This window comes from Somniosus microcephalus, chromosome 2, assembly GCF_052327205.1.
Source record: "Somniosus microcephalus isolate GS21.2 chromosome 2, FLI_Smic_1.0, whole genome shotgun sequence".
Taxonomy (NCBI): Eukaryota; Metazoa; Chordata; class Chondrichthyes; order Squaliformes; family Somniosidae; genus Somniosus; species Somniosus microcephalus.
Genome location: NC_140988.1, coordinates 383,866,906 through 383,993,922, shown reverse-complemented (window position 1 = coordinate 383,993,922; position 127,017 = coordinate 383,866,906). Strand labels below are relative to the sequence as shown.

The 127,017-nt window shown below is 52.9% G+C and overlaps 1 protein-coding gene across 1 annotated transcript; it reads left to right on the top strand.

The window, feature by feature from the left end:
• The first annotated feature begins 8,105 nt into the window (after positions 1–8,105).
• On the top strand, positions 8,106–105,572 carry LOC147123821 (apolipoprotein L6-like). Its single transcript, XM_085976256.1, has 7 exons — positions 8,106–8,196; positions 50,701–50,808; positions 55,673–55,771; positions 59,177–59,278; positions 76,284–76,349; positions 97,809–97,836; positions 101,872–105,572. The coding sequence occupies exons 1-7, from the start codon at positions 8,106–8,108 to the stop codon at positions 102,788–102,790; spliced, it is 1,413 nt and encodes a 470-aa protein (XP_085832382.1). The 3' UTR covers positions 102,791–105,572.
• The last annotated feature ends 21,445 nt before the right edge of the window (positions 105,573–127,017 follow it).

Sequence of the window (127,017 nt, the reverse complement as noted above, 5' to 3'; positions counted from 1 at the left end):
TCACATCGTACCTCACTCTCCCCCTCACATCCTACCTCACTCTCCCCTCACATCGTACCTCACTCTCCCCCTCACATCGTACCTCACTCTCCCCTCACATCGTACCTCACTATCCCCCTCACATCGTACCTCACTCTCCCCCCACATCGTACCTCACTCTCCCTCACATCATACCTCACTCTCCATCACATCGTACCTCACTCTCCCCTCACATCGTACCTCACGCCCCCTCACATCGTACATCACTCTCCCCTCACATCGTACCTCACTCTCCCCTCACATCGTACCTCACTCTCCCCTCACATCGTACCTCACTCTCCCCTCACCTCCTACCTCACTCTCCCTCACATCGTACCTCACTCTCCCCCTCACATCCTACCTCACTCTCCCTCACATCGTACCTCACTCTCCCCTCACATCGTACCTCACTCTCTCCCTCACATCGTACCTCACTCTCCCCTCACATCGTACCTCACTCCCACTCACATCGTACCTCACTCTCCCCCTCACATCGTACCTCATTCTCCCCCTCACATCGTACTTCACTCTCCCTCACATCGTACCTCACTCTCCCTCACATCGTACCTCACTCCCCCTCACATCGTACCTCACTCTCCCTCACATCGTACCTCACTCTCCCCCTCACATCGTACCTCACTCCCCCTCACATCGTACCTCACTCTCCCCTCACATCGTACCTCACTCTCCCCTCACATCGTACCTCACTCTCCCCTCACATCGTACCTCACTCTCCCCTCACATCGTACCTCACTCTCCCCTCACATCGTACCTCACTCCCCCCTCACATCGTACCTCACTCTCCCCTCACATCGTACCTCAGTCTCCCCCTCACATTGTACCTCACTCTTCCCCTCACATCGTACCTCACTCTCCCCTCACATCGTACCTCACTCTCCCCCTCACATCGTACCTCACTCTCCCCTCACATCGTACCTCACTCTCCCCCTCACATCGTACCTCACTCTCCCCCTCACATCGTACCTCACTCTCCCTCACATCGCACCTCACTCTCCCCTCACATCGTACCTCACTCTCCCCCTCACATCGTACCTCACTCTCCCTCACATCGTACCTCACTCTCCCCTCACATCGTACCTCACTCTCCCCCTCAGATCGTACCTCACTCTCCCTCACATCGTACCTCACTCTCCCTCACATCGTACCTCACTCTCCCCTCACATCGTACCTCACTCTCCCCCTCACATCGTACCTCACTCTCCCCTCACATCGTACCTCACTCTCCCTCACATCGTACCTCACTCTCACCTCACATCGTACCTCACTCTCCCCCTCACATCGTACCTCACTCTCCCCTCACATCGTAACTCACTCTCCCCCTCACATCATACCTCACTCTCCCTTCACATCGTACCTCACTCCCCCTCACATCCTACCTCACTCTCCCCCTCACATCGTACCTCACTCTCCCCCTCACATCGTACCTCACTCTCCCCTCACATCGTACCTCACTCTCCCCCTCACATCGTACCTCTCTCTCCCCTCACATCGTACCTCACTCTCCCTCACATCGTACCTCACTCTCCCCTCACATCGTACCTCACTCTCCCCCTCACATCGTACCTCACTCTCCCTCACATCGCACCTCACTCTCCCCCTCACATCGTACCTCACTCTCCCCTCACATCGTACCTCACTCTCCCCTTACATCGTACCTCACTCTCCCCCTCACATCGTACCTCACTCTCCCTCACATCGCACCTCCCTCTCCCCCTCACATCGTACCTCACTCTCCCCCTCACATCGTACCTCACTCCCCCCTCACATCGTACCTCACTCTCCCCTTACATCGTACCTCACTCTCCCTCACATCGTACCTCACTCTCCCTCACATCGTACCTCACTCTCCCCTCACATCGTACCTCACTCTCCCCCTCACATCGTACCTCACTCGCTCGTCACATCGTACTTCACTCTGCCCCTCACATCGTACCTCACTCTCCCCTCACATCGTACCTCACTCTCCCCCTCACATCGTACCTCACTCTCCCCTCACATCGTACCTCACTCTCCCCTCACATCGTACCTCACTCTCCCCTCACATCGTACCTCACTCTCCCTCACATCATACCTCACTCTCCCCTCACATCGTACCTCACTCTCCGCCTCACATCGTACCTCACTCTCCCCTCACATCGTACCTCACTCCCCCCTCACATCGTACCTCACTCTCCCCCTCACATCGCACCTCACTCTCCCCCTCACATCGTACCTCACTCTCTCCCTCACATCGTACCTCACTCTCCCCTCACATCGTACCTCACTCTCCCTCACATCGTACCTCACTCTCCCCCTCACATCGTACCTCACTCCCCCTCACATCGTACCTCACTCTCCCTCACATCGTACCTCGATCTCCCCTCACATCGTACCTCACTCTCCCTCACATCGTACATCACTCTCCCCTCACATCGTACCTCACTCTCCCCCTCACATCGTAACTCAATCTCCCCTCACATCGTACCTCACTCTCCCCTCACATCGTACCTCACTTTCCCCTCACATCGTACCTCACTCTCCCCTCACATCGTACCTCATTCTCCCCTCACATCGTACCTCACTCTCCCCTCACATCGGACCTCACTGTCCCCCTCACATCGGACCTCACTCTCCCCTCACATCGTACCTCACTCTCCCCCTCACATCGTACCTCACTCTCCCCCTCACATCGTACCTCACTCTCCCTCACAACCTACCTCACTCTCCCTCACATCGTACATCACTCTCCCCCTCACATCGTACCTCACTCTCCCCCTCACATCGTACCTCACTCTCCCCTCACATCGTACCTCACTCTCCCCTCACGTCGTACCTCACTCTCCCCTCTCATCGTACCTCACTCTCCCCTCACATCGTACCTCACTCTCCCCCTCACATCGTGCCTCACTCTCCCCTCACATCGTACCTCACTCTCCCCCTCACATCGTACCTCACTCTCCCCCTCACATCGTACCTCACTCTCCCCCTCACATCGTACCTCACTCTCCCCCTCACATCGTACCTCACTCTCCCCCTCACATCGTACCTCACTCTCCCCTCACATCGGACCTCACTCTCCCCTCACATCGTACCTCACTCTCCCCCTCACATCGTACCTCACTCTCCCCCTCACATCGTACCTCACTCTCCCTCACATCGTACCTCACTCTCCCTCACATCGTACATCACTCTCCCCCTCACATCGTACCTCACTCTCCCCCTCACATCGTACCTCACTCTCCCCTCACATTGTACCTCACTCTCCCCTCACATCGTACCTCACTCTCCCCTCTCATCTTACCTCACTCTCCCCTCACATCGTACCTCACTCTCCCCCTCACATCGTGCCTCACTCTCCCCTCACATCGTACCTCACTCTCCCCCTCACATCGTACCTCACTCCCCCTCACATCGTACCTCACTCTCCCTCACATCGTACCTCACTCTCCCCGTCACATCATACCTCACTCTAGCCCTCACATCGTACCTCACTCTCCCCTCACATCGTACCTCACTCTCCCCCTCACATCGTACCTCACTCTCCCCTCACCTCGTACCTCACTCCCCCTCACATCGTACCTCACTCTCCCCCTCACATCGTACCTCACTCTCCCTCTCACATCGTACCTCACTCTCCCCTCACATCGTACCTCACTCTCCCCCTCACATCGTACCTCACTCTCCCCCTCACATCGTACCTCACTGTCCCCCTCACATCGTACCTCACTCCCCCTCACATCGTACCTCTCTCTCCCCCTCACGTCGTACCTCACTCTCCCCTCACATCGTACCTCACTCCCCCTCACATCGTACCTCACTCTCCCTCACATCGTACCTCACTCCCCCCTCACATCGTATCTCACTCTCCCCTCACATCGTACCTCACTCTCCCTCACATTGTACCTCACTCTCCCCTCACATCGTACCTCACTCTCCCTCACATCGTACCTCACTCTCCCCTCACATCGTACCTCACTCTCCCCTCACATCGTACCTCACTCTCCCCTCACATCGTACCTCACTCTCCCCTTACATCGTACCTCACTCTCCCCCTCACATCGTACCTCACTCTCCCCTCACATCGTACCTCACTCTCCCCCTCACATCGTACCTCACTCTCTCCCTCACATCGTACCTCACTCTCCCCTCACATCGTACCTCACTCTCCCCTCACATCGTACCTCACTCTCCCCCTCACATCGTACCTCACTCTCCCCTCACATCGTACCTCACTCTCCCCCTCACATCGTACCTCACTCTCCCCTCACATCGTATCTCACTCTCCCTCACATCGTACCTCACTCTCCCCCTCACATCGTACCTCACTCTCCCCCTCACATCGTACCTCACTCTCCCCTCACATCGTACTTCACTCTGCCCCTCACATCGTACCTCACTCTCCCCTCACATCGTACCTCACTCTCCCCCTCACATCGTACCTCACTCTCCCCTCACATCGTACCTCACTCTCCCCTCACATCGTACCTCACTCTCCCCTCACATCGTACCTCACTCTCCCTCACATCGTACCTCACTCTCCCCTCACATCGTACCTCACTCTCCGCCTCACATCGTACCTCACTCTCCCCTCACATCGTACCTCACTCCCCCCCTCACATCGTACCTCACTCTCCCCCTCACATCGTACCTCACTCTCCCCCTCACATCGCACCTCACTCTCCCCCTCACATCGTACCTCACTCTCTCCCTCACATCGTACCTCACTCTCCCCTCACATCGTACCTCACTCTCCCTCACATCGTACCTCACTCTCCCCCTCACATCGTACCTCACTCTCCCCTCACATCGTACCTCACTCTCCCTCACATCGTACCTCACTCTCCCCCTCACATCGTACGTCACTCCCCCTCACATCGTACCTCACTCTCCCTCACATCGTACCTCAGTCTCCCCTCACATCGTACCTCACTCTCCCTCACATCGTACATCACTCTCTCCCTCACATCGTACCTCACTCTCCCCTCACATCGTACCTCACTCTCCCTCACATCGTACCTCACTCTCCCCCTCACATCGTACGTCACTCCACCTCACATCGTACCTCACTCTCCCTCACATCGTACCTCAGTCTCCCCTCACATCGTACCTCACTCTCCCTCACATCGTACATCACTCTCCCCTCACATCGTATCTCACTCTCCCCTCACATCGTACCTCACTCTCCCCTCACATCGTACCTCACTCTCCCCTCACATCGTACCTCACTCTCCCCTCACATCGTACCTCACTCTCCCCTCACATCGTACCTCACTCTCCCCTCACATCGGACCTCACTGTCCCCCTCACATCGGACCTCACTCTCCCTCACATCGTACCTCACTCTCCCCCTCACATCGCACCTCACTCTCCCCCTCACATCGTACCTCACTCTCCCTCACATCGTACCTCACTCTCCCTCACATCGTACATCACTCTCCCCCTCACATCGTACCTCACTCTCCCCCTCACATCGTACCTCACTCTCCCCCTCACATCGTACCTCACTCTCCCCTCACATCGTACCTCACTCTCCCCTCACATCGTACCTCACTCTCCCCTCTCATCGTACCTCACTCTCCCCTCACATCGTATCTCACTCTCCCCCTCACATCGTACGTCACTCTCCCCTCACATCGTACCTCACTCTCCCCCTCACATCGTACCTCACTCTCCCCTCACATCGTACCTCACTCTCCCCTCACCTCGTACCACACTCTCCCCTCACATCGTACCTCACTCTCCCCCTCACATCGTACCTCACTCTCCCCTCACATCGTACCTCACTCTCCCCCTCACATCGTACCTCACTCTCCCCCTCACATCGTACCTCACTGTCCCCCTCACATCGTACCTCACTCCCCCTCACATCGTACCTCACTCTCCCCCTCACGTCGTACCTCACTCTCCCCTCACATCGTACCTCACTCCCCCTCACATCGTACCTCACTCTCCCTCACATCGTACCTCACTCCCCCCTCACATCGTACCTCACTCTCCCTCACATCGTACCTCACTCTCCCCCTCACATCGTACCTCACTCTCCCCCTCACATCGTACCTCACTCCCCCTCACATCGTACCTCACTCTCCCCTCACATCGTACCTCACTCTCCCTCACATTGTATCTCACTCTCCCCCTCACATCGTACCTCACTGTCCCCTCATATCGTACCTCACTGTCCTCCTCATATCGTACCTCACTCTCCGTCTCACATCGTACCTCACTGGCAGATCTCTCCACAACCCTGAGATGATGCTGACTCGATCCGGTAAACTGTTTGTTTGGCTCCCTGCAGCTCACAGTGGCGAGGGGTTTCAGGGGGTTTTGCTCTTCACCCAGCAGCTGACCTGTGCATTCCTTCGCTTGATCAGCCAAAGGTGAAAACCGACCCCAGTGACCCTGTGGTCTCAGACTTGCTAGAAAGGTACCAGGGACGAGGGACTGGAGAAGCTGGGGTTGGTCTCTTTCGTGCAGAGAAGGTTAAGAGGATATTTAATAGAGGTGTTCAAAATCATGAAGGGTTTTTATAGAGTGAATAAGGAGAAAATGTTTCCAGTGGCAGGAAATTGGTAACTAGAGGACACAGATTTAAGGTGATCGGCAAAAGAACCAGAGGTGAGATGAGGAGAATGTTTTTTACGCAGCGAGTTGTTGTGATCTGGAACGCGCTGCCTGAAACGGTGGTGGAAGCAGATTCAGTAATAACTTACAAAAGGGAATTGGATAAATACTTGAATTGAAAAAATTTGCAGGGCTCTGGGGAATGAGCAGGGGGAGTGGGACTAATTGGAGAGATCGTTCAAAGAGCCGGCACAGGCATGATGGGCCGAATGGCCTCCTTCTGTGCTGTGAGATTCGATGTATCATACCTCACATGCCTCTCACCACCTCACGACGTGCCAAAGTGCTTTGCAGCCAATAAATTCCTTTTGAAGTGTCGGGCAGACCCTCCCCAACCCGTGGCCCCTCCCCAACCCATGGACCCTCCCCATCCCATGGCCCCTCCCCAACCCATGGACCATCCCCATCCCATGGCCCCTCCCCACCCCATGGCACCTCCCCAACCCGTGGCCCCTGCTCTTCCCGTGGCCCCTCCCCAACCCGTGGCCCCTCCCCAATGCGTGGACCCTCTCCATCCCGCGGCCCCTCCCCATCCCACGGCCACTCCCCATCCCGTGGCCCCTCCCCAACCCGTGGCCCCTCCCCAACGCGTGTACCCTCTCCATCCCGCGGCCCCTCCCCATCCCTCAGCCCCTCCCCATCCCGTGGCCTCTCCCCATCCCTCGGCCCCTCCCCATCCTGTGGCCCCTTCCCATCCCGTGGCCCCTCCCCAACACGTGGACCCTCCCCATCCCATGGCCCCTCCCCATCCCACGGCCCCTCCCCAACCCATGGCCCCGCCCCATCCCATGGCCCCGCCCCAACTCGTGGCCCCGCCCCATCCCATGGCCCCGCCCCATCCCATGGCCCCTCCCCATCCTGTGGCCCCTCCCCATCCCGTGGCCCCTCCCCATCCCGCGACCCCTCCCCATCCTGCGGCCCCTCCCCATCCCGCGGCCCCTCCCCATCCCGCGGCCCCTCCCCATCCCGCGGCCCCTCCCCACCCCGCGGCCCCTCCCCACCCCGCGGCCTCTCCCCACCCCACGGCCCCTCCCCACCCCGCGGCCCCTCCCCATCCCGCGGCCCCTCCCTATCCCGCGGCCCCTCCCCATCCCACGGACACACTCCATCCCGCAGCCCCTCCCCATCCCGCGGACACTCCCCATCCCGCGGCCCCTCCCCAACCCGCGGCCCCTCCCCATCCCGCGGACACTCCCCGTCCCGCGGCCCCTCCCCATCCCGCGGACACTCCCCATCCCGCGGACACTCCCCATCCCGCGGCCCCTCCCCTTCCCGTGGCCCCTCCCCTTCCCGTGGCCCCTCCCATTCCCGTGGCCCCTCCCCTGTTGCGCAGTGAACCCTCGCCCGTCGTGCGGCCCCATCACCAATGATAACTGTGTTGACACCTGATCGACACCATTATTAATATTGTTTTTATTCTTCCTGCTTTACTGTTTGTTTACTTCAGTTTCTTTACATCAACAGAAATGTCGTCAGACTCGTGGTCCCTGCCGGCCTCACCTCATCTCAAATTTCAGAGTGAGGGCAGTGCGGAGGAATGGAACACTCCCAGGGCAGGTACAGCATGGGTTAGATACAGAGTAAAGCTCCCTCTACACTGTCCCATCAAACACTCCCAGCGCAGGTACAGCATGGGTTGATACAGAGTAAAGCTCCCTCTACACTGTCCCATCAAACACTCCCAGGGCAAGTAGAGCATGGGTTAGATACAGAGTAAAGCTCCCTCTACACTGTCCCATCAAACACTCCCAGGGCAGGTACAGCAGGGATTAGATACAGAGTAAAGCCCCCTCTACACTTTCCCAAATAACACTCCCAGGGCAGGTACAGCAGGGGTTAGATACAGAGTAAAGCTCCCTCTACACTGCCCCATCAAACACTCCCAGGGCAGGTACAGCACGGGGTAGATACAGAGTAAAGCTCCCTCTACACTGTCCCATCAAACACACCCAGGGCAGGTACAGCACGGGTTAGATACAAAGTAAAGCTCCCTCTACACTGACCCATCAAACACTCCCAGGGCAGGTACAGCATGTGTTAGATACAGAGTAAAGCTCCCTCTACACTGTCCCATCAAACACTCCCAGGGCAGGTACAGCACGGGCTAGATACAGAGTAAAGCTCCCTCCACACTGTCCCATCAAACACTCACAGCGCAGGTACAGCACAGGTTAGATACAGAGTAAAGCTCCCTCTACACTGTCCCATCAAACACTCCCAGGGCAGGTACAGCACGGGTTAGATACAGAGTAAAGCTCCCTCTACACTGTCCCATCAAACACTCCCAGGGCAGATACAGCACGGGTTAAATACAGAGTAAAGATCCCTCTACACTGTCCCATCAAACACTCCCAGGGCAGGTACAGTACGGGTTAGATACAGAGTAAAGCTCCCTCTACACTGTCCCATCAAACACTCCCAGGGCAGGTACAGCACGGGTTAGATACAGAGTAAAGCTCCCTCTACACTGTCCCATCAAACACTCCCAGGGCAGGTACAGCACGGGTTAGATACAGAGTCAAGCTCCCTCTACACTGTCCCATCAAACACTCCCGGGGCAGGTACTGCACGGGTTAGATACAGAGTAAAGCTCCCTCTGCACTGTCCCATCAAACACTCCCAGGGCAGGTACAGCATGGGTTAGATACAGATTAAAGCTCCCTCTACACTGTCCCATCAAACACTCCCAGGGCAGGGACAGCACGGGTTAGATACAGAGTAAAGCACCCTCTACACTGTCCCATCAAACACTCCCACGGCAGGTACAGCACGGGTTAGATACAGAGTAAAGCACCCTCTACACTGTCCCATCAAACACTCCCAGGCCAGGTACAGCACGGGTTAGATACAGAGTAAAGCACCCTCTACACTGTCCCAACAAACACTCCCAGGGCAGGTACAGCACGGGTTAGATACAGAGTAAAGCTCCCTCAACACTGTCCCATCAAACACTCCCAGGGCAGGTACAGCACGGGTTAGATACAGAGTAAAGCTCCCTCTACACTGTCCCATCAAACACTCCCAGGGCAGGTACAGCACGGGTTAGATACAGAGTAAAGCTCCCTCGACACTGTCCCATCAAACACTCCCAGGGCAGGTACAGCACGGGTTAGATACTGAGTAAAGCTCCCTCTACACTGTCCCAACAAACACTCCCAGGGCAGGTACAGCACAGGTTAGATACAGAGTAAAGCTCCCTCTGCACTGTCCCATCAAACACTCCCAGGGCAGGTATAGCACGGGTTAGATACAGAGTAAAGCTGCCTCTGCACTGTCCCATCAAACAATCCCAGGGCAGGTACAGCACGGGTTAGATACAGAGTAAAGCTGCCTCTGCACTGCCCCATCAAACACTCCCAGGGCAGGTACAGTACGGGTTAGATACAGAGTAAAGCTCCCTCTGCACTGTCCCATCAAACACTCCCAGGGCAGGTACAGCACGGGTTAGATACAGAGTAAAGCTCCCTCTGCACTGTCCCATCAAACACTCCCAGGGCAGGTACAGCACGGGTTAGATACAGAGTAAAGCTCCCGCTACACTGTCCCATCAAACACTCCCAGGGCAGGTACAGCACGGGTTAGATACAGAGTAAAGCTCCCTCTACACTGTCCCATCAAACACTCCCAGGGCAGGTACAGCACGGGTTAGATACAGAGTAAAGCTCCCTCTACACTGTCCCATCAAACACTCCCAGGGCAGGTACAGCACGGGTTAGATACAGAGTAAAGCTCCCTCTACACTGTCCCATCAAACACTCCCAGCGCAGGTACAGCACGGGTTAGATACAGAGTAAAGCACCCTCTACACTGTCCCATCAAACACTCCCAGGGCAGGTACAGCACGGGTTAGATACAGAGTAAAGCACCCTCTACACTGTCCCATCAAACACTCCCAGGGCAGGTACAGCACGGGTTAGATACAGAGTAAAGCACCCTCTACACTGTCCCATCAAACACTCCCAAGGCAGGTACAGCACGGGTTAGATACAGAGTAAAGCACCCTCGACACTGTCCCATCAAACATTCCCAGGGCAGGTACAGCATGGGTTAGATACAGAGTAAAGCTCCCTCTACACTGTCCCATCAAACACTCCCAGGGCAGGTACAGCACGGGTTAGATACAGAGTAAAGCTCCCTCTACACTGTCCCATCAAACAGTCCCAGGGCAGGTACAGCACGGGTTAGATACAGAGTAAAGCTCCCTCTACACTGTCCCATCAAACGCTCCCAGGGCAGGTACAGCACGGGTTAGATACAGAGTAAAGCTCCCTCTACACTGTCCCATCAAACACTCCCAGGGCAGGTACAGCACAGGTTAGATACAGAGTAAAGCTCCCTCTACACTGTCCCATCAAACACTCCCAGGGCAGGTACAGCACGGGTTAGATACAGAGTAAAGCTCCCTCTACACTGTCCCATCAAACACTCCCAGGGCAGATACAGCACGGGTTAAATACAGAGTAAAGCTCCCTCTACACTGTCCCATCAAACACTCCCAGGGCAGGTACAGTACGGGTTAGATACAGAGTAAAGCTCCCTCTACACTGTCCCATCAAACACTCCCAGGGCAGGTACAGCACGGGTTAGATACAGAGTCAAGCTCCCTCTACACTGTCCCATCAAACACTCCCGGGGCAGGTACTGCACGGGTTAGATACAGAGTAAAGCTCCCTCTACACTGTCCCATCAAACACTCCCAGGGCAGGTACAGCACGGGTTAGATACAGAGTAAAGCTCCCTCTGCACTGTCCCATCAAACACTCCCAGGGCAGGTACAGCATGGGTTAGATACAGATTAAAGCTCCCTCTACACTGTCCCATCAAACACTCCCAGGGCAGGGACAGCACGGGTTAGATACAGAGTAAAGCTCCCTCTACACTGTCCCATCAAACACTCCCACGGCAGGTACAGCACGGGTTAGATACAGAGTAAAGCACCCTCTACACTGTCCCATCAAACACTCCCAGGCCAGGTACAGCACGGGTTAGATACAGAGTAAAGCTCCCTCTACACTGTCCCAACAAACACTCCCAGGGCAGGTACAGCACGGGTTAGATACAGAGTAAAGCACCCTCTACACTGTCCCAACAAACACTCCCAGGGCAGGTACAGCACGGGTTAGATACAGAGTAAAGCTCCCTCTACACTGTCCCATCAAACACTCCCAGGGCAGGTACAGCACAGGTTAGATACAGAGTAAAGCTCCCTCTGCACTGTCCCATCAAACACTCCCAGGGCAGGTATAGCACGGGTTAGATACAGAGTAAAGCTGCCTCTGCACTGTCCCATCAAACACTCCCAGGGCAGGTACAGCACGGGTTAGCTACAGAGTAAAGCTGCCTCTGCACTGTCCCATCAAACACTCCCAGGGCAGGTACAGCACGGGTTAGATACAGAGTAAAGCTCCCTCTGCACTGTCCCATCAAACACTCCCAGGGCAGGTACAGCACGGGTTAGATACAGAGTAAAGCACCCTCTACACTGTCCCATCAAACACTCCCAGGGCAGGTACAGCACGGGTTAGATACTGAGTAAAGCTCCCTCTACACTGTCTCATCAAACACTCCCAGGGCAGGTACAGCACGGGTTAGATACAGAGTAAAGCTCCCTCTACACTGTCCCATCAAACAGTCCCAGGGCAGGTACAGCACGGGTTAGATACAGAGTAAAGCTCCCTCTACACTGTCCCATCAAACGCTCCCAGGGCAGGTACAGCACGGGTTAGATACAGAGTAAAGCTCCCTCAACACTGTCCCATCAAACGCTCCCAGGGCAGGTACAGCACGGGTTAGATACAGAGTAAAGCTCCCTCTACACTGTCCCATCAAACGCTCCCAGGGCAGGTACAGCACGGGTTAGATACAGAGTAAAGCTCCCTCTACACTGTCCCATCAAACACTCCGAGGGCAGGTACAGCACGGGTTAGATACTGAGTAAAGCTCCCTCTACACTGTCCCATCAAACACTCCCAGGGCAGGTACAGCACGGGTTAGATACAGAGTAAAGCTCCCTCTGCACTGTCCCATCAAACACTCCCAGGGCAGGTACAGCACGGGTTAGATACAGAGTAAAGCTCCCTCTACACTGTCCCATCAAACACTCCCAGGGCAGGTACAGCACGGGTTAGATACTGAGTAAAGCTCCCTCTACACTGTCCCATCAAACACTCCCAGGGCAGGTACAGCACGGGTTAGATACAGAGTAAAGCTCCCTCTGCACTGTCCCATCAAACACTCCCAGGGCAGGTGCAGCACGGGTTAGATACAGAGTAAAGCTGCCTCTGCACTGTCCCATCAAACACTCCCAGGGCAGGTACAGCACGGGTTAGATACAGAGTAAAGCTGCCTCTGCACTGTCCCATCAAACACTCCCAGGGCAGGTACAGCACGGGTTAGACACAGAGTAAAGCTCCCTCTGCACTGTCCCATCAAACACTCCCAGGGCAGGTACAGCACGAGTTAGATACAGAGTAAAGCTCCCTCTACACTGTCCCATCAAACACTCCCAGGGCAGGTACAGCACGGGTTAGATACAGAGTAAAGCTCCCTCTACACTGTCCCATCAGACACTCCCAGGGCAGGTAAAGCACAGGTTAGATACAGAGTAAAGCTCCCTCTACACTGTCCCATCAAACACTCCCAGGGCAGGTACAGCACCGGTTAGATACAGAGTAAAGCTCCCTCTACACTGTCCCATCAAACACTCCCAGCGCAGGTACAGCACGAGTTAGATACAGAGTGAAGCTCCCTCTACACTGTCCCATCAAACACTCCCAGGGCAGGTACAGCATGGGTTAGATACAGAGTAAAGCTCCCTCTACACTGTCCCATCAAACACTCCCAGGGCAGGTACAGCACGGGTTAGATACAGAGTAAAGCACCCTCTACACTGTCCCATCAAACACTCCCAGGGCAGGTACAGCACGGGTTAGATACAGAGAAAAGCTCCCTCTACACTGTCACATCAAACAGTCCCAGGGCAGGTACAGCACGGGTTAGATACAAAGTAAAGCTCCCTCTACACTGTCCCATCAAACGCTCCCAGGGCAGGTACAGCACGGGTTAGATACAGAGTAAAGCTCCCTCTACACTGTCCCATCAAACACTCCCAGGGCAGGAACAGCACGGGTTAGATGCAGAGTAAAGCTCCCTCTACACTGTCCCATCAGACACTCCCAGGGCAGGTACAGCACGGGTTAGATACAGAGTAAAGCTCCCTCTACACTGTCCCATCAAACGCTCCCAGGGCAGGTACAGCACGGGTTAGATACAGAGTAAAGCACCCTCTACACTGTCCCATCAAGCGCTCCCAGGGCAGGTACAGCACGGGTTAGATACAGAGTAAAGCTCCCTATACACTGTCCCATCAAACGCTCCCAGGGCAGGTACAGCACGGGTTAGATACAGAGTAAAGCTCCCTCTACACTGTCCCATCAAACACTCCTAGGGCAGGTACAGCACGGGTTAGATACAGAGTAAAGCGCCCTCTACACTGTCCCATCAAACACTCCCAGGGCAGGTACAGCACGGGTTAGTTACAGAGTAAAGCTCCCTCTACACTGTCCCATTAAACACTTCCAGGGCAGTTACAGCACGGGTTAGAGACAGAGTTAAGCACCCTCTACACTGTCCCATCAAACACTCCCAGGGCAGGTACAGCACGGGTTAGATACAGAGTAAAGCTCCCTCTACACTGTCCCATCAAACACTCCCAGGGCAGGTACAGCACGGGTTAGATACAGAGTAAAGCTCCCTCTACACTGTCCCATCAAACACTCCCAGGGCAGGTACAGCACGGGTTAGATACAGATTAAAGCTCCCTCTACACTGTCCCATCAAACACTCCCAGGGCAGGTACAGCACGGGTTAGATACAGAGTAAAGCTCCCTCTACACTGTCCCATCAAACACTCCCAGGGCAGGTACAGCACGGGTTAGATACAGAGTAAAGCTCCCTCTACACTGTCTGATCAAACACTCCCAGGGCAGGTACAGCACGGGTTAGATACAGAGTAAAGCTCCCTCTACACTGTCCCATCAAACACTCCCAGGGCAGGTACAGCACGGGTTAGATACAGAGTAAAGCACCCTCTACACTGTCCCATCAAACACTCCCAGGGCAGGTACAGCACGGGTTAGATACAGAGTAAAGCTCCCTGTACACTGTCCCAGCAACCACTCCCAGGGCAGGTACAGCACGGGTTAGATACAGAGTAAAGCTCCCTCTACACTGTCCCATCATACACTCCCAGGGCAGATACAGCACGAGTTAAATACAGAGTAAAGCTCCCTCTACACTGTCCCATCAAACACTCCCAGGGCAGGTACAGTACGGATTAGATACAGAGTGAAGCTCCCTCTACACTGTCCCATCAAACACTCCCAGGGCAGGTACAGCACGGGTTAGATACAGAGTAAAGCTCCCTCTACACTGTCCCATCAAACACTCCCAGGGCAGGTACAGCACGGGTTAGATACAGAGTCAAGCTCCCTCTACACTGTCCCATCAAACACTCCCGGGGCAGGTACTGCACGGGTTAGATACAGAGTAATGCTCCCTCTACACTGTCCCATCAAACACTCCCAGGGCAGGTACAGCACGGGTTAGATACTGAGTAAAGCTCCCTCTACACTGTCCCAACAAACACTCCCAGGGCAGGTACAGCACAGGTTAGATACAGAGTAAAGCTCCCTCTGCACTGTCCCATCAAACACTCCCAGGGCAGGTATAGCACGGGTTAGATACAGAGTAAAGCTCCCTCTGCACTGTCCCATCAAACACTCCCAGGGCAGGTACAGCACGGGTTAGATACAGAGTAAAGCTCCCGCTACACTGTCCCATCAAACACTCCCAGGGCAGGTACAGCACGGGTTAGATACAGAGTAAAGCTCCCTCTACACTGTCCCATCAAACACTCCCAGGGCAGGTACAGCACGGGTTAGATACAGAGTAAAGCTCCCTCTACACTGTCCCATCAAACACTCCCAGGGCAGGTACAGCACCGGTTAGATACATAGTAAAGCTCCCTCTACACTGTCCCATCAAACACTCCCAGTGCAGGTACAGCACGTGTTAGATACAGAGTAAAGCACCCTCTACACTGTCCCATCAAACACTCCCAGGGCAGGTACAGCACGGGTTAGATACAGAGTAAAGCACCCTCTACACTGTCCCATCAAACACTCCCAGGGCAGGTACAGCACGGGTTAGATACAGAGTAAAGCACCCTCTACACTGTCCCATCAAACACTCCCAAGGCAGGTACAGCACGGGTTAGATACAGAGTAAAGCACCCTCTACACTGTCCCATCAAACACTCCCAGGGCAGGTACAGCACGGGTTAGATACAGAGTAAAGCTGCCTCTGCACTGTCCCATCAAACACTCCCAGGGCAGGTACAGCACGGGTTAGATACAGAGTAAAGCTCCCTCTACACTGTCCCATCAAACACTCCCAGGGCAGGTACAGCATGGTTTAGATACAGAGTAAAGCTCCCTCTACACTGTCCCATCAGACACTCCCAGGGCAGGTACAGCACGGGTTAGATACAGAGTAAAGCTCCCTCTACACTGTCCCATCAAACACTCCCAGGGCAGGTACAGCACGGGTTAGATACTGAGTAAAGCTCCCTCTACACTGTCCCATCAAACACTCCCAGGGCAGGTACAGCACGGGTTAGATACAGAGTAAAGCTCCCTCTGCACTGTCCCATCAAACACTCCCAGGGCAGGTGCAGCACGGGTTAGATACAGAGTAAAGCTGCCTCTGCACTGTCCCATCAAACACTCCCAGGGCAGGTACAGCACGGGTTAGATACAGAGTAAAGCTGCCTCTGCACTGTCCCATCAAACACTCCCAGGGCAGGTACAGCACGGGTTAGACACAGAGTAAAGCTCCCTCTGCACTGTCCCATCAAACACTCCCAGGGCAGGTACAGCACGGGTTAGACACAGAGTAAAGCTCCCTCTGCACTGTCCCATCAAACACTCCCAGGGCAGGTACAGCACGAGTTAGATACAGAGTAAAGCTCCCTCTACACTGTCCCATCAAACACTCCCAGGGCAGGTACAGCACGGGTTAGATACAGAGTAAAGCTCCCTCTACACTGTCCCATCAGACACTCCCAGGGCAGGGAAAGCACAGGTTAGATACAGAGTAAAGCTCCCTCTACACTGTCCCATCAAACACTCCCAGGGCAGGTACAGCACCGGTTAGATACAGAGTAAAGCTCCCTCTACACTGTCCCATCAAACACTCCCAGCGCAGGTACAGCACGAGTTAGATACAGAGTGAAGCTCCCTCTACACTGTCCCATCAAACACTCCCAGGGCAGGTACAGCATGGGTTAGATACAGAGTAAAGCTCCCTCTACACTGTCCCATCAAACACTCCCAGGGCAGGTACAGCACGGGTTAGATACAGAGTAAAGCACCCTCTACACTGTCCCATCAAACACTCCCAGGGCAGGTACAGCACGGGTTAGATACAGAGAAAAGCTCCCTCTACACTGTCAAATCAAACAGTCCCAGGGCAGGTACAGCACGGGTTAGATACAAAGTAAAGCTCCCTCTACACTGTCCCATCAAACACTCCCAGGGCAGGTACAGCACGGGTTAGATACAGAGTAAAGCTCCCTCTACACTGTCCCATCAAACACTCCCAGGGCAGGTACAGCACGGGTTAGATACAGAGTAAAGCTCCCTCTACACTGTCCCATCAAACAGTCCCAGGGCAGGTACAGCACGGGTTAGATACAGAGTAAAGCTCCCTCTACACTGTCCCATCAAACGCTCCCAGGGCAGGTACAGCACGGGTTAGATACAGAGTAAAGCTCCCTCTACACTGTCCCATCAAACACTCCCAGGGCAGGTACAGCACGGGTTAGATACTGAGTAAAGCTCCCTCTACACTGTCCCAACAAACACTCCCAGGGCAGGTACAGCACAGGTTAGATACAGAGTAAAGCTCCCTCTGCACTGTCCCATCAAACACTCCCAGGGCAGGTATAGCACGGGTTAGATACAGAGTAAAGCTCCCTCTGCACTGTCCCATCAAACACTCCCAGGGCAGGTACAGCACGGGTTAGATACAGAGTAAAGCTCCCGCTACACTGTCCCATCAAACACTCCCAGGGCAGGTACAGCACGGGTTAGATACAGAGTAAAGCTCCCTCTACACTGTCCCATCAAACACTCCCAGGGCAGGTACAGCACGGGTTAGATACAGAGTAAAGCTCCCTCTACACTGTCCCATCAAACACTCCCAGGGCAGGTACAGCACCGGTTAGATACATAGTAAAGCTCCCTCTACACTGTCCCATCAAACACTCCCAGTGCAGGTACAGCACGTGTTAGATACAGAGTAAAGCACCCTCTACACTGTCCCATCAAACACTCCCAGGGCAGGTACAGCACGGGTTAGATACAGAGTAAAGCACCCTCTACACTGTCCCATCAAACACTCCCAGGGCAGGTACAGCACGGGTTAGATACAGAGTAAAGCACCCTCTACACTGTCCCATCAAACACTCCCAAGGCAGGTACAGCACGGGTTAGATACAGAGTAAAGCACCCTCTACACTGTCCCATCAAACACTCCCAGGGCAGGTACAGCACGGGTTAGATACAGAGTAAAGCTGCCTCTGCACTGTCCCATCAAACACTCCCAGGGCAGGTACAGCACGGGTTAGATACAGAGTAAAGCTCCCTCTACACTGTCCCATCAAACACTCCCAGGGCAGGTACAGCATGGTTTAGATACAGAGTAAAGCTCCCTCTACACTGTCCCATCAGACACTCCCAGGGCAGGTACAGCACGGGTTAGATACAGAGTAAAGCTCCCTCTACACTGTCCCATCAAACACTCCCAGGGCAGGTACAGCACGGGTTAGATACTGAGTAAAGCTCCCTCTACACTGTCCCATCAAACACTCCCAGGGCAGGTACAGCACGGGTTAGATACAGAGTAAAGCTCCCTCTGCACTGTCCCATCAAACACTCCCAGGGCAGGTGCAGCACGGGTTAGATACAGAGTAAAGCTGCCTCTGCACTGTCCCATCAAACACTCCCAGGGCAGGTACAGCACGGGTTAGATACAGAGTAAAGCTGCCTCTGCACTGTCCCATCAAACACTCCCAGGGCAGGTACAGCACGGGTTAGACACAGAGTAAAGCTCCCTCTGCACTGTCCCATCAAACACTCCCAGGGCAGGTACAGCACGGGTTAGACACAGAGTAAAGCTCCCTCTGCACTGTCCCATCAAACACTCCCAGGGCAGGTACAGCACGAGTTAGATACAGAGTAAAGCTCCCTCTACACTGTCCCATCAAACACTCCCAGGGCAGGTACAGCACGGGTTAGATACAGAGTAAAGCTCCCTCTACACTGTCCCATCAGACACTCCCAGGGCAGGGAAAGCACAGGTTAGATACAGAGTAAAGCTCCCTCTACACTGTCCCATCAAACACTCCCAGGGCAGGTACAGCACCGGTTAGATACAGAGTAAAGCTCCCTCTACACTGTCCCATCAAACACTCCCAGCGCAGGTACAGCACGAGTTAGATACAGAGTGAAGCTCCCTCTACACTGTCCCATCAAACACTCCCAGGGCAGGTACAGCATGGGTTAGATACAGAGTAAAGCTCCCTCTACACTGTCCCATCAAACACTCCCAGGGCAGGTACAGCACGGGTTAGATACAGAGTAAAGCACCCTCTACACTGTCCCATCAAACACTCCCAGGGCAGGTACAGCACGGGTTAGATACAGAGAAAAGCTCCCTCTACACTGTCAAATCAAACAGTCCCAGGGCAGGTACAGCACGGGTTAGATACAAAGTAAAGCTCCCTCTACACTGTCCCATCAAACACTCCCAGGGCAGGTACAGCACGGGTTAGATACAGAGTAAAGCTCCCTCTACACTGTCCCATCAAACACTCCCAGGGCAGGTACAGCACGGGTTAGATACAGAGTAAAGCTCCCTCTACACTGTCCCATCAAACAGTCCCAGGGCAGGTACAGCACGGGTTAGATACAGAGTAAAGCTCCCTCTACACTGTCCCATCAAACGCTCCCAGGGCAGGTACAGCACGGGTTAGATACAGAGTAAAGCTCCCTCTACACTGTCCCATCAAACGCTCCCAGGGCAGGTACAGCACAGGTTAGATACAGAGTAAAGCTCCCTCTACACTGTCCCATCAAACACTCCCAGGGCAGGTACAGCACGGGTTAGATACAGAGTAAAGCTCCCTCTACACTGTCCCATCAAACACTCCCAGGGCAGATACAGCACGGGTTAAATACAGAGTAAAGCTCCCTCTGCACTGTCCCATCAAACACTCCCAGGGCAGGTACAGTACGGGTTAGATACAGAGTAAAGCTCCCTCTACACTGTCCCATCAAACACTCCCAGGGCAGGTACAGCACGGGTTAGATACAGAGTAAAGCTCCCTCTACACTGTCCCATCAAACACTCCCAGGGCAGGTACAGCACGGGTTAGATACAGAGTCAAGCTCCCTCTACACTGTCCCATCAAACACTCCCGGGGCAGGTACTGCACGGGTTAGATACAGAGTAAAGCTCCCTCTACACTGTCCCATCAAACACTCCCAGGGCAGGTACAGCACGGGTTAGATACAGAGTAAAGCTCCCTCTGCACTGTCCCATCAAACACTCCCAGGGCAGGTACAGCATGGGTTAGATACAGATTAAAGCTCCCTCTACACTGTCCCATCAAACACTCCCAGGGCAGGGACAGCACGGGTTAGATACAGAGTAAAGCTCCCTCTACACTGTCCCATCAAACACTCCCACGGCAGGTACAGCACGGGTTAGATACAGAGTAAAGCACCCTCTACACTGTCCCATCAAACACTCCCAGGCCAGGTACAGCACGGGTTAGATACAGAGTAAAGCACCCTCTACACTGTCCCAACAAACACTCCCAGGGCAGGTACAGCACGGGTTAGATACAGAGTAAAGCACCCTCTACACTGTCCCAACAAACACTCCCAGGGCAGGTACAGCACGGGTTAGATACAGAGTAAAGCTCCCTCTACACTCCCATCAAACACTCCCAGGGCAGGTACAGCACGGGTTAGATACAGAGTAAAGCTCCCTCTACACTGTCCCATCAAACACTCCCAGGGCAGGTACAGCACGGGTTAGATACTGAGTAAAGCTCCCTCTACACTGTCCCAACAAACACTCCCAGGGCAGGTACAGCACAGGTTAGATACAGAGTAAAGCTCCCTCTGCACTGTCCCATCAAACACTCGCAGGGCAGGTATAGCACGGGTTAGATACAGAGTAAAGCTGCCTCTGCACTGTCCCATCAAACACTCCCAGGGCAGGTACAGCACGGGTTAGATACAGAGTAAAGCACCCTCTACACTGTCCCATCAAACACTCCCAAGGCAGGTACAGCACGGGTTAGATACAGAGTAAAGCACCCTCTACACTGTCCCATCAAACACTCCCAGGGCAGGTACAGCACGGGTTAGATACAGAGTAAAGCTGCCTCTGCACTGTCCCATCAAACACTCCCAGGGCAGGTACAGCACGGGTTAGATACAGAGTAAAGCTCCCTCTACACTGTCCCATCAAACACTCCCAGGGCAGGTACAGCACGGTTTAGATACAGAGTAAAGCTCCCTCTACACTGTCCCATCAGACACTCCCAGGGCAGGTACAGCACGGGTTAGATACAGAGTAAAGCTCCCTCTACACTGTCCCATCAAACACTCCCAGGGCAGGTACAGCACGGGTTAGATACTGAGTAAAGCTCCCTCTACACTGTCCCATCAAACACTCCCAGGGCAGGTACAGCACGGGTTAGATACAGAGTAAAGCTCCCTCTGCACTGTCCCATCAAACACTCCCAGGGCAGGTGCAGCACGGGTTAGATACAGAGTAAAGCTGCTTCTGCACTGTCCCATCAAACACTCCCAGGGCAGGTACAGCACGGGTTAGATACAGAGTAAAGCTGCCTCTGCACTGTCCCATCAAACACTCCCAGGGCAGGTACAGCACGGGTTAGACACAGAGTAAAGCTCCCTCTGCACTGTCCCATCAAACACTCCCAGGGCAGGTACAGCACGGGTTAGACACAGAGTAAAGCTCCCTCTGCACTGTCCCATCAAACACTCCCAGGGCAGGTACAGCACGAGTTAGATACAGAGTAAAGCTCCCTCTACACTGTCCCATCAAACACTCCCAGGGCAGGTACAGCACGGGTTAGATACAGAGTAAAGCTCCCTCTACACTGTCCCATCAGACACTCCCAGGGCAGGGAAAGCACAGGTTAGATGCAGAGTAAAGCTCCCTCTACACTGTCCCATCAAACACTCCCAGGGCAGGTACAGCACCGGTTAGATACAGAGTAAAGCTCCCTCTACACTGTCCCATCAAACACTCCCAGCGCAGGTACAGCACGAGTTAGATACAGAGTGAAGCTCCCTCTACACTGTCCCATCAAACACTCCCAGGGCAGGTACAGCATGGGTTAGATACAGAGTAAAGCTCCCTCTACACTGTCCCATCAAACACTCCCAGGGCAGGTACAGCACGGGTTAGATACAGAGTAAAGCACCCTCTACACTGTCCCATCAAACACTCCCAGGGCAGGTACAGCACGGGTTAGATACAGAGAAAAGCTCCCTCTACACTGTCACATCAAACAGTCCCAGGGCAGGTACAGCACGGGTTAGATACAAAGTAAAGCTCCCTCTACACTGTCCCATCAAACACTCCCAGGGCAGGTACAGCACGGGTTAGATACAGAGTAAAGCTCCCTCTACACTGTCCCATCAAACACTCCCAGGGCAGGTACAGCACGGGTTAGATACAGAGTAAAGCTCCCTCTACACTGTCCCATCAAACAGTCCCAGGGCAGGTACAGCACGGGTTAGATACAGAGTAAAGCTCCCTCTACACTGTCCCGTCAAACGCTCCCAGGGCAGGTACAGCACGGGTTAGATACAGAGTAAAGCTCCCTCTACACTGTCCCATCAAACGCTCCCAGGGCAGGTACAGCACAGGTTAGATACAGAGTAAAGCTCCCTCTACACTGTCCCATCAAACACTCCCAGGGCAGGTACAGCACGGGTTAGATACAGAGTAAAGCTCCCTCTACACTGTCCCATCAAACACTCCCAGGGCAGATACAGCACGGGTTAAATACAGAGTAAAGCTCCCTCTGCACTGTCCCATCAAACACTCCCAGGGCAGGTACAGTACGGGTTAGATACAGAGTAAAGCTCCCTCTACACTGTCCCATCAAACACTCCCAGGGCAGGTACAGCACGGGTTAGATACAGAGTAAAGCTCCCTCTACACTGTCCCATCAAACACTCCCAGGGCAGGTACAGCACGGGTTAGATACAGAGTCAAGCTCCCTCTACACTGTCCCATCAAACACTCCCGGGGCAGGTACTGCACGGGTTAGATACAGAGTAAAGCTCCCTCTACACTGTCCCATCAAACACTCCCAGGGCAGGTACAGCACGGGTTAGATACAGAGTAAAGCTCCCTCTGCACTGTCCCATCAAACACTCCCAGGGCAGGTACAGCATGGGTTAGATACAGATTAAAGCTCCCTCTACACTGTCCCATCAAACACTCCCAGGGCAGGGACAGCACGGGTTAGATACAGAGTAAAGCACCCTCTACACTGTCCCATCAAACACTCCCAGGCCAGGTACAGCACGGGTTAGATACAGAGTAAAGCACCCTCTACACTGTCCCAACAAACACTCACAGGGCAGGTACAGCACGGGTTAGATACAGAGTAAAGCACCCTCTACACTGTCCCAACAAACACTCCCAGGGCAGGTACAGCACGGGTTAGATACAGAGTAAAGCTCCCTCTACACTGTCCCATCAAACACTCCCAGGGCAGGTACAGCACGGGTTAGATACAGAGTAAAGCTCCCTCTACACTGTCCCATCAAACACTCCCAGGGCAGGTACAGCACGGGTTAGATACTGAGTAAAGCTCCCTCTACACTGTCCCAACAAACACTCCCAGGGCAGGTACAGCACAGGTTAGATACAGAGTAAAGCTGCCTCTGCACTGTCCCATCAAACACTCCCAGGGCAGGTACAGCACGGGTTAGATACAGAGTAAAGCTCCCTCTGCACTGTCCCATCAAACACTCCCAGGGCAGGTACAGCACGGGTTAGATACAGAGTAAAGCTCCCGCTACACTGTCCCATCAAACACACCCAGGGCAGGTACAGCACGGGTTAGATACAGAGTAAAGCTCCCTCTACACTGTCCCATCAAACACTCCCAGGGCAGGTACAGCACGGGTTAGATACAGAGTAAAGCTCCCTCTACACTGTCCCATCAAACACTCCCAGGGCAGGTACAGCACCGGTTAGATACAGAGTAAAGCTCCCTCTACACTGTCCCATCAAACACTCCCAGCGCAGGTACAGCACGGGTTAGATACAGAGTAAAGCACCCTCTACACTGTCCCATCAAACACTCCCAGGGCAGGTACAGCACGGGTTAGATACAGAGTAAAGCACCCTCTACACTGTCCCATCAAACACTCCCAGGGCAGGTACAGCACGGGTTAGATACAGAGTAAAGCACCCTCTACACTGTCCCATCAAACACTCCCAAGGCAGGTACAGCACGGGTTAGATACAGAGTAAAGCACCCTCTACACTGTCCCATCAAACACTCCCAGGGCAGGTACAGCACGGGTTAGATACAGAGTAAAGCTCCCTCAACACTGTCTCATCAAACACTCCCAGGGCAGGTACAGCACGGGTTAGATACAGAGTAAAGCTCCCTCTACACTGTCCCATCAAACAGTCCCAGGGCAGGTACAGCACGGGTTAGATACAGAGTAAAGCTCCCTCTACACTGTCCCATCAAACGCTCCCAGGGCAGGTACAGCACGGGTTAGATACAGAGTAAAGCTCCCTCTACACTGTCCCATCAAACGCTCCCAGGGCAGGTACAGCACGGGTTAGATCCAGAGTAAAGCTCCCTCTACACTGTCCCATCAAACGCTCCCAGGGCAGGTACAGCACGGGTTAGATACAGAGTAAAGCTCCCTCTACACTGTCCCATCAAACACTCCGAGGGCAGGTACAGCACGGGTTAGATACTGAGTAAAGCTCCCTCTACACTGTCCCATCAAACACTCCCAGGGCAGGTACAGCACGGGTTAGATACAGAGTAAAGCTCCCTCTGCACTGTCCCATCAAACACTCCCAGGGCAGGTACAGCACGGGTTAGATACAGAGTAAAGCTGCCTCTGCACTGTCCCATCAAACACTCCCAGGGCAGGTACAGCACGGGTTAGATACAGAGTAAAACTGCCTCTGCACTGTCCCATCAAACACTCCCAGGGCAAGTACAGCACGGGTTAGATACAGAGTAAAGCTCCCTCTACACTGTCCCATCAAACACTCCCAGGGCAGGTACAGCACGGGTTAGATACAGAGTAAAGCTCCCTCTACACTGTCCCATCAGACACTCCCAGGGCAGGTACAGCACGGGTTAGATACAGAGTAAAGCTCCCTCTACACTGTCCCATCAAACACTCCCAGGGCAGGTACAGCACGGGTTAGATACTGAGTAAAGCTCCCTCTACACTGTCCCATCAAACACTCCCAGGGCAGGTACAGCACGGGTTAGATACAGAGTAAAGCTCCCTCTGCACTGTCCCATCAAACACTCCCAGGGCAGGTGCAGCACGGGTTAGATACAGAGTAAAGCTGCCTCTGCACTGTCCCATCAAACACTCCCAGGGCAGGTACAGCACGGGTTGGATACAGAGTAAAGCTGCCTCTGCACTGTCCCATCAAACACTCCCAGGGCAGGTACAGCACGGGTTAGACACAGAGTAAAGCTCCCTCTGCACTGTCCCATCAAACACTCCCAGGGCAGGTACAGCACGAGTTAGATACAGAGTAAAGCTCCCTCTACACTGTCCCATCAAACACTCCCAGGGCAGGTACAGCACGGGTTAGATACAGAGTAAAGCTCCCTCTACACTGTCCCATCAGACACTCCCAGGGCAGGTAAAGCACAGGTTAGATACAGAGTAAAGCTCCCTCTACACTGTCCCATCAAACACTCCCAGGGCAGGTACAGCACCGGTTAGATACAGAGTAAAGCTCCCTCTACACTGTCCCATCAAACACTCCCAGCGCAGGTACAGCACGAGTTAGATACAGAGTGAAGCTCCCTCTACACTGTCCCATCAAACACTCCCAGGGCAGGTACAGCATGGGTTAGATACAGAGTAAAGCTCCCTCTACACTGTCCCATCAAACACTCCCAGGGCAGGTACAGCACGGGTTAGATACAGAGTAAAGCACCCTCTACACTGTCCCATCAAACACTCCCACGGCAGGTACAGCACGGGTTAGAGACAGAGAAAAGCTCCCTCTACACTGTCACATCAAACAGTCCCAGGGCAGGTACAGCACGGGTTAGATACAAAGTAAAGCTCCCTCTACACTGTCCCATCAAACGCTCCCAGGGCAGGTACAGCACGGGTTAGATACAGAGTAAAGCTCCCTCTACACTGTCCCATCAAACACTCCCAGGGCAGGTACAGCACGGGTTAGATGCAGAGTAAAGCTCCCTCTACACTGTCCCATCAGACACTCCCAGGGCAGGTACAGCACGGGTTAGATACAGAGTAAAGCTCCCTCTACACTGTCCCATCAAACGCTCCCAGGGCAGGTACAGCACGGGTTAGATACAGAGTAAAGCACCCTCTACACTGTCCCATCAAGCGCTCCCAGGGCAGGTACAGCACGGGTTAGATACAGAGTAAAGCTCCCTATACACTGTCCCATCAAACGCTCCCAGGGCAGGTACAGCACGGGTTATATACAGAGTAAAGCTCCCTCTACACTGTCCCATCAAACACTCCCAGGGCAGGTACAGCACGGGTTAGATACAGAGTAAAGCGCCCTCTACACTGTCCCATCAAACACTCCCAGGGCAGGTACAGCACGGGTTAGTTACAGAGTAAAGCTCCCTCTACACTGTCCCATTAAACACTCCCAGGGCAGTTACAGCACGGGTTAGAGACAGAGTTAAGCACCCTCTACACTGTCCCATCAAACACTCCCAGGGCAGGTACAGCACGGGTTAGATACAGAGTAAAGCTCCCTCTACACTGTCCCATCAAACACTCCCAGGGCAGGTACAGCACGGGTTAGATACAGAGTAAAGCTCCCTCTACACTGTCCCATCAAACACTCCCAGGGCAGGTACAGCACGGGTTAGATACAGATTAAAGCTCCCTCTACACTGTCCCATCAAACACTCCCAGGGCAGGTACAGCACGGGTTAGATACAGAGTAAAGCTCACTCTACACTGTCCCATCAAACACTCTCAGGGCAGGTACAGCACGGGTTAGATACAGAGTAAAGCTCCCTCTACACTGTCCCATCAAACACTCCCAGGGCAGGTACAGCACGGGTTAGATACAGAGTAAAGCTCCCTCTACACTGTCCCATCAAACACTCCCAGGGCAGGTACAGCACGGGTTAGATACAGAGTAAAGCACCCTCTACACTGTCCCATCAAACACTCCCAGGGCAGGTACAGCACGGGTTAGATACAGAGTAAAGCTCCCTGTACACTGTCCCAGCAACCACTCCCAGGGCAGGTACAGCACGGGTTAGATACAGAGTAAAGCTCCCTCTACACTGTCCCATCAAACACTCCCAGGGCAGATACAGCACGAGTTAAATACAGAGTAAAGCTCCCTCTACACTGTCCCATCAAACACTCCCAGGGCAGGTACAGTACGGATTAGATACAGAGTAAAGCTCCCTCTACACTGTCCCATCAAACACTCCCAGGGCAGGTACAGCACGGGTTAGATACAGAGTCAAGCTCCCTCTACACTGTCCCATCAAACACTCCCGGGACAGGTACTGCACGGGTTAGATACAGAGTAAAGCTCCCTCTACACTGTCCCATCAAACACTCCCAGGGCAGGTACAGCACGGGTTAGATACTGAGTAAAGCTCCCTCTACACTGTCCCAACAAACACTCCCAGGGCAGGTACAGCACAGGTTAGATACAGAGTAAAGCTCCCTCTGCACTGTCCCATCAAACACTCCCAGGGCAGGTATAGCACGGGTTAGATACAGAGTAAAGCTCCCTCTGCACTGTCCCATCAAACACTCCCAGGGCAGGTACAGCACGGGTTAGATACAGAGTAAAGCTCCCGCTACACTGTCCCATCAAACACTCCCAGGGCAGGTACAGCACGGGTTAGATACAGAGTAAAGCTCCCTCTACACTGTCCCATCAAACACTCCCAGGGCAGGTACAGCACGGGTTAGATACAGAGTAAAGCTCCCTCTACACTGTCCCATCAAACACTCCCAGGGCAGGTACAGCACCGGTTAGATACAGAGTAAAGCTCCCTCTACACTGTCCCATCAAACACTCCCAGCGCAGGTACAGCACGTGTTAGATACAGAGTAAAGCACCCTCTACACTGTCCCATCAAACACTCCCAGGGCAGGTACAGCACGGGTTAGATACAGAGTAAAGCACCCTCTACGCTGTCCCATCAAACACTCCCAGGGCAGGTACAGCACGGGTTAGATACAGAGTAAAGCACCCTCTACACTGTCCCATCAAACACTCCCAAGGCAGGTACAGCACGGGTTAGATACAGAGTAAAGCACCCTCTACACTGTCCCATCAAACACTCCCAGGGCAGGTACAGCACGGGTTAGATACAGAGTAAAGCTCCCTCTACACTGTCCCATCAAACACTCCCAGGGCAGGTACAGCACGGGTTAGATGCAGAGTAAAGCTCCCTCTACACTGTCCCATCAGACACTCCCAGGGCAGGTACAGCACGGGTTAGATACAGAGTAAAGCTCCCTCTACACTGTCCCATCAAACGCTCCCAGGGCAGGTACAGCACGGGTTAGATACAGAGTAAAGCACCCTCTACACTGTCCCATCAAGCGCTCCCAGGGCAGGTACAGCACGGGTTAGATACAGAGTAAAGCTCCCTATACACTGTCCCATCAAACGCTCCCAGGGCAGGTACAGCACGGGTTATATACAGAGTAAAGCTCCCTCTACACTGTCCCATCAAACACTCCCAGGGCAGGTACAGCACGGGTTAGATACAGAGTAAAGCGCCCTCTACACTGTCCCATCAAACACTCCCAGGGCAGGTACAGCACGGGTTAGTTACAGAGTAAAGCTCCCTCTACACTGTCCCATTAAACACTCCCAGGGCAGTTACAGCACGGGTTAGAGACAGAGTTAAGCACCCTCTACACTGTCCCATCAAACACTCCCAGGGCAGGTACAGCACGGGTTAGATACAGAGTAAAGCTCCCTCTACACTGTCCCATCAAACACTCGCAGGGCAGGTACAGCACGGGTTAGATACAGAGTAAAGCTCCCTCTACACTGTCCCATCAAACACTCCCAGGGCAGGTACAGCACGGGTTAGATACAGATTAAAGCTCCCTCTACACTGTCCCATCAAACACTCCCAGGGCAGGTACAGCACGGGTTAGATACAGAGTAAAGCTCACTCTACACTGTCCCATCAAACACTCTCAGGGCAGGTACAGCACGGGTTAGATACAGAGTAAAGCTCCCTCTACACTGTCCCATCAAACACTCCCAGGGCAGGTACAGCACGGGTTAGATACAGAGTAAAGCTCCCTCTACACTGTCCCATCAAACACTCCCAGGGCAGGTACAGCACGGGTTAGATACAGAGTAAAGCACCCTCTACACTGTCCCATCAAACACTCCCAGGGCAGGTACAGCACGGGTTAGATACAGAGTAAAGCTCCCTGTACACTGTCCCAGCAACCACTCCCAGGGCAGGTACAGCACGGGTTAGATACAGAGTAAAGCTCCCTCTACACTGTCCCATCAAACACTCCCAGGGCAGATACAGCACGAGTTAAATACAGAGTAAAGCTCCCCCTACACTGTCCCATCAAACACTCCCAGGGCAGGTACAGTACGGATTAGATACAGAGTAAAGCTCCCTCTACACTGTCCCATCAAACACTCCCAGGGCAGGTACAGCACGGGTTAGATACAGAGTCAAGCTCCCTCTACACTGTCCCATCAAACACTCCCGGGACAGGTACTGCACGGGTTAGATACAGAGTAAAGCTCCCTCTACACTGTCCCATCAAACACTCCCAGGGCAGGTACAGCACGGGTTAGATACTGAGTAAAGCTCCCTCTACACTGTCCCAACAAACACTCCCAGGGCAGGTACAGCACAGGTTAGATACAGAGTAAAGCTCCCTCTGCACTGTCCCATCAAACACTCCCAGGGCAGGTATAGCACGGGTTAGATACAGAGTAAAGCTCCCTCTGCACTGTCCCATCAAACACTCCCAGGGCAGGTACAGCACGGGTTAGATACAGAGTAAAGCTCCCGCTACACTGTCCCATCAAACACTCCCAGGGCAGGTACAGCACGGGTTAGATACAGAGTAAAGCTCCCTCTACACTGTCCCATCAAACACTCCCAGGGCAGGTACAGCACGGGTTAGATACAGAGTAAAGCTCCCTCTACACTGTCCCATCAAACACTCCCAGGGCAGGTACAGCACCGGTTAGATACAGAGTAAAGCTCCCTCTACACTGTCCCATCAAACACTCCCAGCGCAGGTACAGCACGTGTTAGATACAGAGTAAAGCACCCTCTACACTGTCCCATCAAACACTCCCAGGGCAGGTACAGCACGGGTTAGATACAGAGTAAAGCACCCTCTACGCTGTCCCATCAAACACTCCCAGGGCAGGTACAGCACGGGTTAGATACAGAGTAAAGCACCCTCTACACTGTCCCATCAAACACTCCCAAGGCAGGTACAGCACGGGTTAGATACAGAGTAAAGCACCCTCTACACTGTCCCATCAAACACTCCCAGGGCAGGTACAGCACGGGTTAGATACAGAGTAAAGCTCCCTCTACACTGTCCCATCAAACACTCCCAGGGCAGGTACAGCACGGGTTAGATACAGAGTAAAGCTCCCTCTACACTGTCCCATCAAACAGTCCCAGGGCAGGTACAGCACGGGTTAGATACAGAGTAAAGCTCCCTCTACACTGTCCCATCAAACGCTCCCAGGGCAGGTACAGCACGGGTTAGATACAGAGTAAAGCTCCCTCTACACTGTCCCATCAAACGCTCCCAGGGCAGGTACAGCACGGGTTAGATACAGAGTAAAGCTCCCTCTACACTGTCCCATCAAACGCTCCCAGGGCAGGTACAGCACGGGTTAGATACAGAGTAAAGCTCCCTCTGCACTGTCCCATCAAACACTCCCAGGGCAGGTACAGCACGGGTTAGATACAGAGTAAAGCTGCCTCTGCACTGTCCCATCAAACACTCCCAGGGCAGGTACAGCACGGGTTAGATACAGAGTAAAGCTGCCTCTGCACTGTCCCATCAAACACTCCCAGGGCAGGTACAGCACGGATTAGATTCAGAGTAAAGCTCCCTCTACACTGTCCCATCAGACACTCCCAGGGCAGGTACAGCACGGGTTAGATACAGAGTAAAGCTCCCTCTACACTGTCCCATCAGACACTCCCAGGGCAGGTACAGCACGGGTTAGATACAGAGTAAAGCTCCCTCTACACTGTCCCATCAAACACTCCCAGGGCAGGTACAGCACGGGTTAGATACTGAGTAAAGCTCCCTCTACACTGTCCCATCAAACACTCCCAGGGCAGGTACAGCACGGGTTAGATACAGAGTAAAGCTCCCTCTGCACTGTCCCATCAAACACTCCCAGGGCAGGTGCAGCACGGGTTAGATACAGAGTAAAGCTGCCTCTGCACTGTCCCATCAAACACTCCCAGGGCAGGTACAGCACGGGTTAGATACAGAGTAAAGCTGCCTCTGCACTGTCCCATCAAACACTCCCAGGGCAGGTACAGCACGGGTTAGACACAGAGTAAAGCTCCCTCTGCACTGTCCCATCAAACACTCCCAGGGCAGGTACAGCACGAGTTACATACAGAGTAAAGCTCCCTCTACACTGTCCCATCAAACACTCCCAGGGCAGGTACAGCACGGGTTAGATACAGAGTAAAGCTCCCTCTACACTGTCCCATCAGACACTCCCAGGGCAGGTAAAGCACAGGTTAGATACAGAGTAAAGCTCCCTCTACACTGTCCCATCAAACACTCCCAGGGCAGGTACAGCACCGGTTAGATACAGAGTAAAGCTCCCTCGACACTGTCCCATCAAACACTCCCAGCGCAGGTACAGCACGAGTTAGATACAGAGTGAAGCTCCCTCGACACTGTCCCATCAAACACTCCCAGGGCAGGTACAGCATGGGTTAGATACAGAGTAAAGCTCCCTCTACACTGTCCCATCAAACACTCCCAGGGCAGGTACAGCACGGGTTAGATACAGAGTAAAGCACCCTCTACACTGTCCCATCAAACACTCCCAGGGCAGGTACAGCACGGGTTAGATACAGAGAAAAGCTCCCTCTACACTGTCACATCAAACAGTCCCAGGGCAGGTACAGCACGGGTTAGATACAAAGTAAAGCTCCCTCTACACTGTCCCATCAAACGCTCCCAGGGCAGGTACAGCACGGGTTAGATACAGAGTAAAGCTCCCTCTACACTGTCCCATCAAACACTCCCAGGGCAGGTATAGCACGGGTTAGATGCAGAGTAAAGCTCCCTCAACACTGTCCCATCAGACACTCCCAGGGCAGGTACAGCACGGGTTAGATACAGAGTAAAGCTCCCTCTACACTGTCCCATCAAACTCTCCCAGGGCAGGTACAGCACGGGTTAGATACAGAGTAAAGCACCCTCTACACTGTCCCATCAAGCGCTCCCAGGGCAGGTACAGCACGGGTTAGATACAGAGTAAAGCTCCCTCTACACTGTCCCATCAAACGCTCCCAGGGCAGGTACAGCACGGGTTAGATACAGAGTAAAGCTCCCTCTACACTGTCCCATCAAACACTCCCAGGGCAGGTACAGCACGGGTTAGATACAGAGTAAAGCTCCCTCTACACTGTCCCATCAAACACTCCCAGGGCAGGTACAGCACGGGTTAGATACAGAGTAAAGCTCCCTCTACACTGTCCCATCAAACACTCCCAGGGCAGTTACAGCACGGGTTAGAGACAGAGTTAAGCACCCTCTACACTGTCCCATCAAACACTCCCAGGGCAGGTACAGCACGGGTTAGATACAGAGTAAAGCTCCCTCTACACTGTCCCATCAAACACTCCCAGGGCAGGTACAGCACGGGTTAGATACAGAGTAAAGCTCCCTCTACACTGTCCCATCAAACACTCCCAGGGCAGGTACAGCACGGGTTAGATACAGATTAAAGCTCCCTCTACACTGTCCCATCAAACACTCCCAGGGCAGGTACAGCACGGGTTAGATACAGAGTAAAGCTCCCTCTACACTGTCCCATCAAACACTCCCAGGGCAGGTACAGCACGGGTTAGATACAGAGTAAAGCTCCCTCTACACTGTCCCACCAAACACTCCCAGGGCAGGTACAGCACGGGTTAGATACAGAGTAAAGCTCCCTCTACACTGTCCCATCAAACACTCCCAGGGCAGGTACAGCACGGGTTAGATACAGAGTAAATCTCCCTCTACACTGTCCCATCAAACACTCCCAGGGCAGGTACAGCACGGGTTAGATACAGAGTAAAGCTCCCTCTACAATGTCCCATCAAACTCTCCCAGGAATGGTACAGCACGGGTTAGATACAGAGTAAAGCTCCCTCTACACTGTCCCATCAAACACTCCCAGGACAGGTACAGCACGGGTTAGATACAGATTAAAGCTCCGTCTACACTGTCCCATCAAACACTCCCAGGGCAGGTACAGCATGGGTTACATACAGAGTAAAGCTCCCTCTGCACTGTCCCATCAAACACTCCCAGGGCAGGTACAGCATGGGTTAGATACAGATTCAAGCTCCCTCTACACTGTCCCATCAAACACTCCCAGGGCAGGTACAGCACGGGTTAGATACAGAGTAAAGCTCCCTCTACACTGTCCCATCAAACACTCCCAGGGCAGGTACAGCACGGGTTAGATACAGAGTAAAGCTCCCTCTACACTGTCCCATCAAACACTCCCAGGGCAGGTACAGCACGGGTTAGATATTGAGTAAAGCTCCCTCTACACTGTCCCATCAAACACTCCCAGGGCAGGTACAGCACGGGTTAGATACAGAGTAAAGCTGCCTCTACACTGTCCCATCAAACACTCCCAGGGCAGGTACAGCACGGGTTAGATACTGAGTAAAGCTCCCTCTACACTGTCCCATCAAACACTCCCAGGGCAGGTACAGCACGGGTTAGATACAGAGTAAAGCTCCCTCTGCACTTTCCCATCAAACACTCCCAGGGGAGGTGCAGCACGGGTTAGATACAGAGTAAAGCTGCCTCTGCACTGTCCCATCAAACACTCCCAGGGCAGGTGCAGCACGGGTTAGATACAGAGTAAAGCTGCCTCTGCACTGTCCCATCAAACACTCCCAGGGCAGGTACAGCACGGGTTAGATACAGAGTAAAGCTCCCTCTGCACTGTCCCATCAAACACTCCCAGGGCAGGTACAGCACGGGTTAGATACAGAGTAAAGCTCCCTCTACACTGTCCCATCAAACACTCCCAGGGCAGGTACAGCACGGGTTAGATACAGAGTAAAGCTCCCTCTACACTGTCCCATCAGACACTCCCAGGGCAGGTAAAGCACAGGTTAGATACAGAGTAAAGCTCCCTCTACACTGTCCCATCAAACACTCCCAGGGCAGGTACAGCACCGGTTAGATACAGAGTAAAGCTCCCTCTACACTGTCCAATCAAACACTCCCAGCGCAGGTACAGCACGAGTTAGATACAGAGTGAAGCTCCCTCTACACTGTCCCATCAAACACTCCCAGGGCAGGTACAGCATGGGTTAGATACAGAGTAAAGCTCCCTCTACACTGTCCCATCAAACACTCCCAGGGCAGGTACAGCACGGGTTAGATACAGAGTAAAGCACCCTCTACACTGTCCCATCAAACACTCCCAGGGCAGGTACAGCACGGGTTAGATACAGAGTAAAGCTCCCTCTACACTGTCCCATCAAACACTCCCAGGTCAGGTACAGCACGGGTTAGATACAGAGTAAAGCTCCCTCTACACTGTCCCATCAAACACTCCCAGGGCAGGTACAGCACGGGTTAGATGCAGAGTAAAGCTGCCTCTGCACTGTCCCATCAAACACTCCCAGGGCAGGTACAGCATGGGTTAGATACAGAGTAAAGCTCCCTCTACACTGTCCCATCAAACACTCCCAGGGCAGGCACAGCACGGGTTAGATACAGATTAAAGCTCCCTCTACATTGTCCCATCAAACACTCCCAGGGCAGGTACAGCACGGGTTAGATACAGAGTAAAGCTCCCTTTACACTGTCCCATCAAACACTCCCAGGGCAGGTACAGCACGGGTTGGATACAGAGTAAAGCTCCCTCTACACTGTCCCATCAAACACTCCCAGGGCAGGTACAGCCAGGGTTAGATACAGAGTAAAGCTCCCTCTACACTGTCCCATCAAACAGTCCCAGGGCAGGTACAGCACGGGTTCGATACAGAGTAAAGCTCCCTCTACACTGTCCCATCAAACGCTCCCAGGGCAGTTACAGCACGGGTTAGATACAGAGTAAAGCTCCCTCTACACTGGCCCATCAAACGCTCCCAGGGCAGGTACAGGGTACAGCACGGGTTAGATACAGAGTAAAGCTCCCTCTACACTGTCCCATCATACGCTCCCAGGGCAGGTACAGCACGGGTTAGATTACAGAGTAAAGCTCCCTCTACACTGTCCCATCAAACGCTCCCAGGGCAGGTACAGCACGGGTTAGATACAGAGTAAAGCACCCTCTACACTGTCCCATCAAACGCTCCCAGGGCAGGTACAGCACGGGTTAGATACAGAGTAAAGCTCCCTCTACACTGTCCCATCAAACGCTCCCAGGGCAGGTACAGCACGGGTTAGATACAGAGTAAAGCTCCCTCTACACTGTCCCATCAAACACTCCCAGGGCAGGTACAGCACGGGTTAGAAACAGAGTAAATCTCCCTCTACACTGTCCATCAAACACTCCCAGGGCAGGTACAGCACAGTTTAGATACAGAGTAAAGCTCCCTCTACACTGTCCCATCAAACACTCCCAGGGCAGGTACAGCACGGGTTAGATACAGAGTAAAGCTCCCTCTACACTGTCCCATCAAACTCTCCCAGGACAGGTACAGCACGGGTTAGATACAGAGTAAAGCTCCCTCTACACTGTCCCATCAAACACTCCCAGGACAGGTACAGCACGGGTTAGAGACAGAGTAAAGCTCCGTCTACACTGTCCCATCAAACACTCCCCAGGGCAGGTACAGCATGGGTTAGATACAGAGTTAAGCTCCCTCTGCACTGTCCCCATCAAACACTCCCAGGGCAGGTACAGCATGGGTTAGATACAGAGTAAATCTCCCTCTACACTGTCCCATCAAACACTCCCAGGGCAGGTACAGCACGGGTTAGATACAGAGTAAAGCTCCCTCTACACTGTCCCATCAACACTCCCAGGGCAGAGTACAGCATGGGTTAGATACAGAGTAAAGCTCCCTCTACACTGTCCCATCAAACTCTCCCAGGACAGGTACAGCACGGGTTAGATACAGATTAAAGCTCCCTCTACACTGTCCCATCAAACACTCCCAGGACAGGTACAGCACGGGTTAGATACAGAGTAAAGCTCCGTCTACACTTTCCCATCAAACACTCCCAGGGCAGGTACAGCATGGGTTGGATACAGCGAGTAAAGCTCCTCCTCTGCACTGTCCCATCAAACACTCCCAGGGCAGGTACAGCATGGGTTAGATACAGATTCAAGCTCCCTCTACACTGTCCCATCAAACACTCCCAGGGCAGGTACAGCACGGGTTAGATACAGAGTAAAGCTCCCTCTACACTGTCCCATCAAACACTCCCAGGGCAGGTGCAGCACGGGTTAGATACAGAGTAAAACACCCTCTACACTGTCCAATCAAACACTCCCAGGCCAGGTACAGCACGGTTTAGAGACAGAGTAAAGCACCCTCTACACTGTCCCAACAAACACTCCCAGGGCATGTACAGCACGGGTTAGATACAGAGTAAAGCTCCCTCTACACTGTCCCATCAAACACTCCCAGGGCAGGTACAGCACGGGTTAGATACAGAGTAAAGCTCCCTCTACACTGTCCCATCAAACACTCCCAGGGCAGGTACAGCACGGGTTAGATATTGAGTAAAGCTCCCTCTACACTGTCCCATCAAACACTCCCAGGGCAGGTACAGCACGGGTTAGATACAGAGTAAAGCTGCCTCTACACTGTCCCATCAAACACTCCCAGGGGCAGGTACAGCACCGGTTAGATACAGAGTAAAGCTGCCCTCTGCACTGTCCCATCAAACACTCCCAGGGCAGGTACAGCATGGGTTAGATACAGAGTAAAGCTCCCTCTGCACTGTCGCATCAAACACTCCCAGGGCAGGTACAGCACGGGTTAGACATAGAGTAAAGCTCCCTCTGCACTGTCCCATCAAACACTCCCAGGGCAGGTACAGCATGGGTTAGATACAGAGTAAAGCTCCCCTCAACACTGTCCCATCAAACACTCCCAGGGCAGGTACAGCACGGGTTAGATACAGAGTGAAGCTCCCTCTACACTGTCCCATCAAACACTCCCAGGGCAGGTACAGCACGGGTTAGATACAGAGTAAAGCTCCCTCTGCACTGTCCCATCAAACACTCCCAGGGCAGGTACAGCACCGGTTAGATACAGAGTAAAGCTCCCTCTACACTGTCCCATCAAACACTCCCAGCGCAGGTACAGCACGAGTTAGATACAGAGTGAAGCTCCCCTCTACACTGTCCCATCAAACACTCCCAGGGGCCAGGACAGCACGGGTTAGATACAGAGTAACGCACCCTCTACACTGTCCCATCAAACACTCCCAAGGCAGGTACAGCACGGGTTAGATACAGAGTAAAGCACCCTCTACACTGTCCCATCAAAACACTCCAGGGCAGGTACAGCACGGGTTAGATACAGAGTAAAGCTCCCTCTACACTGTCCCATCAAACACTCCCATGGCAGGTACAGCACAGGTTAGATACAGAGTAAAGCTCCCTCTACACTGTCCCATCAAACAGTCCCAGGGCAGGTACAGCACGGGTTGGATACAGAGTAAAGCTGCCTCTGCACTGTCCCATCAAACACTCCCAGGGCAGGTACAGCACAGGTTAGATACAGAGTAAAGCTCCCTCTACACTGTCCCATCAAACAGTCCCAGGGCAGGTACAGCACGGGTTAGATACAGAGTAAAGCTGCCTCTGCACTGTCCCATCAAACACTCCCAGGGCAGGTACAGCACGGGTTAGATACAGAGTAAAGATCCCTCTACACTGTCCCATCAAACACTCCCAGGGCAGGTACAGCACGGGTTAGATACAGAGTAAAGCTGCTCTGCACTGTCCCATCAAACACTCCCAGGGCAGGTACAGCACGGGTTGGATACAGAGTAAAGCTCCCTCTGCACTGTCCCATCAAACAATCCCAGGGCAGGTACAGCACGGGTTAGATACAGAGTAAAGCTCCCTCTACACTGTCCCATCAAACACTCCCAGGGCAGGTACAGCACGGGTTAGATACTGAGTAAAGCTCCCTCTACACTGTCCCATCAAACACTCCCAGGGCAGGTACAGCACGGGTTAGATACAGAGTAAAGCTGCCTCTGCACTGTCCCATCAAACACTCCCAGGGCAGGTACAGCACGGGTTAGATACAGAGTAAAGCTGCCTCTGCACTGTCCCATCAAACACTCCCAGGGCAGGTACAGCACGGGTTAGATACAGAGTAAAGCTCCCTCTACACTGTCCCATCAGACACTCCCAGGGCAGGTACATCACGGGTTAGATACAGAGTAAAGCTCCCTCTACACTGTCCCATCAAACACTCCCAGGGCAGGTACAGCATGGGTTAGATACAGAGTGAAGCTCCCTCTACACTGTCCCATCAAACACTCCCAGGGCAGGTACAGCACGGGTTAGATACAGAGTAAAGCTCCCTCTACACTGTCATATCAAACAGTCCCAGGGCAGGTACAGCACGGGTTAGATACAAAGTAAAGCTCCCTCTACACTGTCCCATCAAACGCTCCCAGGGCAGGTGCAGCATGGGTTAGATACAGAGTGAAGCTCCCTCTACACTGTCCCATCAAACAATCCCAGGGCAGGTACAGCACGGGTTAGATACAGAGTAAAGCTCCCTCTACACTGTCATATCAAACAGTCCCAGGGCAGGTACAGCACGGGTTAGATACAAAGTAAAGCTCCCTCTACACTGTCCCATCAAACGCTCCCAGGGCAGGTGCAGCATGGGTTAGATACAGAGTAAAGCTCCCTCTACACTGTCCCATCAAACACTCCCAGGGCAGGTACAGCATGGGTTAGATACAGAGTGAAGCTCCCTCTACACTGTCCCATCAAACACTCCAGGGCAGGTACAGCACGGGTTAGATACAGAGTAAAGCTCCCTCTACACTGTCCCATCAAACACTCCCAGGGCAGGTACAGCACGGGTTAGATACAGAGTAAAGCTCCCTCTACACTGTCCCATCAAACACTCCCAGGGCAGGTACAGCACGGGTTAGATACAGATTAAAGCTCCCTCTACACTGTCCCATCAAACACTCCCAGGGCAGGTACAGCACGGGTTAGATACAGAGTAAAGCTCCCTTTACACTGTCCCATCAAACACTCCCAGGGCAGGTACAGCACGGGTTAGATACAGAGTAAAGCTTCCTCTACACTGTCCCATCAAACACTCCCAGGGCAGGTACAGCACGGGTTAGATGCAGAGTAAAGCTCCCTCTACACTGTCCCATCAAACACTCCCAGGGCAGGTACAGCACGGGTTAGATACAGAGTAAAGCACCCTCTACACTGTCCCATCAAACACTCCCAGGGCAGGTACAGCACGGGTTAGATACAGAGTAAAGCTCCCTCTACACTGTCCCAGCAAACACTCCCAGGGCAGGTACAGCACGGGTTAGATACAGAGTTAAGCTCCCTCTACACTGTCCCATCAAACACTCCCAGGGCAGGTACAGCACGGGTTAGATACAGAGTAAAGCTCCCACTAACTAACTAGTGGGGGGAAGGTTCCTAGAGAGCAAATAATATAAATGACAACAGAGAAGGTCATAGACTTAGGTAGCAGTGGGGAAATTAAAAACCAGAGCGTGTCAGGAAGGGGCAAAAGGTATGGAGTAAAACGTAAAGTAATAAAAAGGGCAAAAGCAGGAACTAAGTGTCACAAATCATCTTTGAAAGTTCTCTATCTGAATGCACATAGCATTCGTAACAAAATAGACGAGTTAATGGCACAAATAACTACATATGGGTATGATCTTGTGGCCATTACAGAAACATGGCTGCAGGGTGACAATGCTTGGGAATTAAACACACCAGGTTATTTAACGATCAGGAAGGACAGGCAGGAAGGAAGGAAGGGGAGGTGGGGTGGCTATGTTAATAAAGGAAGGAATCACTGTAATACAGAGAAATGATATTGGGTCAAAAGATCAGGATAATGAAACAGTTTGGGTGGAGGTAAGGAATAATAAGGGGAAAAAAACACTTGTGTGCGTAGTCTATAGGCCTCCGAACAGTGGCAACTCTGTTGGACGGAGTATCAATCAGGAAATAGTTGAGGCTTGTAATAAGGGAGCATCTATAATTATGGGGGATTTTAACTATCATATTAATTGGACAAATCAAATTGGGCAGGGCTGCCTTGAGGATGAGTTCATTGAGTGTATTAGGAATGGGTTTCTTGAGTAGTATGTAACTGAACCGACCAGGGGGCAAGCAACCTTAGATCTGGTCCTGTGTAACGAGACAGGATTAATTAAAAATGTCCTAGTAAAGGATCCCCTTGGAATGAGTGACCATAACATGGTTGAATTCCATATTCAATTAGAGGGTGAGAAGGTTGAATCTCAAACAAGCGTGCTAAGCTTGAATAAAGGAGACTATGAAGGTATGAGAGCGGAATTGAGTCGAGTGGATTGGGAAAATAGATTAAAGGGTAAGACGATACATGATCAGTGGTGTACATTTAAGGAGTTATTTTACAACTTCCAAAAAATATATATTCCACTGAGAAGAAAAGGGTGTAAAAGAAAAGACAGCCATCCGTGGCTAAGTAAAGAAATTAAGGATAGTATTCGACTAAAAACAAGGGCATATAAGGTAGCCAAATCTAGTGGGAGGATAGAGGATTGGGAAAACTTTAAAAGACAGCAAAAAATAACAAAAAGATTGATTAAGAAAGGGAAGATAGATTATTAAAGTAAATTAGCAAAAAATATAAAAACAGATAGTAAGAGTTTTTATAGTTATATAAAAAGAAAAAGGGTGGCTAAAGTAAATGTTGGTCCCTTAGAGGATGAGACCGGGAAATTAATGGTGGGAAATATGGAGATGGCAAAAACACTGAATGAATATTTTGTATCAGTCTTTACAGTAGAAGACACTAAGAATATCCCAACACTGGACAAACAGGGGGCTAAAGGGGGGGAGGAGCTAAACACGATCAAAATCACTAAGGAAGTGGTACTCGGTAAAATAATGGGACTCAAGGCGGATAAATTACCTGGACCTGATGGCTTACATCCTAGGGTCTTGAGGGAAGTGGCAGTAGGGATTGTGGATGCATTGGTAACAATTTTCCAAAACTCCCTGGACTCGGCAATGGTCCCGGCAGACTGGAAAACTGCTAATGTAACACCCTTATTTAAAAAGGGCAGTAGACAGAAGGCTGGAAACTATAGACCGGTTAGCCTAACATCTGTGGTAGGTAAAATTTTGGAGTCCATTATTAAGGAGACAGTAACAGGACATTTGGATAAGCATAATTTAATAGGACAAAGTCAGCATGGTTTTATGAAGGGGAAGTCATGTTTGACAAATTTGCTGGAGTTCTTTGAGGAAGTAACATATAGGGTGGATAAAGGGGAACCAGTGGACGTAGTGTATTTAGACTTCCAAAAGGCATTTGACAAGGTGCCACACAAAAGATTATTGCTTAAGATAAAAAATCACGGGATTGGGGGTAATATTCTGGCATGGATAGAGGATTGGCTATCTAACAGAAGGCAGAGAGTTGGGATAAATGGTTCATTCTCAGACTGGCAACCAGTAACTAGTGGTGTTCCGCAGGGGTCAGTGCTGGGTCCCCAACTCTTTACAATCTATATTAACGATTTGGAGGAGGGGACCGAGTGTAACATATCAAAGTTTGCAGATGATACTAAGATGGGAGGGAAAGTAGTGAGTGAGGAGGACATAAAAAACCTGCAAGGGGACATAGACAGGCTAAGTAAGTGGGCAGAGATTTGGCAGATGGAATACAATACTGGAAAGTGTGAGGTTATGCACTTTGGCAGGAAAAATCGTAGAGCAAGTTATTATCTTAATGGCAAGAAACTGGAAAGTACTGAAGTACAAAGGGATCTGGGGGTCCTGGTGCACGAAACTCAAAAGGTTAGTATGCAGGTGCAGCAAGTGATTGAGAAGGCCAATGGAATGTTGGCTTTCATTGCTAGGGGGATAGAATATAAAAATAGGGAGGTATTGCTTCAGTTGTACAAGGTATTGGTGAGACCGCACCTGGAATACTGCGTACAGTTTTGGTGTCCATACTTAAGAAAGGACACACTTGCTCTCGAGTCAGTACAAAGAAGGTTCACTCGGTTAATCCCGGGGATGAGGGGATGGACATATGAGGAGAGGTTGAGTAGATTGGGACTCTACTCATTGGAGTTTAGAAGAATGAGAGGCGATCTTATTGAAACATATAAGATTGTGAAGGGGTTGGATCGGGTGGATGCGGGGAGGATGGTCCCGATGATGGGTGAAACTAGAACTAGGGGGCATAGTCTTAGAATAAGGGGCTGCTCTTTCAAAACTGAGATGAGGAGGAACTACTTCACTCAGATGGTGGTAGGTCCATGGAATATGCTGCCCCAATAAGCTGTAGAAGCTACATCATTACATAAATTTAAAACAGAAATAGACAGTTTCCTAGAAGTAAAGGGAATTAAGGGTTACGGGGAGCGGGCAGGAATTTGGACATGAGTCTAGGTCCGGATTGGTCATGGCTCTGTGGGTAGCGGAGCGGGCCCAGGGGCCGTGTAGCCTGATCCTGCTCCTATTTCGTGTGTCTAATTCTGTTAGATTCAGGAGATGGTTCTGTGATAGTGGATTGGCGGTTAGGATCAGATCAGCCATGATCTTATTGAATGGCGGAGCAGGCTCGAGGGGCCGATTGGCCTACTCCTGCTCCTATTTCTTACGTTCTTATGTTCTCTACACTGTCCCATCAAACACTCCCAGGGCAGGTACAGCACATGTCAGATACAGAGTAAAGCTCCCTCTACACTTACCCGTAAAACACTCCCAGGGCAGGTACAGCACGGGTTAGATACAGAGTAAGGCTCCCTCTACACTGTCCCATCAAACACTCCCAGGGCAGGTACACTACGGGTTAGATACAGCGCAAAGCTCCCTCTACACTGTCCCATCAAACACTCCCAGGGCATGTACAGCACGGGTTAGATACAGAGTAAAGCTCCCTCTACACTGTCCCATCAAACACTCCCAGGGCAGGTACAGCACGGGTTAGATACAGAGTAAAGCTCCCTCTACACTGTCCCATCAAACACTCCCAGGGCAGGTACAGCACGGGTTAGATACAAAGTAAATCTCCCTCTACACTGTCCCATCAAACACTCCCAGGGCAGGTACAGCACGGGTTAGATACAGAGTAAAGCTCCCTCTACACTGTCCCATCAAACACACCCAGGGCAGGTACAGCACGGGTTAGATACAGAGTAAAGCTCTCTCTACACTGTCCCATCAAAGACTCCCAGGGCAGGTACAGCACGGGTTAGATACAGAGTAAAGCTCCCTCTACACTGTCCCGTCAAACACTCCCAGGGCAGGTACAGCACGGGTTAGATACAGAGTAAAGCTCCCTCTACACTGTCCCATCAAACACTCCCAGGGCAGGTACAGCACAGGTTAGATACAGAGTAAAGCTCCCTCTACACTGTCCCATCAAACACTCCCAGGGCAGGTACAGTACGGGTTAGATACATCGCAAAGCTCCCTCTACACTGTCCCATCAAACACTCCCAGGGCATGTACAGCACGGGTTAGATACAGAGTAAAGCTCCCTCTACACTGTCCCATCAAACACTCCCAGGGCAGGTACAGCACAGGTTAGATACAGAGTAAAGCTCCCTCTACACTGTCCCATCAAACACTCCCAGGGCAGGTACAGCACGGGTTAGATACAGAGTAAAGCTCCCTCCACACTGTCCCATCAAACACTCCCAGGGCAGGTACAGCACGGGTTAGATACAGAGTAAAGCTCCCTCTACACTGTCCCATCAAAGACTCCCAGGGCAGGTTCAGCACGGATTAGATACAGAGTAAAGCTCCCTCTACACTGTCCCATCAAACACTCCCAGGGCAGGTACAGCACGGGTTAGATACAGAGTAAAGCTCCCTCTACACTGTCCCATCAAACACTCCCAGGGCAGGTACAGCACGGGTTAGATACAGAGTAAAGCTCCATCTACACTGTCCCATCAAACACTCCCGGGGCAGGTACAGCACGGATTAGATACAGAGTAAAGCTCCCTCTACACTGTCCCATCAAACACTCCCGGGGCAGGTACAGCACGGGTTAGATACAGAGTAAAGCACCCTCTACACTGTCCCATCAAACACTCCCAGGGCAGGTACAGCACGGGTTAGATACAGAGTAAAGCTCCCTCTACACTGTCCCATCAAAGACTCCCAGGGCAGGTACAGCACGGGTTAGATACAGAGTAAAGCACCCTCTACACTGTCCCATCAAACACTCCCGGGGCAGGTACAGCACGGATTAGATACAGAGTAAAGCACCCTCTACACTGTCCCATCAAACACTCCCAGGGCAGGTACAGCACGGGTTAGTTACAGAGTAAAACTCCCTCTACACTGTCCCATCAAACAATCCCGGGGCAGGTACAACACGGATTAGATTCAGAGTAAAGCTCCCTCTACACTGTCCCATCAAGCACTCCCGGGGCAGGTACAGCACGGGTTAGTTACAGAGTAAAGCTCCCTCTACACTGTCCCATCAAACACTCCCAGGGCAGGTACAGCACGGGTTAGTTACAGAGTAAAGCTCCCTCTACACTGACCCATCAAACACTCCCAGGGCAGGTACAGCACGGGTTAGATACAGAGTAAAGCTCCCTCTACACTGTCCCATCAAACACTCCCAGGGCAGGTACAACACGGATTAGATTCAGAGTAAAGCTCCCTCTACACTGTCCCATCAAGCACTCCCGGGGCAGGTACAGCACGGGTTAGTTACAGAGTAAAGCTCCCTCTACACTGTCCCATCAAACACTCCCAGGGCAGGTACAGCACGGGTTAGATACAGAGTAAAGCTCCCTCTACACTGTCCCATCAAAGACTCCCAGGGCAGGTACAGCACGGGTTAGATACAGAGTAAAGCACCCTCTACACTGTCCCATCAAACACTCCCGGGGCAGGTACAGCACGGATTAGATACAGAGTAAAGCACCCTCTACACTGTCCCATCAAACACTCCCAGGGCAGGTACAGCACGGGTTAGTTACAGAGTAAAACTCCCTCTACACTGTCCCATCAAACAATCCCGGGGCAGGTACAACACGGATTAGATTCAGAGTAAAGCTCCCTCTACACTGTCCCATCAAGCACTCCCGGGGCAGGTACAGCACGGGTTAGTTACAGAGTAAAGCTCCCTCTACACTGTCCCATCAAACACTCCCAGGGCAGGTACAGCACGGGTTAGTTACAGAGTAAAGCTCCCTCTACACTGACCCATCAAACACTCCCAGGGCAGGTACAGCACGGGTTAGATACAGAGTAAAGCTCCCTCTACACTGTCCCATCAAACACTCCCAGGGCAGGTACAACACGGATTAGATTCAGAGTAAAGCTCCCTCTACACTGTCCCATCAAGCACTCCCGGGGCAGGTACAGCACGGGTTAGTTACAGAGTAAAGCTCCCTCTACACTGTCCCATCAAACACTCCCAGGGCAGGTACAGCACGGGTTAGATACAGAGTAAAGCTCCCTCTACACTGTCCCATCAAACACTCCCAGGGCAGGTACAGCACGGGTTAGATACAGAGTAAAGCTCCCTCTACACTGTCCCATCAAACACTCCCAGGGCAGGTACAGCACGGGTTAGATACAGAGTAAAGCTCCCTCTACACTGTCCCATCAAACACTCCCAGGGCAGGTACAGCACGGGTTAGATACAGAGTAAAGCACCCTCTACACTGTCCCATCAAACACTCCCGGGGCAGGTACAGCACGGATTAGATACAGAGTAAAGCACCCTCTACACTGTCCCATCAAACACTCCCAGGGCAGGTACAGCACGGGTTAGTTACAGAGTAAAACTCCCTCTACACTGTCCCATCAAACAATCCCGGGGCAGGTACAACACGGATTAGATTCAGAGTAAAGCTCCCTCTACACTGTCCCATCAAGCACTCCCGGGGCAGGTACAGCACGGGTTAGTTACAGAGTAAAGCTCCCTCTACACTGTCCCATCAAACACTCCCAGGGCAGGTACAGCACGGGTTAGTTACAGAGTAAAGCTCCCTCTACACTGACCCATCAAACACTCCCAGGGCAGGTACAGCACGGGTTAGATACAGAGTAAAGCTCCCTCTACACTGTCCCATCAAACACTCCCAGGGCAGGTACAACACGGATTAGATTCAGAGTAAAGCTCCCTCTACACTGTCCCATCAAGCACTCCCGGGGCAGGTACAGCACGGGTTAGTTACAGAGTAAAGCTCCCTCTACACTGTCCCATCAAACACTCCCAGGGCAGGTACAACACGGGGTTAGATACAGAGTGAAGCTCCCTCTACACTGCCCCATCAAACACTCCCAGGGCAGGTACAGCACGGGTTAGATACAGAGTAAAGCTCCCTCTACACTGTCCCATCAAACACTCCCAGGGCAGGTACAACACGGATTAGATTCAGAGTAAAGCTCCCTCTACACTGTCCCATCAAGCACTCCCGGGGCAGGTACAGCACGGGTTAGATACAGAGTAAAGCTCCCTCTACACTGTCCCATCAAACACTCCCAGGGCAGGTACAGCACGGGTTAGATACAGAGTAAAGCTCCCTCTACACTGTCCCATCAAACACTCCCAGGGCAGGTACAGCACGGGTTAGATACAGAGTAAAGCTCCCTGTACACTGTCCCATCAAACACTCCCAGGGCAGGTACAGCACGGGTTAGATACAGAGTAAAGCTCCCTCTACACTGTCCCATCAAACACTCCCAGGGCAGGTACAGAGTGTAAGGGTAAACCGGGAGAAGTTCTTCTCCCTGAGACGGAGCCTCTGATTTAAAGGGTCAACGTCCACCTTATTCCCAACCAATCACTCGGAGTCCGGAGGTTTGTTCAGTAAAGGAACTTTAATTTCAAGTCGACAGGGAAGACACTCATCCTGGGACGAATGCTCCCTGATCGTTGAAAATCTCCTGCCTTATATATAGGTTTTGTTCTGAGTCGTGGCTACTGTTTGCAATTAGGTGCATTACACGTATACATTTCTTTCATCATACAGTTGGCTTCGGGTGCAAATTCTTGTGACCTGTGTGCATTGGTCTTGTGACCCTATACGTTATCTCTCAATACATTCCTCAGTTAGTGATTCACGGTTTGTGCACTTTGGCCACGACTACACCAGACTTTCCTACTGGACATTGTCCATACCAATTCCTTATATGGTTGGATATATGCACTGTTCCTTAATCCCGCCATCTTAGCTCTTTTTTAACCCTTTCAGTCCCCCCTTTTGGTCCTGATTAATCCCTTTTAATCATTGACCAACCCGATTATTTCTCCTATTATTGTGTACTGCCGGGGTGGTGATCAAATCCAACCCATTGGGTCGTCTAGTTTATATAATCATATTGTCCTGATTTCTATGCCCCCTATATCCTTTCCATCGACATATTATCCACCCAAATACATAGGTTATAAGCATTAATGTTATTAGTACTATACATCCGTTAAGCAGGATTTTCTCCCAAGCCTTCGCTCGTTCATAGTAATAGTCCGTCTGCTCGATGGGAATCTGCCCAGGAGGTTTCTGTAACAATTACCACCGAACGACATACATCACTACTTTATCAAGGTCATGTACATTTCTTCCATTTCCTTCTTTCTTTATTTTGTTTTCTACGTTTTTTACAGGCGGCACATGCTGCTGTTCCCATTCCTATTGCCAAAACCAATTGTATTGTAACTAGTATGTGAGAAGTAATGCGGATCCATGGGCGGATGTTGACATTCATCCCCCAATCCCACAGCTTCTCATACCATGGGACTTCCTGTGGTTCTACTTCTGTGTCCCTTTCTAGTTCCCCAAGGTTCCTTTGCAACATTACGTATTGTTTCACCATTTTACTTCAACCCTCTTTTATCTCTTGCAGATCCTCTTGCAGGCGGGGTATCGGCGCCCCCACCGGATCTTCATAATTGACCAATTCGTCCCTTAAACTATCTGGCACAGTTAGTTTCATTTCCTCCCTTGAGTGTACAAGAGTTGGAATAAACGGCTCTTTTTCCGAGTGGCAGGCAGTGACTAGTGGGGTACCGCAGGGATTGGTCCTTGGACCCCAGCTATTCACAATATATATTAATGATCTAGACAAGGGAACTAGATGTAATATCTCCAAGTTTGCAGACGACACAAAGCTGGGTGGGCGTGTGTGCTGTGAGGAGGATGCCGAGAAACTCCAGGATGATTTGGACAGGTTGGGTGATTGGGCAGAAGCATGGCAGATGCAATATAATGTGGATAAATGTGAGGCTATCCACTTTGGTGGCAAAAACAGGAAGGCAGATTATTATCTGAATGGCAATAGATTGGGAGAAGGGGAAGTGCAACGAGACCTGGGTGTCCTTGTGCACCAGTCGCTGAAGGTAAGCATGCAGGTGCAGCAGGTGGTTAAGAAGGCAAATGGTTTGAGTACAGGAACAAGGATGTCTTGCTGCAGTTGTACAGGGCCTTGGTGAGACCACATCTTGAGTATTGTGTGCAGTTTTGGTCGCCTTACCTGAGGAAGGATGTTCTTGCCATGGAAGGAGTTCAGCGAAGATTCACCAGGCTGATACCTGGGATGGCAGGAATGACGTATGAGGAGAGATTGTGTCGATTGGGCTTATACTCGCTGGGGTTTAGAAGAATGAGAGGGGATCTCATTTAAACTTATAACATTCTGATAGGACTGGACAGACTAGGTGCAGGAAGGATGTTCCTGATGGTTGGGGAGTCCAGAACCAGGGGTCACAGTCTAAGGATAAGGGGTAAGCCATTTAGGACAGAAATGAGGAGGAATTTCTTCACCCAGAGAGTGGTGAACCTGTGGAATTCTCTACCACAGAAGGCAGTAGAGGCCAATTCATTAAATATATTCAAGAAGGAGTTGGATATATTTCTTAAGGCTAAAGGGATCAAGGGGTATGGGGAGAAAGCGGGGACAGGGTACTGAATTTGGATGATCAGCCATGATCGCATTGAATGGCGGAGTAGGCTCGAGGGGCCGAATGGCCTACTCCTGCTCCTATCTTCTGTGTTTCTATGTTACACTGTCCCATCAAACAGCCCCAGGGCAGGTACAGCACGGGTTACATACAGAGTTAAGCTCCCTCTACACTAACCTATCAAACACTCCCAGGGCATGTACAGTACGGATTAGATACAGAGTAAAGCTCCCTCTATACTGTCCCATCAAACAGCCCCAGGGCAGGTACAGCACGGGTTAGATACAGAGCAAACCTCCCTCGACAATGTCCCATCAAACACTCCCAGAGCAGGGACAGCACGGGTTACATACAGAGTTAAGCTCCCTCTACACTAACCTATCAAACACTCCCAGGGCAGGTACAGCATGGGTTAGATACAGAGTAAAGCTCCCTCTACACTGTCCCATCGAACACTCCCAGGGCAGGTACAGCGCGGGTTAGATACAGAGTAAAGCTCCCTCTAACCTGCTAATGCATTTGTTCCTATGTGTTGGTCAAGTTTTATGTTTGATGCAGATCAGTGAAGTTGTTAGAAATCAATCTTTGGACCCTGAGAATGATGTGGGTTTTGACATTGTGACGGCCGTCACATCTTGCACGGACGTGCTTCAGGCAGCTGACCTGATTGAGCATGTCCTGAGGCCTTTACCACAGTCAATAAATTGACACTCCCACAGGCTGATAATAGCAGTAGAACCAGTGTAATTCAAGTATGCTCCCCGTAATATGCCACGGGCTCTGTGACATGCACCTGTACAGATGGCATTACAATTTTAAAGTCTGATCTAAAAGACGGCACCTCTGACAGTGCAGCACTCCCTCAGCGCTACACTGGAGAGTCAGCCTGGATCATGCGCTCCATTCCAGCACTGGGCTGAACCCAGTGACTGTCTGACTAAGGCAGGGGAGAGCTACCAATCGAGCCAAGCTGACTCGCCTTTATTTTCCTCACTCAAAGTTACGATTCCCCTCCTGATGTTTGAGTAAATTTATTACTGTAATATTAGTGTCTGTTTCAATAGTACACCATTAATCTCCCAGTAATAAAATCATCCCTGATGTTTCAGCAGCTTTATTACTGTAATATTAGTGCTTGTTTCTAGGCCATCCCTCACCACTGAAATGTTTAAAAAGCAGTCAGCCCCAGGAAATTGGAAATTCTTTGAATACCCGGCAGTCCATCGTTAATTCTCAAGCTAATTACTTATAAAGCGGGGAGTGGAAGAGGGCAGTCGCGGCAGGAATGCAGGACAGTGACGCTGTGCTGAATCCACTGATGGGCTTTCATTCCCACGCAGAATGGCAGCGACCAACTCCTGCTCCCAGGAGATCTGCTCGATCGACTCTTCACAGCCTGACTGGAGAGAGCAGCCCTCTGCAGGAACACACTCCTGCTGCTGCAAAAGGTAGGATGACCAAACTGATGGCTGAATTCTATTCCGAGGGTTAGGCCTCCTTCTTCAAGCTGCTGTCAGTCAGTTTCGGGATCACTGGCTCTGCCTCAGGAGGGGCTGTCCCCGTCCATCGTGCGGCACCGTCTCCCCGTCGTGTGACCCTCCCCCAGTAATGGTCTCTCTACCAATTCAAAATGAAACATCACACGTGAAAAAGTGTTGCACTCCTGATCTACACCATTATAAATATTGTTTTTTTAAAAATTATTCCTGCTTTACTGTCTGTTTACTTCAGCTTCTTTACATCAACAGAAATTTCATCAGACTCGTGGTCCCTGCTGGCCTCATCTCATCTCACCATTCTGAGTGAGGGTAGTGCGAAGGAACGGATCACTCCCAGCGCAAGTACAGCATGGGTTAGATACAGAGTAAAGCTCCCTCTACACTGTCCCATCAAACACTCCCAGGGCAGGTACAGCATGGGTTAGATACAGAGTAAAGCTCCCTCTACACTGTCCCATCAAACACTCCCAGGGCAGGTACAGCACGGGTTAGATACAGAGTAAAGCTCCCTCTACACTGTCCCATCAAACACTCCCAGGGCAGGTACAGCACGGGTTAGATACAGAGTAAAGCTCCCTCTACACTGTCCCATCAAACACTCCCAGGCAGGTACAGCACGGGTTATATACAGAGTAAAGCTCCCTCTACACTGTCTCATCAAACACTCCCAGGGCAGGTACAGCACGGGTTAGATACAGAGTAAAGCTCCCTCTACACTGTCCCATCAAACACTCCCAGGGCAGGTACAGCACGGGTTAGATACAGAGTAAAGCTCCCTCTACACTCTCCCATCAAACACTCCCAGGGCAGGTACAGCACGGGTTAGATACAGAGTAAAGCTCCCTCTACACTGTCCCGTCAAACACTCCCAGGGCAGGTACAGCACGGGTTAGATACAGAGTAAAGCTCCCTCTACACTGTCCCATCAAACACTCCCAGGGCAGGTACTGCACGGGTTAGATACAGAGTAAAGCTCCCTCTACACTGTCCCATCAAACACTCCCAGGGCAGGTACTGCACGGGTTAGATACAGAGTAAAGCTCCCTCTACACTGTCCCATCAAACACTCCCAGGGCAGGTACAGCACGGGTTAGATACAGAGTAAAGCTCCCTCTAAACTGTCCCATCAAACACTCCCAGGGCAGGTACAGCACGAGCTAGATACAGAGTAAAGCTCCCTCTCCACTGTCCCATCAAACACTCCCAGGGCAGGTACAGCATGGGTTAGATACAGAATAAAGCTCCCTCTACACTGTCCCATCAAACACTCCCAGCGCAGGTACAGCACGGGTTAGATACAGAGTAAATCTCCCTCTACACTGTCCCATCAAACACTCCCAGGGCAGGTACTGCACGGGTTAGATACAGAGTAAAGCTCCCTCTACACTGTCCCATCAAACACTCCCAGGGCAGGTACAGTACGGGTTAGATACAGAGTAAAGCTCCCTCTACACTGTCCCATCAAACACTCCCAGGGCAGGTACAGCACAGGTTAGATACAGAGCAAAGCTCCCTCTACACTGTCCCATTAAACACTCCCAGGGCAGGTACAGCATGAGCTAGATACAGAGTAAAGCTCCCTCTACACTGTCCCATCAAACACTCCCAGGGCAGGTACAGCACGGGTTAGATACAGAGTAAAGCTCCCTCTACACTGTCCCATCAAACACTCCCAGGGCAGGTACAGCACGGGTTAGATACAGAGTAAAGCTCCCTCTACACTGTCCCATCAAACACTCCCAGGGCAGGTACAGCACGGGTTAGATACAGAGTAAAGCTCCCTCTACACTGTCCCATCAAACACTCCCAGGGCAGGTACAGCACAGGTTAAATACAGATTAAAGCTCCCACCACACTGTCCCATCAAACACTCCCAGGGCAGGTACAGCACGGGTTAAATACAGAGTAAAGCTCCCTCTACGCTGTCCCATCAAACACTCCCAGGGCAGGTACAGCACGGGTTAAATACAGATTAAAGCTCCCTCTACACTGTCCCATGAAACACTCCCAGCGCAGGTACAGCACGAGCTAGATACAGAGTAAAGCTCCCTCTACACTGTCCCATCAAACACTCCCAGCGCAGGTACAGCACGGGTTAGATACAGAGTAAAGCTCCCTCTACACTGTCCCATCAAACACTCCCAGGGCAGGTACAGCATGGGTTAGATACAGAGTAAAGCTCCCTCTACACTGTCCCATCAAACACTCCCAGGACAGGTACAGTACGTGGTTAGATACAGAGTAAAGCTCCCTCTACACTCTCGCATCAAAAACTCCTAGGGCAGGTACAGCACGGATTAGATACAGAGTAAAGCTCAATCTACACTGTCCCATCAAACACTCCCAGGGCAGGTACAGCATGGGTTATATACAGAGTAAGGCTCCCTCTGCACTGTCCCATCAAACACTCCCAGGGCAGGTACAGCACGGGTTAGATACAGAGTAAAGCTCCCTCTACACTGTCCCATCAAACACTCCCAGGGCAGGTACTGCACGGGTTAGATACAGAGTAAAGCTCCCTCTACACTGTCCCATCAAACAATCTCAGGGCAGGTACAGCATGGGTTAGATACAGAGTAAAGCTCCCTCTACACTGTCCCATCAGACACTCCCAGGGCAGGTACAGCACGGGTTAGATACAGGGCAAAGCTCCCTCTACACTGTCCCATCAAACACTCCCAGGGCAGGTACTGCACGGGTTAGATACAGAGTAAAGCTCCCTCTACACTGTCCCATCAAACAATCTCAGGGCAGGTACAGCACGGGTTAGATATGTCTTCGACAGTGCAATGAAGTGGCATGTACTCACCAATAACCTGCTCACTGATGCCCAGTTTGGGTTCCGCCAGGACCACTCGGCTCCAGACCTCATTACAGTCTTGGTCCAAACATGGACAAAAGAGTTGAATTCCAGAGATGAGGTGAGGGTTTCTGCCCTTAACATCAATGCAGCATTTGACCGAGTGTGGCATCAAGGAGCCCTAGTAAAACTGAAGTCAATGGGAATCGGGGGGAAAGCTCTCCACTGGCTGGAGTCATACCTAGTAGAAAGGAAAATGGCTGTGGTTGTTGGAGGCCAATCGTCACAGCCCCAGGACATCGCTGCAGGAGTTCCTCAGGGCAGTGTCCTAGGCCCAACCATCTTCAGCTGCTTCATCAATGACCCTCCCTCCAACATAAGGTCAGAAGTGGGGATATTCGCTGATGACTGCACAGTGTTCCATTCCATTCGTAACAGCTCAGATAATGAAGCAGTCCATGCCCGCATGCAGCAAGACCTGGACGACATTCAGGTTTGGGCTGATAAGTGGCAGGTAACATTCGCGCCACACAAGTGCCAGACAATGACTATCTCCAACAAGCAAGAGCAGGTCAGAGGCTCGGTTTCCTGTGGCGAGTGTCTCACCTCCTGACTCCCCAAAGTCTTTCCACCATCTACAAGTCACAAGGCAGGAGTGTGATGGAATACTCTCCACTTGCCTGGATGAGTGCAGCTCCAACAACACTCAAGAAGCTCGACACCATCCAAGACAAAGCAGCCTCCTTGATTGGCACCCCATCCACCCCCTTATACATTCACTCCCTCCACCACCGGCGCACCGTGGCTGCAGTGTTAACCATCTACAAGATGCACTGCAGCAACTCGCCAAGGCTTCTTCGGCAGCACCTCCCAAACCCGCGACCTCTACCACCGAGAAGGACAAGGGCAGCAGGCGCATGGGAACACCACCACCTCCAAGTTCCCCTCCAAGTCACACACCATCCTGACTTGGAAGTATATCGCCGATCCTTCATCGTCGCTGGGTCAAAATCCTGGAACTCCCTCCCTAACAGCACTGTGGGAGTACCTTCACCACACGGACTGTGGTGGTTCAAGAAGGCGGCTCACCACCACCTTCTTGAGGGCAACTAGGAATGGGCAATAAATGCCGGCCTTGCCGGCGACGCCCACATCCCATGAACGAATAAAAAATAACCCGAAGGCGAGCTTGAGGAACCGGAGGCTCTTCCTGCACACGTGGTTATCCAGGAGATGTGGAGTATCCGGGCGTTCCCACACGGCACAGGGTCTCAGCTGTCCCATCATTGTGCTTAAAATTGTATCTACTTGCATCATATGTATGTTTAATTTAATATGCCCTTACTCCCATTTGTTATTTAATTATTTACACAAAGCAGATTTTTATTTAATGCAATTCGGATCCCTTTAATGTTGGTATAGAATCATAGAATGGTTACAGCACAGAAGGAGGCCATTCGGCCCGTCGAGCCAGTGCCGGCTCTCTGCAAGAGCACTTCAGCTAGTCCCACTCCCCCGCCCTTTCCCCGTAGCCCTGCAAATGTTTTTCCTTCAGGTACTTATCCAGCTCCCTTTTGAAAACCACGATTGAGTCTGCCTCCACCACCCTTTCAGGCAGTGCATTCCAGATCCTAACCTGTGGTATCTTCTACTTAGTTCATTTTAATTTTATCCCCTTAGATCTAATTAATTACTCTGATTATTCGTTTATTTAGTTATTTACAGAACCATTTGGTTGAAAGCATTGAGCACCTCCTCCCTTTCTGCACTGAATTTCCACTCTCAGTAAATTCCTGTCATCACTCTGTTTCGCCCAATTCTCTTTACTGCAATTTTGATATAATTTTGATATAACGCCGGCGCTGGTGTTTTTATAGAAGGAGGATGGCTCCTGTTTGGCCAAGCTCGCTATTCACCGATAAAATGGCCTCTCGGAAGATTCAGCGCGGTCCGCTTGAGGGAGGCAGAAAGAAAATGTTCTTGTGTTAATGCCGAGTTGTGTTTCACACCCAGGGAGTTGGAGACCCATCCCTGCTCCCCGAAGACATGCCGCCTCCCAGCAGACTACTGACGCTCGCTCTCCAAGGGGAAGCCGGGACCTCGGAGCACACGGTGAGTCAGCGCTGCGGTATTTGCTCTGTCCTGACCGCGGCCTTTGAACAAAAACCCCCGTCCGCCCCGAGTTAAAATCCGGCCAGCAGTCGTGTGGGGAAGTTGCTGGACGCTATCAGCAGAGACAGACGACTCAGCATTTGTTCACGATCGAGCTGATCAAAGGGCATCAGCATGCATTTCAGGAGGAAAAAACAGAAAGACTTGCATTTCTATAGCGCCTTTCACAATCTCAGGACGTCCCAAAGCACTTCACAGCCAATGAAGTACTTTTTGAAGTGTGGTCACTGTTGTAATGTAGGAAATGCAGCAGCCAATTCGCGCACAGCAAGCTCCCACAAACATTAATGTGTTCATCTGTTTATAGTGATGTTGGTTGAGGGATAAATATTGGACCATGACACCAGGGAGAACTCCCCTGCTCCTCTTCAAATAGTGCCATGGATCTTTTACATCCACCCAAGAGAGCAGACGGGGCCTCGGTTTAATGTCTCATCCGAAAGACGACACCTCTAACAGTGTAGCACTCCCTCAGTACTGCCCCTCCGACAGTGCGGCGCTCCCTCAGTACTGCCCCTCCGACAGTGCGGCGCTCCCTCAGTACCGCCCCTCCGACAGTGCGGCGCTCCCTCAATACTGCCCCTCCGACAGTGCGGTGCTCCCTCAGTACTGCCCCGCCGACAGTGCGGCGCTCCCTCAGTACTGCCCCTCCGACAGTGCGGCGCTCCCTCAGTACTGCCCCTCCGACAGTGCGGCGCTCCCTCAGTACTGTCCCTCCGACAGTGCGGCGCTCCCTCAGCACTGCCCCTCCGACAGTGCGGCGCTCCCTCTGCAGTGCACTGGGAGTGTCAGCCTGGATAATGAGCTCAGGTCTCTGGAGTGGACTTGAACCCACAACCTTCTGACTCTGAGGCTAGGCTGCTGCCCACTGAGCCAGGGTTGACACTGGGTAGGTCTTGTCTGAGTATTCTAGTTACATTTTTTGAGAAGGTCACCAGCAGGTTGGATAGGGGGTATTTTCTATATGGACTTCCAGAAGGCATTTGATAAGGTTCCGCAGAAGAAATTATTACCAAAAATGAGACCACATGGAATTGGAGACTCGAGGAACAGCACCTCATCTTCCGATTAGGCACTTTACAGCCTTCCGGACTCAATATCGAGTTCAACAACTTCAGATCATAACCTTGGCCCCGATTTTATTTTTATATATTTTTTATTCACACTTGGTTTGTGCCTTTTCCTCTTTCTCTCTCCCACATGGCAGCTGTCTCTCACTCTGTCAGCGCATTTCACACTTCATCTAGAGCCATCCTTTGTCTCTTTACCTGTCCTATTACCATCTCGTCTCGCCTTGAATATCTCTTCATGTCTCCTCACCCCTCCCTGACCTCCCCTTTGTTCTTTCATCCCCTCCCCCATTTCCCAGCCCCCAAACTTGCTTTTTCATCCGTTTCATTTCCTGCTTTTTTCTCAGTTCTGACGAAGGGTTTCGACCTGAAACGTTGACTCGGTTTCTCTCTCCACGGATGTTGCCTGGCCTGCTGAGTTTTTCCAGCGTTTTCTGTTGTTATTTTGGAATTGGAGACTACCTTGTAACATGGGTCGGGTTGGAGACAGTGAGTAGGGATAAAGGGAACATTCTCTGATTGGCGGGATGTGACAAGTGGTGTTCCCTGGGGATCTGTACTGGGGATACATCGGCAGAAGGAAGATTCTGCTGAATTTTTCCTCATTAGGGTTAAGGGAGATTATTTTGCTGAAATCGTCGGCAGCAGGGGCAGGTGGGGGGAGGATTACTGGATTGTAAATTACATAAATCCCCGGTTTCACGACTCTTACCCAAGAGGCCACTGGTTCAGACTCCCGCTGGTTCAGTCAGCGGCTGGTCTGTAACATTTCGACGAGCCCCATTGTAATCGAAAGCAAAATACTGCGGATGCTGGAAATCTGAAATACAGACAGAAAATGCTGGAAACACTCAGCGGGTCAGGCAGCGTCTGCGGAGAGAGAAACAGAATCAACGTTTCAGCTCGATCACCCTTCGTCAGAGCTGCTCGGAGATGTTCGAGATTAACAGGTTTTAAACAAGTACAGAGCCGGGGAAAAGAACAAAAAGGGAAGGTCTGTGATAGGGTGGAGGGCCGGAGTGATTAAATGGCAAAAGGGAGGATGGTACAAGGCAAAAGGTATGAGATCATGAGTTAAGTGTAGAAACAAGAGGTGGGCCCAGAGGAGGTGCAAATGATTATCCTCAGAATAGCAGATGAAGGAAGCATGGGAACTTTGACAATGAGGAGAATGCTCCCTGGCCCGGGAATGCGATTGTAATCAGTTGGTCACGTAATCTTTTCAGATACTGGTATAATGGCCCAGAAATTCGGGTCCCAACGCATGAGTACGCACGGGGTACTCACGCGTAGGCCCAACGAAAGTGCCGGTTTCGTGCATGCACTGCGCATGCGCGGGAAACCGACACTTCCGTTCCCCTGAAAGAAGGGGTTGAGAGGTGGAACGCGTGCGCCGGAGAGGCAGCGCGTGTGCAACGAACTAATGTTTTTTTCCAGGTTTCTCCGGGAGGGTAAGTCTCCAGCAGTTACACTTTAAAAAGCAGTCGCAAGGCCTGCTTTTCACAAGGTAAGTGGTGAATTAATTAAAATTAAAACTTTTTTTCCACAGGTTTATTATTTTAAAATACTTTAAAGAAAGGTAAGTTTATTTTTAGCCCCGTTAGAAAATAAAATTAATTTTTTCAAAAATTTAAATTATTGTTTAAAATAGTTACTTCATGTAATTTATAGTTATTTAAAAAATTTGATGTTTAAAAAAAAAAATTATTTGAAGATTTAGTGATGTTTTGGGGCTTATAGTATTTATAGGTTTGACAGCTCTACCTGTCAAATCTATGAATACAGATTCCCTGCTACCATTGGCTCTCCATGGCCCACGTGATCCCAGGGGACGCATCGAACTAACTGCGCCCCTGGGATACGCAAGCACTGCACGCCGGCAGTTGGAGGAGGCCCAGGATCGGAATCCCACGCGGGCCCACAGCTCAACGGCCGGCGCGCTAGGTAAGTGCAGGTCGGGGGCTTACACCCGCGGGAAGCCCCCAACCCGAATTTCTGGGCCAATATCTTTAGAGTATTGAGACCACTATTCAATTCAATTCAAATCGCTTTATTGGCATGACAAGGTACATGTTATGTTGCAAAAGCATCGAAAAACATTCATGGTTGTACACAAAAATACAGATCTATCCATACAGTGTATAAACAGATATATCCCTGAGTGTATAAATATACATTCATATAATTTGTATGTACTCTTTTCTTATATTTAACCCTTTTAATGTGTGATACATTGTATGAACTGTAGAGCTGATACAATGACGTTCTCTGATAGGCATTCCAGTCGTTGGTCGTGATACGCTAAAAGAAAAGACTCACATTTCTCCAGCGCCTTTCACAGCCTCGGGACGTCCAAAAGCGCTTCACAGCCAAAGAGGTACTTTTTTGAAGTGTGGTCGCTGTTGTAATTTAGGGAAACACGGCAGCCAATTTGCGCACAGCAAGCTCCCACAAACAGCAATGAGATAATGACCAGATCATCTGTTTCAGTGATGTTGATTGAGGGATAAATATTGGGCCAGGAAAGAAGAGAGGGCAGAGAGAGAGAGAGAGAGAAAAAATTGGAGACAATCCCTAGTCTTACGCTTGGCCTGAAATGCTCATTCAATATTTCTAACCCATGTTGGGTTTTCTTAAAAGGGCACTTTAAAAAAAAAAGAGATACAGGCAACAAACCACAGCTTTAAAAAGAATATCTACATTAAAAACATTTCTAACACTAATACAAAATTCAAACTTTCGTTGTTGTGAACAATCCACAGCAACAATGAACACTTCACTTGGTGGGGTTTGGGGGGAAATTAAACACAAAACAAGTGCTCGGAATTCGGCACCATCGCGATGCTGCAAGTCAACAGAACTCTGAAATGTATCCATCCCCCTCCGCTCTCCTCCGCTCCTGACGGTGTCGATTACACGCCGAGGTACGATATCCATCCCCCTCCGCTCTCCTCCCCTCCTGACGGTGTCGATTACGCGCCGAGGTACGATATCCATCCCCCCTCCGCTTTCCTCCGCTCCTGACGGTGTTGATTATGTACCGAGGTACGATATCCATCCCCCCTCCGCTCTCCTCTGCTCCTGACGGTGTCGATTACGTGCCGAGGTACGATATCCATCCCCCCTCCGCTCTCCTCCGCTCCTGACGGTGTCGATTACACGCCGAGGTACGATATCGATCCCCCCTCCGCTCTCCTCCGCTCCTGACGGTGTCGATTACACGCCGAGGTACGATATCCATCCCCCTCCGCTCTCCTCCCCTCCTGATGGTGTCAATTACACGCCGAGGTACGATATCCATCCCCCCTCCGCTCTCCTCCGCCCCTGACGGTGTCGATTACACGCCGAGGTACGATATCCATCCCCCCTCCGCTCTCCCCCGCTCCTGACGGTGTCGATTACACGCCGAGGTACGATATCCATCCCCCCTCCGCTCTCCTCCCCTCCTGACGGTGTCGATTACACGCCGAGGTACGATATCCATCCCCCCTCCGCTCTCCTCCGCTCCTGACAGTGTCGATTACGTGCCGAGGTACGATATCCATCCCCCCTCCGCTCTCCTCCGCCCCTGACGGTGTCGATTACACGCCGAGGTACGATATCCATCCCCCCTCCGCTCTCCTCCGCTCCTGACGGAGTTGATTACGCGCCGAGGTACGATATCCATCCCCCTCCGCTCTCCTCCGCTCCTGACGGTGTTGATTACACGCCGAGGTACGATATCCATCCCCCCTCCGCTCTCCTCCGCTCCTGACGGTGTCGATTACACGCCGAGGTACGATATCCATCCCCCTCCGCTCTCCTCCGCTTCTGACGGTATCGATTACACGCCGCGGTACGATATCCATCCCCCCTCCGCTCTCCTCCGCCCCTGACGGTGTCGATTACACGCCGAGGTACGATATCCATCCCCCCTCCGCTCTCCTCCGCCCCTGACGGTGTCGATTACGCGCCGAGGTACGATATCCATCCCCCTCCGCTCTCCTCCGCTCCTGACGGTGTTGATTACACGCCGAGGTACGATATCCATCCCCCCTCCGCTCTCCTCTGCTCCTGACGGTGTCGATTACACGCCGAGGTACGATATCCATCCCCCCTCCGCTCTCCTCCCCTCCTGACGGTGTCGATTACACGCCGAGGTACGATATCCATCCCCCTCCGCTCTCCTCCGCTTCTGACGGTATCGATTACACGCCGAGGTACGATATCCATCCCCCTCCGCTCTCCTCCGCTCCTGACGGTGTCGATTACGTGCCGAGGTACGATATCCATCCCCCCTCCGCTCTCCTCCGCTCCTGACGGTGTCGATTACACGCCGAGGTACGATATCCATCCCCCCTCCGCTCTCCTCCGCCCTTGACGGTGTCGATTACGTGCCGAGGTACGATATCCATCCCCCCTCCGCTCTCCTCCGCTCCTGACGGTGTCGATTACGCGCCAAGGTACGATATCCATCCCCCCTCCGCTCCTGACGGTGTTGATTACGTGCCGAGGTACGGTATCCATCCCCCCTCCGCTCCTGACGGTGTCGATTACACGCCGAGGTACGATATCCATCCCCCTCCGCTCTCCTCCGCTCCTGACGGTGTCGATTACACGCCGAGGTACGATATCCACCCCCCCTCCGCTCTCCTCCGCTCCTGACGGTGTCGATTACGCGCCGAGGTACGATATCCATCCCCCCTCCGCTCTCCTCCGCTCCTGACGGTGTCGATTGCACGCCGAGGTACGATATCCATCCCCCCTCCGCTCTCCTCCCCTCCTGACGGTGTCGATTACACGCCGAGGTACGATATCCATCCCCCCTCCGCTCCTGACGGTGTCGATTACACGCCGAGGTACGATATCCATCCCCCCTCCGCTCCTGACGGTGTCGATTACACGCCGAGGTACGATATCCATCCCCCTCCGCTCTCCTCCGCTCCTGACGGTGTCGATTACACGCCGAGGTACGATATCCATCCCCCCTCTGCTCTCCTCCGCTCCTGACGTGGTCGATTACACGCCGAGGTACGATATCCATCCCCCCTCCGCTCTCCTCCGCTCCTGACGGTGTCGATTGCACGCCGAGGTACGATATCCATCCCCCCTCCGCTCTCCTCCGCCCCTGACGGTGTCGATTACACGCCGAGGTACGATATCCATCCCCCCTCCGCTCTCCTCCGCTCCTGACGGTGTTGATTGCACGCCGAGGTACGATATCCATCCCCCTCCGCTCTCCTCTACTCCTGATGGTGTCGATTACGCGCCGAGGTACGATATCACAATTCACAATTCACAATTCAAATCCCTTTATTGGCATGATAAGGTACATCTTATGTTGCCAAAGCATCAAAATACATTTATGGTTGAACACATAAACGCGGTTCCATTCATACAGTGTATAAACAGGTATATCCCTGAGTTTATAAATATACATTCGCCTTGTTTATATATACTCTTGTCTTAGTTTACTGGTTGTCCCTCTGTTCATGGCAAGCTGTAACATAGTGTGCCGCCAGTGTTACACAGCTTCTCTCCTCTCCCAGTAGGAATGGGAGTTCTTGGTTGTCATTCAGATTTCTGAATTCAGGGCATATTTGTGAGAATTTTTGGTAGAAATTCTCCCTGATGCCCTGATATTTTCCACAGGCTGTGAGGAAGTGCATCTCTGTCTCAACTACTCCCTGACTGCAATGAGAGCATATCCTGTCTTCTCTTGGCAGCCTGGTCTGCCTGTGTCTGCCTTTTTCGATCGCTAGGCTATGTTCGCTAAGTCTGTACCTTGTCAAGGTTCTTCTCAGTTTGTTATCCTTTACCATGGTCAGGTAATCAGCTATGTTGTATTGTCTGTTTAGGGCCAAGTAGCAATTGAGTTTGCTTCGGGTTTTTGTTGTTTCTGCCCAATATGTCAGATATTTTTCCTTTTGCTTAGCGACGATTGTGTTGGGTCGAATACTTTGTGTTACCCTGTCACTGTCCTGGGACTGGTTATTGTTAGTACTGTTAGTAGTTACTTCACTGAGTCCCAGGACTAGTTGACTGAGGGTATTCTTCTTTATGGTCAGCTCTTGGCATTTCAGGGCGTCGTAGTTATTGCATTGGGGGTTGCTCATTTGTAGGTGATTCCAAAATTTGGAATCCCCCTCCGCTCTCCTCCACTCCTGACGGTGTCGATTACGCACCAAGGTACGATATCCATCCCCCCTCCGCTCTCCTCCGCTCCTGACGGTGTTGATTACACGCCGAGGTACGATATCCATCCCCCTCCGCTCTCCTCCGCTCCTGACGGTGTCGATTACACGCCGAGGTACGATATCCATCCCCCCTCCGCTCTCCTCTGCTCCTGACGGTGTCGATTACGTGCCGAGGTACGACATCCATCCCCCCTCCGCTCTCCTCCGCTCCTGACGGTGTCGATTATGCGCCGAGGTGTGATATCCATCCCCCCTCCGCTCTCCTCCCCTCCTGACGGTGTCGATTACACGCCGAGGTACGATATCCATCCCCCTCCGCTCTCCTCCGCTCCTGACGGTGTCGATTACGTGCCGAGGTACGATATCCATCCCCCCTCCGCTCTCCTCCGCTCCTGACGGTGTCGATTACGCGCCGAGGTACGATATCCATCCCCCCTCCGCTCTCCTCCACTCCTGACGGTGTCGATTACGTGCCGAGGTACGATATCCATCCCCCCTCCGCTCTCCTCCGCTCCTGACGGTGTCGATTCCGTGCCGAGGTACGATATCCATCCCCCCTCCGCTCTCCTCCCCTCCTGACGGTGTCGATTACACGCCGAGGTACGATATCCATCCCCCCTCCGCTCTCCTCCGCCCCTGATGGTGTCGATTACACGCCGAGGTACGATATCCATCCCCCCTCCGCTCTCCTCCGCTCCTGACGGTGTCGATTACGTGCCGAGGTACGATATCCATCCTCCTCCGCTCTCCTCCCCTCCTGATGGTGTCGATTACACGCCGAGGTACGATATCCATCCCCCCTCCGCTCTCCTCCGCTCCTGACGGTGTCGATTACACGGCGAGGTACGATATCCATCCCCCCTCCGCTCTCCTCCGCTCCTGACGGTGTCGATTACACGCCGAGGTACGATATCCATCCCCCTCCGCTCTCCTCCGCCCCTGACGGTGTCGATTACACGCCGAGGTACGATATCCATCCCCCCTCCGCTCTCCTCCGCTCCTGACGGTGTTGATTACGCGCCGAGGTACGATATCCATCCATCTCCGCTCTCCTCCGCTCCTGACGGTGTCGATTACGCGCCGAGGTACGATATCCATCCCCCCTCCGCTCTCCTCCCCTCCTGACGGTGTTGATTACACGCCGAGGTACGATACCCATCCCCCCTCCGCTCTCCTCCCCTCCTGACGGTGTCGATTACACGCCGAGGTACGATATCCATCCCCCCTCCGCTCTCCTCCCCTCCTGACGGTGTTGATTACACGCCGAGGTACGATATCCATCCCCCTCCGCTCTCCTCCCCTCCTGACGGTGTTGATTACACGCCGAGGTACGATATCCATCCCCCTCCGCTCTCCTCCGCTCCTGACGGTGTCGATTACACGCCGAGGTACGATATCCATCCCCCTCCGCCCTCCTCCGCTCCTGACGGTGTCGATTACACGCCGAGGTACGATATCCATCCCCCACCGCTCTCCTCCACTCCTGACGGTGTCGATTACGCGCCGAGGTACGATATCCATCCCCCCTCCGCTCCGCTCCGCTCCTGATGGTGTTGATTACTCGCTGAGGTACGATATCCATCCCCCCTCCGCTCTCCTCCGCTCCTGACGGTGTCGATTACACGCTGAGGTAGGATATCCATCCCCCCTCCGCTCTCCTCTGCTCCTGACGGTGTCGATTACTCGCCGAGGTACGATATCCATCCCCCTCCGCTCTCCTCCGCTCCTGACGGTGTTGATTACGCGCCGAGGTACGACATCCGTCCCCCCCCGCTCTCCTCCGCTCCTGACGGTGTTGATTACGCGCCGAGGTACGATATCCATCCCCCCTCCGCTCTCCTCCGCTCCTGACGGTGTCGATTACACGCCGAGGTACGATATCCATCCCCCCTCCGCTCTCCTCCGCTCCTGACGGTGTCGATTACGCGCCGAGGTACGATATCCATCCCCCTCCGCTCTCCTCCGCTCCTGACGGTGTCGATTACACGCTGAGGTACGATATCCATCCCCCTCCGCTCTCCTCCCCTCCTGACGGTGTCGATTACACGCCGAGGTACGATATCCATCCTCCTCCGCTCCTGACGGTGTCGATTACACGCCGAGGTACGATATCCATCCTCCTCCGCTCCTGACGGTGTCGATTACACGCCGAGGTACGATATCCATCCCCCCTCCGCTCTCCTCCGCTCCTGACGGTGTCGATTACGTGCCGAGGTACGATATCCATCCCCCCTCCGCTCTCCTCCCCTCCTGACGGTGTCGATTACACGCCGAGATACGATATCCATCCCCCCTCCGCTCTCCTCCCCTCCTGACAGTGTCGATTACACGCCGAGGTACGATATCCATCCTCCTCCGCTCCTGACGGTGTCGATTACACGCTGAGGTACGATATCCATCCCCCCTCCGCTCTCCTCCCCTCCTGACGGTGTCGATTACACGCCGAGGTACGATATCCATCCTCCTCCGCTCCTGACGGTGTCGATTACACGCTGAGGTACGATATCCATCCCCCCTCCGCTCTCCTCCGCTCCTGACGGTGTCGATTACACACCGAGGTACGATATCCATCCCCCCTCCGCTCTCCTCCCCTCCTGACGGTGTTGATTACACGCCGAGGTGCGATATCCATCCCCCTCCGCTCTCCTCCGCTCCTGACGGTGTCGATTACACGCCGAGGTACGATATCCATCCCCCCTCCGCTCTCCTCCGCTCCTGACGGTGTCGATTACGTGCCGAGGTACGATATCCATCCCCCCTCCGCTCTCCTCCGCTCCTGACGGTGTCGATTACACGCCGAGGTACGATATCCATCCCCCTCCGCTCTCCTCCCCTCCTGACGGTGTCGATTACACGCCGAGTTACGATATCCATCCCCCTCCGCTCTCCTCCGCTCCTGACGGTGTCGATTACACGCCGAGGTACGATATCCATCCCCCTCCGCTCTCCTCCGCTCCTGACGGTGTCGATTACGTGCCGAGGTACGATATCCATTCCCCCTCCGCTCTCCTCCCCTCCTGACGGTGTCGATTACACGCCGAGTTACGATATCCATCCCCCTCCGCTCTCCTCCGCTCCTGACGGTGTCGATTACACGCCGAGGTACGATATCCATCCCCCTCCGCTCTCCTCCCCTCCTGACGGTGTCGATTACACGCCGAGGTACGATATCCATCCTCCTCCGCTCTCCTCCCCTCCTGACGGTGTTGATTACACGCCGAGTTACGATATCCATCCCCCCTCCGCTCTCCTCCCCTCCTGACGGTGTCGATTACACGCCGAGGTACGATATCCATCCCCCCTCCGCTCTCCTCCGCTCCTGACGGTGTCGATTACACGCCGAGGTACGATATCCATCCCCCCTCCGCTCTCCTCCGCTCCTGACGGTGTCGATTACACGCCGAGGTACGATATCCATCCCCCCTCCGCTCCTGACGGTGTCGATTACACGCCGAGGTACGATATCCATCCCCCTCCGCTCTCCTCCGCTCCTGACGGTGTCGATTACACGCCGAGGTACGATATCCATCCCCCTCCGCTCTCCTCCCCTCCTGACGGTGTCGATTACACGCCGAGGTACGATATCCATCCCCCCTCCGCTCTCCTCCCCTCCTGACGGTGTCGATTACACGCCGAGGTACGATATCCATCCCCCTCCGCTCTCCTCCGCTCCTGACGGTGTCGATTACACGCCGAGGTACGATATCCATCCTCCTCCGCTCCTGACGGTGTCGATTACGCGCCGAGGTACGATATCCATCCCCCCTCCGCTCTCCTCCGCTCCTGACGGTGTCGATTACACGCCGAGGTACGATATCCATCCCCCCTCCGCTCTCCTCCGCTCCTGACGGTGTCGATTACACGCCGAGGTACGATATCCATCCCCCCTCCGCTCTCCTCCCCTCCTGACGGTGTCGATTACACGCCGAGGTACGATATCCATCCCCCCTCCGCTCTCCTCCGCTCCTGACGGTGTCGATTACATGCCGAGGTACGATATCCATCCCCCTCCGCTCTCCTCCGCTCCTGACGGTGTCGATTACACGCCGAGGTACGATATCCATCCCCCCTCCGCTCTCCTCCGCTCCTGACGGTGTCGATTACACGCCGAGGTACGATATCCATCCCCCCTCCGCTCTCCTCTGCTCCTGACAGTGTCGATTACTCGCCGAGGTACGATATCCATCCCCCCTCCGCTCTCCTCCGCTCCTGACGGTGTTGATTACGCGCCGAGGTACGATATCCATCCCCCCTCCGCTCTCCTCTGCTCCTGACGGCGTCGATTACACGCCGAGGTACGATATCCATGCCCCTCCGCTCTCCTCCCCTCCTGACGGTGTCGATTACGCGCCGAGGTACGATATCCATCCCCCTCCGCTCTCCTCCGCCCCTGACGGTGTCGATTACGCGCCGAGGTATGATATCCATCCCCCCTCCGCTCTCCTCCGCTCCTGACGGTGTCGATTACGCGCCGAGGTACGATATCCATCCCCCCTCCGCTCTCCTCTGCTCCTGACGGTGTCGATTACACGCCGAGGTACGATATCCATCCCCCCTCCGCTCTCCTCTGCTCCTGCCGGTGTCGATTACGTGCCGAGGTACGATATCCATCCCCCCTCCGCTCTCCTCCGCTCCTGACGGTGTCGATTATGCACCGAGGTACGATATCCATCCCCCCTCCGCTCTCCTCCGCTCCTGACGGTGTCGATTACGCGCTGAGGTACGATTCCAGCGGGAGGTGGTGGGTCACCCTCGGGTATTTCTCCCAAGCCCCCACTCTTCAGGCCCGAGTTGTGATCATCGATCTCGCGAAGCCTGCTGATGTTTGGGCGGATGTCACAACAGAGGCCGTCCATGGGCAATTTCCAGCAGATAAAGCTACTGGTTGTTGAAGAGGATTACTTACAACCGCCAGCGCCCCCGCCCCCCCCCCCCCCCCCGAGATATCTGCCCTCCTCCAATTCTGGCCTCTTGAGCATCCCTGATTATAATCCCTCCACCATTGGTGGCCGTGCCTTCAGCTGTCTGGGCCCTAAGCTCTGGAATTCCCTCCGCCTCTCTCTCCCCCTTTAACATGCTTCTTAAAACCAAGGACCAAGCTTTTGGTCACCTGCCCTAATATCCCCTTATGTGGCTCGCTGTCAAATTTTTTGTCTTATAAAGTGCAGCGCCTTTTTAAAAAATGTGTTCACAGGATGTAGGCATCGCTGGCTAGGCCAGTATTTATTGCCCATCCCTAGTTGCCTTTGAGTGACTTGCTGGGCCATTAAGAGTCAACCACATTGCTGTGGGTCTAGAGTCACATACAGGCCAGACCGGGTAAGGACATCATTAGTGAACCAGACGGGTTTTTACAACAATCTGATAGTTTCATGGTCACCGTTACTGATACAGGAAACTCTCTATTACCCGGCTCCTAAATAACCGGAAATCTCTCTTAACCGGCAAAATTCAGGAGTAGGTTCAGGTAGGTTTTACTTCATATTAGTGGCCGTGTAACCGGGGTTCCTAGATCTGTGGCCGTGTAACCGGGGTTCCTGGATCTGTGGCCGTGTAACCGGGGTTCCTGGATCTGTGGCCGTGTAACCAGGGTTCCTGCACCTGTGGCCGTGTAACCAGGGTTCCTGCACCTGTGGCCGTGTAACCAGGGCTCCTGCACCTGTGGCCGTGTAACCAGGGTTCCTGCACCTGTGGCCGTGTAACCAGGGTTCCTGGATCTGTGGCCGTGTAACCGGGGTTCCTGGATCTGTGGCCGTGTAACCAGGGTTCCTGGATCTGTGGCCGTGTAACCGGGGTTCCTGCACCTGTGGCCGTGTAACCGGGGTTCCTGCACCTGTGGCCGTGTAACCGGGGTTCCTGCACCTGTGGCCGTGTAACCGGGGTTCCTGCACCTGTGGCCGTGTAACCAGGGTTCCTGCACCTGTGGCCGTGTAACCAGGGTTCCTGGATCTGTGGCCGTGTAACCGGGGTTCCTGGATCTGTGGCCGTGTAACCGGGGTTCCTGGATCTGTGGCCGTGTAATCGGAGTTCCTGGATCTGTGGCCGTGTAATCGGGGTTCCTACACCTGTGGCCGTGTAACCGGGGTTCCTGGATCTGTGGCCGTGTAACCGGGGTTCCTGGATCTGTGGCCGTGTAACCGGGGTTCCTGGATCTGTGGACGTGTAACCGGGGTTCCTGCACCTGTGGACGTGTAACCGGGGTTCCTGGATCTGTGGCCGTGTAACCGGGGTTCCTGGATCTGTGGCCGTGTAACTGGGACTCCTGGGTCTGTGGCCGTGTAACCGGGACTCCTGGACCGGTGGCCGTGTAACCGGGGTTCCTGGATCTGTGGCCGTGTAACCAGGGTTCCTGGATCTGTGGCCGTGTAACCGGGGTTCCTGGATCTGTGGCCGTGTAACCGGGGCTCCTGGATATGTGGCCGTGTAACCGGGGTTCCTGGATCTGTGGCCGTGTAACCGGGGTTCCTGGATCTGTGGCCGTGTAACCGGGGTTCCTGGATCTGTGGCCGTGTAACCGGGGTTCCAGGATCTGTGGCCGTGTAACCGGGACTCCTGGACTGGTGGCCGTGTAACCGGGGTTCCTGCACCTGTGGCCGTGTAACTGGGGTTCCTGGATCTGTGGCCGTGCACGGGGCTCTCGTACTTTGGTAAGTATACCTCTCTGTAATCCGGACTTTTTGATCAACCGGCACCACGTCGGTCCCGGATAAAAAAGAGTTTCCTGTACTAGCTTTTCATTTAATTTAAATTCCCCAGCTGCCGTGGTGGGATTTAGAACTCGCCATCTAACTGGATCATTAGTCCAGGCCTTTAGATTACTAGTCCAGTAACATAACCACTACGCTACTGTACCCGTAGGCTGTTTTACAGTGTTAAAGGTGCTGTGTAACTATAACTTGTTGTATGGTCCCAGTCACTGGCCTGGGCTGATGCAGCAGGGCTGGGATTTGGAGCTCTGTGCCCTCCTGGTCTGTGTCGCTCAGTACCACACTGGGCGGTGTATTGAATCACTTGCGCCATCAGAAGAAATTGAGATTTAACACTAAACTGAAGTTGTACAAACATGAGAATCTTGATCCAGTACCATTGGGAGCCGCTGCCTTCAGCTGGTCGAGTGCGAAGACTGTCGACCATCTCAAGAGGTTGCCTGGTTAACACACCATTACATCGCAGCACAACAAACATCAAAATAATTATCAGAAAATCACTTCACACAACAAATGTTTTCTTTTGAACTCGCGACAAGGCTAAGTCACAGAGTGATTGTGCTGCTTGTTAAATAGGTGTGTAAAATAACATAAGCAATATAATTTTGAGGTGTTATATTTACATGAGCGGGCTGATTTTACGAATGGTCACTATTGGTTCCCCACCAGTAACACCACCACCTTAAACATTCACTCCCTCCACCACCGGCGCACCGTGGCTGCAGTGTGTACCATCTACAAGATGCACTGCAGCAACTCGCCAAGGCTTCTTCGGCAGCACCTCCCAAACCCGCGACCTCTTCCACCTAGAAGGACAAGGGCAGCAGGCGCACGGGAACACCACCAGCTCCAAGTTCCCTCCAAGTCACGCACCATCCTGACTTGGAAATATATCGGCCGATCCTTCATCGTCGCTGGGTCAAAATCCTGGAACTCCCTCCCTAACAGCACTGTGGGAGCACCTTCACCACACGGACTGCAGCGGTTCAAGAGGGCGGCTCACCACCACCTTCTCAAGGGCAACTAGGGATGGGCAATAAATGCCGGCCTTGACAGCGATGCCCAGATCCCATAAACGAATAAAAAAACCAGAGAGTCATTAAATCAGCCAGGTGTATTTATTTTAAAGCATTTAACGTTCTTTAAAAAAATACAAAATTGACTGCTTTCAGCATATTGTCAGTAACACAAAATCATAACCACATGTGCAAGAAGTGCCGTCAGCTGGAGGAGCTCGAGCTCCGGGTTTCTTTTTTTTAATTCATTGATGGGATGTGGGCGTCGCTGGCTAGGCCTGCATTTAGTGCCCATCCCTAATTGCCCTTGAGAAGGTGGTGGTGAGCCGCCTTCTTGAACCGCTGCAGTCCGTGTGGTGTAGGTACACCCACAATGCTGTTAGGAAGGGAGTTCCAGGATTTTGGCCCAGCGACAGTGAAGGAACGGCGATACAGGTCCAAGTCAGGATGGTGTGTGGCTTGGAGGGGAACTTGTAGGTGGTGACGTTCCCATGCGTCTGCTGCCCTTGTCCTTCTAAGTGAAGCCTTTCTTAACCAGAGAGCATTGTTAAGATCAGCAGTGCCGGGGGGGCAAGAGAGTTGGCACAGCGCCAGTCTCACCTTCCTCCAGGTGGCATGAGTGATCATTCTGGGTGACTTGGTGGCACCCACACATTGTTGGTGGGAGATGGGGGGAGATTCGGACACTGTTTAAAACACTGATGGGGTTTATCTCACCCACACATTGTTGGTGGGAGATGGGGGGAGATTCGGACACTGTTTAAAACACTGATGGGGTTTATCTCACCCACACATTGTTGGTGGGAGATGGGAAGAGATTCGGACACTGTTTAAAACACTGATGGGGTTTATCTCACCCAGACATTGTTGGTGACCGATGGGGGGAGATTCGGACACTGTTTAAAACACTGATGGGGTTTATCTCACCCACACATTGTTGGTGGGAGATGGGGGGAGATTCGGACACTGTTTAAAACACTGATGGGGTTTATCTCACCCACACATTGTTGGTGGGAGATGGGGGGAGATTCGGACACTGTTTAAAACACTGATGGGGTTTATCTCACCCACACATTGTTGGTGGGAGATGGGGGGAGATTCGGACACTGTTTAAAACACTGATGGGGTTTATCTCACCCACACATTGTTGGTGACCGATGGGAGGAGATTCGGACACTGTTTAAAACACTGATGGGGTTTATCTCACCCACACATTGTTGGTGGGAGATGGGAGGAGATTCGGACACTGTTTAAAACACTGATGGGGTTTATCTCACCCACACATTGTTGGTGGGAGATGGGGGGAGATTCGGACACTGTTTAAAACACTGATGGGGTTTATCTCACCCACACATTGTTGGTGGGAGATGGGAGGAGATTCGGACACTGTTTAAAACACTGATGGGGTTTATCTCACCCACACATTGTTGGTGGGAGATGGGGGGAGATTCGGACACTGTTTAAAACACTGATGGGGTTTATCTCACCCACACATTGTTGGTGGGAGATGGGGGGAGATTCGGACACTGTTTAAAACACTGATGGGGTTTATCTCACCCACACATTGTTGGTGGGAGATGGGGGGAGATTCGGACACTGTTTAAAACACTGATGGGGTTTATCTCACCCACACATTGTTGGTGACCGATGGGAGGAGATTCGGACACTGTTTAAAACACTGATGGGGTTTATCTCACCCACACATTGTTGGTGGGAGATGGGAGGAGATTCGGACACTGTTTAAAACACTGATGGGGTTTATCTCACCCACACATTGTTGGTGGGAGATGGGGGGAGATTCGGACACTGTTTAAAACACTGATGGGGTTTATCTCACCCACACATTGTTGGTGGGAGATGGGAGGAGATTCGGACACTGTTTAAAACACTGATGGGGTTTATCTCACCCACACATTGTTGGTGGGAGATGGGGGGAGATTCGGACACTGTTTAAAACACTGATGGGGTTTATCTCACCCACACATTGTTGGTGGGAGATGGGAGGAGATTCGGACACTGTTTAAAACACTGATGGGGTTTATCTCACCCACACATTGTTGGTGACCGATGGGGGGAGATTCGGACACTGTTTAAAACACTGATGGGGTTTATCTCACCCACACATTGTTGGTGGGAGATGGGGGGAGATTCGGACACTGTTTAAAACACTGATGGGGTTTATCTCACCCACACATTGTTGGTGGGAGATGGGGGGAGATTCGGACACTGTTTAAAACACTGATGGGGTTTATCTCACCCACACATTGTTGGTGACCGATGGGGGGAGATTCGGACACTGTTTAAAACACTGATGGGGTTTATCTCACCCACACATTGTTGGTGGGAGATGGGGGGAGATTCGGACACTGTTTAAAACACTGATGGGGTTTATCTCACCCACACATTGTTGGTGGGAGATGGGAGGAGATTCGGACACTGTTTAAAACACTGATGGGGTTTATCTCACCCACACATTGTTGGTGACCGATGGGAGGAGATTCGGACACTGTTTAAAACACTGATGGGGTTTATCTCACCCACACATTGTTGGTGACCGATGGGGGGAGATTCGGACACTGTTTAAAACACTGATGGGGTTTATCTCACCCAGACATTGTTGGTGGGAGATGGGGGGAGATTCGGACACTGTTTAAAACACTGATGGGGTTTATCTCACCCACACATTGTTGGTGGGAGATGGGAGGAGATTCGGACACTGTTTAAAACACTGATGGGGTTTATCTCACCCACACATTGTTGGTGGGAGATGGGGGGAGATTCGGACACTGTTTAAAACACTGATGGGGTTTATCTCACCCACACATTGTTGGTGACCGATGGGGGGAGATTCGGACACTGTTTAAAACACTGATGGGGTTTATCTCACCCACGCATTGTTGGTGGGAGATGGGGGGAGATTCGGACACTGTTTAAAACACTGATGGGGTTTATCTCACCCACACATTGTTGGTGGGAGATGGGGGGAGATTCGGACACTGTTTAAAACACTGATGGGGTTTATCTCACCCACACATTGTTGGTGACCGATGGGGGGAGATTCGGACACTGTTTAAAACACTGATGGGGTTTATCTCACCCACGCATTGTTGGTGGGAGATGGGGGGAGATTCGGACACTGTTTAAAACACTGATGGGGTTTATCTCACCCACACATTGTTGGTGGGAGATGGGGGGAGATTCGGACACTGTTTAAAACACTGATGGGGTTTATCTCACCCACACATTGTTGGTGGGAGATGGGAGGAGATTCGGACACTGTTTAAAACACTGATGGGGTTTATCTCACCCACACATTGTTGGTGACCGATGGGAGGAGATTCGGACACTGTTTAAAACACTGATGGGGTTTATCTCACCCACACATTGTTGGTGACCGATGGGGGGAGATTCGGACACTGTTTAAAACACTGATGGGGTTTATCTCACCCAGACATTGTTGGTGGGAGATGGGGGGAGATTCGGACACTGTTTAAAACACTGATGGGGTTTATCTCACCCACACATTGTTGGTGGGAGATGGGAGGAGATTCGGACACTGTTTAAAACACTGATGGGGTTTATCTCACCCACACATTGTTGGTGACCGATGGGGGGAGATTCGGACACTGTTTAAAACACTGATGGGGTTTATCGCACCCACACATTGTTGGTGACCGATGGGGGGAGATTCGGACACTGTTTAAAACACTGATGGGGTTTATCTCACCCACACATTGTTGGTGACCGATGGGAGGAGATTCGGACACTGTTTAAAACACTGATGGGGTTTATCTCACCCACACATTGTTGGTGACCGATGGGAGGAGATTCGGACACTGTTTAAAACACTGATGGGGTTTATCTCACCCACACATTGTTGGTGACCGATGGGGGGAGATTCGGACACTGTTTAAAACACTGATGGGGTTTATCTCACCCACACATTGTTGGTGACCGATGGGGGGAGATTCGGACACTGTTTAAAACACTGATGGGGTTTATCTCACCCACACATTGTTGGTGGGAGATGGGGGGAGATTCGGACACTGTTTAAAACACTGATGGGGTTTATCTCACCCACACATTGTTGGTGACCGATGGGGGGAGATTCGGACACTGTTTAAAACACTGATGGGGTTTATCTCACCCACACATTGTTGGTGGGAGATGGGAGGAGATTCGGACACTGTTTAAAACACTGATGGGGTTTATCTCACCCACACATTGTTGGTGGGAGATGGGAGGAGATTCGGACACTGTTTAAAACACTGATGGGGTTTATCTCACCCACACATTGTTGGTGGGAGATGGGGGGAGATTCGGACACTGTTTAAAACACTGATGGGGTTTATCTCACCCACACATTGTTGGTGACCGATGGGAGGAGATTCGGACACTGTTTAAAACACTGATGGGGTTTATCTCACCCACACATTGTTGGTGACCGATGGGGGGAGATTCGGACACTGTTTAAAACACTGATGGGGTTTATCTCACCCACACATTGTTGGTGACCGATGGGAGGAGATTCGGACACTGTTTAAAACACTGATGGGGTTTATCTCACCCACACATTGTTGGTGGGAGATGGGGGGAGATTCGGACACTGTTTAAAACACTGATGGGGTTTATCTCACCCACACATTGTTGGTGGGAGATGGGGGGAGATTCGGACACTGTTTAAAACACTGATGGGGTTTATCTCACCCACACACTGTTGGTGACCGATGGGGGGAGATTCGGACACTGTTTAAAACACTGATGGGGTTTATCTCACCCACACATTGTTGGTGGGAGATGGGGGGAGATTCGGACACTGTTTAAAACACTGATGGGGTTTATCTCACCCACACATTGTTGGTGGGAGATGGGGGGAGATTCGGACACTGTTTAAAACACTGATGGGGTTTATCTCACCCACACATTGTTGGTGGGAGATGGGGGGAGATTCGGACACTGTTTAAAACACTGATGGGGTTTATCTCACCCACACATTGTTGGTGACCGATGGGGGGAGATTCGGACACTGTTTAAAACACTGATGGGGTTTATCTCACCCACACATTGTTGGTGGGAGATGGGGGGAGATTCGGACACTGTTTAAAACACTGATGGGGTTTATCTCACCCACACATCGTTGGTGACTGATGGGAGGAGATTCGGACACTGTTTAAAACACTGATGGGGTTTATCTCACCCACACATTGTTGGTGGGAGATGGGGGGAGATTCGGACACTGTTTAAAACACTGATGGGGTTTATCTCACCCACACATTGTTGGTGGGAGATGGGGGGAGATTCGGACACTGTTTAAAACACTGATGGGGTTTATCTCACCCACACATTGTTGGTGACCGATGGGGGGAGATTCGGACACTGTTTAAAACACTGATGGGGTTTATCTCACCCACACATTGTTGGTGGGAGATGGGGGGAGATTCGGACACTGTTTAAAACACTGATGGGGTTTATCTCACCCACAGATTGGCAGAGCCCTGCTTGGCCCCGCCTCACGAGTGAGTTTGCCCCGCTGGAGGAACACACGGGAGGTAGGTGGACAATGGGCTTCTCTATAATCCCAACCAAGTGGACAGTTGAAACAAAGTAAATACAACGCTGAACTGTAGATTAAGAACAGTGGAATATAAGTGAGCAAATAGTGTAAAAGCACCAAATTACAAAGAGATATTAATAGATGAAGTGAATGGGAAAAACTGTGGATTTCAATATAGGCTTTATATATTTATTTCAGATTTCAATATAGGCTTTGGACTAAAAAAGTATAGATCAGAGTACTTTCTAAATGGTTAAAAGCTAGAAACAGTGGAGGTCCAAAGAGACTTGGGGGGTCCAGGTACATAGATCATTAAAATTTCATGAACAGGTACAGAAGCTAATCAAAAAAGCTAATGGAATGCTGGCCTATACATCTAGAGGACCAGAGTACAAGAGGTAGAACATAGGAACAGGAGGAGGCCATTTAGCTCCTCCAGCCTGTTCCACCATTCAATGGCTGATCTGCGACCTAACTCCATAAACCCGCCTTTGCCCCATGTCCCTTAATACCTTTGGTTAACAAAAATCTATCAATCTCAGATTTAGAATTAACAATTGATCTAGCGTCAATTACCATTTGTGGAAGAGAGTTCCAAACTTCGACCACCCTTTGTGTGCAGAAGAGTTTCCTGAAAGGCCTGGCTCTGATTTTTAGGCTATGTACCTTAGTCCTAGATTCCTCAACCAGCGGAAATAGTTTCTCTTTAACTACTCTATCAGTTCCCCTTAATATCCTGAAAACTTCCATCAGATCACCCCTTAACCTTCTAAATTCCAGGCAATACAACCACTGCTTATCTACCGCCATACCTTTGAATCTATTTTTCCAATCTACCTCAGCCAACTTGCATCTCATACCTATGTAATTGGCTTTAATTAAGTTTAAGTTTAAGACTCTAGTTTCAGACTTAGGCAAGTCACTCTCAAAATTAACGTGAAATTCTATCATATTATGATCACTCTGCCCCAGAGGATCCTTTACTATGAGATTGCTAATTAACCCTGTCTCATTACACAATACAAGATCTATAATAGCCTTTTCCCTGGTTGGTTCCAGACACATTGTTCTAGGAAACTGTCCCGAATGCATTCCGTGAACTTGTCCTCCAGACTACCTTTGCCAATTTGATTTGTCCAGTCTATATGAAGATTTAAGTCCCCCACGTTTATTGCATTACCTTTGTTGCAAGCTCCTACTATTTCTTGATTAATATTCTGTCCAACAGTATAGCTACTGTTAGAAGGCCTATATACAACTCCCACCAGTGTTTTCTGCCCCTTGTTATTCCTTATCTCCACCTATACTGATTCTACTTCCTGATCTTCCGAGCCGAGATCCTTTCTCGCTACTGTCCTTATGTCGTCCTTTATTATCAGGGCTACTCCCCCTCCTTTTCCATTCTGCCTGTCTTTTCGAAATGTCAAGTACCCTGGAACATTTAGTTCCCAACCTTGGCCACCTTGCAACCACGTCTCTGTAATGACTATTAGATCAAACCCATTTATCTCTATTTGTGCCATTAGTTCATCTATCTTGTTACGAATGCTTCGTGCATTCAGATAAAGAGCCGTAATTTACATTCTTTTACCATTATTCCCTGGTTTGACCTTATTCTCTGCTGCACTGCTACCATTAAACTCTATGGCCTAGAAATTCACTATGGCCCCGCCAGCTGGCTAGCGCCCAAAAGTTAGCGCTGAGCGCAGAGCCAGTTGCGACCGTCAGATATTCAGTTTCTGCGCCCCAAGTCGGAACTGGGCGCTATTCCAGGGTGTGCCCGCCCCGCTTGGGGCGCTGAAACTGAATTTCAGCGCTCTAGGTGCCGCTGCGACACCCGATGCGGTGCGGCAGGCTGCGGTACTGCAGGCCTCCTCCTTCTCTTAAGGTGGAGGTGCCTGCAACGGGGAGATCGCCGCTGGATTGTGCCGGCAAATGAGCCCGGCACCACGGAGAAGTGCCGGGCTCGCGGAAAGCAGCCGGCAATGCCGCGGGGGGGAGTGGTGGAGGAGGCCGGGGAAGGAGGTGCGGGCATGCGGCCGCCGAAAAAGCGGCCGGCCGCACCTCCACCTTTATGCGCCCCACTAAGGCTGCAGTAAGGCCCTGGTCTCCGGATGTTAGTAGCGGCCGCCACGGAGGAGGCGGCGGCAACTGAATATGGGCGTCGGGCCGGCATCGGGGCGGAAACGGGGCACTGCGCACACCGATGATGTCATCGGTGCCGGCGCAGCGCTACCGGCTACCGCCGCCATTACCGCCGAGCTCAATATCAGCGCAAACTCCTCTATTGGCGCAGAAGCCCTCTTTGGGCGGTAACTGGCCGCAAAGCTGGCAGCGCCTTACTGAATTTCTAGGCCACTCTGTTTATTTTTACCCAAATAGCTACATTGCTCTATTGCCTTGACCTTTCTCTTTAGATTTCTAAATTTCCCCTCACCTGACCCCTCCCCCCTTTTTTAGTTTAAAGCCCTGTCTACAGCCCTAGTTATTCGATTCGCCAGGACGCTGGTCCCAGCCCGGTTTAAGTGGAGCCCGTCCCGACGGAACAGCTCCCTCTTTCCCCAGTACTGGTGCCAGTGCCACATGAATTGAAACCCCTTTTTCCCACACCACTCTTTGAGCCACGCATTTAACTCTCTGATCTGCTTGACCCTATGCCAATTTGCACGTGGCTCAGGTAGTAATCCAGAGATTATTACCCTTGTGGTTCTGCTTATTAATTTAGACCCTAGCTCCTCAAACTCCCTCAGCAGAACCTCATTCTTAGTTCTACTTATGTCGTTGGTTCCTACATGGACCATGACAACTGGATCCTCCCCCTCCCAAGTTCTTCTCCAGCTGCGAGGAGATATCCTTAACCCTGGCACCGGGCAGGCAACACAGCCTTCGGGACTCTCTTTCGCGGCTGCAGAGAACAGTATCTATCCCCCTGACTATACCGTCCCCTACTACTACCACATTCCTTCCTTCTCCCCCCACTTGGATGGCCCCCTGAACCACGGTGCCTTGGTCAGTTTGCCCATCCTCCCTGCAGTCCTTTTCCTCATCCATACAGGCAGCAAGTACCTCATATCTGTTGGACAAGGTTCAGGGCTGAGGCTCCTCCATCACTACATCCTTTGTCCCCATACCTGCCTGACTCGCAGTCACACCCTCCTGTCCCTGACCACTGACGAACTCTAAAGTACTATTTAACCTAAAGGGTGTGACTGCCTCCTGGGACAAAGTGTCCAGGTAACTCTCTCCCTCCCTGATGCATTGCAATGTCTGCAGCTCGGACTCCGGCTCAACAACTCTGAGCCAGTTCCTCGAGTTACAGACACTTAGTGCAGATGTGCTTGCTCGGGATTGTGATGCTCTCCACAGACTCCCACACGCTGCAGTTACAACACCACCTGCCCTGCCATCTCTAACCTTGTTTTCTTTATTAATTAATTAAAGCTTTTATTCAATTGATATTTTAGGTTTATTGTTCGATTATTTTATTTAGTTTCAGTTGTTAATTTATTAAGTACCAGCAAGTTACGGTTTCTCAGCTCTTAATTTAACACCCCTTCCTTAACAGAGAGAGCAAAAAAAGCTGTAATGCTCACCAACCAATCACCTACCTGCTCTCCTGTGACGTCACTCGATTTTCTTGTTGTTTTTGAGTCGGAGCCTCGCCGCTGTCGCTGCTTTAATTCAGCTCCGCTCTCGGGCCGCTCTTTATCCTCTCGCCGCTGTCGCTGCTTTAATTCAGGCCCGCTCTCGGGCCGCTCTTTATCCTCTCGCCGCTGTCACTGCTTTAATTCAGCTCCGCTCTCGGGCCGCTCTTTATCCTCTCGCCGCTGTCACTGCTTTAATTCAGGTCCGCTCTCAGGCCGCTCTTTATCCTCTCGCCGCTGTCACTGCTTTAATTCAGCTCCGCTCTCGGGCCGCTCTTTATCCTCTCGCCACTGTCGCTGCTTTAATTCAGCTCCGCTCTCGGGCCACTCTTTATCCTCTCGCCGCTGTCACTGCTTTAATTCAGGTCCGCTCTCGGGCCGCTCTTTATCCTCTCGCCACTGTCACTACTTTAATTCAGCTCCGCTCTCGGGCCGCTCTTTATCCTCTCGCCGCTGTCACTGCTTTAATTCAGCTCCGCTCTTGGGCCGCTCTTTATCCTCTCGCCACTGTCGCTGCTTTAATTCAGCTCCGCTCTCGGGCCGCTCTTTATCCTCTCGCCGCTGTCACTGCTTTAATTCAGGTCCGCTCTCGGGCCGCTCTTTATCCTCTCGCCGCTGCCGCTGCTTTAATTCAGGTCCGCTCTCGGCCCGCTCTTTATCCTCTCGCCGCTGTCGCTGCTTTAATTCAGCTCCGCTCTCGGGCCGCTCTTTATCCTCTCGCCGCTGCTTTAATTCAGCTCCACTCTCGGGCCGCTCTTTATCCTCTCGCCGCTGCTTTAATTCAGGACCACTCTCGGGCCGCTCTTTATCCTCTCGCTGCTGCCGCTGCTTTAATTCAGGTCCACTCTCGGGCCGCTCTTTATCCTCTCGCCGCTGCCACTGCTTTAATTCAGCTCCGCTCTCGGGCCGCTCTTTATCCTCTCACCGCTGTCACTGCTTTAATTCAGGTCCGCTCTCGGGCCACTCTTTATCCTCTCGCTGCTGCCGCTGCTTTAATTCAGGTCCGCTCTCGGGCCACTCTTTATCCTCTCACCGCTGTCACTGCTTTAATTCAGGTCCGCTCTCGGGCCGCTCTTTATCCTCTCGCCGCTGCCGCTGCTTTAATTCAGGTCCGCTCTCGGGCCGCACTTTATCCTCTCGCTGCTGCCGCTTCTTTAATTCAGCTCCGCTCTCGGGCCGCTCTTTATCCTCTCACCGCTGTCACTGCTTTAATTCAGGTCCGCTCTCGGGCCACTCTTTATCCTCTCACCGCTGTCACTGCTTTAATTCAGGTCCGCTCTCGGGCCGCTCTTTATCCTCTCGCCGCTGCCGCTGCTTTAATTCAGGTCCGCTCTCGGGCCGCACTTTATCCTCTCGCCGCTGCCGCTGCTTTAATTCAGCTCCGCTCTCGGGCCGCTCTTTATCCTCTCGCCGCTGCTTTAATTCAGCTCCACTCTCGGGCCACTCTTTATCCTCTCGCTGCTGTCACTGCTTTAATTCAGCTCCGCTCTCGGGCCACTCTTTATCCTCTCACCGCTGTCACTGCTTTAATTCAGGTCCACTCTCGGGCCGCTCTTTATCCTCTCGCCGCTGCCGCTGCTTTAATTCAGGTCCGCTCTCGGGCCGCTCTTTATCCTCTCGCCGCTGCCGCTGCTTTAATTCAGGTCCGCTCTCGGGCCGCACTTTATCCTCTCGCTGCTGCCGCTTCTTTAATTCAGCTCCGCTCTCGGGCCGCTCTTTATCCTCTCACCGCTGTCACTGCTTTAATTCAGGTCCGCTCTCGGGCCACTCTTTATCCTCTCACCGCTGTCACTGCTTTAATTCAGGTCCGCTCTCGGGCCGCTCTTTATCCTCTCGCCGCTGCCGCTGCTTTAATTCAGGTCCGCTCTCGGGCCGCACTTTATCCTCTCGCCGCTGCCGCTGCTTTAATTCAGCTCCGCTCTCGGGCCGCTCTTTATCCTCTCGCCGCTGCTTTAATTCAGCTCCACTCTCGGGCCGCTCTTTATCCTCTCGCCGCTGCCGCTGCTTTAATTCAGGTCCACTCTCGGGCCGCTCTTTATCCTCTCGCCGCTGCCGCTGCTTTAATTCAGGTCCGCTCTCGGGCCGCTCTTTATCCTCTCGCCGCTGCTTTAATTCAGCTCCACTCTCGGGCCGCTCTTTATCCTCCCGCCGCTGTCGCTGCTTTAATTCAGGTCCGCTCTCGGGCCGCTCTTTATCCTCTCGCCGCTGTCACTGCTTTAATTCAGGTCCGCTCTCGGGCCGCTCTTTATCCTCTCGCCGCTGCCGCTGCTTTAATTCAGGTCCGCTCTTGGGCCGCTCTTTATCCTCTCGCCGCTGCCGCTGCTTTAATTTAGGTCCGCTCTCGGGCCGCTCTTTATCCTCTCGCCGCTGCTTTAATTCAGGTCCGCTCTCGGGCCGCTCTTTATCCTCTCGCCGCTGCCGCTGCTTTAATTCAGGTCCGCTCTCAGGCCGCTCTTTATCCTCTCGCCGCTGCCGCTGCTTTAATTCAGGTCCACTCTCGGGCCGCTCTTTATCCTCTCTCCGCTGCCGCTGCTTTAATTCAGGTCCGCTCTCAGGCCGCTCTTTATCCTCTCGCCGCTCCCGCTGCTTTAATTCAGCTCCGCTCTCGGGCCGCTCTTTATCCTCTCGCCGCTGCTTTAATTCAGCTCCGCTCTCGGGCCGCTCTTTATCCTCTCACCGCTGCCGCTGCTTTAATTCGGCTCCGCTCTCGGGCCGCTCTTTATCCTCTTGCCGCTGCTTTAATTCAGGTCCGCTCTCGAGCCGCTCTTTATCCTCTCGCCGCTGCCGCTGCTTTAATTCAGCTCCGCTCTCGGGCCGCTCTTTATCCTCTCGCCGTTCCCGCTGCTTTAATTCAGGTCCGCTCTCGGGCCGCTCTTTATCCTCTCGCCGCTGTCACTGCTTTAATTCAGGTCCGCTCTCGGGCCGCTCTTTATCCTTTCGCCGCTGCCGCTGCTTTAATTCAGGTCCGCTCTCGGGCCGCTCTTTATCCTCTCGCCGCTGTCACTGCTTTAATTCAGGTCCACTCTCGGGTCGCTCTTTATCCTCTCGCCGCTGCCGCTGCTTTAATTCAGGTCCGCTTTCGGGCCGCTCTTTATCCTCCCGCCGCTGTCGCTGCTTTAATTCAGGTCCGCTCTCGGGCCGCTCTTTATCCTCCCGCCGCTGCCGCTGCTTTAATGTACTCTCTGCAGGTTGAGTGTCCCGAATCCAGCAACCTCGGGACCAAGGCCGAGCCGGTTTTCGTGTTTTTCCAGACTTCGGAACGTGTTTCTGATGTCCGAAGTCCAGAACTATCGCAACCTGGGCTCGGGTGTTTCCAGACTTCGAACATCAGAAACACGTTCCGAGTCCGGAAATACCTGGGCCCAAGTTGCGGTTTGACAGGGTGTCCGGATTCCAGAACATTTTACGGATTCCGGATGACCCTGCCACCAATCTGGATTCCGGAACATTCCAGATTCCATTAGTCCGGATTTTGGACACTCAACCTGTACCTCTATTTATTTATTTATTTATTCGTTTATGAGATGTGGGCGTTTCTGAGAAGGCCAGCATTTATTGCCCATCCCTAGTTGCCTTGAGAAGGTGGTGGTGAGCCGCCTTCTTGAACCGCTGCAGTCCGTGTGGTGAATGTGCTCCCACAGTGCTGTTAGGGAGGGAGTTCCAGGATTTTGACCCAGCGATGATGAAGGATCGGCCGATATACTTCTAAGTCAGGATGGTGTGTGACTTGGAGGGGAACTTGGAGGTGGTGGTGTTCCCATGCGCCTGCTGCCCTTGTCCTTCCAGGTGGTAGAGGTCGCGGGTTTGGGAGGTGCTGCTGAAGAAGCCTTGGCGAGTTGCTGCAGTGCATCTTGTAGATGGTACACACTGCAGCCACGGTACGCCGGTGGTGGAGGGAGTGAATTTTGAAGGTGGTGGATAGGGTGCCAATCAAGTGGGCTGCTTTGTCCTGGATGTTGCCGAGCTTCTTGAGTGTTGTTGGAGCTGCACTCATCCAGGCAAGTGGAGAGTATTCCATCACACTCCTGACTTGTGCCTTGTAGATGGTGGAAAGGCTTTGGGAAGTCAGGAGGTGAGACACTCGTCGCAGAATACCCAGCCTCTGACCTGCTCTTGTTGCTACAATATTTATGTGGCTGGTCCAGTTAAGTTTCTGGTCAATGGTGACCCCCCAGGATATTGTTGGTGGGGGATTCGGCGATGGTAATGCCGTTGAATGTCAAGGGGCGGTGGTTAGACTCTCGCTTGTTGGAGATAGTCATTGCCTGGCACTTGTGTTTCGCGAATGTTACCTGCCACTTATCAGCCCAAGCCTGAACGTCGTCCAGGTCTTTTTGCATGCGGGCATGGACTGCTTCATTATCTGAGGAATTGTGAATGGCACTGGACACTGCAGTCATCAGCAAACATCCCCATTCCTGACCTTATGTTGGAGGGAAGGTCATTGATGAAGCAGCTGAAGATGGTTGGGCCTACAACACTGCCCTCAGGAACTCCTGTAGCGATGTCCTGGGGCTGTGATGATTGACCTCCAACCACCACAACCATCTTCCTTTGTGCTAGGTATGACTCCAGCCAGTGGAGAGTTTTCCCCCCGATTCCCATTGACTTCAGTTTTACTAGGGCTCCTTGATGCCACACTCGGTCAAATGCTGCCTTGATGTCAAGGGCAGTCACTCTCACCTCACCTCTGGAATTCAGCTTCTTTGTCCTTGTTTGGACCAAGGCTGTAATGAGGTCGGGAGCTGAGTGGTCTTGGCGGAACCCAAACTGGGCATCAGAGAGCAGGTTATTGGTGAGTAAGTGCCGTTTGACAGCACTGTCGATGTATGAAGCCCAGGATCCCGTATGCTTTTTTAACCGCTTTCTCAACCTGCCCTGCTACCTTCAACGATTTGTGCACACATACCCCCAGGTCTCTCTGTTCATGTGCCCCTTCAGGAGATTGTACCCTTTAGTTTATATTTCCTCTCCTCATTCTTTCTACCAAAATGTATCACTTCACACTTTTCTACATTAAATTTCATCTGCCATGTGTCTGCCCATTTCATCAGCCTGTCTATGTCTTCCTGAAGTCTATCACTATCCTTCTCACTCTTCACTATACTTCCAAGTTTTGTGTCATCAGAAAATTGTGCCCTGTACACCCACGTCCAAGTCATTAATATATACCAAGAAAAGCAGTGGTCCTAGAACCGACCCCTGGGGAACACCACTGTATACCTCCCTCCAGTCTGAAAAACAACCGTTCACCACTACTCTCTGTTTCCTGTCACTTGGCCAATTCCGTATCCATGCTGCCGCTGTCCCTTTTATTCCATGGGCTTCAACTTTGCTGACAAGTCAATTATGTGGCACTTTGTTGAATGTCTTTTGGAAGTCCCTGTACACCACGTCAACCGCATTGCCCTCATCAACCTTCTCTGTTACCTCATCAAAGAACTCAATCAAATTACAGGAAACTCTCGTTTAAACGGCACCTAAATAGCTGGAATTCTCTATCAACCGGCAAAATTCTCACTCCGAAAACAACACCTCAATAACCGGCAATGTTGCCGACTCGCTGACCACTGACCGCTAGGAACCACCGACTCACTGACCCACTGACCGCTGGGAAACACCAAATTGCTGACCCACTGACCGCTGGGAACCACCGACTCGCTGACCCACTGACTGCTGGGAACCACCGACTCACTGACCACTGACCGCTGGGAACCACCGACTCACTGACCACTGACTGCTGGGAACCACCGACTCGTTGACCACTGACCGCTGGGAACCACCGACTCGTTGACCCACTGACCGCTGGGAACCACCGACTCGCTGACCACTGACCGCTGGGAACCACCGACTCGCTGACCCACTGACCACTGGGAACCACTGACTCGCTGACCACTGACCGCTGGGAACCACCGACTCACTGACCCACTGACCGCTGGGAACCACCGACTCACTGACCCACTGACCGCTGGGAACCACCGACTCGCTGACCCACTGACCGCTGGGAACCAATGACTCGTTGACCCACTGACTGCTGGGAATTACCGACTCGCTGACCACTGACTGCTGGGAACCACTGACTCACTGACCACTGACCGCTGGGAACCACCGACTCGCTGACCATTGACCGCTGGGAAACACCAAATTGCTGACCCACTGACTGCTGGGAACCACCGACTCCCTGACCCACTGACCGCTGGGAACCACCGTCTCGCTGACCACTGACCGCTGGGAACCACCGACTTACTGACCCACTGACCGCTGGGAACCACCGACTCACTGACCCACTGACCGCTGGGAAACACCAAATTGCTGACCCACTGACCGCTGGGAACCACCGACTCGCTGACCCACTGACCGCTGGGAACCACCGACTCGCTGACCACTGACCGCTGGGAACCACCGACTCGCTGACCACTGACCGCTGGGAACCACCGACTCGCTGACCCACTGACCACTGGGAACCACTGACTCGCTGACCACTGACCGCTGGGAACCGCCGACTCACTATCGACTGACTGCTGGGAACCACCAACTCACTGACCCACTGACCGCTGGGAACCACTGACTCGCTGACCCACTGACCGCTGGGAACCACCGACTCGCTGACCACTGACCGCTGGGAATCACTGACTCGTTGACCCACTGACTGCAGGGAATTACCGACTCGCTGACCACTGACTGCTGGGAACCACCGACTCACTGACCGCTGGGAACCACCGACTCGCTGACCACTGACCGCTGGGAACCACCGACTCGCTGACCACTGACCGCTGGGAACCACCGACCCGCTGACCACTGATCGCTGGGAACCACCGACTCGCTGACCACTGACCGCTGGGAACCACCGACTCGCTGACCCACTGACCGCTGGGAACCACCGACTCGCTGACCACTGACCGCTGGGAACCACCGACTCGCTGACCCACTGACCGCTGGGAACCACCGACTCGCTGACCCACTGACCACTGGGAACCACTGACTCGCTGACCACTGACCGCTGGGAACCACCGACTCGCTGACCACTGACCGCTGGGAACCACCGACTCGCTGACCCACTGACCACTGGGAACCACTGACTCGCTGACCACTGACCGCTGGGAACCGCCGACTCACTATCGACTGACTGCTGGGAACCACCAACTCACTGACCCACTGACCGCTGTGAACCACTGACTCGCTGACCCACTGACCGCTGGGATCCACCGACTCGCTGACCACTGACCGCTGGAAATCACTGACTCGTTGACCCACTAACTGCAGGGAATTACCGACTCGCTGACCACTGACTGCTGGGAACCACCGACTCGCTGACCCACTGACCGCTGGGAACCACCGACTCATTGACCCACTGACCGCTGGGAACCACCTACTCACTGACCCACTGACCGCTGGGAACCACCGACTCACTGACCACAGACCGCTGGGAACCACCGACTCGCTGACCCACTGACCGCTGGGAACCACCGACTCACTGACCCACTGACTGCTGGGAACCACCGACTCGCTGACCCACTGACCACTGGGAAACACTGACCCACTGACCGCTGGGAACCACCGACTCACTGACCCACAGACCACTGGGAAACACCGACTCACTGACCCACTGACCGCTGGGAACCACCGACTCGCTGACCCACTGACCGCTGGGAACCACCAACTGACTGACCCACTGACCGCTGGGAACTGCTGACCCACTGACCGCTGGGAACCACCGTCTGACTGACCCACTGACCGCTGGGAACCGCTGACCCACTGACCGCTGGGAACCACCGACTGACTGACCCACTGACCGCTGGGAACCACCGACTCACTGACCCACTCACCGCTGGGAATTAACGACTTGCTGACCCACTGAATGCTGGGAACCGCCGACTCGCTGACCACTGACCGCTGGGAACCACCGACTTGCTGACCCACCGACCGCTGGGAACCACCGACTCACTGACCGCTGGGAACCACCGACTCGCTGACCCACCGTCCGCTGGGAACCACCGACTCGCTGACCACTGACCGCTGGGAACCACCGACTCGCTGACCTACTGACTGCTGGGAACAACCGACTCGCTGACCACTGACCGCTGGGAACCACCGACTCGCTGACCCACTGAACACTGGGAACCATCGACTCGCTGACCCACTGACCGCTGGGAACCACCGACTCACTGACCCACTGACTGCTGGGAACCACCGACTCACTGACCAACTGACCGCTGCGAACCACCGACTCGCTGACCACTGACCGCTGGGAACCACCGACTCGCTGACCCGCTGACCACTGGCCACTGGGAACCACCGACTCGCTGACCCACTGACCGCTGGGATTTACCGACTCGCTGACCCACTGACCGCTGGGCATCGCTGGGCACCGCAGAGCCACTGACCGCTGGGAACCACTGACTCACTGACCCACTGACCGCTGGGAACCACCGACTCGCTGACCCACTGACCGCTGGGAACCACCGACTCGCTGACCGCTGGGAACCATCGACTCACTGACCCACTGACCGCTGGGAACCACCGTCTCGCTGACCACTGACCGCTGGGAACCACCGACTCACTGACCCACTGACCGCTGGGAACCATCGACTCACTGACCCACTGACCGCTGGGAACCACCGTCTCGCTGACCACTGACCGCTGGGAACCACCGACTTACTGACCCACTGACCGCTGGGAACCACCGACTCGCTGACCCACTGACCGCTGGGAACCACTGACCCACTGACCGCTGGGAAACACGGACTCGCTGACCACTGACCGCTGGGAACCACCGACTCGCTGACCACTGACTCGCTGACCACTGACCGCTGGGAACCACCGACTCACTATCGACTGACTGCTGGGAACCACCAACTCACTGACCCACTGACCGCTAGGAACCACTGACTCACTGACCCACTGACCGCTGGGAACCACCGACTCGCTGACCACTGACCGCTGGGAATCACTGACTCGTTGACCCACTGACTGCAGGGAATTACCGACTCGCTGACCACTGACTGCTGGGAACCACCGACTCGCTGACCCACTGACCGCTGGGAACCACCAACTCATTGACCCACTGACCGCTGGGAACCACCTACTCACTGACCCACTGACCGCTGGGAACCACCGACTCACTGACCACAGACCGCTGGGAACCACCGACTCGCTGACCCACTGACCACTGGGAACCACCGACTCACTGGCCCACTGACTGCTGGGAACCACCGACTCGCTGACCCACTGACCACTGGGAAACACTGACTCACTGACCCACAGACCGCTGGGAACCACCGACTCACTGACTCACAGACCACTGGGAAACACCGACTCACTGACCCACTGACTGCTGGGAACCACCGACTCGCTGACACACTGACCGCTGGGAACCACCGACCCGCTGACCACTGACCGCTGGGAACCACCGGCTCGCTGACCACTGACCGCTGGGAACCACCGACTCGCTGACCACTGACCGCTGGGAACCACCGACTCGCTGACCCACTGACCGCTGGGAACCACCGACTCGCTGACCCACTGACCACTGGGAACCACTGACTCGCTGACCACTGACCGCTGGGAACCACCGACTCGCTGACCACTGACCGCTGGGAACCACCGACTCGCTGACCCACTGACCACTGGGAACCACTGACTCGCTGACCACTGACCGCTGGGAACCGCCGACTCACTATCGACTGACTGCTGGGAACCACCAACTCACTGACCCACTGACCGCTGTGAACCACTGACTCGCTGACCCACTGACCGCTGGGAACCACCGACTCGCTGACCACTGACCGCTGGAAATCACTGACTCGTTGACCCACTGACTGCAGGGAATTACCGACTCGCTGACCACTGACTGCTGGGAACCACCGACTCGCTGACCCACTGACCGCTGGGAACCACCGACTCATTGACCCACTGACCGCTGGGAACCACCTACTCACTGACCCACTGACCGCTGGGAACCACCGACTCACTGACCACAGACCGCTGGGAACCACCGACTCGCTGACCCACTGACCGCTGGGAACCACCGACTCACTGACCCACTGACTGCTGGGAACCACCGACTCGCTGACCCACTGACCACTGGGAAACACTGACCCACTGACCGCTGGGAACCACCGACTCACTGACCCACAGACCACTGGGAAACACCGACTCACTGACCCACTGACCGCTGGGAACCACCGACTCGCTGACCCACTGACCGCTGGGAACCACCAACTGACTGACCCACTGACCGCTGGGAACTGCTGACCCACTGACCGCTGGGAACCACCGTCTGACTGACCCACTGACCGCTGGGAACCAGCGACTGACTGACCCACTGACCGCTGGGAACCGCTGACCCACTGACCGCTGGGAACCACCGACTGACTGACCCACTGACCGCTGGGAACCACCGACTCACTGACCCACTCACCGCTGGGAATTAACGACTTGCTGACCCACTGAATGCTGGGAACCGCCGACTCGCTGACCACTGACCGCTGGGAACCACCGACTTGCTCACCCACCGACCGCTGGGAACCACCGACTCGCTGACCACTGACCGCTGGGAACCACCGACTCGCTGACCCACCGTCCGCTGGGAACCACCGACTCGCTGACCACTGACCGCTGGGAACCACCGACTCGCTGACCCACTGACTGCTGGGAACAACCGACTCGCTGACCACTGACCGCTGGGAACCACCGACTCGCTGACCCACTGAACACTGGGAACCATCGACTCGCTGACCCACTGACCGCTGGGAACCACCGACTCACTGACCCACTGACTGCTGGGAACCACCGACTCACTGACCAACTGACCGCTGCGAACCACCGACTCGCTGACCACTGACCGCTGGGAACCACCGACTCGCTGACCCACTGACCACTGGCCACTGGGAACCACCGACTCGCTGACCCACTGACCGCTGGGATTTACCGACTCGCTGACCCACTGACCGCTGGGCATCGCTGGGCACCGCAGAGCCACTGACCGCTGGGAACCACTGACTCACTGACCCACTGACCGCTGGGAACCACCGACTCGCTGACCCACTGACCGCTGGGAACCACCGACTCGCTGACCGCTGGGAACCACCGACTCGTTGACCCACTGACCGCTGGGAACCACCGACTCGCTGACCACTGACCGCTGGGAACCACCGACTCGCTGACCCACTGACCACAGGGAACCACTGACTCGCTGACCACTGACCGCTGGGAACCACCGACTCACTGACCCACTGACCACTGGGAACCATCGACTCACTGACCCACTGACCGCTGGGAACCACCGTCTCGCTGACCACTGACCGCTGGGAACCACCGACTTACTGACCCACTGACCGCTGGGAACCACCGACTCGCTGACCCACTGACCGCTGGGAACCACTGACCCACTGACCGCTGGGAAACACGGACTCGCTGACCACTGACCGCTGGGAACCACCGACTCGCTGACCACTGACTCGCTGACCACTGACCGCTGGGAACCACCGACTCACTATCGACTGACTGCTGGGAACCACCAACTCACTGACCCACTGACCGCTGGGAACCACTGACTCACTGACCCACTGACCGCTGGGAACCACCGACTCGCTGACCACTGACCGCTGGGAATCACTGACTCGTTGACCCACTGACTGCAGGGAATTACCGACTCGCTGACCACTGACTGCTGGGAACCACCGACTCGCTGACCCACTGACCGCTGGGAACCACCGACTCATTGACCCACTGACCGCTGGGAACCACCTACTCACTGACCCACTGACCGCTGGGAACCACCGACTCACTGACCACAGACCGCTGGGAACCACCGACTCGCTGACCCACTGACCACTGGGAACCACCGACTCACTGGCCCACTGACTGCTGGGAACCACCGACTCGCTGACCCACTGACCACTGGGAAACACTGACTCACTGACCCACAGACCGCTGGGAACCACCGACTCACTGACCCACAGACCACTGGGAAACACCGACTCACTGACCCACTGACTGCTGGGAACCACCGACTCGCTGACACACTGACCGCTGGGAACCACCAACTGACTGACCCACTGACCGCTGGGAACCGCTGACCCACTGACCGCTGGGAACCACCTTCTGACTGACCCACTGACCGCTGGGAACCAGCGACTGACTGACCCACTGACCGCTGGGATCCGCTGACCCACTGACCGCTGGGAACCACCGACTGACTGACCCACTGACCGCTGGGAACCACCGACTCACTGACCCACTCACCACTGGGAATTAACGACTTGCTGACCCACTGAATGCTGGGAACCGCCGACTCGCTGACCACTGACCGCTGGGAACCACCGACTTGCTGACCCACCGACCGCTGGGAACCACCGACTCGCTGACCACTGACCGCTGGGAACCACCGACTCGCTGACCCACCGACCGCTGGGAACCACCGACTCGCTGACCACTGACCGCTGGGAACCACCGACTCGCTGACCCACTGACTGCTGGGAACAACCGACTCGCTGACCACTGACCGCTGGGAACCACCGACTCGCTGACCCACTGAACGCTGGGAACCATCGACTCGCTGACCCACTGACCGCTGGGAACCACCGACTCACTGACCCACTGACCGCTGGGAACCACCGACTCACTGACCAACTGACCGCTGCGAACCACCGACTCGCTGACCACTGACCGCTGGGAACCACCGACTCGCTGACCCACTGACCACTGGCCACTGGGAACCACCGACTCGCTGACCCACTGACCGCTGGGATTTACCGACTCGCTGACCCACTGACCGCTGGGCATCGCTGGGCATCGCAGAGCCACTGACCGCTGGGAACCACTGACCCACTGACCGCTGGGAACCACCGACTCGCTGACCCACTGACCGCTGGGAACCACCGACTCGCTGACCACTGACCGCTGGGAACCACCGACTCGTTGACCCACTGACCGCTGGGAACCACCGACTCGCTGACCACTGACCGCTGGGAACCACCGACTCACTGACCCACTGACCGCTGGGAACCACCGACTCGCTGACCGCTGGGAACCACCGACTCGCTGACCACTGACCGCTGGGAACCACCGACTCGCTGACCCACCGACCGCTGGGAACCACCGACTCGTTGACCACTGACCACTGGGAACCACCGACTCACTGACCCACTGACCGCTGGGAACCACCGACTCACTGACCAACTGACCGCTGCGAACCACCGACTCGCTGACCACTGACCGCTGGGAACCTCCGACTCGCTGACCCACTGACCACTGGCCACTGGGAACCACCGACTCGCTGACCCACTGACCGCTGGGATTTACCGACTCGCTGACCCACTGACCGCTGGGCATCGCTGGGCACCGCAGAGCCACTGACCGCTGGGAACCACTGACTCACTGACCCACTGACCGCTGGGAACCACCGACTCGCTGACCCACTGACCGCTGGGAACCACCGACTCGCTGACCACTGACCGCTGGGAACCACCGACTCGTTGACCCACTGACCGCTGGGAACCACCGACTCGCTGACCACTGACCGCTGGGAACCACCGACTCGCTGACCACTGACCGCTGGGAACCACCGACTCACTGACCCACTGACCGCTGGGAACCACCGAGTCACTGACCAACTGACCGCTGCGAACCACCGACTCGCTGACCACTGACCGCTGGGAACCACCGACTCGCTGACCCACTGACCACTGGCCACTGGGAACCACCGACTCGCTGACCCACTGACCGCTGGGATTTACCGACTCGCTGACCCACTGACCGCTGGGCATCGCTGGGCACCGCAGAGCCACTGACCGCTGGGAACCACTGACCCACTGACCGCTGGGAACCACCGACTCGCTGACCCACTGACCGCTGGGAACCACCGACTCGCTGACCACTGACCGCTGGGAACCACCGACTCGTTGACCCACTGACCGCTGGGAACCACCGACTCGCTGACCACTGACCGCTGGGAACCACCGACTCACTGACCCACTGACCGCTGGGAACCATCGACTCGCTGTCCCACTGACCGCTGGGAACCACCGACTCACTGACCCACTGACCGCTGGGAAACACCAAATTGCTGACCCACTGACCGCTGGGAACCACCGACTCGCTGACCCACTGACCGCTGGGAACCACCGACTCGCTGACCCACCGACCGCTGGGAACCACCGACTCGCTGACCACTGACCACTGGGAACCACCGACTCACTGACCCACTGACCGCTGGGAACCACCGACTCACTGACCAACTGACCGCTGCGAACCACCGACTCGCTGACCACTGACTGCTGGGAACCACCGACTCGCTGACCCACTGACCACTGGCCACTGGGAACCACCGACTCGCTGACCCACTGACCGCTGGGATTTACCGACTCGCTGACCCACTGACCGCTGGGCATCGCTGGGCACCGCAGAGCCACTGACCGCTGGGAACCACCGACTCGCTGACCCACTGACCGCTGGGATTTACCGACTCGCTGACCCACTGATCGCTGGGCACCGCAGAGCCACTGACCGCTGGGAACCACCGACTCGCTGACCCACTGGCCACTGGGAACCACCGACTCGCTGACCCACTGACCGCTGGGATTTACCGACTCGCTGACCCACTTACCGCTGGGCATCGCTGGGCACCGCAGAGCCACTGACCGCTGGGAACCACTGACTCACTGACCCACTGACCGCTGGGAACCACCGACTCGCTGACCCACTGACCGCTGGGAACCACCGACTCGCTGACCACTGACCGCTGGGAACCACCGACTCGTTGACCCACTGACCGCTGGGAACCACCGACTCGCTGACCACTGACCGCTGGGAACCACCGACTCGCTGACCCACTGACCCACTGACCGCTGGGAACCACCGACTCGCTGACCCACTGACCGCTGGGAACCACCAACTGACTGACCCACTGACCGCTGGGAACCGCTGACCCACTGACCGCTGGGAACCACCGTCTGACTGACCCACTGACCGCTGGGAACCAGCGACTGACTGACCCACTGACCGCTGGGAACCGCTGACCCACTGACCGCTGGGAACCACCGACTGACTGACCCACTGACCGCTGGGAACCACCGACTCACTGACCCACTCACCGCTGGGAATTAACGACTTGCTGACCCACTGAATGCTGGGAACCGCCGACTCGCTGACCACTGACCGCTGGGAACCACTGACTTGCTGACCCACCGACCGCTGGGAACCACCGACTCGCTGACCACTGACCGCTGGGAACCACCGACTCGCTGACCCACCGACCGCTGGGAACCACCGACTCGCTGACCACTGACCGCTGGGAACCACCGACTCGCTGACCCACTGACTGCTGGGAACAACCGACTCGCTGACCACTGACCGCTGGGAACCACCGACTCGCTGACCCACTGAACGCTGGGAACCATCGACTCGCTGACCCACTGACCGCTGGGAACCACCGACTCACTGACCCACTGACCACTGGGAACCACCGACTCACTGACCAACTGACCGCTGCGAACCACCGACTCGCTGACCGCTGGGAACCACCGACTCGCTGACCCACTGACCACTGGCCACTGGGAACCACCGACTCGCTGACCCACTGACCGCTGAGATTTACCGACTCGCTGACACACTGACCGCTGGGCATCGCTGGGCACCGCAGAGCCACTGACCGCTGGGAACCACTGACTCACTGACCCACTGACCGCTGGGAACCACCGACTCGCTGACCCACTGACCGCTGGGAACCACCGACTCGCTGACCACTGACCGCTGGGAACCACTGACTCGTTGACCCACTGACCGCTGGGAACCACCGACTCGCTGACCACTGACCGCTGGGAACCACCGACTCGCTGACCCACTGACCACTGGGAACCACTGACTCGCTGACCACTGACCGCTGGGAACCACCGACTCACTGACCCACTGACCGCTGGGAACCATCGACTCGCTGACCCACTGACCGCTGGGAACCACCGACTCACTGACCCACTGACCGCTGGGAAACACCAAATTGCTGACCCACTGACCGCTGGGAACCACCGACTCGGTGACCCACTGACCGCTGGGAACCACCGACTCGCTGACCACTGACCGCTGGGAACCACCGACTCGCTGACCACTGACCGCTGGGAACCACCGACTCGCTGACCCACCGACCGCTGGGAACCACCGACTCGCTGACCACTGACCACTGGGAACCACCGACTCGCTGACCCACTGACTGCTGGGAACCACCGACTCGCTGACCACTGACCGCTGGGAACCACCCACTCGCTGACCACTGACCGCTGGGAACCTCTGACTCGCTGACCACTGACCGCTGGGAACCACCGACTCGCTGACCCACTGACCACTCGGAACCACCGACTCACTGACCAACTGACCGCTGCGAACCACCGACTCGCTGACCACTGACCGCTGGGAACCACCGACTTACTGACCCACTGACTGCTGGGACCCACCAACTCGCTGACCCACTGACCGCTGGGAACCATCGACTCGCTGACCCACTGACCGCTGGGAACCACCGACTCACTGACCCACTGACCGCTGGGAAACACCAAATTGCTGACCCACTGACCGCTGGGAACCACCGACTCGCTGACCCACTGACCGCTGGGAACCACCGACTCGCTGACCACTGACCGCTGGGAACCACCGACTCGCTGACCACTGACCGCTGGGAACCACCAACTCGCTGACCCACTGACCGCTGGGAACCACCGACTCGCTGACCACTGACCGCTGGGAACCACCGACTCACTATCGACTGACCGCTGGGAACCACCAACTCACTGACCCACTGACCGCTGGGAACCACTGACTCGCTGACCCACTGACCGCTGGGAACCACCGACTCGCTGACCACTGACCGCTGGGAACCACCGACTCGTTGACCCACTGACTGCAGGGAATTGCCGACTCGCTGACCACTGACTGCTGGGAACCACCGACTCGCTGACCCACTGACCGCTGGGAACCACCGACTCGCTGACCACTGACCGCTGGGAACCACCGACTCGTTGACCCACTGACTGCAGGGAATTGCCGACTCGCTGACCACTGACTGCTGGGAACCACCGACTCGCTGACCCACTGACCGCTGGGAACCACCGACTCATTGACCCACTGACCGCTGGTAACCACCTACTCACTGACCCACTGACCGCTGGGAACCACCGACTCACTGACCACAGACCGCTGGGAACCACCGACTCGCTGACCCACTGACCGCTGGGAACCACCGACTCACTGACCCACTGACTGCTGGGAACCACCGACTCGCTGACCCACTGACCACTGGGAAACACTGACTCACTGACCGCTGGGAACCACCGACTCACTGATCGCCGGGCACCACTGACTGACCGCTGGGAACCACCAACTCACTGACCGCTGGGCACCAGTGACTGACCGATGGGAACCACCACTCACTGATCGCTGGGCACCACTGACTGACCGCTGGGAACCACCAACTCACTGACCACTGGGCACCGCTGGTCATTGAGATCTCCTTCATGAGGATGTGGGCCAGAAGGGTTGCATCTCGTGAGAGTGCCGTGCACAAACTACAGACGTGGTACCTGGTGGCGCAAAGTGCTAACTGTACTCCCGTATTTTCTCCCGGGTGGCTGGAAGAATTCACCGGGAGATTAACCTCCCATTCCTGGAGATTGCAGGACAATCTGGGAGGGTTGGCTGCTGGGCATCCCAAGGGCAAATCCAAAACACGTCGCTGGCCAACTGTGAGGGGAGGCCTCATCTCGGAGCTGTGTCATTAATATTATCATCAAAATAACTTCAATCTCTAATTTCTTCAACAGATGAAGAGGTTGGTGCAGTTGTGTTGTGGTAAGTATGGACATTTTCTGAATAAACTCTTAAGAACATGAGACCATCATTCCCAAAAAGCTGATAACTCGAAGCAGCCCGAGTGCAAGCATCTGACCCCGGAAGACAAATAGTTTCAGGAGCTTTGTCCCTTGGCCGGGCAGTAAACAAAGCTGCCTTCCCCTCTTTTGGAGGGATTAAACTTAATAAATGTAAGGCTTACAGGAAAATTCCACGCTTTGAAGAGCCAAAACCGATTGTAAATTTCTAGTGAAGTCTTCATCAGACTCCTCCAGAAAACTATGAAAAAAACCCACACACTGAGGATTGCACGGCTGTAATGGGTCCCGTCCGAACCAGCACGTACCTAAAGGTGACCACAACCATCACACTCCCACATCAAATCCCCCAGGGCTCAACTTCATAAAAACACTCATCTCCCCACCCTCACACACACTGTACCCCATCCAACTCCCCACCCTCACACACACTGTACCCCATCCAACTCCCCACCCTCACACACACTGTACCCCATCCAACTCCCCACCCTCACACACACTGTACCCCATCCAACTCCCCACCCTCACACACACTGTACCCCATCCAACTCCCCACCCTCACACACACTGTACCCCATCCAACTCCCCACCCTCACACACACTGTACCCCATCCAACTCCCCACCCTCACACACACTGTACCCCATCCAACTCCCCACCCTCACACACACTGTACCCCATCCAACTCCCCACCCTCACACACACTGTACACCATCCGACTCCCCACCCTCACACACACTGTACCCCATCCAACTCCCCACCCTCACACACAATGTACCCCATCCAACTCCCCACCCTCACACACACTGTACCCCATCCAACTCCCCACCCTCACACACACTGTACCCCATCCAACTCCCCACCCTCACACACACTGTACCCCATCCAAATCCCCACCCTCACACACACTGCACCCCATCCAACTCCCCACCCTCACACACACTGTACCCCATCCAACTCCCCACCCTCACACACACTGTACCCCATCCAACTCCCCACCCTCACACACACACTGTACCCCATCCAACTCCCCACCCTCACACACACTGTACCCCATCCAACTCCCCACCCTCACACACACTGTACCCCATCCAACTCCCCACCCTCACACACACTGTACCCCATCCAACTCCCCACCCTCACACACACACTGTACCCCATCCAACTCCCCACCCTCACACACACTGTTCCCCATCCAACTCCCCACCCTCACACACACTGTACCCCATCCAACTCCCCACCCTCACACACACTGTACCCCATCCAACTCCCCACCCTCACACAGACTGTACCCCATCCAACTCCCCACCCTCACACACACTGTACCCCATCCAACTCCCCACCCTCACACAGACTGTACCCCATCCAACTCCCCACCCTCACACACACTGTACCCCATCCAACTCCCCACCCTCACACACACCGTACCCCATCCAACTCCCCACCCTCACACACACTGTACCCCATCCAACTCCCCACCCTCACACACAATGTACCCCATCCAACTCCCCACCCTCCCACACACTGTACCCCATCCAACTCCCCACCCTCACACACACTGTACCCCATCCAACTCCCCACCCTCACACACACTGTACCCCATCGAACTCCCCACCCTCACACACACACTGTACCCCATCCAACTCCCCAACCTCTCACACACTGTACCCCATCCAACTCCCCACCCTCACACACACTGTACCCCATCCAACTCCCCACCCTGACACACACTGTACCCCATCCAACTCCCCACCCTCACACACACGCTGTACCCCATCCAACTCCCCACCCTCACACACACTGTACCCCATCCAACTCCCCACCCTCACACACACTGTATCCCATCCAACTCCCCACCCTCACACACACTGTACCCCATCCAACTCCCCACCCTCACACACACTGTACCCCATCCAACTCCCCACCCTCACACACACTGTACCCCATCCAACTCCCCACCCTCACACACACTGTACCCCATCCAACTCCCTACCCTCACACACACTGTACCCCATCCAACTCCCCACCCTCACACACACTGTACCCCATCCAACTCCCCACCCTCACACACACTGTGCCCCATCCAACTCCCCACCCTCACACACACTGTGCCCCATCCAACACCCCACCCTCACACACACTGTACCCCATCCAACTCCCCACCCTCACACACACTGTACCCCATCCAACTCCCCACCCTCACACACACTGTACCCCATCCAACTCCCCACCCTCACACACACTGTACCCCATCCAACTCCCCACCCTCACACACACTGTACCCCATCCAACTCCCCACCCTCACACACACTGTACCCCATCCAACTCCCCACCCTCACACACAATGTACCCCATCCAACTCCCCACCCTCACACACACTGTACCCCATCCAACTCCCCACCCTCACACACACTGTACCCCATCCAACTCCCCACCCTCACACACACTGTACCCCATCCAACTCCCCACCCTCACACACACTGTACCCCATCCAACTCCCCACCCTCACACACACTGTACCCCATCCAACTCCCCACCCTCACACACACTGTACCCCATCCAACTCCCCACCCTCACACACACTGCACCCCATCCAACTCCCCACCCTCACACACACTGTACCCCATCCAACTCCCCACCCTCACACACACTGTACCCCATCCAACTCCCCACCCTCACACACACTGTACCCCATCCAACTCCCCACCCTCACACACACACTGTACCCCATCCAACTCCCCACCCTCACACACACTGTACCCCATCCAACTCTCCACCCTCACACACACTGTACCCCATCCAACTCCCCACCCTCACACACACTGTACCCCATCCAACTCCCCACCCTCACACACACTGTACCCCATCCAACTCCCCACCCTCACACACACTGTACCCCATCCAACTCCCCACCCTCACACACACTGTACCCCATCCAACTCCCCACCCTCACACACACTGTACCCCATCCAACTCCCCACCCTCACACACACTGTACCCCATCCAACTCCCCACCCTCACACACACTGTACCCCATCCAACTCCCCACCCTCACACACACTGTACCCCATCCAACTCCCCACCCTCACACGCACTGTACCCCATCCAACTCCCCACCCTCACACACACTGTACACCATCCAACTCCCCACCCTCACACACACTGTACCCCATCCAACTCCACACCCTCACACACACTGTACCCCATCCAATTCCCCACCCTCACACACACACTGTACCCCATCCAACTCCCCACCCTCACACACACACTGTACCCCATCCAACTCCCCACCCTCACACACACACTGTACCCCATCCAACTCCCCACCCTCACACACACTGTACCCCATCCAGCTCCCCACCCTCACACACACTGTACCCCATCCAACTCCCCACCCTCACACACACACTGTACCCCATCCAACTCCCCACCCTCACACACACTGTACCCCATCCAACTCCCCAGCCTCACACACACTGTACCCCATCCAACTCCCCACCCTCACACACACACTATACCCCAACCAACCTTCCACCCTTTCACACACACTGTACCATATGTTTAATCAGTAGTTAACCATGCAGTACATGCCCTGGGAGTGTTTGATGGGACAGTGTAGAGGGAGCTTCACTCTGTATCTCACCCGTGCTGTACCTGCCGTGGGAGTGTTTGATGGGACAGTGTAGAGGTAGCTTTACTCTGTATCTAACCCTGTGCTGTACCTGCCCTGGGAGTGTTTGATGGGACAGTGTAGAGGGAGCTTTACTCTCTATCTAACCCGTGCTGTACCTGCCCTGGTAGTGTTTGATGGGACAGTGTAGAGGGAGCTTTACCCTGAGTCTAACCCCCCGTCCTTACCTGAGTTGAGAGTAGCTGGGAGAGAAAGCGGAAGCTGTGTGAAATCCATGCATTCTCTGGGCACAGAGTTGCCACAGTAATGTCAGGCTGCCTCCCCAACTCACACAAGCAACCTGTGTTCTGCTTATAAACCCCAACAGGAAGCAGCCGGCCCATGAGCATACCTTGCTTAAAGTGCAGGATAATTACAAGGCGGTGGATTGCTTCCTAACCCTCTTCCCTGTCCTCGCAAAGCGGATCGAGCGAAACATCAAAGAGCTGCAAATGGTTGCGGACGACATCGATACTTGTCACCGACGCGCCAGCATTGCCACCGTTGTGGGCAGCGGCACCAGTGTGGTGGGAGGGTCTCTAATACTGGCAGGATTACTCGCTGCGCCCTTCACGGGCGGGGCATCCTTACTGATCACTGGGGCGGCCGTGGCTGGCGGTATTACCTCTTCCTCTGCCAGTATAACGGAAGCCTACATGAACAAGGGCTATCAGAAAAAGGTGGACGAGATTCTTGAGCGGTACAACAGCGACAGCAAAGATCTGATGGAATCTTTCAAGGTGGCCTATGGTGCTATTGAAAGCCTGACTCAATTGAGCGAGGCGGACATGGCTGCCGGGCTGGCAAAGCGTCTGGGCCTCCGTCCCGTCTCAGTCGGGCACAACGGCTGCAGGTTGCTGAGCGCCATGCTGGCCCAGCGGACGATGGCGGAGATGTCCGTACTGCAGCGACTGGCGACGGAGGTGTCGGCGCTCTTCGGGAGCCTCCAGCACGGCAATTTGGTGAAGAGCACGGGCTACGTCAGGAACGTGCTCTTCGGGACGCCGCTCGTGGTGTCCAGAACTGCCAAACTTGCCACCGCGGCGCTGTCCTCGGCCTTCGTGGCGTGGGACATCTACTCCTTGGTAACGGAGACCGTGGACCTGCGCAAGGGCAGCAAGACAGAGCTGGCCCAGCAGGTGCAGAGCAAGGCGCAAGAGATCAAGGAGAAGCTGCAGACCTTTGCGGGGATTTTTGGAGCCATCAAGCGTGCTTTTGGTGGCAGCAGCGCCACAGCGACACTTTAGGCAGGAGTGAGGGTCATGGTGGGACAGCGATGGGGGATCTTCAATCAGTGCTGGTTGTACTTGAGATATAAGCTGACTTGGACGAGGCTCCCTCCTCGCACTGCCTGCTAACTGCAGGATGTCTAACCACCTACAACCAAATCCTGCTGTTTCAGGGAGTGAACGCACTGCCCGATGTGTTATGAGACATGCAGGGCAGAAGGGCCCAGGTACCAACAGGGTGACCAACCCGGCTTGGACGCATTCCTGGAGCTTTCATCACATGACCTCCAAATGCCTCGCACCTCCTGCCCCATCCCCACACACTCTCGCCATTGGTCGCCCAACAGCCCATGTACACTCTCCGCTATCACGTACTCTACCCACCCATTTAATCTCCTCCCACAGCCCATGTACACTCTCCCCTATCATGGACTCTACCCACCCATTTAATCTCCTCCCACAGCCCATGTACACTCTCCCCTATCATGGACTCTACCCTCCCATTTAATCTCCTCCCACAGCCCACGTACACTCTCCCCTATCATGGACTCTACCCACCCATTTAATCTCCTCCCACAGCCCATGTACACTCTCCCCTATCATGGACTCTACCCTCCCATTTAATCTCCTCCCACAGCCCATGTACACTCTCCCCTATCATGGACTCTACCCACCCATTTAATCTCCTCCCACAGCCCATGTACACTCTCCCCTATCATGGACTCTACCCACCCATTTAATCTCCTCCCACAGCCCATGTACACTCAACCCTATGATGGACTCTACCCACCCATTTAATCTCCTCCCACAGCCCATGTACATTCTCCCCTATCATGGACTCTACCCACCCATTTAATCTCCTCCCACAGCCCATGTACACTCTCCCCTATCATGAACTCTACCCACCCATTTAATATCCTCCAACAGCCCATGTACACTCTCCCCTATCGTGGACTCTACCCACCCATTTAATCTCCTTCCACATCCCATGTACACTCTCCCCTATGATGGACTCTACCCACCCATTTAATCTTCTCCCACAGCCCATGTACACTCTCCCCTATCATGGACTCTACCCACCCATTTATCCTCCTCCCACAGCCCGTGTACACTCTCCCCTGCCATGGACTCTACCCACCCATTTAATCTCCTCCCACAGCCCATGGACACTCTCCCCTATCGTGGACTCTACCCACCCATTTAATCTCCTCCCACAGCCCATGTACACTCTCCCCTATCATGGACTCTACCCACCCATTTAATCTCCTCCCACAGCCCGTGTACACTCTCCCCTATCATGGACTCTACCCACCCATTTAATCTCCTCCCACAGCCCGTGTACACTCTCCCCTATCATGGACTTTACCCACCCATTTAATCTCCTCCCACAGCCCATGGACACTCTCCCCTATCATGGACTCTATCCACCCATTTAATCTCCTCCCACAGCCCATGGACACTCTCCCCTATCATGGACTCTACCCACCCATTTAATCTCCTCCCACAGCCCATGTACACTCTCCCCTATCAGAGACTCTACCCACCCATTTAATCTCCTCCCACAGCCCATGTACACTCTCCCCTATCATGGACTCTATCCACCCATTTAATCTCCTCCCACAGCCCATGTACACTCTCCCCTATCATGGACTCTACCCACCCATTTAATCTCCTCCCACAGCCCATGGACACTCTCCCCTATCATGGACTCTACCCACCCATTTAATCTCCTCCCACAGCCCATGTACACTCTCCCCTATCATGAACTCTGCCCACCCATTTAATATCCTCCAACAGCCCATGTACACTCTCCCCTATCGTGGACTCTACCCACCCATTTAATCTCCTTCCACATCCCATGTACACTCTCCCCTATGATGGACTCTACCCACCCATTTAATCTTCTCCCACAGCCCATGTACACTCTCCCCTATCATGGACTCTACCCACCCATTTAACCTCCTCCCACAGCCCATGTACACTCTCCCCTATCATGGACTCTACCCACCCATTTAATCTCCTCCCACAGCCCATGTACACTCTCCCCTATCGTGGACTCTACCCACCCATTTAATCTCCTCCGACAGCCCGTGTACACTCTCCCCTATCATGGACTCTACCCACCCATTTAATCTCCTCCTACAGCCCGTGTACACTCTCCCCTATCATGGACTTTACCCACCCATTTAATCTCCTCCCACAGCCCACGTACGCTCTCCCCTATCATGGACTCTACCCACCCATTGAATCTCCTCCCACAGCCCATGTACACTCTCCCCTATCATGGACTCTACCCACCCATTTATCCTCCTCCCACAGCCCGTGTACACTCTCCCCTGCCATGGACTCTACCCACCCATTTAATCTCCTCCCACAGCCCATGGACACTCTCCCCTATCGTGGACTCTACCCACCCATTTAATCTCCTCCCACAGCCCATGTACACTCTCCCCTATCATGGACTCTACCCACCCATTTAATCTCCTCCCACAGCCCGTGTACACTCTCCCCTATCATGGACTCTACCCACCCATTTAATCTCCTCCCACAGCCCGTGTACACTCTCCCCTATCATGGACTTTACCCACCCATTTAATCTCCTCCCACAGCCCATGGACACTCTCCCCTATCATGGACTCTATCCACCCATTTAATCTCCTCCCACAGCCCATGTACACTCTCCCCTATCTGAGACTCTACCCACCCATTTAATCTCCTCCCACAGCCCATGGACACTCTCCCCTATCATGGACTCTATCCACCCATTTAATCTCCTCCCACAGCCCATGTACACTCTCCCCTATCATGGACTCTACCCACCCATTTAACCTCCTCCCACAGCCCATGTACACTCTCCCCTATCATGGACTCTACCCACCCATTTAATCTCCTCCCACAGCCCATGTACACTCTCCCCTATCGTGGACTCTACCCACCCATTTAATCTCCTCCGACAGCCCGTGTACACTCTCCCCTATCATGGACTCTACCCACCCATTTAATCTCCTCCTACAGCCCGTGTACACTCTCCCCTATCATGGATTTTCCCACCCATTTAATCTCCTCCCACAGCCCACGTACGCTCTCCCCTATCATGGACTCTACCCACCCATTGAATCTCCTCCCACAGCCCATGTACACTCTCCCCTATCATGGACTCTACCCACCCATTTATCCTCCTCCCACAGCCCGTGTACACTCTCCCCTGCCATGGACTCTACCCACCCATTTAATCTCCTCCCACAGCCCATGGACACTCTCCCCTATCGTGGACTCTACCCACCCATTTAATCTCCTCCCACAGCCCATGTACACTCTCCCCTATCATGGACTCTACCCACCCATTTAATCTCCTCCCACAGCCCGTGTACACTCTCCCCTATCATGGACTCTACCCACCCATTTAATCTCCTCCCACAGCCCGTGTACACTCTCCCCTATCATGGACTTTACCCACCCATTTAATCTCCTCCCACAGCCCATGGACACTCTCCCCTATCATGGACTCTACCCACCCATTTAATCTCCTCCCACAGCCCGTGTACACTCTCCCCTATCATGGACTTTACCCACCCATTTTATCTCCTCCCACAGCCCATGGACACTCTCCCCTATCATGGACTCTATCCACCCATTTAATCTCCTCCCACAGCCCATGGACACTCTCCCCTATCAGAGACTCTACCCACCCATTTAATCTCCTCCCACAGCCCATGGACACTCTCCCCTATCATGGACTCTACCCACCCATTTAATCTCCTCCCACAGCCCATGGACACTCTCCCCTATCATGGACTCTACCCACCCATTTAATTTCCTCCCACAGCCCATGGACACTCTCCCCTATCGTGGACTCTATCCACCCATTTAATCTCCTCCCACAGCCCATGGACACTCTCCCCTATCATGGACTCTACCCACCCATTTAATCTCCTCCCACAGCCCATGGACACTCTCCCCTATCACGGACTCTACCCACCCATTTAATCTCCTCCCACAGCCCATGTACACTCTCCCCTATCATGGACTCTACCCACCCATTTAATCTCCTCCCACAGCCCATGGACACTCTCCCCTATCACGGACTCTACCCACCCATTTAATCTCCTCCCACAGCCCATGTACACTCTCCCCTATCATGGACTCTACCCACCCATTTAATCTCCTCCCACAGCCCATGGACACTCTCCCCTATCATGGACTCTACCCACCCATTTAATCTCCTCCCACAGCCCATGGACACTCTCCCCTATCATGGACTCTACCCACCCATTTAATTTCCTCCCACAGCCCATGGACACTCTCCCCTATCACGGACTCTACCCAGCCATTTAATCTCCTCCCACAGCCCATGTACACTCTCCCCTATCATGGACTCTACCCACCCATTTAATCTCCTCCCACAGCCCATGGACACTCTCCCCTATCATGGACTCTACCCACCCATTTAATCTCCTCCCACAGCCCATGGACACTCTCCCCTATCATGGACTCTACCCACCCATTTAATCTCCTCCCACAGCCCATGGACACTCTCCCCTATCATGGACTCTACCCACCCATTTAATTTCCTCCCACAGCCCATGGACACTCTCCCCTATCACGGACTCTACCCACCCATTTAATCTCCTCCCACAGCCCATGTACACTCTCCCCTATCATGGACTCTACCCACCCATTTAATCTCCTCCCACAGCCCATGGACACTCTCCCCTATCATGGACTCTACCCACCCATTTAATCTCCTCCCACAGCCCATGGACACTCTCCCCTATCACGGACTCTACCCACCCATTTAATCTCCTCCCACAGCCCATGTACACTCTCCCCTATCATGGACTCTACCCACCCATTTAATCTCCTCCCACAGCCCATGGACACTCTCCCCTATCACGGACTCTACCCACCCATTTAATCTCCTCCCACAGCCCGTGTACACTCTCCCCTATCATGGACTCTACCCACCCATTTAATCTCCTCCCACAGCCCATGGACACTCTCCCCTATCATGGACTCTACCCACCCATTTAATCTCCTCCCACAGCCCATGGACACTCTCCCCTATCATGGACTCTACCCACCCATTTAATCTCCTCCCACAGCCCATGTACACTCTCCCCTATCATGGACTCTACCCACCCATTTAATCTCCTCCCACAGCCCATGGACACTCTCCCCTATCATGGACTCTACCCACCCATTTAATCTCCTCCCACAGCCCATGGACACTCTCCCCTATCATGGACTCTACCCACCCATTTAATCTCCTCCCACAGCCCATGGACACTCTCCCCTATTGCGGACTCTACCCACCCATTTAATCTCCTCCCACAGCCCATGGACACTCTCCCCTATCATGGACTCTACCCACCCATTTAATCTCCTCCCACAGCCCATGGACACTCTCCCCTATTGCGGACTCTACCCCAGCCAGTTTATCGCACAAGGAAACTTTTTGTATAAATGCTCCCTGATCCCCAAAGGAGGGGGGTGGGGCGATTTAAGTGCACTCTCTGAGCAGAAACCTGGCGGGTGGGCAGTTAAAATCGCCCTGGCTCTTGCATGTCCGAAAGCCGCCACAATTGCAACATCTGTAATTTTAACCCGCTCTCCTGAGCAGGCAGCAATGACAGGCGCCCGGAGCCAACAGGGTCCTTCTTTACATATGCACGGTGCGTCCTGATGACATCACTGTAATTTTAACTTGGTGCTGAGCAGGGAATCCACCTGGAGTTAAAAATCCCAACGGCACAGCCCAGTGTTATGCCCAGTGCAGCATTTCTGCTCTTTAACCTGCGATTCCGCTCCAGAATCAGATGTTTGTGCAACAATCTCCAATCCACTCTGTATCTGTTGCTCTCGCTGGTTTAGTCCTGCTGCATCCTGAGTTGTAGCCTCGTGCAGGGGGGTCAGGTACCCTCTGTGCGCTTTCAGCCAGGTTTTCTGTCATTGACGTGTTTTCTCGGGTCTGTTTAGCCTGACTAGACTGAGGGGCCGGTGGTCACTAGAGCGAGTAAACCTACATTGGATTACTCAGGATATACGGCACAGAAAGAGGCCATTCGGCCCAACCAGTCCATGCCGGCGTTTATGCTCCATTCGAGCCTCCTCCCGTCTTTCCTCATCTAAATCTATCAGCGTAACCCTCGATTCCCTTCTCCCTCAGATGCTTGTCCAGCCTCCCCTTAAATGCATCTGTACAATTCGCTTCAACCACTCCCTGTGGTAGCGAGTTCCACATTCTCACCACTCTCTGGGGAAAGAAGTTTCTCCTGAATTCCCTACTGGATTTCTTGGTGACTATTCAATTCAATTCAATTCAAATCGCTTTATTGGCATGATAAGGTACATCTTATGTTGCCAAAGCATCGAAAAACATTTATGGTTGAACACATAAACGCAGATCTATTCATACAGTGTATAAACAGATATATCCCTGAGTGTATAAATATACATTCGTATAATTTGTATATACTCTTTTCTTAGGTTTACTGGTTGTCCCTCTGTTTATGGCAAGCTGTAACATAGTGTGCCGCTAAGGTTACACAGTTTCTCTCTTCCCCCAGTAGGTATGGGAGTTTTTGGTCTTCATTCAAATTTCTGAATTCAGGGCATATTTGTGAGAATTTTTGGTAGAAATTCTCCCTGATGCCCTGATATTTTCCACAAGCTGTGAGGAAGTGCATCTTATATTGATGGCCTCTAGTTTTGCTCTTCCCCACAAGTGGAAACATTCTCTCTGAATCCACTCTATCAAAACCTTTCATAATTGAATTTGGATGATCAGCCATGATCTCATTGAATGACGGAGCAGGCTCGAGGGGCCGAATGGCCTACTCCTGCTCCTATCTTCTATGTTTCTATAATTTTAAAGACCTCTATTAGGTCACCCCTCAGCCTTTTTTCAAGAGAAAAGAGACCCAGCCTGTTCATCCTTTCCTGATATGTATACCCTCGCAGTTCTGGTATCATCCTTGTAAATCTTCCCTGCACCCTCTCCAGTGCCTCTAGATCCTTTTTATAACATGGTGACCAGAACTGTACGCAGTACTCTAAGTGTGGTCTAACCAAGGTTCGATACAGGTACCTATCAAAGGCTCTGAAACAATAGAGATAAAAAGAAAAAAACAGGCACTCGTGAGAAAAACAAAGTGATGGAAATGCTTAGCAAGGCCTGTCAACAACTGAAAGAGTAAAACCCATCAGCGCTGCGAACTCAGGAAAACCCAGCGCTGGCTCCGAGGCCCCGGAGTGAGCTGCTCGAGCGAGGGGAGAGTGCCTTGTGTGAGGGAAGTCCCTGTCGCTATTCCTGACTCGGTCTGTCACATGAACTTTGATCGACTGTGCAAGCTGCTCTGGCCAGCGGGTCACCTGGATCAGACGCTGAAATCCTAAACGTGCTCTCGATTCTCGGAACGCCCGACACACCCTGTAACTTTCGATCACAGATTTGTTCGCCTGATCGGAACCTTGTGTTGATTTATACCCAGTTATTTTTCACAATAAAATCACTAATTTGCAAGTTTCAGGCTTTTGACTTCAGCAGATGTACCATTTTTCTTTTTATAACTCGGATCTTGGCCTTTGTCCGTCTCACTGGCCGTGTCCGTGTGTGTGTGACTTCCTCTCTCCTTGTTCTCTGTTTGTATCTTGCGCTCTCTCTGTCCATCTTGTTTCTGCCTCAGGCCAGCGCTATTGTGTACCTCAGTTTTTCTTCCTTTCTCTGCTTATCGCTGTTCCTGAGTGTCTCTCCATCTCTTTCTCTCCCCTCACTATCTGTCCTTTATGTGTATGTCTTCTTTCTGTCTCTTGCAGCACTCTCCTCGCTGGCCTCACCCCCTCCTGCCCTCCGTAAACTTGCGCTCATCCAAAACTCTGCTGCCCCGTGTCCTAACTCACACCCAGTCCCGTTCACCCATCACCCCCTGTGCTCACTGCCCCGTGTCCTAACTCGCACCCAGTCCCGTTCACCCATCACCCCCTGTGCTCACTGCCCCGTGTCCTAACTCGCACCAAGCCCCGTTCACCCATCACCCCCTGTGCTCACTGCCCCGTGTCCTAACTCACACCAAGTCCCGCTCACCCATCACCCCCTGTGCTCACTGCCCCGTGTCCTAACTCGCACCAGGTCCCGTTCACCCATCACCCCCTGTGCTCACTGCCCCGTGTCCTAACTCGCGCCAAGTCCCGTTCACCCATCACCCCCTGTGCTCACTGCCCCGTGTCCTAACTCGCACCAAGTCCCGTTCACCCATCACCTCCTGTGCTCACTGCCCCGTGTCCTAACTCACACCCAGTCCCGTTCACCCATCACCCCCTGTGCTCACTGCCCCGTGTCCTAACTCGCACCCAGTCCCGTTCACCCATCACCCCCTGTGCTCACTGCTCCGTGTCCTAACTCACACCCAGTCCCGTTCACCCATCACCCCCTGTGCTCACTGCCCCGTGTCCTAACTCACACCCAGTCCCGTTCACCCATCACCCCCTGTGCTCACTGCCCCGTGTCCTAACTCACACCCAGTCCCATTCACCCATCACCCACTGTGCTCACTGCCCCGTGTCCTAACTCACACCCAGTCCCGTTCACCCATCACCCCCTGTGCTCACTGCCCCGTGTCCTAACTCACACCCAGTCCCGTTCACCCATCACCCCCTGTGCTCACTGCCCCGTGTCCTAACTCACACCGAGTCCCGTTCACCCATCACCCCCTGTGCTCACTGCCCCGTGTCCTAACTCACACCCAGTCCCGTTCACCCATCACCCCCTGTGCTCACTGCCCCGTGTCCTAACTCACACCCAGTCCCGTTCACCCATCACCCCTGTGCTCGCTGACCTACATTGGCTCCCGGTCCGGCAACGCCTCGATTTCAAAATTCTCATCCTTGTTTCCAAATCCATCCGCGGCCTCGCCCCTTTCTAGCTCTGTAATCTCCTCCAGCCCCACAGCCCTCCGAGATCTCTGCGCTACCTCTAATTCTGGTCTCTTTCGCATCCCCAATTTCCATCACTCAACCATTGGTGGCCGTGCCTTTAGCCGCCGAGGCCCTAAGCTCTGGAATTCCCTCCCTAAACCTCGCCGTCTCTCTACCTCTCTCTCTTTAAGACGCTCCTTAAAACCTATCTCTTTGACCAAGCTTTTGGGGCCTCAATAAACATTTCATCCGACAGACTGCCCCTCCGACAGTGCAGCACTCCCTCAGTACTGCCCCTCCGACAGTGCGGCGCTCCCTCAGTACCGCCCCTCCGACAGTGTGGTGCTCCCTCAGTACCGCCCCTTCGACAGTGTGGCGCTCCCTCAGTACTGCCCCTCCAACAGTGCGGCACTCCCTCAGTACCGCCCCTCCGACAGTGTGGCGCTCCCTCAGTACTGCCCCTCCGACAGTGCGGCGCTCCCTCAGTACAGCCCCTCCAACAGTGCGGCGCTCCCTCAGTACCGCCGCTCCGACAGTGCAGTGCTCCCTCAGTACTGCCCCTCCGACATTGCAGCGCTCCCTCAGTATTCCCCCTCCGACAGTGCGGCACTCCCTCAGTTCCGCCCCCCGACAGTGCGGCGCTCCCTCAGTACCGCCCCTCCGACAGTGGGGCGCTCCCTCAGTACTGCCCCTCCGACAATGCAGCACTCCCTCAGTACTGCCCCTCCGACAGTGCAGCACTCCCTCAGTACTGCCCCTCCGACAGTGCGGCGCTCCCTCAGTACTGCCCCTCCGACAGTGCGGCGCTCCCTCAGTACCGCCCCTTCGACAGTGCGGCGCTCCCTCTGTACTGCCCCTCCGACAGTGCGGCACTCCGTCAGTACCGCCCCTCCGACAGTGTGGCGCTCCCTCAGTACTGCCCCTCCGACAGTGTGGCACTCCCTCAGTACCGCCCCTCCGACAGTGCAGCGCTCCCTCAGTACTGCCCCTCCGACAGTGCGGCGCTCCCTCAGTACAGCCCCTCCGACAGTGCGGCACTCCCTCAGTACTGCCCCTCCGACAGTGCAGCGCTCCCTCAGTACTGCCCCTCCGACAGTGCGGCGCTCCCTCAGTACAGCCCCTCCGACAGTGCGGCACTCCTTCAGTACTGCTGCTCCGACGGTGCAGCGCTCCCTCAGTACTGCCCCTCCGACAGTGCGGCGCTCCCTCAGTACTGCCCCATCAACAGTGCGGCGCTCCCTCAGTACTACCCCGGGTACTGCAGTGGTTCAAGAAGGCGGCTCACGCACCACCTTCTCAAGGGCAATTAGAGATGGGGAATAAATGCCGGCCTTGCCAGCGACGCCCACATAGCCGAGAACGAATAAATATAAAAAACGGGCCCAGTTTTAACCTAGTGTCCTTTCTGAGCTTCCGACACAAATTGCTGGAAGGGTGGGTGGGAGCCATGACGTTTACCTCATATGACGATTGGCTTCCAAGGCAACTGTGTTCACTCCTGCCTCTGCTGTCAATCAACTCAGCTTCAGCGTCACTTGTTTGAAAAAGTATCAAACCTCGGGACATCCATGTGTCCGGGTTCTGCAAGAACCCAGTGGCTTCTTTGAACTGACAATACGACCTGCACAAACCATCGGGAGGGGACCACCCACACATTGAGAAACAAAGACGAGATCGCAACAGGCACAAAGAGGTCCAGGAAGGGTTTATAAACCAAATAAACCAAACCAATAGCGGCTTGCATTTATATTTCATCTTTAACGTAGTAAAACGTGCCAGGAGCGATTATCCAACAAAATTTGACAGCGAGCCCCATAAGGAGATGTTAGGACAGGTGCTTGGTCACAGAGGGAAGCTTTAAGGAGCTTCATAAAGGAGGAGGGGGAGAGGTAGAGAGTTTTAGGGAGGGAATTCCAGAGGGTAGGCGGGTGCAGACACAGCCACCAATGGCAGGGCGAAGAAAATGGGGGATGAGCGGAGATCGCGGGGGGTTGTGTGGCTGGAGGAGGTTACGGAGATAGGGAGGGGTGAGGCCACGGGGGGATTTGAAAACAAGGATGAGAATTTTAACATCGAGGTGTTGTCGGATTGTAAAGGTACAGATGGTTCCCTCACAGTTTGTTCTGAACTTTTAATCTGTGCTTTAATGGGTAATGATTTTCAGTTACCTGGACTCATGACTGAGATTAAATGGGGATGTGTCATTCAACTGAAGCTACTGGGTGTATGAGGTGTAAACAGGAAAACTGCACCACCAACAGGGTGCAGTCCACGCCCTCGGTGATCAGGAGTGATGGCAAATTTAATAATAACCAGAAGCAGGGGGTCAGGAGGAGGGACATGCGAGTGCACTCACGAGAAACGTAAATCACCTGGAAATAATGCACCACATCAGGAGGCAATGCTCAATCTAGTGTCAATCAGGAAAGAGCAGTTAAGAATAGTTCATTCTTTTTTTATTCGCTCCTGGGATGTGGGCGTCGCTGGCAAGGCCAGCATTTATTGCCCATCCCTAGTTACCCTGGAGAAGGTGGTGGCGAGCCGCCTTCTTGAACCGCTGCAGTCCGTGTGGTGAAGGTGCTCCCACAGTGCTGTTAGGGAGGGAGTTCCAGGATTTTGACCCAGCGACGATGAAGGAACGGCTGATATATTTCCAAGTCAGGATGGTGTGTGACTTGGAGGGGAACTTGGAGGTGGTGGTGTTCCCAGCGCCTGCTGCCCTTGTCCTTCTAGGTGGTAGAGGTCGCGGGTTTGGGAGGTGCTGCCGAAGAAGCCTTGCCGAGTCGCTGCAGTGCATCTTGTAGATTAACAGCTTTCTCGGAGATGGTTGTGTCCTTGACTAGACTGAACAATGAGAAGAATATATTTTATGTAGTTTATACCCTGGCCACTACCTGGAACAGTGGACCAAGTGGGGGCGATTCTAGTTAAAGACCTCCAGATACCAGCCCCACCCCCACCCCCAATTTTTCAATAGCCTGAAAGTGCCGGAATGTCACAAGGGGTCTGGAATACAAAGCAGAGGAAATGATGCTTCAGTTGTACAGAGCGCTGGTCAGACCCCCTCTGGAGCAGGGCGTTCCGTTTTGGGCATTGCACCGAGTGTAGCACTGATACCCTGACCCACTCGCTGTGGGGAGTCACAGCTAAAGGCAGCAACAACAGAAAATGCTGGAGAAACTCAGCAGGCCCGGCAACATCCGTGGAGAGAGAAACAGAGTCAACGTTTCAGCTCGAAACCCTTCGTCAGGACTGAGAAAACACAGGAAATGAAACAGACTAAAAGGCCAGTTTGGGGGCCGGGAAATGGGGATGAAAGGCACGGGTCAGAGGCGGGGTGTAAGACCTGAGTGACGTAATAAAGACTCACTACGCACTTGGCTGTACATAAAGCAAGGCTTTAATCGACTTGTAACAAAACATGGAGGTCTAGTTAGTAGTCACTAGCTTCCTGTTTCCAGACTGTCTCTGGTCAAGGTGGGCCCACCCCCGAGTATTTATACTCCTCGGACGGCGCCCTCAGCTGGCCGTTCAGTAGTACTTCCTGAGTTACTTCTTGTAGAAGTTGCGATTTATGACACTGAGTGTGCCTGTACATTGTGCAACTCTGTTTAAAATGTATCTTCACTTGAATTCATTTTTGAACAGAATGTCACTGTTGCAATTCAGTTAGTTAGTGTTTGAATGGAGCGAGCGAGCTGACCTTGCAGTGAGAATGCCGTGTTCTCACTGGTTGCTGGAGCATGTCCGATTACTGGAAATGTGCATTTTATTTCAACTCCCCATCGTGTGCAAGGCTTTGAACACACAGGGTGCCGAGAGGTGACTGGGAGCAGTCGACACAGACTGGCCAGTCGCGGGCACAGCTCCCTCAGCACCTTCAGTGTGCAGCTGCTAACGGACAGGTAAGCACCGCGCTTTTAACAGTTTCTTTATCGCCCATCCCTCGCTGTCCTGAGATCATTAGGAGCGGAGCATGCGCTGCGAGCCTGGAATCGTCTGAGGTCAGACTGGCTGGGGGAGGCCATTCGTGATCCAGTTGGGTGTTTACAACAGTCAGCAGCTTTCATAGGGCCAGTCCACAAATCACCAGAGTGGTTGAGTTTGCCATGGTGGGATTTGAACTCAAGACATCCAAGTTACTACTTCAGTCCCATCACTGCCAGGCTGCCAAACCCCCAGATGCTCAACACCAGCAGGGGAGTGACAGCCTGCTGTTTGGGATGGCTACAGACTAGTCCTTGCAACCTGCTAAAATTCAGATCAGGTAAGAAGGATTGTAAATCACTTCAAAAATAAACAGATCAGCTGCTTGTGATATCGTCTAAGTAATTCCACAAACTCCTGCCGATCACTGTTGGCTGACTTCACATTTACCACGAACGGAATGAACTGGCTAACTGCAAAGTTGCTGTACTGATCGGCACAGTGTGAGGCTCTGGGCACAGTCTGCTCACAAATCAACCCTAAAATCAGAGGGATGTGACTGCTTTTTGTCGATTGCTGTGTTTCCTGTGCTTGTCTGCCTGTAGCTGTACCCCACTGTCTGCATCTGTCAAGATCTGTACCTGTGCCTCTCTCTTTAAAAATCTCTGCCTTAATCGCTGTCGCTGTTTGTGTCCCTTTCTGTCGCTGTCTGTGACTTTACCTTTCCATCCATTAGTGAACCAGCTGGGTTTTTACAACAATCCAACAGTTTCATGATCCCTTTTACTGATCTCAGATTTATTTTTTATAAACTGAATTCAAATTCTCGCACTGCCGTGGTGAGATTTATACTCACGCTTCTAGATCACTAGCTCAGGTTCCTTAGATTACTAGTCCAGGTTCCTAGATTACTAGTCCAGGTTCCTAGATCACTAGTCCAGGTTCCCAGATCACTAGTCCAGGTTCCCAGATCACTAGTCCAGGTTCCTATATCACTAGTCCAGGTTCCTAGATCACTAGTCCAGGTTCCTAGATTACCAGTCCAGGTTCCTAGATCACTAGTCCAGGTTCCTAGATTACTAGTCCAGGTTCCTAGATCACTAGTCCAGGTTCCTAGATTACTAGTCCAGGTTCCATGATCACTAGTCCAGGTTCCTAGATCACTAGTCCAGGTTCCTAGATCACTAGTCCAGGTTCCTAGATTACTAGTCCAGGTTCCTAGATTACTAGTCCAGGTTCCGAGATCACTAGTCCAGGTTCCTAGATCACTAGTCCAGGTTCCTAGATTACTAGTCCAGGTTCCTAGATCACTAGTCCAGGTTCCTAGATTACTAGTCCAGGTTCCTAGATCACAAGTCCAGGTTCCTAGATCACTAGTCCAGGTTCCTAGATCACTAGTCCAGGTTCCTAGATCACAAGTCCAGGTTCCTAGATTACTAGTCCAGGTTCCTAGATCACTTGTCCAGGTTCCTAGATCACTAGTCCAGGTTCCTAGATTACTAGTCCAGGTTCCTAGATTACTAGTCCAGGTTCCTAGATCACTAGTCCAGGTTCCTTAGATTACCAGTCGAGGTTCCTAGATTACTAGTCCAGGTTCCTAGATCACTAGGCCAGGTTCCTAGATCACTAGTCCAGGTTCCTAGATCACTAGTCCAGGTTCCTAGATTACCAGTCCAGGTTCCTAGATCACTAGTCCGGGTTCCTAGATTACTAGTCCAGGTTCCTAGATCACTAGTCCAGGTTCCTAGATCACTAGTCCAGGTTCCTAGATTACTAGTCCAGGTTCCTAGATCACTAGTCCAGGTTCCTAGATCACTAGTCCAAGTTCCTTAGATTACTAGTCCAGGTTCCTAGATTACTAGTCCAGGTTCCTAGATCACTAGTCCAGGTTCCTAGATCACTAGTCCAGGTTCCTAGATCACTAGTCCAGTTTCCTAGATTACTAGTCCAGTTTCCTAGATTACTAGTCCAGGTTCCTAGATTACCAGTCCAGGTTCCTAGATCACTAGTCCAGGTTCCTAGATCACTAGTCCAGGTTCCTTCGATTACTAGTCCAGGTTCCTAGATCACTAGTCCAGGTTCCTAGATTACTAGTCCACGTTCGTAGATCACTAGACCAGGTTCCTAGATCACTAGACCAGGTTCCTAGATCACTAGTCCAGGTTCCTTCGATTACTAGTCCAGGTTCCTTCGATTACTAGTTCAGGTTCCTAGATCACTAGTCCAGGTTCCTAGATTACTAGTCCAGGTTCCTAGATTACTAGTCCAGGTTCCTAGATCACTAGTCCAGGTTCCTAGATTACTAGTCCAGGTTCTGAGATCACTAGTCCAGGTTCCTAGATCACTAGTCCAGGTTCCTTAGATTACTAGTCCAGGTTCCTAGATCACTAGTCCAGGTTCCTAGATTACTAGTCCAGGTTCTGAGATCACTAGTCCAGGTTCCTAGATCACTAGTCCAGGTTCCTAGATTACTAGTCCAGGTTCTGAGATCACTAGTCCAGGTTCCTAGATCACTAGTCCAGGTTCCTAGATCACTAGTCCAGGTTCCTAGATTATTGTCCAGGTTCTGAGATCACTAGTCCAGGTTCCTAGATCACTAGTCCAGGTTCCTAGATTACTAGTCCAGGTTCTGAGATCACTAGTCCAGGTTCCTAGATCACTAGTCCAGGTTCCTTAGATTACTAGTCCACGTTCCTAGATCACTAGTCCAGGTTCCTAGATCACTGGTCCAGGTTCCTAGATCACTAGTCCAGGTTCCTTAGATTACTAGTCCAGGTTCCTAGATTACTAGTCCAGGTTCCTAGATCACTAGTCCAGGTTCCTAGATCACTAGTCCATGTTCCTAGATCACGAGTCCAGGTTCCTAGATTACTAGTCCAGGTTCCTAGATCACTAGTCCAGGTTCCTAGATTACTAGTCCAGGTTCCTAGATCACTAGTCCAGGTTCCTTAGATTACTAGTCCAGGTTCCTAGATCACTAGTCCATGTTCCTAGATCACGAGTCCAGGTTCCAAAATACTAGTCCAGGTTCCTAGATCACTGGTCCAGGTTCCTAGATCACGAGTCCAGGTTCCTAGATTACTAGTCCAGGTTCCTAGATCACTAGTCCAGGTTCCTAGATCACTAGTCCAGGTTCCTTAGATCACTAGTCCAGGTTCCTAGATCACTAGTCCAGGTTCCTTAGATCACTAGACCAGGTTCCTTCGATCACTAGTCCAGGTTCCTAGATCACTAGTCCAGGTTCCTAGATTACTAGTCCAGGTTCCTTGATCACTAGTCCAGGTTCCTAGATTACCAGTCCAGGTTCCTAGATTACCAGTCCAGGTTCCTAGATCACTAGTCCAGGTTCCTAGATCACTAGTCCAGGTTCCTAGATTACTAGTCCAGGTTCCTTGATCACTAGTCCAGGTTCCTAGATTACCAGTCCAGGTTCCTAGATTACCAGTCCAGGTTCCTAGATCACTAGTCCAGGTTCCTAGATCACTAGTCCAGGTTCCTAAATTACTCGTCCAGGTTCCTAGATTACTAGTCCAGGTTCCTAGATCACTAGTCCAGGTTCCTAGATCACTAGTCCAGGTTCCTAGATTACTAGTCCAGGTTCCGAGATCACTAGTCCAGGTTCCTAGATCACTACTCCAGGTTCCTAGATTACTAGTCCAGGTTCGTAGATCACTAGTCCAGGTTCCTAGATTAATAGTCCAGGTTCCGAGATCACTAGTCCGGGTTCCTAGATCACTAGTCCAGGTTCCTTAGATTACTAGTCCAGGTTCTTAGATCACTAGTCCAGGTTCCTAGATTACTAGTCCAGGTTCCTAGATTACTAGTCCAGGTTCCTAGATTACTAGTCCAGGTTCCGAGATCACTAGTCCAGGTTCCTAGATCACTAGTCCAGGTTCCTAGATTACTAGTCCAGGTTCTTAGATCACTAGTCCAGGTTCCTAGATTACTAGTCCAGGTTCCGAGATCACTAGTCCAGGTTCCTAGATCACTAATCCAGGTTCCTAGATCACTAGTCCAGGTTCCTAGATCACTAGTCCAGGTTCCTAGATCACTAGTCCAGGTTCCTTAGATCACTAGTCCAGGTTCCGAGATCACTACTCCAGGTTCCTAGATCACTAGTCCAGGTTCCTAGATCACTAGTCCAGGTTCCTAGATCACTAGTCCAGGTTCCTAGATCACTAGTCCAGGTTCTTAGATCACTAGTCCAGGTTCCTAGATTACTAGTCCAGGTTCCTAGATTACTAGTCCAGGTTCCGAGATCACTAGTCCAGGTTCCTAGATCACTAGTCCAGGTTCCTAGATTACTAGTCCAGGTTCTTAGATCACTAGTCCAGGTTCCTAGATTACTAGTCCAGGTTCCGAGATCACTAGTCCAGGTTCCTAGATCACTAATCCAGGTTCCTAGATCACTAGTCCAGGTTCCTAGATCACTAGTCCAGGTTCCTAGATCACTAGTCCAGGTTCCTAGATCACTAGTCCAGGTTCCTTAGATCACTAGTCCAGGTTCCGAGATCACTACTCCAGGTTCCTAGATCACTAGTCCAGGTTCCTAGATCACTAGTCCAGGTTCCTTAGATCACTAGTCCAGGTTCCTAGATCACTAGTCCAGGTTCCTAGATCACTAGTCCAGGTTCCTAGATCACTAGTCCAGGTTCCTAGATTACTAGTCCAGGTTCTTAGATCACTAGTCCAGGTTCCTAGATTACTAGTCCAGGTTCCTAGATCACTAATCCAGGTTCCTAGATCACTACTCCAGGTTCCTAGATTACTAGTCCAGGTTCCTAGATCACTAGTCCAGGTTCCTAGATTACTATTCCAGGTTCCTAGATCACTAGTCCAGGTTCCTAGATCACTAGTCCAGGTTCCTAGATTACTAGTCCAGGTTCCTAGATTACTAGTCCAGGTTCCTAGATCACTAGTCCAGTTTCCTAGATTACTAGTCCAGGCTCCTAGATTACTAGTCCAGGTTCCTAGATCACTAGTCCAGGTTCCTTAGATTACTAGTCCATGTTCCTAGATCTCTCGTCTATGTTCCTAGATCACTCGTCCAGGTTCCTAGATCACTAGTCCAAGTTCCTTAGATTACTAGTCCAGGTTCCTAGATTACTAGTCCAGGTTCCTAGATCACTAGTCCAGGTTCCTAGATCACTAGTCCAGGTTCCTAGATCACTAGTCCAGTTTCCTAGATTACTAGTCCAGTTTCCTAGATTACTAGTCCAGGTTCCTAGATTACCAGTCCAGGTTCCTAGATCACTAGTCCAGGTTCCTAGATCACTAGTCCAGGTTCCTAGATCACTAGTCCAGGTTCCTTCGATTACTAGTCCAGGTTCCTAGGTCACTAGTCCAGGTTCCTAGATTACTAGTCCACGTTCCTAGATCACTAGACCAGGTTCCAAGATCACTAGACCAGGTTCCTAGATCACTAGTCCAGGTTCCTTCGATTACTAGTCCAGGTTCCTTCGATTACTAGTCCAGGTTCCTAGATCACTAGTCCAGGTTCCTAGATTACTAGTCCAGGTTCCTAGATTACTAGTCCAGGTTCCTAGATCACTAGTCCAGGTTCCTAGATTACTAGTCCAGGTTCTGAGATCACTAGTCCAGGTTCCTAGATCACTAGTCCAGGTTCCTTAGATTACTAGTCCAGGTTCCTAGATCACTAGTCCAGGTTCCTAGATTACTAGTCCAGGTTCTGAGTTCACTAGTCCAGGTTCTTAGATCACTAGTCCAGGTTCCTAGATTACTAGTCCAGGTTCTGAGATCACTAGTCCAGGTTCCTAGATCACTAGTCCAGGTTCCTAGATCACTAGTCCAGGTTCCTAGATTATTGTCCAGGTTCTGAGATCACTAGTCCAGGTTCCAAGATCACTAGTCCAGGTTCCTAGATTACTAGTCCAGGTTCTGAGATCACGAGTCCAGGTTCCTAGATCACTAGTCCAGGTTCCTTAGATTACTAGTCCAGGTTCCTAGATCACTCGTCCAGGTTCCTAGATCACTGGTCCAGGTTCCTAGATCACTAGTCCAGGTTCCTTAGATTACTAGTCCAGGTTCCTAGATTACTAGTCCAGGTTCCTAGATCACTAGTCCAGGTTCCTAGATCACTAGTCCAGGTTCCTAGATCACGAGTCCAGGTTCCTAGATTACTAGTCCAGGTTCCTAGATCACTAGTCCAGGTTCCTAGATTACTAGTCCAGGTTCCTAGATCACTAGTCCAGGTTCCTTAGATTACTAGTCCAGGTTCCTAGATCACTAGTCCATGTTCCTAGATCACGAGTCCAGGTTCCTAGATTACTAGTCCAGGTTCCTAGATCACTGGTCCAGGTTCCTAGATCATGAGTCCAGGTTCCTAGATTACTAGTCCAGGTTCCTAGATCACTAGTCCAGGTTCCTAGATCACTAGTCCAGGTTCCTAGATCACTAGTCCAGGTTCCTAGATCACTAGTCCAGGTTCCTAGATCACTAGTCCAGGTTCCTTAGATCACTAGTCCAGGTTCCTTAGATCACTAGTCCAGGTTCCTAGATCACTAGTCCAGGTTCCTAGATTACTAGTCCAGGTTCCTTGATCACTAGTCCAGGTTCCTAGATTACCAGTCCAGGTTCCTAGATTACCAGTCCAGGTTCCGAGATCACTAGTCCAGGTTCCTAGATCACTAGTCCAGGTTCCTAGATCACTAGTCCAGGTTCCTAAATTACTCGTCCAGGTTCCTAGATTACTAGTCCAGGTTCCTAGATCACTAGTCCAGGTTCCTAGATTACTAGTCCAGGTTCCGAGATCACTAGTCCAGGTTCCTAGATCACTACTCCAGGTTCCTAGATTACTAGTCCAGGTTCGTAGATCACTAGTCCATGTTCCTAGATTACTAGTCCACGTTCCGAGATCACTAGTCCGGGTTCCTAGATCACTAGTCCAAGTTCCTTAGATTACTAGTCCAGGTTCTTAGATCACTAGTCCAGGTTCCTAGATTACTAGTCCAGGTTCCTAGATTACTAGTCCAGGTTCCGAGATCACTAGTCCAGGTTCCTAGATCACTAGTCCAGGTTCCTAGATCACTAGTCCAGGTTCCTAGATTACTAGCCCAGGTTCCTAGATCACAAGTCCAGGTTCCTAGATCACTAGTCCAGGTTCCTAGATCACTAGTCCAGGTTCCTAGATCACAAGTCCAGGTTCCTAGATTACTAGTCCAGGTTCCTAGATCACTTGTCCAGGTTCCTAGATCACTAGTCCAGGTTCCTAGATTACTAGTCCAGGTTCCTAGATTACTAGTCCAGGTTCCTAGATCACTAGTCCAGGTTCCTTAGATTACCAGTCCAGGTTCCTAGATTACTAGTCCAGGTTCCTAGATCACTAGGCCAGGTTCCTAGATCACTAGTCCAGGTTCCTAGATCACTAGTCCAGGTTCCTAGATTACCAGTCCAGGTTCCTAGATCACTAGTCCGGGTTCCTAGATTACTAGTCCAGGTTCCTAGATCACTAGTCCAGGTTCCTAGATCACTAGTCCAGGTTCCTAGATTACTAGTCCAGGTTCCTAGATCACTAGTCCAGGTTCCTAGATCACTAGTCCAAGTTCCTTAGATTACTAGTCCAGGTTCCTAGATTATTAGTCCAGGTTCCTAGATCACTAGTCCAGGTTCCTAGATTACTAGTCCACGTTCCTAGATCACTAGACCAGGTTCCTAGATCACTAGACCAGGTTCCTAGATCACTAGTCCAGGTTCCTTCGATTACTAGTCCAGGTTCCTTCGATTACTAGTCCAGGTTCCTAGATTACTAGTCCAGGTTCCTAGATTACTAGTCCAGGTTCCTAGATCACTAGTCCAGGTTCCTAGATTACTAGTCCAGGTTCCTAGATTACTAGTCCAGGTTCTGAGATTACTAGTCCAGGTTCCTAGATCACTAGTCCAGGTTCCTAGATTACTAGTCCAGGTTCCTAGATCACAAGTCCAGGTTCCTAGATCACAAGTCCAGGTTCCTAGATCACTAGTCCAGGTTCCTAGATCACAAGTCCAGGTTCCTAGATTACTAGTCCAGGTTCCTAGATCACTTGTCCAGGTTCCTAGATCACTAGTCCAGGTTCCTAGATTACTAGTCCAGGTTCCTAGATTACTAGTCCAGGTTCCTAGATCACTAGTCCAGGTTCCTTAGATTACCAGTCCAGGTTCCTAGATTACTAGTCCAGGTTCCTAGATCACTAGTCCAGGTTCCTAGATCACTAGTCCAAGTTCCTTAGATTACTAGTCCAGGTTCCTAGATTACTAGTCCAGGTTCCTAGATCACTAGTCCAGGTTCCTAGATCACTAGTCCAGGTTCCTAGATTACTAGTCCAGGTTCCTAGATTACCAGTCCAGGTTCCTAGATCACTAGTCCAGGTTCCTAGATCACTAGTCCAGGTTCCTAGATCACTAGTCCAGGTTCCTTCGATTACTAGTCCAGGTTCCTAGATCACTAGTCCAGGTTCCTAGATTACTAGTCCACGTTCCTAGATCACTAGACCAGGTTCCAAGATCACTAGACCAGGTTCCTAGATCACTAGTCCAGGTTCCTTCGATTACTAGTCCAGGTTCCTTCGATTACTAGTCCAGGTTCCTAGATCACTAGTCCAGGTTCCTAGATTACTAGTCCAGGTTCCTAGATTACTAGTCCAGGTTCCTAGATCACTAGTCCAGGTTCCTAGATTACTAGTCCAGGTTCTGAGATCACTAGTCCAGGTTCCTAGATCACTAGTCCAGGTTCCTTAGATTACTAGTCCAGGTTCCTAGATCACTAGTCCAGGTTCCTAGATTACTAGTCCAGGTTCTGAGATCACTAGTCCAGGTTCTTAGATCACTAGTCCAAGTTCCTTAGATTACTAGTCCAGGTTCCTAGATTACTAGTCCAGGTTCCTAGATCACTAGTCCAGGTTCCTAGATCACTAGTCCAGGTTCCTAGATTACTAGTCCAGGTTCCTAGATTACCAGTCCAGGTTCCTAGATCACTAGTCCAGGTTCCTAGATCACTAGTCCAGGTTCCTAGATCACTAGTCCAGGTTCCTTAGATTACTAGTCCAGGTTCCTAGATTACTAGTCCAGGTTCCTAGATCACTAGTCCAGGTTCCTAGATCACTAGTCCATGTTCCTAGATCACGAGTCCAGGTTCCTAGATTACTAGTCCAGGTTCCTAGATCACTAGTCCAGGTTCCTAGATTACTAGTCCAGGTTCCTAGATCACTAGTCCAGGTTCCTTAGATTACTAGTCCAGGTTCCTAGATCACTAGTCCATGTTCCTAGATCACGAGTCCAGGTTCCTAGATTACTAGTCCAGGTTCCTAGATCACTGGTCCAGGTTCCTAGATCACGAGTCCAGGTTCCTAGATTACTGGTCCAGGTTCCTAGATCACTAGTCCAGGTTCCTAGATCACTAGTCCAGGTTCCTAGATCACTAGTCCAGGTTCCTAGATCACTAGTCCAGGTTCCTAGATCACTAGTCCAGGTTCCTTAGATCACTAGTCCAGGTTCCTTAGATCACTAGTCCAGGTTCCTAGATCACTAGTCCAGGTTCCTAGATTACTAGTCCAGGTTCCTTGATCACTAGTCCAGGTTCCTAGATTACCAGTCCAGGTTCCTAGATTACCAGTCCAGGTTCCGAGATCACTAGTCCAGGTTCCTAGATCACTAGTCCAGGTTCCTAGATCACTAGTCCAGGTTCCTAAATTACTCGTCCAGGTTCCTAGATTACTAGTCCAGGTTCCTAGATCACTAGTCCAGGTTCCTAGATTACTAGTCCAGGTTCCTAGATTACTAGTCCAGGTTCCGAGATCACTAGTCCAGGTTCCTAGATCACTACTCCAGGTTCCTAGATTACTAGTCCAGGTTCGTAGATCACTAGTCCATGTTCCTAGATTACTAGTCCAGGTTCCGAGATCACTAGTCCGGGTTCCTAGATCACTAGTCCAGGTTCCTTAGATTACTAGTCCAGGTTCTTAGATCACTAGTCCAGGTTCCTAGATTACTAGTCCAGGTTCCTAGATTACTAGTCCAGGTTCCGAGATCACTAGTCCAGGTTCCTAGATCACTAGTCCAGGTTCCTAGATCACTAGTCCAGGTTCCTAGATCACTAGTCCAGGTTCCTAGATCACTAGTCCAGGTTCCTAGCTCACTAGTCCAGGTTCCTTAGATCACTAGTCCAGGTTCCTAGATTACTGGTCCAGGTTCCTAGATCACTAGTCCAGGTTCCTAGATCACTAGTCCAGGTTCCTAGATCACTAGTCCAGGTTCCTTAGATCACTAGTCCAGGTTCCTTGATTACTAGTCCAGGTTCCTAGATCACTAGTCCAGGTTCCTAGATCACTAGTTCAGGCTCCTTAGATTACTAGTCCAGGTTCCTCGATCACGAGTCCAGGTTCCTAGATCACTAGTCCAGGTTCCTAGATTACTAGTCCAGGTTCCTAGATCACTAGTCCAGGTTCCTAGAATACTAGTCCAGGTTCCTAGATCACTAGTCCAGGTTCCTAGATTACTAGTCCAGGTTCCTAGATCACCAATCCAGGTTCCTAGATTACTAGTCCAGGTTCCTAGATCACTAGTCCAGGTTCCTTAGATTACTAGTCCAGGTTCCTAGATCACTAGTCCAGGTTCCTAGATCACTAGTCCAGGTTCCTAGACCACTAGTCCAGGTTCCTAGATCACTAGTCCAGGTTCCTAGATTACTAGTCCAGGTTCCTAGATCACTAGTCCAGGTTCTTTAGATTACTAGTCCAGGTTCCTAGATTACTAGTCCAGGTTCCTCGATCACTACTCCAGGTTCCTAGATTACTAGTCCAGGTTCCTAGATCACTAGCCCAGGTTCCTAGATCACTAGTCCAGGTTCCTAGATCACTAGTCCAGGTTCCTTAGATTACTAGTCCAGGTTCCTAGATTACTAGTCCAGGTTCCTAGATCATTAGTCCAGGTTCTTTAGATTACTAGTCCAGGTTCCTAGATTACTAGTCCAGGTTCCTAGATCTCTAGTCCACGTTCCTAGATTACTAGTCCAGGTTCCTAGATCACTAATCCAGGTTCCTAGATTACTAGTCCAGGTTCCTAGATCACTAGTCCAGGTTCCTAGATCACTAGTCCAGGTTCCTAGATCACTAGTCCAGGTTCCTAGATTACTAGTCCAGGTTCCGAGATCACTAGTCCAGGTTCCTAGATTACTAGTCCAGGTTCCTAGATCACTAATCCAGGTTCCTAGATTACTAGTCCAGGTTCCTAGATCACTTGTCCAGGTTCCTAGATCACTAGTCCAGGTTCCTAGATTACTAGTCCAGGTTCCTAGATTACTAGTCCAGGTTCCTAGATCACTAGTCCAGGTTCCTTAGATTACCAGTCCAGGTTCCTAGATTACTAGTCCAGGTTCCTAGATTACCAGTCCAGGTTCCTAGATCACTAGTCCA

What these genes read in the sequence shown, in the direction of transcription:
- LOC147123821 (XM_085976256.1), top strand. Translation starts at nt 8,106, where the DNA reads ATGTCGTCAGACTCGTGGTCCCTGCCGGCCTCACCTCATCTCAAATTT. An exon ending in ATGGAACACTCCCAGGGCAG is followed by an intron (nt 8,197 to 50,700) that starts GTACAGCATGGG and finishes ATTCCCACGCAG; the next exon opens with AATGGCAGCGACCAACTCCT. An exon ending in CCGGGACCTCGGAGCACACG is followed by an intron (nt 55,772 to 59,176) that starts GTGAGTCAGCGC and finishes GTTCTCTGATAG; the next exon opens with GCATTCCAGTCGTTGGTCGT.